The sequence below is a fragment of the Schistocerca nitens genome, chromosome 4 (assembly GCF_023898315.1).
Source record: "Schistocerca nitens isolate TAMUIC-IGC-003100 chromosome 4, iqSchNite1.1, whole genome shotgun sequence".
NCBI lineage: Eukaryota > Metazoa > Arthropoda > Insecta > Orthoptera > Acrididae > Schistocerca > Schistocerca nitens.
The window spans coordinates 980,136,005-980,280,183 of NC_064617.1; the positions used below are offsets into that span (position 1 = coordinate 980,136,005).

General features: G+C 41.0%; 2 protein-coding genes and 1 non-coding gene across 4 annotated transcripts in view; 1 reads left to right on the forward strand and 2 right to left on the reverse strand.

The window, feature by feature from the left end:
* The window catches only part of LOC126253687 (intraflagellar transport protein 172 homolog), a 305,113-nt gene extending 286,533 nt beyond the window's left edge, over nucleotides 1-18,580 (forward strand). Inside the window, exons 28-30 of the mRNA XM_049955213.1 lie at nucleotides 14,622-14,837; nucleotides 14,934-15,158; nucleotides 17,353-18,580. Coding sequence (XP_049811170.1) covers nucleotides 14,622-14,837; nucleotides 14,934-15,158; nucleotides 17,353-17,631 — 720 coding nt within the window. The 3' untranslated portion in view covers nucleotides 17,632-18,580. The remainder of the gene's footprint in view (nucleotides 1-14,621; nucleotides 14,838-14,933; nucleotides 15,159-17,352) is intronic.
* A 12,630-nt stretch (nucleotides 18,581-31,210) lies between these two features.
* LOC126253688 (regulation of nuclear pre-mRNA domain-containing protein 1B) lies at nucleotides 31,211-97,581 on the reverse strand. Of its 2 annotated transcripts, XM_049955215.1 has the most exons (7): nucleotides 97,366-97,581; nucleotides 96,977-97,216; nucleotides 48,751-48,995; nucleotides 42,946-43,045; nucleotides 40,270-40,445; nucleotides 32,098-32,233; nucleotides 31,211-31,379 (listed from the first exon to the last, which is right to left on the reverse strand). In XM_049955215.1, the coding sequence occupies exons 1-6, from the start codon at nucleotides 97,517-97,519 to the stop codon at nucleotides 32,141-32,143; spliced, it is 1,008 nt and encodes a 335-aa protein (XP_049811172.1). In that variant the 5' UTR covers nucleotides 97,520-97,581; the 3' UTR covers nucleotides 31,211-31,379; nucleotides 32,098-32,140. The 2 variants fall into 2 exon arrangements, with proteins under 2 accessions (XP_049811172.1, XP_049811171.1); XM_049955214.1 differs by lacking the exon at nucleotides 32,098-32,233.
* Nucleotides 95,899-95,973, reverse strand: Trnat-ugu (transfer RNA threonine (anticodon UGU)). Its single transcript has one exon. It is a non-coding gene; the product is annotated as a tRNA-Thr (tRNA).
* Nucleotides 97,582-144,179: the final 46,598 nt, after the last annotated feature.

The following is a 144,179-nucleotide window of genomic DNA, read 5'->3' on the forward strand; positions in this document are numbered from 1 at the left end:
TTCCCATGTGAGAGCCACCTCACTTCTGTGTGGAGAAGCAGGTAACGGTGAAGGTTTCCCATATCTTCACACAGTATTGTGAAAAGTCTTGACTTCAACAGCCTTGATTTTATGTAGTTATTGATTTGAATGGATTCATCTAAAACTTACTTGAATGAAACAGGCATTTGTTTTGTAGCTAAAACGTATCTGTGGAGAGCACAATGACTATTGCTGCAATTCTTGACGTTTTCTTTTATTTTCGTTATTGCTCCGACTGTAGGACTGTCATAGCTTTTGCACCATCTGTGCACACTTCAATGCAATTAGACCATGAAAATTCGTTATTCCTTAAAAAATCATTCAATAGACAGAATATTTCAGCATCTGTTGTGTTGGCAGGTAGTGGTCTGCACCATAAGAGGTCCTCCTCAAAACATCCACAATATTCATAACAAACAAAAGCCAATAAAATCTCTAATCATGCAACATCAGTGGATTCATCTATCTGCAGAGAAAATGAATTGTGTTGGATGCGAGAAAGAAGAGTGTCTTTCACATCATTTGACATGTCAACAATGCGTCTCTTGACAAAATTGTTTGATAATGGCACCGAAGATACAAGCTTTACTGCCTTTTTTTCTAGCATGCAAGAAACAATATCATTAACACATGAGATTTTCTGCAATGGTATGAGCTTTGCCTGTTTTTGCCACTCGATAACTAACCAAGAAAGAAGCTTTTAATGAACTTTCATTAATTGTTTTTGCATGAATTTTCATGCAATGCTGAGAAGCAGCTAGTTCAGCACTCTTCCTTTTGAAAAAATTTATGTCTTTAGCCTAGAAATCCGGGTGAGTACCTTCAAAATGACGGCGTAATTTAACTGGAACCATTGAACTGTTCAGAAGGACTCACGCACAAATTATACACTGAGATTTACCCTCCTTTGTGTCCATAAAGCCCATTTCTAAATAGCTTTCATTGTACTTATGCTTCTTGGTTATTCCACTTCCACAGGATATTGCAACCAATGGAGTACTTGCAGTGTTTTCACATAATAAATCTGGCTGTGGAGCTTCTCGTGATTTTTCTTCCTTTGGTCGTCCTCCCTCCTCATTCATTTCAAATGGAAACTTCCCTTGTTGTGAAGGCGATGAAGAAACTGCACCATTCTTCAATGATCCTGACTTCAGCCACCGATCCATGTTAGAAGTAATGAAATGGTCAAAAATCGACTTATGAAATAGGTAGTGGACTGACAAAGCAAGTTTAACATTTAATGATGCCTGGGGCCACATACGTGCCAGCGAGCACTGTGATTGGTCGACAAAGCTCGCTCCGCTCATGCGTAAAAGGTTTCAGCACATCTAGAGCCGTGAACCGGCGCACAAATGACCCCCGTATTGTTGCGAAACAATCGATCAGAGAAGCCGCATTCTCTGGCACTAAACTGTGTATGCGTTCTCACTTAGGAACCGCAAAGGCTGCTTGGAAATATGACCTGAAGTAAAAGTACACATGTTTTTCACATGAAAAAAAAACAGTGATGAATTTGATTTTCACATTTTTATTCAATAATTTTACTCATTATTTTACACGATTTGGTGAAAGGTGGCTGCGGACCCCCTAGAAAGAGCCGGTGGACCACATGTTGGGAAGCCCTGATCTAATGTATAGATTCACTGTTATCTTCTCAAGACATACTGTCATGGATAGAGTGGAACTGCACAAAAGGCTAATTTACTTAAGAGTTTTGTAGCATTTTATTTCTTTGAATTAACTGAGGTAGCTAGATCCATGCTGATTTGGGACTAGTTCTTGTACACTAATTGTTGTGTGCCTTGAATATTGCATGTAGTAAGAAATATGATGATTCACATAAATTAGATGATGCTGGGTTAAATGACTGGCTACATTTCATGTAATATATTATATTTATTTATGTATTCCTGTGTAGTACTCTGTTCTACATACTCTTATCATCAAATAATACCTAAATAAACTCTTCTTTTGTTTTGTGTTGTATTCATTGTGTACAGTAAAAAGTTCTTGTTACATGTATAGTTGCAATTAAAAATAAGAACACAGTTACTGTCAATTTGTTGTACAATGGAAGCAGGAGTTGTAAGAATGCTGGATTGGTGGGTGTAGGCTGTCACTCTGTTAATTGGTTAATATGATAAGTGGAGTGGGTATAATTAGTATCACCAGTGGCATCAGTTAGGCTTAGTTAGCACTTAGTTTATCTGTTAGTATCTGATGGCACCATGCAGTATCGGTGGGTGGCATCAGGAACTGTTTTACAAGCAATGATACTCTATTGCGTGTTAGTGATGACATCAAGCTCACCAATCAGCACTCTGCCATTTCTGTGTCAATTCAAGAATATGAAAGTACAAATGAATACATATATCTCAGAATTTCTGTACGCTAATACTACACATCATATTCATTTGCAGTCTCTGATGTCTACAAATAGTTCACATTAATGCTATGCACACAAATATTATCCTATCTTGATGTTTTCCTTCATCCATCCAAACACTGTGATTATTAAAAAAAACTTTGCTGGTGCTATTGTCAGTGTTAACACAGACTAGATCTGTTACAACCATGATTTGTATAAAATTACCTTTTGATCTGCTTAATGGGACATAAAAATCAGTAGCAGCCATCTCCCTCAATGTTGTAGGAATTACTGTATGTATAAAACCTGTATGCATGTAGAAATTTTTATCTTTTGTCACACAAATAGAGGGTGTCCCAGGAGGAATGGTCAATATTCAATATGACAGGAACAATCATTTGAAGCAAAAAAACTTATAGTAAATATGGGCTCTAAAATGCTCGCCTTAGGAGGTATGAGCACTTCTTCAACTTAGATACTGGAAAACAAATCTGCTGCAAGCTCTTTGCTTTCTGTATTTTGAGAGGAGGGAGCGTGAACCAAAACGAGAAAAAAATGTCCAGTAAAAATGGGCCCTAAAGTGCATACCTTAAGGGCTATGAGCACTTATTCATCTTTGCTACTGTGAAACACATTTGTTCTACTGAACAAGTGCTCACAGCTCTTTAAGGCATGCATTTTAGAGCCCATGTTTACTGGGCATTTTTGTTTTGAATGATCCTTCCTGTCGTATCCCTATATATTGACCATTCCACCTGGAACACCGTGTGTAGGATATTATTTATCAATATACAAAGTTCCTTGAACTTTTCATGCATATACTTTCTTTAATTTAAAGAGAGCATAGCTGAGGGAAGTATATTTTATGATTTCAACAGCGTGGGTTGTTAAGCATAGGTTCTGCTCGTGTAAATTTAGATTGGTTCTGCAATATAACATCTTCTACAGTTACATTAGTATTGTGCAAGCCACCTGACAGTGTATGACAGGGTTGGCTCAGGTGACTGACAGTGTAGGGGAGTTACGTACTGATTTTACGAAGGAGGATCAGGTAGTGATAGTGGGTGGAGCAGGGAACAGTCTTCATAGGGATGGGGAATATGATGTAGTTGGTGACCTGGTAAAGATAGCTACTAAAACTGGTGGCACTAATGTGCATTTCGTGCAACTGTTTCAGCGTCATGATCGGCCTCATCTTGATGTGGCTGTTAGGCGCTTTAACATGGGGCTGGAGGGGGTGCTGATGGCAGAGGGCATGGGTCACATTTCAGTGGTGCCAGTTGGATCTATCAGTAGATCGGGTTTCACTAGGCACGGCCTGCACTGCAATAGGTAGGGAAGGGGAGGCTGGCAAAGCTTGTAGGCGGCAGGATAGTTGGTGGTGGTGGGATCACTCGTCGACAAATTCCTGTAGTAGTTGGTGTTAGAGCTGCAACTTTTTTAGATTGAAGTCAGCTGATAGGTATAGCTGCTTAAAGGAAGTCCCTCTAACTAATGGCTCACCTTCAGAGGATGTAATGTTTCCAAGTAGAGAAGGAATTAGCATATTTCATCAAAATATAAGAGGTATTAGAGATAAAGTTAGTGAACTGCTTATAGATATTGACTCTGAAATTATTGGTATGTCAGAGCACCACTTAAATAATTTGACAATTCAGAGGCTTCCTTTACCAGGATACAGATTAGCTGGTTGTTTTTCAAGGAGTTCTTTGCTAGATGGGGCAGTGGCTATGTATTTAAAATACAGTATTCCAGTTGAGTCCACAGACGTATCACGGCACTGCACTGAACACATATTTGAATGTTGTGCAGGGGCAGTTGAGTTTAGTGAAACCTAAACGTCTAGTTGTTGCTATTTATAGGTCCCCTAACTCCGACTTCAAAGCATTTCTGCCCAAGCTAGAGAGGGTTTTTGATTCACTTTGTATGAAGTACCAGAAATTAGGTACATGTTGTGACTTCAGTATTAATTTTGTATATGATGGTGCAAGAAAAAGGATGTCGGTAGGTCTCCTAAATTCATATGATCTGATGCAGACTGTGTTTTTTCTAGTTAGTGTGCAGGGGAACAGTAGCACAGCCATAGACAATATTTTTATTCATTCTTCTTTACTAGATGGGCATTCTTTTAGTAAAAGCATGAATGACCTTTCAGACCATGATGAACAAATTTCGACACTAAAAGGCCTTTGTACTCAAACCAACGTCATATTTAATTACAAACTATGTAGGAAAGTTAATCCAACAGCAATAGAGAGTTTTTTAAACTTTGTCAAGGTAAAAGAGTGGCAGCATGGAACAAGAGTGGCAGGATGTTTATAGTGCTGATAACATAGATGATAAATACAATGCTTGCCTTAACACATTTCTCATGCGCTTTGAGAGTTGCTTCCCATTAGAACATTCTAAACAGGGTACTAGCAATAATTGGCAGCCTGGGTGGCTGACTACTGGGTTAAGGATATCATGTAGAACAAAGTGGGAATTATATCAAAATGTTAGAAATAGCCACAATCAAGCTACAGTAGCTCATTACAAACTGTATTGTAAGGTGCTTAAAAATGTTATTAGGAAGGCAAAGAGTATGTGGTATGAAAATAGAATAGCTAATTCACAGGATAAAATTAAAACCATATGGTCAGTTGTAAAGGAAGTGTCTGGTCAACAGCACAGGGTTGACGACATAAAGTCAGTTCGTAGTAAAAATATTTCTGCTACTGATAAATCAGATATATGTACAGTATTTAATATATAATAATCAGATATATGTACAGTATTTAACAATCATTTTCTGAGCATTGCTGGCGAATTAAATAAAAATTTAGTTTCTACAGGGACTCACATAAGTTTCTTGGCAAATGCCTTTCTGAGATTGATGTCTGAAATACTCCTCTGTGATACTGACTAGGGGGGGATTGAGTTAATAATTAAATCACTGAAGACTATGGATTGTCATGGATATGATGGAGTACCTAGCAGAGTATTAAAGTACTGTGGGTCAGTCTCATGAACGACTAAAGTACTCAGTAGTAAAGCCACTTTATAAAAATGGATAAAGTAGACAATTTTAGACCTATTTCTATGCCATCAGTGTTTGCTAAAGTTATTAACAAGGCTGTGTATGTAAGGATAATTGATCATTTTTTATCACACAATTTGCTATCAAATGTACAGTTCGGCTTTAGAAGTGGTTTAACAACTGAAAATGCTACATTCTCTTTTCTCTGTGACATATTGGATGGGTTAAACAAAAGATTTCGAATGAGAAGCATATTTTTTTATTTAACTAAGGCGTTTGATTGTGTTGATCTCAAAATATTGCTCCAGAAGTTGGACCATTACGGAATATGGGGAGTAGCTCACAATTGGTTCACCTCTTACTTTAGCAACAGACTGCAAAAGGTCATTATTCCCAATGTTGAGAACGGTTGTGATGTGGGGTCTGAATAGGGTACAGTCAAGTGGGGGTGCCACAGGGATCAGTATTGGGGCCATTCCTATTCCTTATTTATATAAATGATGTGCCCCATAGTATTACAGGCAACTGCAAAATGTTTCTGTTTGTTGATGACACTAGCTTGGTAGTAAAGGAAGTTGCGTGCAACATTGACTTGGTTTCAAATAGTGCAGTTCATGACTTGTAGAAAATAAACTAACTCTAAATCGCAGTAAGACTCAGTTTTTACATTTCTAACATACAATTCAAGAAAACCTGACATCTTAATTTCACAGAATGGGTATATGATTAGTGAAACTGAACAATTGAAATTTCTAGGTGTTCAGATAGATAGTAAACTGTCATGGAAAGCCCATGTTCAGGATCTTGTTCAAAGACTTAATGCTGCCATTTTTACTATTCGAATTGTATCTGAAGTGAGTGATTGTTCAACACAAAAATTAGTCTACTTTGCTTATTTTCATTCGCTTATGCCGTATGGTATTATATTTTGGGGTAACTCTTCCCATATTTTTGACTCAGAAACAGGTGGTTTGGGCAAAAAGTGGTGTAAGTTCACGAACCTCTTGTCAAACTCTGTTTACGCGTCTGGGTATTTTGACATTGGCCTCTCAAGATATATATATACCTTACTGTCATTTCTTGCTAACAACATTAGCTTATTCCCAAAAATAAGTAACTTTCACTTAGTTGATACTAGGCAGAAATCAAACCTGCATTTGGATCGGACTTCCTTAACTCTCATGCAGAAAGGTGTGCAGTATACTGCTGCATCAATTTTCAATAAGCTACCACTCAAATTCCAAAATCTTAGCAGTAATCTATGCACTTTCAAATCGAAACTGAAGAGTTTCTTAATGGGTCACTCCTATTCTGTCAAGGAGTTCCTTGAAAAATTAAGCTGATTCTTGTTGTATTGTTGATTGTGTTTACTTAAACTTGTGATTCACTTTTTTGGGTTCATAAACAGTTTATTTTTATCTGTTATTACTTTAATGCTGTAATTTCATGTTATGTAGCAGCTCTGACAAACAGACACTTTCATCAGGAGGAGGCAGGTCTGTGGTACTCCACAGCAACACTGAACGCCCAAATTTGAAGAAGATGTACTGTATCGTTTTGAAAAGAACTGCTCAATGAATACAGAACAACTGCACATGCAATGGTGACCATTTAAGCAATTTTAAAAATGTTTCCCCAATAAAAGTTTTATCCCTAATTTCAACTGGAGATAATCCTGTATGGGGCAACTCATCATTACTTGAAATTCCAGAATCAGTTGCGCCGACATAATATGTCTTTTTGAGCAATACATCCTGTATAATCTTCCTTTTGCTTTTATGATGCTCTCACACAGTTTGGATTGCGGGCAGAATGCATACTCTTTCCTCAATTGCAGGGGTTTATTCTCATATTGTTTGTGTTGTCAGTTTAGCATTTCTTATTTTATGACTAAAATAGCTATCAATTTTAATACCGTGTTTAATTATTATGCCAGTTTTCTTACTTCAACATTTGTGTAACTTAGCAATAGAAAATTTATAGTGAAAATCACCACTGATCCACTAGTTCATTTCATGTCATTCATGTGTAGGTACAGTCTAGATAATGTATCTCCTGTCAAGTAACTAAGTGTGAAATTATTTTCTTATGGTCTTGCCAGTTTTTAGAAAAAGACCTCGAAAATTAATGTAAAAAGTAAGTGAAATGTACTTACCCATCTGGTTTAAACTTAGGAAATTGTTTTGAAAAATTCATTCTTGTCCCTATCTAAAGTTCTTCCAACCACTTGCCTGGACTACTTTCACGAGTTACATTAGTAAGTCTTGTTGTGCTTTTCCTAAGTCAATCTTTAATCTCTGTAACTCTTGCTGATTAACAGTGGATTCACCCATAGAATTTGGTGTCATTCTAGAGGGGTCAATCCTCTCCTGTACTTTTTGCTCTACAGATTCCTGCAGTCGCTCTACCAAACTAGGCAATGTAGTATGTAGACACAAAATTTCATTAAATGCCCTACTTCCTTACGACTAAGTCACATTGTGCATTTACTTCAGTCTGTAAATCCTTAGGCAAAGTGTTCATGACTTTTATAATGTAGCAATCCTATTATCTTGTGTCTTAGTCACATTTATTGTTTCCTCTAGCTTACTGCTTAACATTTTCTCTAGTGTATTACTGTTTTCTCCTGTGCTATAAGGGTTTCCTCTAATTTTTTATTATTATTGTCCCTTCGTACCTTGAGCATCTCTCCAAATTTGGCAAGTAGAGCTGTCATATCAAGTCCCTGTGCTTCATTTGCCATTTTACGTATGGTGACTGGCATAAATTTTTAGCAAAATCATAATCCTGAAATCTCCACTACTTAACAGTCGACACTGAATTCTAATTCTAGACATAATTTATCAATATCACTTCTCAATAATGTTCACGTTTCTTTCACATTCACATAGACCTCATGGGTCCACTCCCGCCATCAGAGGGATATCTTACATATTTACAGCTTTAGATGGGTATACACCTTGGGTGGAGGCAATGCCAATCAGTAACAGCAGACAGCCAAAATGAGAGCAAGGCCTTCGTTAAAATGTGGATTTTTTCCCCCCTGCTGTCCAGCACACTTCACCACATATCAGGTCTAGCAAGTTAAATCGACACTGTTTCTGGAACTGTTTAGATTGTGTGGTTCCAGCATCAGCATATGACCATCTACCATCCCGCAAGCAACAGGATGGCATAGAAAGTTTGAAGCTGCACTAATGTACCATGAGAACACATGGATAGTTGCACTACCAACTGGTTTTGCTGCAACTTCGCCCAGCCTTCAAGCTGGTCATTCTACATCTACATTTATACTCCGCAAGCCACCCAACGGTGTGTGGCGGAGGGGCACTTTACGTGCCACTGTCATTACCTCCCTTTCCTGTTCCAGTCGTGTATGGTTCGCGGGAAGAACGACTGTCTGAAAGCCTCCGTGCGCGCTCTAATCTCTCTAATTTTACATTCGTGATCTCCTCGGGAGGTATAAATAGGGGGAAGCAATATATTCGATACCTCATCCAGAAACGCACCCTCTCGAAACCTGGTGAGCAAGCTACACCGCAATGCAGAGCGCCTCTCTTGCAGAGTCTGCCACTTGAGTTTGTTAAACATCTCCGTAAGGCTATCACGGTTACCAAATAACCCTGTGACGAAATGCGCCGCTCTTCTTTGGATCTTCCTTATCTCCTCTGTCAACCCGACCTGGTACGGATCCCACACTGATGAGCAATACTCAAGTATAGGTCGAACGAGTGTTTTGTAAGCCACCTCCTTTGTTGATGGACTACATTTTCTAAGGACTCTCCCAATGAATCTCAACCTGGTACCCGCCTTACCAACAATTAATTTTATATGATCATTCCACTTCAAATCGTTCCGCACGCATACTCCCAGATATTTTACAGAAGTAACTGCTACCAGTGTTTGTCCCGCTATTATATAATCATACAATAAAGGATCCTTCTTTCTATGTATTCGCAATACATTACATTTGTCTATGTTAAGGGTCAGTTGCCACCCCCTGCACCAAGTGCCTATCCGCTGCAGATCTTCCTGCATTTCGCTACAATTTTCTAATGCTGCAACTTCTCTGTATACTACAGCATCATCCACGAAAAGCCGCATGGAACTTCCGACTCTATCTACTAGGTCATTTATATATATTGTGAAAAGCAACGGTCCCATAACACTCCCCTGTGGCACGCCAGAGGTTACTTTAATGTCTGTAGACGTCTCTCCATTGATAACAACATGCTGTGTTCTGTTTGCTAAAAACTCTTCAATCCAGCCACACAGCTGGTCTGATATTCCGTAGGCTCTTACTTTGTTTATCAGGCGACAGTGCGGAACTGTATCGAACGCCTTCCAGAAGTCAAGAAAAATAGCATCTACCTGGGAGCCTGTATCTAATATTTTCTGGGTCTCATGAACAAATAAAACGAGCTGGGTCTCACACGATCGCTGTTTCTGGAATCCATGTTGATTCCTATATAGTAGATTCTGGTCATTGGGGGATCTACCGCAGAGAAGGTTTATGGAGAGATGTTGTGCCTGCCATCACAATTTTTTTCAGCAACACTAATGCAAACAAAGACAGAACTACCATAGATGATGTAACAAGTGAAGCTCCAAATAGCTGAGCTGCACCATTCACCAGTGTCCCATCATGGAGATCAGAGAGTTTTCATCGACAACGACCTTAAAGAATGCTCACACGTGATGTTATGCACAGAGGCAGTACACCGACTATTCCAGCTACCGTACTCTGGACCTTTCCATGTGCTAAAACGTGAAGAAGATACAGTGGAGATAATATGCAATATCAAGCCAGTGATGCTGTCATGGGAACCGGTGAAACTAGCATATTTGCTTACTCCTGTCATGCTTGCACAACAACAAGATATCTTGGATACTACACAAGCGACCTTGAGTCAACCAGATTGTGCTACAGTCTGTCAACAGCAACTTCATACTTGCCTCAGCGAATGAGGCCCCAGAAAGTGCCAAAGACACCAGTTACTTATACGAGTGTGGATTGATGGGTACAGTATTAATACCCACACATCTGACGAGCTCTGCTCTAATATGGGGAGGCTGTGTAAGAAGTGCCAAATTCGAACAGTGATTGTGAACACATCATATTTGGTGGACAACTAGCCGGGTTTGCTTTATGTTTACTTTCAGTCCACTTTTAGTTCTAGTTTTTGAAAGTTCATAGTTTACTGTATGTTGTCAAGCAAAAACCTAACTAATTAAGAGAATAAATCGTGCTGACCTAAGTTCAAATGAGACTTTGTATATTTATGGCTGAAATGATGGAAACTGGCTATATTAGGAATGTGAAAAAAAATCGTTTGTTTTTGCCCAATTTCGGTGCTATTATTTTTCAAATTATGATATTTATTTTTGTTGTATTTCATGGTTTTTCAGTCTCATGTTGGAAATGAACATATACCTATTAATTATATCATATTTTAATGATATCACACACCTCATTTGATTTCATTAAAAAAACTTTACTTATATCCCATTGAAAATTACAGATTAAAGAAGAAACAAACCTGTATCATAGGCAGCCAAAAAGTGTTGAAAGTTTGTAAAGAAAGCCCTCTCATTACTTCAAATTTCTATTCAGAGACAGTATACTGTCAATGTTTTAATACAGGGTGTCCCATTTACGTTGACTACCACAAACAATTTTTTGTCAAGAAGACATAACTTTGACCGTGTGAACAATAGTGTGTCTTTTCCAAATAGTGCCCTATAAGTTCATTTTTGATGTTATTAAAAATGTAACACAAAATTGGCTTTGACTTTCCTGTAGTAGCAAATAGGGGAGGTACATGGGGGTAATTTAACTCGTCCACTTGATGGAGTTGACAGAATAATGGAAAAACAAAGAAAATGCACAATGGTCATTCCATCAACCATCTCTAGTTGAAGATTTGTGCAAGTGCAATGTACACCAATGAAGAGAAGGTAGAAATGCTACTTATCTATGGCAAATGTGCGTAAGATAAGAAAACAGTCATCGCAGTAAGGTGGGTTCTAATCAGGATATCATTCTTTGTAGAGTTCTTCTGCCTGTGTAGCATTAGGTCTACATTCAACCACAATAAAGAAAACGTAATGATGATGCAGTTTTTAATCAAAGACTGCTGTTACTGTAGACAACTTATTAAACAAGTTCTGCAGTAGTGTACTACATATACCTGAACTATGAATAAGAAAACATTATTGTTTTGTTTATTGTCAACTCCAGTGGACGAGTTACGTTATCTGTGGTATTTGCACTGTGAGTTGGTACAGGAGAGTCAGTCAAATAATGTCATGTTTACGTGAATGGTACTCTGCAATACATTTCTGAGGAGGTCTTGTGGAGAAGTAGTGTATCACCAAATAAAAAAATACAGAGTGCTATTTAAAAAAGATGTACTACTGTTCATATCTTTACAGCGAAACAGAATTTCAAGAAAAGCAGTCATGTTGATTAACGTTCCCTTGGTAGCTAAACATCGTTTACTTGATGCTTTTTATATTTCGTTTCTGAACAAAACGTTATGTGGGGGTGGTCAACATAAATGGGATACTCTAGATTGTGTGAAAACTGTCGCCTACAGTCTATATTTGAACATGGAAGTCGAACTGCCTTTAGTACAACAGCAGACACTTGACAATATCTAATTTTCTACTGGCATGAAAAGTTGATATGTCACTACATTTTGAAGGCTTGTGTAACATTGTAGGGGTACATAACATGGTCTGCCATGTTATCATTGATAGAATTCATCACTATCATTTCATTGTTGGAACAAGAACCTACTACTATGAACAAAGACTTGCTTGTATCTGTGACCTAAAAGTTGGCAGGCTAGTTTGAAGGAGCAGCCCAATGAGTTTCACTGTTCCCTTCATCTCTGCCGGAAGTACTTCTCTTTATGTTTTTCTTTCCGTAATAATGAATCAGTCATAAATTCTGAGTTGAAATAGGGATAACAGTTTTATCCTCCAACATCGTGTTTCCCAAAACTTTTTCACTGAAAATCAAAGCACAGTGACGCATTTTGGAGAAATCTCAGATTCTTTGCATTAATTAAACTGCATATTTTCGTAAAGACATGAATGTAAATACAAGAACCACCAAATACGGCCTTCAGCTTCAGAAACACACAAATCAACATGGCACATTCTTGATTTGCTTCTGCCATCCAAATCACAACACAGGACCTTCATGTTATGCAATACTGGTAGAACAGACTCTGAGAATGTCTAACACAATATAATTTTTACTGTTTTGTGAAATGAAGTCTGTGGCGGCAGGCTGATCCGTAGCATAGATCAAATGAGTGAAAGAAGGAAAACAATGGTGTGCTCTGTCGATTTACATGTTTGCAAAGCTAAAGTGCCATATTTGATGATTTTTGCTCTAAAGACCTCTCCAAATCACAATGCTTTTCCTACGAGTTGTTGTACAAAAGTGTCAAGAAATCTGACTTCGACAGATAAAGATCCCACCAGCTGACACCACATCTAGGCATCAGCTTTTCAAACTGGAAATGAATGGTCATTTTAAGGTTGTATGCTTACCTCAGCTTTGAAAACAAAAATCAAGGTCCAGTTTCAACATTAAATACCTACCAACTACCAATACCAGTAAACTGCTAACTTCAGGTTCATAATATTTTTACACAGGAAGGGGAAAATGCAAAATTTCATTTTTGTAAAAAGTGTCAATTCGCATTATGTCAATAAAAACTGCTGATTTCTCATTATTGCCATGTAAAATTTTTTCAGCCATATCCATGCTGTCCCCACTAGTATGTAACTGTGACATGTTTCTAGTAGCCATTGCTTGATAGTGTATCCTGACACAACCATCAATCTGGTGTAACAAGAAACATGATTCATCTGGCCAATTGACGTTTCCATTTTTCCATTGTCCAATCGTGATGATCTTGTGCCTGCTGCAGTCTTAACTGGCAAAGTCATTGGGTCAACATGGGAACACGTAGGTATAGTTGTGTATGGACCATTATGTTCAACAGTGTGCACTGAATAGTGAAAAGCTTACGCACACACCAACATTGTACTCTTGTCAAATGTGTTGCAGATTGCTCCCTATCCTGCTTTACAGAGTGGGCAAGCCTCCAACCTCCACATTCTGTGATTAAGCATGGATGTCCGACATCTTGCCACCTACTCCTAAGTTCACAATCCTTCAACCACTTTCCACAGATGCTGACAACAGTAGCACATGAACAACCTAATCGTTTTGTCATTTCTGACATACTCTTTCCCATGCTGGTCATGACGATCTGCCCTTTGTCAAAGTCGCTAATGGCAGTGGATTTCCCCATTTGCAACCCGTATCATCACTAGAATGATTCTCCATTCATTTCTGCTCTGCTTAAATACTTCCCTTACAGCCCCACACACCTGCAATGCCACCAGGTGGTATTCAGCCTCACTGTGGATAGTGTCATAATGTTTTGGCTCATCAATTTATGCATACCCATGAAAGGTGTGTGTGTGGGAGGGGGGGCGGGGGGGGGGGGGGGGGCGCTAATTAAACATATATGATCCTTACAGTCTCACCCAAAAATCATTAGTTTTTAAGAGTTCAGTATTTGTTGTGTAACTATATTTGTCCCTCATTGAAGGCATCACTGTGTTTTCAGTTTTGAAGCAAGTGTTTAAGGGTAAATACTAAACTGTTGTGTTGGTTCATTTCACTGAACATTATATAAAAAATACATAAATGGAAACCAATTTCTTCCTTCCTATTCAGTTTATCTCTTTTCTTGTCTGCCCCCGGTAGCTGAGTGGTCAGCAAAACAGAATGTCAATCATAATGGCCCGGGTTCGATTCCTGGCTGGGTCAGAGATTTTTCTCTGCTTAGGGACTGGTTGTTGTGTTGTCTTAATCATCATCATCTCATCATTTCATCCCCATTGGCACACCGGTCGCCGAAGTGGCGCCAACTCGAAAGACCTGCACCCAGCGAACAGTCTACCCGACGGGAGGCCCTAGCCATACGGCATTTACATTCATCTCTTTTCTTAATGGGCTTATCTTTTTAGATGAAAGTATTGACAATATTATGTAAATAAACTTGATATTTACTGTATCAAAAGAATATATTACCCACCTTTACCTTTATATAGCAATAATAGAAATAAAGTGATGTGACAATATTATTGTCTGAGTTATGAACATTGTTTCTGTTTTTGCAGACTGAGGCAATGAAAACTACATCAGATGCTGGAAGCAAGCTGCATGATGAATTTGATTTGCTCTTAGTTATCACACATTATTATACTTCTCGGTGTGCCTTTCGGGATACTGAGTCTCTAAAACACATTGCTGCTAAGCTCTCTACAGCACTTTTGCGACATTCTGATATTATTCCTGCAGACAAAGCTTTCTTTGAGGCAGGCGTTGATGCGAGGGTTTGTGTTTACTCATATTACTGGTTTTAAAACATTTCAAAACTTATAATTGTGTTCCTTTAATCATACAGAATTGTAAACGACCATTTGTTACAGGCAACTGGCCGTGATAGTGAGGCTTTTGTATTTCTCAATCATTATCTTGACCTGTGTGAGGCAATTGAAGAAAGTAACTTGGATCTCTTGGATCACAGTGATTTTGCCCTGACTGATTTCCCAAATGAAATTCCTCTACCAGTATCTACAAATATACCACAGTCTTTGCATGAAGAAGTGAAGGAGTGGGTTTTGGCTGTATCGATGGATCAAAAAGTGGATCAGGTATAAAATTTTGATTTTCATTTGATGTGTTCATTTACGAAATGTACTTGTTTTATTGTTAATAATTTTTGTATTTGTATATCATAGAGGGCAAAAATTTGCAAAATAAACTGGCAGATGTAGGTGGAATTATTGTCAGTGGAGGTTTCCTATGCATAGGTCATTCCAACTAGTAGAGAAGATGGATGGGTACTGGGATTACAGCTCATTTGCCTCTAGATAGTTTATGCAGTAATGGATTTCAAAATGTCAGTTTTTGAATTGCCTGTTGACTTGGTGTTTCTATGAAAGTCATCAAATATTGAAAAGTCAAACAGAGGTTGCAAGTGTGAGTGGCACAAGCAGTTCTGTAAAAGTTACACAATCGATAAAAATAAAGACCAGTGAAGCTGCCAGATCACTTTCACCAATGACAAAAATATTCACCAAATTGTCCAAGAAAAGTACTAAACGAATGACACTGTGTCTTGTGACAGATTTTAAACATGGGACTGTTCACACCTTAGTGCATGATATTTTGAACATGCTTTACCTTTGTTTACATATGGCTCTGAAAATGCTATCCTCTAAGCAGAAGGAGCTTGGGTATTAACAACATACCTTAATTTCATGGAACATACAGAAAACAACTTTCTGGAAACCATGAAAAATTTATGCTTCTGCATGCCTCGTGATCAGAATATTAGCCATATAAATTAAGGACAAGAGCACGTCTAAAAAACCAAACATTTGGCACAGACAAGCTGATGGAAGTTCTTATGATTAAGCATTTGTTATTCACTTCTCTTCTTTTCTGAGGAGACTAGTGATTAACAGTTTTTGGTGGACATGCTCTATTGCCCATAAGACATTATCAGAAGTAAATTTCCATAAAAGTTGATAGGAACCAATTAAGATTTTAATGCATAAAATTCCTATTTTAAAATTAGTTTAGCATGAATAATTTTACTTCATTGGAACAACTGAGTCAAGTGGCAACAGTGATTAAAACATACAACTCTGGTGAGAGGTTGAAATTTCCTTTCAATCATTCATATTTCTGTGGTTTCAGTAAATCACTTCAGATGGATGTCAGGACAATTCCTTTGAATTGACCATGATTGATTTCCTTTCCCATTCTTGCCAAATGAGCTGCTGACTGACACAAACCATTTAATGAAATAAGATTTCTCTTTTGCCTTCTTTCCCACCAATCTGTGAATGGAACATGCTGTGTACCAACCTAGTGACAGTTTCCTGGCAGTGTCGGAATTATGAAATGCATGAAATTGACAGAGTTTCATATGTGGTGTTCACATTTCACCACATACTGTTTAAGTTCTTCAGACATTTCACTCATCATCTTGGTTAGTTGGATGCTTAAACAGACCAAACTACTAGGTCATCAGTCCTTTTTCCTCGAGCATACTGGTCAATATGACTGTAGATCAGAGAGAGCCTACCGTGCAGAATCCAGAGAAGAAAAATCCCAAGGTCTACCAGTGTCTGTGAAACTGAGGTAAGGGACAAAAGAGAAAGGGACAAAATTCATCTTCTTGACAGAAAATCTCTTTGGGAGATGGGCATCATGCTTATTTCTAATGTGGTTTATCTTTTCATTCAGCTTCCAGTTAAAGCATTGTTGGAATTAATTGGCAACTTTACAGAACTCTTTCGGCATATCCCCTTGTTTAACAACCTGATACGGTGGTGATTAATCCCGCCATTTATCACCGGAAGTTGCCAACTTCTATATGGTGCATTTCCACACAAGAGCACAAGAATCTACCATGCATAAGGCAATGTGCTTCTACTTGTATATGGATGACGCATCTGTAATCTGACCACATAGTATGGTCACACTTCAAAAACATCTACAGCATATCAACCTAAACCATCCAAATAGAAAATTAATGCTAGAAACAGAATGATACAGCTACTTTTTCTTGATGTTTTGGTAGAAGTTCCAAGATTTGAACACTTTTCTATATAGCGTGTTCACTGTCAGATGAAGAAAGCCTCACTGAAGAACGGAGACACTTGAAGGAAGTTTTTAGAAAGATTGGGTACTCAGAACAGTAGGTCGAGTGCGACCTACAACAAAGGTGCCAGTTAACAGAACGGGAGAGCAAAAAACTACAGTTACAGATTTCACAAGAATTTCTGATGTTCAAAAGTCCATGACCAATCGTAAATACGTGTAATTCTGTTACAGGTACTGCCAGTGGATGAGAGAGGCTTGTACCCTTCAGCACTTTGCTCAAATGACAGTGCTGGTCCCATGGCACTTCCCTGTGTAGTATCTGGATATCCTGTCCTCGCTCAGAAGGGCCGCACTCCCATCGAATTCAAAAGACCAGGTCGAGCAGCAAACAGAGAAGATTGGAATAAGCTGTTGATGGCTGCGAAGATGAACCCCGAATCACACGTGACAGATATTATTGGGTTTATTGGAGAGTGGTGTGGAGGCACTCCTAGCTTTTCTTTCCAATGATGTGAAAAACGAATCTAACAAAAATGTTTGGTATTTGTTTAATAGTTGATAAGAAATGTCCATTTGTAATGTAAGGCCTCAAGTTTCCTCAAGTGTGAGCTTCAGGTATAAATTTTTAAACGCCAGTCAAATCACCTTGCAGTGTCCTAGTAATCTACCAACAAGCTGTGTTGCCATTGCCAGGCAGTATTGATGCACTCATCCAGTGCATAAAATGTGTTTTTATGGTCACTAAGTGAGTGGAAGGGTGCTTTTAACAATGTACAGTCTTACACTCTTTATGTAGTAGTGTGGTGTGCAATAGCTATCATTGGGCACCATAACACATGAAAACTGCTTCCGAAATTTTTGTGTCACTACTTTTAAATGTGTGTACTGAGATTCACTGTTTTTAAAGTGACTGATTTCTGTTATAAAGAGTGACAAGAGCAGCCATGTTTGTAGATCTGTTTTCATGTAAGATAAAAAAAATACCTGGTGGGCAGACTCATTTGCAGGATAACGAAACAAATTTATTAATGGAGTGAAGGGTGGAAGATATAAGCTCATCTGGCTTGGCCTATCTTTGAAAATCCATTGATTATTCGTAATGAGACACCACTATAATGAATGTTTTACCATTTTTGCGTATGTTAACTGAGGATCTAATGTACTGAAAGATGTACTTTCTAATTTCATATTTTTGTGTACTGTAATAACGGATAACAACTGTGAGAAGTGTGGAGTGCACTGAGAGAGTACACTTACTAGTGGCACATCTTTGGCTGACATTTTTTGAGCAGAATGAAGAGATTAAAGTTCACAACACTGTTTAATTAGCAATAACCTGTTAAACTGGCAACATTGTTACTGTTCCTCAGACAGAAGTTTCACTTCATGATGTATAGTTATTGTATATGTATGAGCAGCCATTGAAACTTAAAAAGCCAACTGATTTATATTCATATTATTATTACTGGTGATTCTAATAAAGCATGCAATTTTAAATGCAGTTTACTTTTTTTCTCACCACTAATTTCATTTGTCGCAGTGGGAGGCCGAGTGACTAAGAATCAATTCTATTACTTCATACAGAGTATATGCCACATTGTTTGCATATGAAAAAATAAAATTTTATCAGGCAAAAATTCATACTGGACATCTGCCTTTTGTCAACACTGTATGACCAATTATCCCATCCAAGAATTTGTTAAAGAAAGATTCAACTTCAGATTATCATGGGATCCTCTCATGGACATAACAATAGAACTAAACTTAAGGCCACTATTAGCTGAAGGCAACCAGTGTTACTACTGATGGCATCACTTCTTGCCAGAGGATTCATGAACTGGTCTGGTGGCACAGCTTTCGAAAAATTGTCCTCTTCTCATCAGGGAATAGTAACTTGAGAGAATAGCATCGATGAAGAACATTTTCTCCTGTTAGAAATGAAACACAAAGATTATGCTTATCCATTACGGATATTTTAGAACCGTGACTGTATATTAATGTAAATAAATTATACACAACTGCAACCAGTCACTTTTTTCATTAGTAATGCTTTATTACATTAACCGGTTTTCGAACCCTTTCAGGTTCATCTTCAGATGATTTCGGGAGAATCCGGGAAGCTACATCATTATTGGTAGTAGCATAATGCTGGGTGCTGGTTCTATGGCAGAAATATGGGTCACACTTTAATGTATCGCCATGACTATAGATTATCTGTCGATATGGGTGTGAATTTAGTTTTTACTTACTGCGACAGTATAGGTGGCTTTTTTCGTATCTGTCTGCATCCATTTTGAAGTCCAGAACACTATAACACAAGCTATATTAGTTCACACTTAAACAGTGACACTTCACCAGCATCCAGCATGCGCTTTACAACTGTTGCTTATAACAAAGATCTTGACAGAGAGATATGGCATAAGCCTACTTTGTACAGAGATGAAATTTGTTGTTCTTTACATGTGTTAAAGTCGATATAAGGGCAAGTTTTTTCATCAGAATGGTGATAACATGAGAGCACTAGAGAAACTAATAATAAATTATTACAAGAATAAATTTCGGTGATCTGTTATGCTATTTCTATTTGTATGTTACAGGCAGTTTTTTTTTTTTTTTTATAATATTAAACATGAACAAAATTCTTTAGCTGTTGACTAATTTTATTCTAATATTAGAGTGATCTGGGATATTGGTAAAGGCAGCTTATGTTTGTTCCAGCTAGAATTAATATGTATAAAGTACTGATTTATGTTAGCAATGGAGGGCTTTAACATTTAGAGATATGGTACATGTCTTATTCTGTGGTAGTAACATTGACACCAGTGTGGTTAGGATGTAAGGAGAGGTGGGGGGGGGGGGGGGGGGGGTCATTGGGAGGGGGGGGGGGGTTGGGGAGCTGGTGTATGTTTTATTGGGTGGTTACTTGTTTTGAACTAGTAGATCTTCAAAGTTCTGAAGGAAAAATTTGTTTCTCAGTTCAGTTTGATCATTAAGTAGGCAGTCAGGTGCTGTATTTGTGTAGACAAATATTTCAATTTCTTCAAGTCACGGTTCTAAAATATCCGTAATGGATAAGCATAATCTGTTGATACCACGCCAGGTAATTAGAACAATGCGCGAATTTCGGCAATGTAAACTTAAACTAACGAAAACAATCCTTGCAATAAGATTTAACAAAAAAATGTCTCTCAGAAAACGTGACTCCAAATTATATCAGAATAAAAATAACGAGTCAAAGTATGTCAGCCAAGATAGCAAAAGCACGATGTGAAATTATTTGGTTAAAAACTGAAATAAGGTCTCTTTACAAAAAGAAAGATCTGCTCAATTCAAAGCTGTATAATATGCACTTAGAACTTAGCCATAAACTTGTTGCTCATGTCTTCATGGTCTTCCTAGACTATGTCAATATATATGTAAACAAAGAATGTATTATCATCTCACATAGACACGAGAAAAAGATAAATGCTCTAATTTCAAAGAATGCAGTGAAGTCCCCCAGTATCTCTTCTGAAACAGAACATAAGTTTTTTGATAAAGTGATAAATACTACAGAAATATGCTTCAGTAGTAATGAATTAAAGCTGTTAAACAAAGGCCTTAAGCACAACATTGCCCCCTCACTAAATAAAAGCAACATTAAAGACCTCATAGTTAACACAAAAATTGCATGTACAGCAGCTAAACTAAAACACAATGAACAAAATGCTGTAGCTCATAAGGCAAACAACATCATTATGAGGAACATTCACCAGAACAAAATGTACAATAAGATGAATACTGAACATAAGATATTATGTGACATAAATAAGAAACTTTCAGTTCAAAATGCCCTCATTGTCAGAGCAGACAAGGGTAACACAGCTGTTGTCATGTATGAATCAGACTATATTAGCAAAACTTGTGAATTCTTCAGAAATAATAATATAAAGGAAATAGCATATGACCCTACTCCCAAATTCCATGATAAAATTAAAAAGTTACTTAAAAACTGCAACTTCTTGTTGACACCATTAGAAGCAAAGCACTGTATAGTGATGAACCCTTCAGCACCAAAACTGAGATCACAGCCTAAGATCCACAAACCAGAATGTCCGATACGTCCCATTGTGAACTCTATCAATAGCCCAAGCTATAAAATCACCAAAAAACTTAATGATATTATCCGCAAGGCATATGTATTTGAAAATAACTACTCCATTAAAAACAGTTATGAGCTCATCAATAGTATAAAAGATATCCCCATCCCAGTCACAGCTAAATTTGCATCTCTTGACATAGTAAACCTATATACAAACATACCCATCAAGGAAACAATTAGTTTAATAAGAAATAACTTACTGAAACATGGGACAATGGGGAGAGCTGAAATCTATGAACTCATAGAGATCCTGGAACTCATATTGTCACACAACTACTTCCTGTTCAACAACAAATTTTACATTCAGGAAGACGGACTGGCAATGGGTAGTAGTCTTGCAGGCTTGCTAGCAGACATATATATCAATAACCTTGAAAATAACTTTTTCAGGTCCCAAACACAGCTAAAAGATAAGCTGCTTTATTACAAACGCTATGTTGATGACACACTCATTCTGTTCAATGGAGCAACAGAAGAAATAAATAATCTAGCCAAAGAACTTAATAAAATACACAATAAAATCCAATTCACAGTAGAACATGAAACACCAGAAGGCATTAACTATCTTGATCTAACAATCTCAAATAAAAATCAGAAGCATAAATTTCAAATCTTCAGAAAGCCAACAACCACCAATGTTACCATACACAAATCCTCTTGCCATCCAGACCAACATAAAAAAGCATTCTTCAGAACAATGGTTAATCGCATGCTGAAAATCCCAATGGATACAAATGAAAGACAAAAAGAAACAGAAATTATTAAATCAATTGCCTCCACCAATGGGTACAACCCTGCAATAATAGATAAACTAATCCATACAGCAAAACTAAATCAACCAACTGCTGAACAACCACCCACAAACAAGAAAACCACATTTGTTAGCCTGCCTTTCCTAGGGAAGATTTCTCACCAAATTGCCAACCTCTTCAAGACATACAACATAAAAATAAGTTTCTTCACCACCAACAAAGTACAAAATCAAATCATACACACCACCAAAACCACTATACAAAAATATCAAAAGTCAGGTGTGTACAAGCTCACTTGCAACTCATGTCCAAGCTTCTACATTGGACAAACTGGTAGAAGCTTCACAACAAGATATAAAGAACACATGGATGCACTCCGTCTTAACAACCTGAACAAGTCCAGCTTTGCCTCACATCTTGCCCAACACAATCATTCTGCAAACAACATAGAACAGAATCTCCGAATACTACATTTTGCCAACAAAGGCACAATACTTGACCTTCTTGAAGAAATTGAAATATTTGTCTACACAAATACAGCACCTGACTGCCTACTTAATGATCAAACTGAACTGAGAAACAAATTTTTCCTTCAGAACTTTGAAGATCTACTAGTTCAAAACAAGTAACCACCCAATAAAACATACACCAGCTCCCCAACCCCCCCCCCCTCCCAATGACCCCCCCCACCTCTCCTTACATCCTAACCACACTGGTGTCAATGTTACTACCACAGAATAAGACATGTACCATATCTCTAAATGTTAAAGCCCTCCATTGCTAACATAAATCAGTACTTTATACATATTAATTCTAGCTGGAACAAACATAAGCTGCCTTTACCAATATCCCAGATCACTCTAATATTAGAATAAAATTAGTCAACAGCTAAAGAATTTTGTTCATGTTTAATATTATAAAAAAAAAAAAAAAAAAACTGCCTGTAACATACAAATAGAAATAGCATAACAGATCACCGAAATTTATTCTTGTAATAATTTATTATTAGTTTCTCTAGTGCTCTCATGTTATCACCATTCTGATGAAAAAACTTGCCCTTATATCGACTTTAACACATGTAAAGAACAACAAATTTCATCTCTGTACAAAGTAGGCTTATGCCATATCTCTCTGTCAAGATCTTTGTTATAAGCAACAGTTGTAAAGCGCATGCTGGATGCTGGTGAAGTGTCACTGTTTAAGTGTGAACTAATATAGCTTGTGTTATAGTGTTCTGGACTTCAAAATGGATGCAGACAGATACGAAAAAAGCCGCCTATACTGTCGCAGTAAGTAAAAACTAAATTCACACCCATATCGACAGATAATCTATAGTCATGGCGATACATTAAAGTGTGACCCATATTTCTGCCATAGAACCAGCACCCAGCATTATGCTACTACCAATAATGATGTAGCTTCCCGGATTCTCCCGAAATCATCTGAAGATGAACCTGAAAGGGTTCGAAAACCGGTTAATGTAATAAAGCATTACTAATGAAAAAAGTGACTGGTTGCAGTTGTGTATAATTTATTTACATGAAACACAAAGGTTTAAGAATATATGAAAGTCCTACATAAATTAATCAACAGAGTAGAATTTTATATTATTTGCTTGATAAGTGCAAATGACAAATTTTTCATGTAGCTTTGAATGCCAAAAATCATATTTTACAGGTTTATTGATTATGTAAAAGAAGATATAATGAACCACGTGCTGCAAACTAATTTATAAATATATAAATTAGTTTGCAGCGCATGGTCTCACGGTAGCATTCTCGCTTCCCTAGCACGGGCTCCCGGGTTCTACTCCCGGCGGGGTCAGGGATTTTCACCCGCCTCGAGATGACTGGGTGGTGTTGTATCATCTTCCTCATCACCATTCATCTCCATTACAGTCGGAGGAAGGAAACAGCAAACTGCCCCCATTAGGACCTTGCCCAGTACGGAGGTGCGGGTCTCCCACATCGTTCCCCTACGCTCTGTCAAGAAGCATGGGACTTCATTTCCATTCCATTTATTAATTACTACACTCATGCTCATAAATTAAGGTAATTGCAGAATGAGGTGCCACACAATGTGGCACTACACAAAACTGGCGCTAATAGCATAGGCACATACGGAACACACGTCACAGATCTGTACATCCACGGTATTGGCGGTAAGTTGAGAAAACTGTCCTGAAACAGATGTGCTACAAAATGCCACTGTTCCCTGTTCACTGTACCCCGACATCAATATGGGATACGATCACCGTGCACACATACACAGGCCGCACAACGGGTTGGCATACTCTGGATCAGGTGGTCGAACAGCTGCTGGGGTACAGAATCCCATTCTTGCACCAGTGCCTGTTGGAGCCCCTAAAGTGTCCTAGGGGTTTGAAGACGTGCAGCGATACGTCGACCGAGAGCATCCCAGACGTGCTCGATGGGGTTTAGGTCTGGAGAGCAGGCAAGTCACTCCATTCGCCTGATATCTTCTGTTTCAAAGTACTCCTCCACGATGGAAGGTCGGTGGGGCCGTGCGTTATCATCCATCAGGAGGAAGGTGGGACACACTGCACCCCTGAAAAGGCGGACATACTGGTGCAAAATGACGTCCCGATACACCTGACCTGTTCTAGTTTCTCTGTCAAAGACATGCACGAGTGTACGTGCACCAATCATAATCCCACGCCACATCATCAAACCACGACCTCCATACAGGTCCCTTTCATGGATATTAAGGGGTTGGTATCTGGTTCCTGGTTCACGCCAGATGAAAACCCGGCGAGAATCACTGTTCAGACTATACCTGGACTCGTCCGTGAACATAATCTGAGACCACTGCTCCAATGACCATGTATTGTGTTCTAGACACCTGACTTGACGGACTCTCCCTTATGACCAGGGGTCAGTGGAATGCACCTTGCAGGTCTCCGGGGGGGGGGATAAACTATGTCTGTCCAGTCGTCTGTAGACTGTGTGTCTGGAGCCAACTGTTCCAGTGGCTGTGGTAAGGTCCCAAGCAAGGCTACCCGCAGTACTCCGTGGCTCTCTGCAGGCACTGATGGTGAGATATCGGTCTTCTTGTGTTGTACACTGTGGACGTCCTGTACTGTAGTGCCTGGACACATTTCCTGTCTGCTGGAATTGTTGCCATAATCTTGAGATCACACTCTGTGGCACACGGAGAGCCTGTGCTATGACCTGCTGTGTTTGACCAGCCTCCAGTCGCCCTAGTATTCTACCCTCATAATATCAATATCTGTTCTTTGAGCCATTTTCAACAGTCAGTCATCATTAGCACATCTGAAAACGTCTGCACACTTACTCGCTGCCCCATACTCTGACATGCAGCATGTATGCGTATGTGGACTGCTGCCAGCACCACCATGCCACGACCGGTCAAATGCACCGCATGGTCGTACCCTGAGGTGATTTAAACCCGCAAACCACCCACCAGAGTGTTGTTTCACCATATATTAGCATTATCCTTAATTTATGAGCATGAGTGTAGTAAAAACATTAGCTAATAGTGAACAAGATTGGTAAGAACATGTGCCACCAGTCCATCATAGGTAATAGGCTTCATTTACTGCAATGGTGTGTCACAATTTTGAGCCACAAGAGTTGACAGGCAGCGGTCAAGCTCTGTGCCGGCAGCTCTGTACAGCTGCTAGCTGCCACCGGTCAGTCGGACTACGTACGACACAGTGCACCACAAGTCACAGGAGCCGCTAGTTAGCCTTTGGCTAATAGTGGCATAACACCCACTATCTCCTTCGTATATATAGGCATGGGTGGGAGAGGGACAGGGGTGTCATATATACACACACACACACACACACACACACACACACACACACACACACACACACACACACACACACACAATGCACGCAATAGCAGTGAGCGTGCTGTAAGAGCGTTTCGAGAAGTGCTGTGGTGAGTGTTTTAAGCACATGGCAAAACATGGCACATCCAGACGTGGAGTTTGGCGGCCACACCTCATTACAGATGTCAGATGTCATAGGCTGCTAAGACTGGTAAAAAATGGCAGGTGTCCAACTGTGGTGGAACTAACATCAGACTTCGCCTCCGCAGCGTAAGGACCCGTGCATGTGCCAATGTTAACATCACGACACAGGCAACTATGACTGAAATGAGCATGTGACCATTGGCACTGGACATTGGCGCATTTGCTTGGTCTGATGCATCCTGAAATCTTCTTCATAATGCCGATGGGAGGGCACAAATACATCGTTTTCCCACGGAGCAGCTCCTCGGCATCTGTACTGCAGGATGGAGACAAGTTGCCAGCAGCTCCATTATCCTCTGGGGAATGTTCACATGGACAGAGTATCATACAGTGGTTGCAGCCCACGTTAACCCCTTCTCAACAGTCACATTTCCCGATGGCAGTGGAATTTTTCAACAAGATGTGCCACGTCACAAGGTCAGGAGTGTGATGGTGTGGTTCGAGGAACACAGTGGCACGTCCCAATTGATGTGATGGCTCTACCAACTCGATCAAACACGTCTGGGATGTGACTGAACGTTGTCAGAGGTAATCGGTCCCCCTCCCCAGAATTTACTGGAATAAGGTGAGTTGTGTGTGCTGATGTGGTGCTTACTACCTCCAGCGACCCCTGCCAATGCCTCACTGCTGTTATCTGTCCCAGAGGTGGACGTACTGGCTATGAGATGGCTATAATGTTCTGCCTGGTCAGAGAAAGAGAGAGGGGGGGGGGGGGCAGGTAAAGGTTTTATGTTTTCTTCTGCTGTAATAGGTCACTTTGTGGTGACAACAGGTATTATGAACAAACAATTTACATACAATATGTGAAAACTCCATTCGTCTGTATGGAGAAAAGATATAGTGGGGAAATAATTACGTTTTATTTGCTTTTACATCCATTATAAGAGAAACACTTATGGTCTGCATATATTGTATATAAATTGTTTGTTCATAATATCTGTCATTACAGGTAAACGAAAAATGCCGACCTTGGGGGAAGATCAGTTTGGATTCCGTAGAAATGTAGGAACCTGCAAGGCAATACTTACACTACCACTTATCTTACATTTCTGGCAGTTGTAAACTTGGAGAGAGCTTTTGACAATGTTGACTGGAATACTCCCTTTCAAATTCTGAAGGTGGCAGGTGGAAAATACAGGGAGCAAATGGGGTATTTACAATTTGTACAGAAACCAGATGCCAGTTATAAGAGTTAAGGGGCACAAAGGAAAGCAGTGCTTGAGAAGAGACATGGTTGTAGCCTATCCCCGATGTTATTCAATCTGTATATTGAGCAAGCAATAAAGTAAACAAAAGAAAAATTCGGAGTAGGAATTAAAATCCAGGTAGAGGAAATAAAAACCTTGAAGTTCGCTGATGGTGTAATTCTGTCAGAAACAGCAAAGGACATGGAAGAGCTGTTGAATGGAATGAACAGTGTCTTGAAAGGAGGATATAAGATGAACATTAAAAAAAAAAAGCAAAATGAGGATAATGGAATGTAGTCTAATTAAATCAGGTGATGTTGAGGGAATTAGATTAGAAAATGAGAAAGTTGTAGATGAGTTTTGCTATTTGGGCAGCAAAATGACTGATGATGATCAAAGTAGAGAAGATACGAAATGTAGACTGGCAACAGCAAGGAAAGCATTTGTGAATGAGAGAAATTTGTTAAGGTCGAGTATAGATTTAAGTGTCAGGAAGCCTTTCAGAAATTATTTGTATGGAGTGTAGCCACGTCTGGAAGTAAAACATGGACGATAAACAGTTTATACAGGAAGAGGGTAAAAATCGTAGAGGGAGACGAAGAGATGAGTAAAGTAAGTAAAAGTTCTAGTTGGTCCCTGAAAAACACAAATGGCCTAGTTTGTAGCACACTATCCACAAAGGTAGTCTGATGTTCCCAAATACTAGTATGGCATACAGTTTTAAGTTTCCACACAGTGTGAGCGAGTATTACATCTAAGAACTGGAAGCATGTGGTAAAATTATGTTGTCAGAGAATACTTTTGTTTTGTATCTATAGTTATCTATAGTTTGGGAATAAAAGAGAACATTACAAGCAAACAGTGTAATTCAAGTAATTGGAGTGGGTATGTAAAAGAAAGTGAGGTGCAGCAAAATTTTGTTAGAAACAAGAAAATTTAAAACTGATGTATCGTTGACAGCAATGCATTTTTTAACTCACTGCACACTCCTTACGGCATTAACAGAATGTTTTGAGTAAGTTTTAGCTATTGCATCATGTGAAAGTTATCAGACATTTTGGGTGAAATAACTACCAAAGTTACTCCATTATACAGGGTGTTACAAAAAGGTACGTACGGCCAAACTTTCAGGAAACATTCCTCACACACAAAGAAAGAAAATATGTTATGTGGACATGTGTCCGGAAACGCTTACTTTCCATGTTAGAGCTCATTTTATTACTTCTCTTCAAATCACATTAATCACGGAATGGAAACACACAGCAACACAACGTACCAGTGTGACTACAAACAATTTGTTACAGGAAATGTTCAAAATGTCCTCCGTTAACGTGGATACATGCAGCCACCCTCCGTCGCATGGAATCCCTGATGCGCTGATGCAGCCCTGGAGAATGACGTATTGTATCACAGCCATCCACAATACAAGCACGAAGAGACTCTACATTTGGTACCGGGGTTGCGTAGACAAGAGCTTTCAAATGCCCCTATAAATGAAAGTCAAGAGGGTTGAGGACAGGAGAGCGTGGAGGCCATGGAATTGGTCCGCCTCCACCAATCCATCGGTCACCGAATCTGTTGTTGAGAACCTTACGAACACTTCGACTGAAATGTGCAGGAGCTCCATCGTGCATGAACCACGTGTCGTAGTTGTAAAGGCACATGTTCTAGCAGCACAGGCTCCATTGAGCGTAGGTGGAAGAACATGGGGCCCCATCAAGACATCACCAACAATGTCTGCCCAAATGTTCACAGAAAATCTGTGTTGATGACGTGATTGCACAATTGCGTGCGGATTATCGTCAGCCCACACATGTGGATTGTGGAAATTTACAATTTGATCATGAGAATCGAGGAAGTACAGCAAATACTGACGAAACTAAAATGAGCTCTAACATGGAAATTTAAAGCATTTCCGGACACATGTCCACATAGCATCTTTTCTTTATTTGTGTGTGAGGAATGTTTCCTGAAAGTTTGGCTGTACCTTTTTGTAACACCCTGTATATAATGATTATGAATACTCAATATAACTACAAGACTATGGAAAACAAGACCTTTAAAACTTTAAGACAGTTTACAGCTTTAAAAGTAAGCAAACTATGAAAGTTATGAGTGAGTGAAGCAGCAATCCTGTCCTTAATGTATCATGTAAAGACACTGTGTGTTTCTATTCCTTCAAACAATATAATTATTTCTTCTTAACATCTTTGCATATAGATTAAGTTTTCAGTGTTAATCAGATAGCCCCACAGCTGTCCTCTTCCTTTCTAAGTAGCAGTGAAAGAAAATAAGTGCATACACAGTTTATTGGCAAATTAAAAATGGCAGAAACTCAGTGAACTGACTGTTATATAGTGCAACTTTTCTGGGAAAATGAATCATAGCAATTAAAAGTATGTGTACACTTTCATCACTGAATTAAGAACCATTAAATGACACAATCAGCCTCCTCTTAGCAACAGCCATCCGTTGTTACTGCATATATATAATCATAAAAAATAAATAAAGTACAAAATTGAGGATACTGAGCCTAATATTTTATTGACAAAATTTTATTCTGCAATATTTACAAACTGCACTTTCCAAATATTAAAACTATATCACTGAATACTGTATAATGCATTTCTTGAAAGCAAATTCATATCATCATTTATTATGAATAGCAAAATTCTGATTCTGCTTTGTCAGGCTGCAAGAATTCTGAATGTTACAGCACTCAAAGTTTAGCAAAAAGAATGCGTAACCCAGAAATTTTTTTTTATTTACATGAACTAATACAGATTCCACAATAAATACAATTGTTCATCAGTGTAAACATTTGTGCATCTGAGAAGGACTCAGATTTAAAAATGGTGTTTGGTGTTATTGTCATGTTGCGAGCTAAATGTTACACACACTCACATATACACACAGCTTGTGTAATTTAGGAATTATTAAGATTTTGTTAAACAAGCAGTAAATTCAGCACTTGTCTATCGAAGAATAATAAACCATGAAGAAAGCAACAATTCTCTCTGTTAATCCCGAAATATTATAAATGACCAAATATGCAGATAAAAGTATAGCTGTGAGTTTTAAATACCTAATAAAAGCATTTTAATGGAAGGATAGAAATTTTACTGCAGTTCTTTGGGGAAGTGTGTGCAGCATTAAAAGATAGATGAAAGGGTATAAATATAAAACCATGTTGAGAATAACTTGCCACAGTTATTGAAATGTGCTGTTGGAATAACACAGCGAACATCTGTCAAGCCATGCAATTTACTTCTTATAACAGGTTCAGTTCACAGAAATGAGCCATTTTTTGCATGGTCTCCTCAGAATGAAAGAGGTGAAGGGGGGAGGGGGGGGGGGAGAGAGAGAGAGAGAGAGAGAGAGAGAGAGAGAGAGAGAGATTTGGGGATGGGGGGTTACTTTTCTATTTAATATCAGCTGTCATTACTAAGAATGTGACCTTTTGTTTTAGACATGTGAAAAGATAAATAAAAGAAAATTTGAACTTGAGTTAATTTTTAGGAAATAACAGCAATAAATCAGATTGGTCAACAATAAATTTACTAACACATTTCAGTATACAACAACAATCATCATGAGTAGGGAGGGTTACTGGCTTTTTATCTACATGATCGAAACATATTCATGCTACTTGCATGAACAAACAGGCAACTGGATTGCAAGCAAGGTGTTTTTCTTAACAAACAACAAAAATAAAATAAAAACTGGTGCTTCACAATCAAAGCTACTTTGTAATGTTCCAAAGTGCTCCACAAGAGACAGCTAACACATGAAACTGTGATAATTAAATGCTACATACTCTTGAAACAATATAGTTGACAAGCATTATGTTCCGTGTCTATTATATATATTTTTTAAAAAAACAAAAACAAAAGAAAAATGCAGCTTCAAGAGAACACATGTAAAAGCATATAACAATATTTGGTAATTTTCTATATACATGATCTATATACATAGCAGTCTTCTTGAAAGAAAAAAAAAAAGTAGTCAGTGCAAACTAAAAAGATCTCCTGCAGATGGTAGAGGGGCCAGCCCTCCTGTCACATCAGGCAGTTGAGTCAAGTCTGGGAGATTCTGAATGTGAGACTTTATCTCCTGACGTACAACATACACCTTCTGTAGTTTCTCTTTGTATTCCTGGAGAACACAAAGGAAAAATATATTGATTATTTTATTAACACATGTAAAATAATCAATGACATCTTATTATTTCAAAAAAATCCATAGTTTTATTATTAAGGCTCTCATACTCTACTTTATGAAGTGAGTGAAGGAAAAATATTTGATTTTGTTCCATAACTTTTATTAATTTTCTGCTAAATTAGTATTTTTACCAACAAAATTGTGTCTTGCAGATTGACAGTGATTCTTTATTTTCAAACTGGGTATACTCTTAAATATTTCTAGTGGTAGTTATCACCCCTTTTTTCTTCACAGAAACAGCACTTGTCCCCCGCAGTGACACTGGAACCATTTAAAAATTTCCCACCAAAGGCATTGGACTTTTTTCAGTATACACAGATAAGAAAAGTTACCAGTTATCAACTCGAATATTAGTTTCGAGACTTCAATGCTTTATTAAGGATGGTCCTACTGGAGGTGGTACGGACTGTGAAGCAGCCACTGAAGTTACAGATACCGTTAGAACATCATGGTTGACAACTATCATCCAGCTGTCTCTTGGCCACTTTTGGCCGTGGTCATTCATGTAAGCAGCCAGCTGTTCAGTCTACTGTAGACCGCCATACAATGGTGACAGCTAAGTCAGTAGACTACATGGCTGCTTTCACAGGTGACCCTACTTCTGATGGGTAGGAAATGCCTGTGACTGGGCTGGAGTAGGTCATCTACTCACCTCACATTTGATCACGGTCTTCATGTTTTCTTGTTTCCTAGAATCATTGACATAACTGGCTTTGTGTAACTGCCACGAGCTTGCCTCGGTACATGTCTGCCGACCTCCATTTCATTATCACTACAGTGTGGTTCATCTGTAAAGGAGACCACATATAGAACACTAGTGCAACCCATTCTGGAATATTGCTCGAATGTTTGAGGATCCCACCAGTTTGGATTAAAGAAAGACATTGAAGCGATTCAGATGTGGGCTGCCAGATTTGTTACCGGTAGATATGATTAACAGGAGTGTTTACAGACATGCTTCGTGAACTACAGGGGGGATACCTGGAGGAGAGCCAGCATTCTTTTCATGGAAAACTATTAAGAAAATTTAGAGAACCAGCATTTGAAGTTGACTGCAGAACGACTCTATTGCCACCAACGTACATTTCGCATAAGGACCACAAAGATAAGGTAAGAGGAATTAGGGCCTAAGCAGAGACCTATAGACAATCATTTTTTCCTTGCTCTATTTGCATCACGTATCATATGGTGGCTTGCGGAGTATGTGTAGGTGTACATGTAGTGGGAAGATGACTGCTTCAGAACTGTGCCACCTGGATTCTTCCCACCACAACTACAATCACAACAACCACCACCTTCAACTTTTGTGCACTGCAAAGGTGGGAACTCTGTTTGCAACATATCCTCTATTCTCACAATCCTCTTGGCTTCAACCCTCACTAGTCCTCATCTCAGACCTGCCTCTATCCTCTACGCCTCCTCTCCTGCTCCCACTCCCGCCTCACACATGCCTCTATGTGTCCCCCCCCCCCCCCCCCCCCCAATTTCCATAGCCCTTCCCAGTCCTAAAGCACAGCTTTCCTGATTATCTAGCAGTTCACCATCCTGTCTCTACCATGCAATTGCACACTTCCACAGGCACCACTACATAATATTCCCCTACCCCTACCCCTACCCCTACCCAGCTACCCCTCACTCTCCCCATCACATGCTGCTTTCTGAGCCCCCACTATCCACCCCAATCAAGATCACTGCTCTCCGCAATAAGACCTCAGCAGCTGGAAATGATAGTGGTAGTGAGTGAGTGAGTGAGTGTGTGTGTGAGTGAGTGTGTGTGTGTGTGTGTGTGTGTGTGTGTGTGTGTGTGTGTGTGTGTGTGTGTGTGTGTAGGGGGGAGGTTTGCACACATGGCAAAAAGAAAAAAAATTTTGCTGCTTGTCTGCATCCCATGAGTTTTATTATCAACAAATCACATTATCTAGGATACCAGTTTTCAGATGAAGCAAATAGCCAGAACACAAAACTGAAATCTTGCTGAGGGGATCACAAATTGTACTTGGTAGATCACAAATTGTACTTGGTAGAGCAGGAAAGGAGTGAATTAGGGTTGCAATTATTAGGGACAAAAGGTGTAAAGCAGAGGGAGAAATAATGTTTCGAAAGAAGTGACAGATAAGGGAAGGAGAGTATACTGTCAAGTCCACCAGCCGTGAAAGGCCAACAAACAGTATTCACATTCTCTTGCAACATGTAGAAAAATTAAGACTATCAGAAGGGAAAATTAAAGCAGATCACAAAAATTCAGACTTGCCAACTATCACCCAGCTACTATCATGCAAGTAGTAACTACTCTGACTAGAAAACACTTGAAAGCTGTCTAAGAAAGCACTGCACCAGAAGCCAACACTTAAGGCACTAATTTTCCCCAAAAGGGGCAAGAGCTGATGAAGCAGGGCTCAAACTGCTTAAAATGTTCAGCCTATAAGGGCAGAAGCATTCAGTTCCCATCAAGCTCAAGTTGGGTCTAGGAGTGCCACTGAATGTCACTAAGAAGTAGTTGAAAGGACAGCACCACAGAGAAAACTTTGTTTAATACAGGAAGACCACAATATGAAGTTGCTGCATTGGTGAACAGTGCCAACATAACCAGAGATGCAACATAGGCCGTTACTTATAAACTGCCATGCGTTGTCTTTCAATTATCAATCCCCCCTTGCTCCATCCCTTGACACATTTTGTGTACTTCTGAAGTTTTCATACTTTTTTTTTTTTCCTTTCAATGACTCAAATACTCTGTGAGTTGTTACCTTTACTTCTAAATTATGTAAGTGTTGTACCATATTCACTCAATTGTAAGAGAACTTGCGGTTTTCAAAACCTGCACGGTCACCTTACTCAACCACTGTACTAAGGTCAATGTTTTTATGTTGTGTAATAGGTTAATATAGGGGTTGCCTTAGATTTATAGATCATGCTCTATCAATTGAAACCATGTGTAGACTTATTTTGATGATTTCATGATTGGAGGGAGGACAGTGAGAGCTAGGGGAGGGAAGTGGTCAGTGGGCAGCAAACTTCAAATTGCACCGACTTTAAAATTCGACAAATAATCAACAATAGCATACATTTCCGCAGGAGATGGGAAAAGTCTTGATAGGCGCCAGTGGTGCAACAGGGTTGACTGCATTCACATTGAGGTATGATGGGAAGAAAATGGAGCATCAGCTGCTGATTCTATGCTGCCAATGAGACAACAGCAAGCAGATGAAGTGTGGAAGCAAGACAAGAAGGAATATTGACACATTCTCACATCTGTTTTAAAAAAAAAAAAAAAAAGAGAGAGAGAAACCTGCTGGCATTCAAAACAGCTTCCAGTCATCTCAGAATGGAAGAATACAGATTCTGTGGGTTTAAGAGGGAATCTCATTCCATTCTTCCTGCAAAATAGTGACAGATCAGGTATCGATGATGGAGGTGGATAGCAATCGTGCACCCTCGTCTCCAAATCAGACCAGAAATGCTCAACAATAGGTGCTAGGGTGGTCAAGGAAAATGCAATCATTCAACCTTGTGCTCACAAAACCAGTCCCAGATGATGTGAGCTGCATTAACAGAGGCCCTGTCATCTTCAAACACTGCATCAATACTGAGGAAAAAACATTGTATACCATGAGATGTATCTGGTAAGTAGAAATAGTCACATAATCTTTGGCAGTAATGAGACCTTGCGGAGTGACCATGGGCCCATGGAATACCACAAAATGGCAGCCCAAATCATCACTGAACCCCCACCATGTTTCACTCTTAGGACATAAACTCAGCCAAAAGTTATAAACTCTGTGAAACGAGACTCAGTCAACCAAATGATTTTCTTCCATTGTTCTAGTCCAGGTGTTATGGCTTCAGCACCATGTTTTCCTGTTACAAGCATTTGCGTCACTGATGAGTGGTTTTGGAATTGCAGCGTGCCCTACAATTCCCTACTTAAGGAGCTCCCTTTGTGTTTTTTTAGTGCCAACAGGGCTTGCGAGTACAACATTCAGTTCTGTAGTGACTTTTGCAGCTGTTGTCCTCTTATTTATCACAACAATCGTCTTCAACGGTCATCTATCACGATAACTCAAACACACACTGTCATACTTGTTGTGATTTAACGAGTGATATTTTACCACTTCCCTGTCAGCGGTATAAATCTTCAATACTGTGCCTCTTGAAACATCAAACACCTCAGCTCCCTTGATTACGGAAGCACCCAACATGTGAGAAGCAACAATTTGCTCACATTCTAATTCACTTAGCTTCGACATAATGAAATCACAACTACACTGAAGACTGTTCTGACCGAGACTGCCACCTGCAATGTATGACACAATATTGGAGCTGTTCACGTTCGAACACATCAGTGCTGACTACAGGCTTGGCTAGAATCTGCATTTATGTTCAAGCATCCTCAGATCCCATCATACCCACAACTTTGGAAATTCCAACATATTCAGAAGAAACAGCCAAATATTTGTGAAAATCAAGATTAAAAGTTTCATTGCTGAAACTGTCATCCCGGATAATGATACCAACATTATTATTATTATTATTATTATTACTTCTTTCCTTTCTCAGACGTTATGTCTGGTTAAAAATGGAAAGTGACACAGACCTTGATCAAGCGCGACTTCCTTTTAACTATACAATATATATTACATTACATTTAGGAACTTTCAGGTAATTGAACATGTATCAATAATTACGGATTTCTGTAATTGTATATATAAGTTTGGATGTAGCTGTATTGCATTGATGTACTGGTGGATATTGTGTGGTATGACTCCTGTAGTTGATAGTATAATTGGTATAATGTCAACTTTATCCTGATGCCACATGTCCTTGACTTCCTAAGCCAGTTGGATGTATTTTTCAATTTTTTCTCCTGTTTTCTTCTGTATATTTGTTGTATTGGGTATGGATATTTCGATTAGTTGTGTTAATTTCTTCTTTTTATTGGTGAGTATGATGTCAGGTTTGTTATGTGGTGTTGTTTTATCTGTTATAATGGTTCTGTTCCAGTATAATTTGTATTCATCATTCTTCAGTACATTTTGTGATGCATACTTGTATGTGGGAACGTGTTGTTTTATAAGTTTATGTTGTAAGGCAAGTTGTTGATGTATTATTTTTGCTACATTGTCATGTCTTCTGGGGTATTCTGTATTTGCTAGTATTGTACATCCACTTGTAATGTGATCTACCGTTTCTATTTGTTGTTTGCAAAGTCTGCATTTATCTGTTGTGGTATTGGGATCTTTAATAATATGCTTGCTATAATATCTGGTATCTATTGTTTGATCCTGTATTGCAATCATGAATCCTTCCGTCTCACTGTATATATTGCCTTTTCTTAGCCATGTGTTGGATGCGTCTTGATCGATGTGTGGTTATGTTAGATGATACGGGTGCTTGCCATGTAGTGTTTTCTTTTTCCAATTTACTTTCTTCGTATCTGTTGATGTTATGTGATCTAAAGGGTTGTAGAAGTGGTTATGAAATTGCAGTGGTGTAGCCGATGTATTTATATGAGTGATTGCTTTGTGTATTTTGCTGGTTTCTGCTCGTTCTATAAGGAATTTTGTTAAATTGTCTACCTGTCCATAATTTTTATGTTGATGAGTCCCCTTCCTCCTTCCTTTCTGCTTAATGTGAATCTTTCTGTTGCTGAATGTATGTGATGTATTCTATATTTGTGGCATTGTGAACGTGTAAGTGTATTGAGTGCTTCTAGGTCTGTGTTACTCCATTTCACTACTCCAAATGAGTAGGTCAATATTGGTATAGCATAAGTATTTATAGCTTTTGTCTTGTTTCTTGCTGTCAATTCTGTTTTCAGTATTTTTGTTAGTCTTTGTCTATATTTTTCTTTTAGTTCTTCTTTAATATTTGTATTATCTATTCCTATTTTTTGTCTGTATCCTAGATATTTATGCGTATCTGTTTTTTCATCGCTCCTATGGAGTCACTGTGGTTATTCAATATGTAATCTTCTTGTTTAGTGTGTTTTCCCTTGACTATGCTGTTTTTCTTACATTTGTCTGTTCCAAAAGCCATATTTATATCATTGCTGAATACTTCTGTTATCTTTAGTAATTGGTTGAGTTGTTGATTGGTTGCTGCCAGTAGTTTTAGATCATCCATGTATAGCAAATGTGTGATTTAGTGGGTATGTTCCAGTAATATTATATCCATAATTTGTATTATTTAGCATGTTGGATAGTGGGTTCAGAGCAAGGCAGAACCAGAAAGGACTTAATGAGTCTCCTTGGTATATTCCACGCTTAATCTGTATTGGCTGTGATGTGATATTATTAGAGTTTGTTTGGATATTAAGTGTGGTTTTCCAGTTTTTCATAACTATGTTTAGGAACTGTATCAATTTAGGATCTACTTTGTATATTTCCAGTATCTGTAGTAACCATGAGTGGGGTACACTATCAAAAGCTTTTTGATAATCAATGTATGCGTAGTGTAGTGACCTTTGTTTAGTTTTAGCTTGATATGTCACCTCTGTATCTATTATCAGTTGCTCTTTACATCCTCGTGCTCCTTTGCAGCAGCTTTTTTGTTCTTCATTTATAATTTTGTTCTGTGTTGTATGTGTCATTAATTTCTGTGTAATGACTGAGGTTAATATTTTGTATATTGTTGGTAGGCATGTTATGGGGCGATATTTAGCTGGGTTTGCTGTGTCTGCTTGATCTTTAGGTTTCAGATAGGTTATTCCCTGTGTAAGTGTATCAGGGAATGTGTATGGGTCTGCAATGTAACTGTTAAATAATTTAGTTAGATGTGAATGTGTTGAGGTGAACTTCTTTAGCCAGAAATTTGCTATTTTATCATTTCCAGGGGCTTTCCAATTGTGCGTAGAATTAATTGCTCGGGTGACTTCATTTTGTAAAATTATCACTTCAGGCATTTGTGGTATCATCTTGTATGAGTCTGTTTCTGCTTGTATCCACCGTGCATGCCTGTTATGTTGTACCAGGTTTGACCATATGTTGCTCCAGAAGTGTTCCATGTCTGTTATGTTTGGTGGATTGCCTATTTTATGGTGTGTGTTATCTATTGTCTGGTAAAATTTCTTTTGGTTTGTGTTGAATGTTTGGCTTTGTTTCCTTCTATTTTCACTTTTTTTGTATCTTCTAAGTCGTTTGGCCAATGCTTGTAATTTCTGCTTCTTTTCATCTAATTGCTCTATTGCTTCTTGTTGTGAGATTTTACCTAACCTTTTTCGTTTTTTGTCTGATATTTCATTTCTTATAAATTGTGTTAGCTGTCCGATGTCTTTTCTCAGTTTTTCTATTCTGATCTGTAGCCTGTGTTGCCATGCTGGTTTTGTGGGTTTCTTCTGTGTGTTGGTTGGTTCTGATCTCTGCCTAGTGTGTATATTTAGTGTAGTGAGTGCTCCTACATAAACCAGTAGTTGTAACTCTTCCATTGTTGTATTTTCATTTATTTTGTTGTGTATGATTGTGTTGATAGTTGTTATTGTTGTTTCGACTTGTGGGTTATTTGGTGGTCTATGCAAGAATGGTCTAATGTCTGTATTTGTGTCTTTGTATTCTATATATGTCAGCTGAAATTTCTCTTCTATATCTAACATGTGTGTCACTTCGTGTTCTATTTGTGCTTGTTCTGGTGGCTGTCTTAAGATGTCGTTTTCCTCTGATTGTTTAATTGATGTGTGTTGTTCTTTGTTTGTTTGCTCTGGGATGTTTGAGTCCATTACTGTATTTTCTTCTTCTTCTGATTGCACATTATTTTGTTCTAGTATTTGTTGTACTTGTTGTTTGATGTTTTCTAATTCTGACTGGGGTATCCTGTTATTTTTGATTATTACACGGATCTGATCAGCTAGTCGTTGTTCTGTTAAAAATTTTAATTCTGGGTATCTGATAATAAATGTTGTGTATACTTGTGATCTGTATCCAGTTGTGTTGGTTCCTAGGTTTGTTGCTTGGTAATAAAGAACATGAGGTGTCGATTAACTTCATCTGACCATCTCATCCTCTGTCTTTGTTTTCCTTCTAGGGTGGTTGCAGGAAGCATATCCTGCAAAACACCTGTATTTGGATTTAAATCATTTTCCAGTTGGCTAGCAGTGTCGTTACCATTGTGGGCGGGCATAGGGTTCAAGCGTCGTCCCCGACCATGACGGCGCTTGTCCGAGGCTTCTTTAGTTCTGTCCTGAACCAAGTAATCACATTAAAAGGGGGGTTAGCCCTATTAGTGGTTTGTTCTTTTCGTCGCCTTTTACGACTGGCAGAACATACCAGAGGCCTATTCTTTTTATTATTATTATTACTAGTATTATTATTATTATTATTATCATTATTATAAAAAACAGTTGCCATAGGCGACTGGGTTACATAGTAAACGGAAAAGGAAGTAAAGTTAAAAGTTTATGTAAGTAATTTCATTTTGTTTATTTTGTATTTTCCATGTATTATCAAAATTTAGGCTATCAATACATGACATGTAAGTGTTAAATACATATAATATTTAGGCAGATATTTTATATCAATGAAACAGTTTATAGCTTTGATTGGTCACAATATGTTAAAAACAGAATTTTCACAAGGTGCCTTTCCTGAAGCCACCACTAATGCAGTACACATTTAACTGCTACAATCTGCATATCAGATTCACATAGCCCGTCCAGCCATAATACAACACTCTGTGTGGGGGGGGATATGGCAAAAAGAGGACAGAAAAGAGAAGGAATGAAATAGGGTTGTGCTTTTAGAAGAAAAGGCCATGTGAGGGTTACAAAGAAAAGGAGTGGGAGGTACAGGAGATCTGTGAGAAGAAGAGGGTTATTTATTACACTGTTCCTTACCTCTAACCTCTGTTCAGCTTGTGCATAGAGTTCTCTCTGAGCCTGAATAAAATCTCTCAACATTGAGGAAACTTTCTTCCGGTCTTCCATTTCAGCTGCAAGGCGACTGTTATATTCTAGTAGTAACTGTACAGCTTCATTGACTTGTACTGCTAGTTTCTCCGCTGTTGCTTTATCTGTTGAAAAAAAAGGGAAAAAACTATTACAAAATCAATAACATTATGTTAAAAGCACATCATAGTGAACCAGCTATCAATCACAGAACAGAAATCAGCAGTTGTAGCACTTTGTCCATACTCATTTGTGTATTTTATGAGTGTTACTTCTGTAGGATAGATTTTAGTACTGCATAGCAGAATCTGTCCAACTTATAAAGGAACTGCTCAGCACACCACTTTTTTTTGTGAAGTATGGTACAACAAAATAAAACAAATACTGAAGTAATTACTTTCCTAATACACCATTAGGATAATACTTATTGTTTCCTGTTATCATTCAAAGGGACACAACTGGTAAAGATGCTTTTGGTAATGAAATGTTGAATGTATCTGTAGCTCTTTGGAAGAAACTTTGGATTATATCAATACTGTATGCATATCTTTGTTTGTGAACCTTTGGTATATTACTGTAATTGTACACCAAGTAGTTAGAGGCATTCATTAAGTGTACAGTTATAAAGCAACATGTAAACATGTGGTACTGGACTGAAATTTCATTTTGTAAATGATTTTATTAAATAGTGGAAAAGTATTTTGGCTGGTGTGCAGTGAAAGATTTAACAATCATTAAAAAGTTGAAGTGGAGACAACATCCTGGTTCACGGTATCATTTCACAGTACATATATCCAAGCAGCAACCTAATGCTTTTGCAGCAAGCAGAATCGAACAGCCAATCAAAAATTTCTACATGAACAGGCACAATGTTGAGCAATTATCATCATTGACCTCCACTTGCTCTATAGTCATCACACAAATGGAGCATTACTTATATATATGCCTGATTTTGTTGGCTCCATGATTACTGAAGCCCACAGAGCAAGGAAAGGTGCCTCACTGCTTTAGACTATAAGATCAGACAACTACACAAATTTATAATTTTTTTGTGAGCATCCAGGAGGTTTCTCATTATTAGGGACGCCAACATCTGGTTGAAGACTGAGCCCATTAGAATAATAGCAGCTGGGTCTGGCTGATAGTCCAGTGGACACTCAGTATGGTAACTTGGGGATCAGATGGTCTCATCTGATATGTGGAGGAGTCTCTCCCAGCGGCTATTGAATCCTCATGGTACAGCTGGCTGCAAATCATGGCTCATGTCGGCACCTACAATGTCTGATGCCTCGGAGACCACCTTTAATTCCTTTCAGCAACTTATTGAAGTGGTGATAGCATCACTCGCATGGTGTGAACACAGCTTATGATTTGTAGTATCATTCCCAGAATTGTGACTTCCTTGTCTGGAGCCTACAGGAAGGCTGAAACCAGTGGCTACAATCACTGGTGCAGATTTCTTGATCTGTGCTATCCCCCACAATACGTCAGGCATGTACTACACTTTGGAAGCAACTGCTCAAGTAGCAGAAAGTGTGTGGTATGTTCACAAAAGATTTTTAGGTTAGAGAATTCTGCATGCTGAATGACATGATACTGGTATACCACAGAGTTACGAGTTGGTGACCTGCAGTTGCTGGGCTGGGAACACCCATCAATCCAGGCCACAGAAGAAAAAACTTTAACCTAATAATTAACTTCAAGAAGTATTTAGTATAAGTTCCAACAATTACTCTTGCTCATTAATGGAAGGAATATGCAGATGATACTTTAAACAGAAAGTTGGATAAAACTAAAAGGCTGCCAGGCAAGCTATGGAGAGGTGAATGGTGGAAATAACTAGACACACAGGAAAACAAACAAATGAATCAGAGAGCATATTGGAATGACAGATATAATTGTGAGTCATAAAAGTGACACGAAGGAGGGTGGGGGCATATAACCAGATGAACAGATGGGAGATAGATCAAAAAATGTTAAAAGACATAAAATAACATCACAATGGAAAGTGTGCATATGAAATAAGAAACAAGCAGTCACAACAAAGATATTGCCGAAGAATCTATAGAGACATCAGAAGCAAACCTTTACCCAGCAGTGGATGTTGAAGGGTGGTGGTGGTGGTGGTGGTGGTGGTATAAAGGTGTTATTGCTTTGAGCTCCCCTACATTAACAAAACCCACTTCTTTTCAGGTATTCTTCTTCATGTAGATTTCTATTCTCTCCTCCAACAGGAAATTACAAACTGTGAAGAATAATCTTTAAATCCATCCATTAACACAGTGAAGGGATTCTTTGGTTGGCCTCCATAATTACAACATTATGGCTTACTGTTAACTGCATCCTATTTCAACACAGCTGCAATGTAACAGTTGAATATGCAAGCAACTATTACTATAGCACAACATAAGATTAACTTCAACTGGTGGAACTTTAATGGTAAGTAGAGCATGGGAGAGGAGGAAACAAGGATGGGAGGGACGGAGAAACAGACATATAATACTGTCATTATGCAAATAATTAAAAGTGTGGAATCTGCTGCTTTTCTTTATTTCATCAGGGCACATCAGCAACAGAAATAAATCACTGACCTAGTATTTACTAGTCATCCTAGTAATCACATACCTTCTAATTTATTCAAAAGCGAAACTTCAGAAACTTCTGGTGGCAGACTAGCTATTCTCTCCCTTACAGCTGCATCGCTTGAAGCAGAGTTCTCTAGTTCCTGTAAAATTAATAATAAAAATATCACTATTTGGAGGACATTGTGCATATACTGATGACACACTACGAATATATCATGACAGACTTGTAAACCTCCTCAGCACGACACACCAGCAACACGACAGACACCACGGGTGTGTGAAGACAAATTTTGTGTGCATGCTATACAGGCCCATATATTTCTAGCCGCCTGTCTGCTGTCATTCATCCATCACAAATTTGTCCACCCTCTGCACCTAAATCTAGTACAAATACTAAAATACTAATTCTTATTGCACCACAACTTTGTGTGCGTGTGTGTGTGTGTGTGTGTGTGTGTGTGTGTGTGTGTGTGTCTGCGCACGAGAGTGAGGGAGGGAGGGAGGGAGGGAGGGAGGGAGGGAGGGAGGGAGAGAGAGAGAGAGAGAGAGAGAGAGAGAGAGGGAGGCAGAGTGAGTGAGAGAGAGAAGCGAGTTGTTATATCCTTATCCACTGTTAGTGAGACTATCTGAGAACGATAATCTAGCAAAACACGAATTAAAAAAAGACAAAAGTAATTATCTGAGAATGGTTTAGCTCGAAATATAAACTGTTAGAATCACATATAAATAATTAAGGATATGGTAAAAATGATTTCCCATATTTTCATTATCAGTAGTAGTTCTGCCTTGCGTCAAGTCCAGGCAAGTTACTTTGGCACCTCTCCTTGTACTGCACTTTCTTCTTTAGTTGCATGTAGTTATAACTTTCTTCCCTGACTGTCCATTAGTTGGTACCTCATCCTCTCCCTCTCTTTCTTTTTACCATTCCTTCAGTTCCCCGCTAGAGAAAGCACTGGTGCATCAGGATATAGCCCCACCAATTATTCTCTCTTTTCTTGAATGTGGCAATGGCCTTGCCGCAGTGGATACTCCAGTTCCTGTCAGATCACTGTAGTTGAGCACTGTCAGATGTGGCCGGCACTTGGATGGGCGACCATCCGGGCCGTCATGCACTGGTGCCATTTTTCGGGGTGCACTCAGCCTCGTGATGCCAATTGAAGTGCCACTCAACTGAATACTAGTGGCTCCAGTCAAAGAAAACCATCATAACGACTGGGAGAGCGGTGTGCTGACCACATGCCCCTCCTATCCGCATCCTCAGCAGAGGATGACACAGCAATCGGATGATCTCGATGGGCCACCAGTGGCCTGAAGACGGAGTGCTTTCCCTTAGTGTGTCTTAAGTCTTAAGAGGTTTCCATTCTCTCCACCACTTCTTAACACCTCCTTATCCCTCACACTGTCTTTCCAACTTACACTCTCTTCCAATGAATCCAGCCTTCTTTGCTCATCTTCTCGCAACGTCAAGGTATCTGCACTATATAAACTAAGCTCTGTGTATACGATTAGGCCAGTCTTTTCCTTGGGCTTTTATTCAACAGTGTTTATAACAATTTCCTCACTTTTGCAACCTACTCTAATTGTTAGCCACCTGTTTTCCTCTCTCCTTTTCCTCCCAATATCTAACTGCTGGAATTTTTTTATTTATTTTCAATCTGTATTCACAACTGCTTTTTAGACCTTCCATCATTTTATATGCACTTTATTGGATTCCATAAACACAACCATGTCATCAGTAAAACATATACAAACCACTCTTTTACCTCCTACACACTCTCCCCTCATTGGTCATGCACTCTCCTATGATCTCTTCCAGGTAAATGTCGAACAGCATAGATGCAAGGCAACATCTTAGTGTGACTTTTTCCTATTCTTAATCCCTCAATCAGTTCTTCACCGACCAACTCTAGCTTTTTGCTTAAGATATAACTCTTTAAATAATTTTCTTCCTCTGCAGTCAATGCCGTGTTTCCTTAGTATATGCATGAATGTATCCCACCTCACCCTATCAATAACTTTTTCCAAACCATTGCATAAATCTTCCTCAATAGCATTCTGATTACATCACTCACACATGCACAAGTAGTAAAATTATAATATCCACTGTCTACCTCTCCACCTTACTTTGGTTGCACCAAGTACATCCAGTTTTATTTTGTCCCTCTCATGTATATAATTTTCTACTTTGTCTTTGTGCAGAAGTGTCCAAACATTCCATATTCCAACCTTTATGGTTTTCCCTTACATCAATTTACTCCATGGCAGGGGAATGTGAAGCAGGTCCTTCACCAGATTACTCAGCGGCTGCACAAGGAGACGAAAGGAGCTTAGAGGTTAGAGCATATAAGGAGATATAAGAGGGAGAGGGTAGGTGGAGGGGAGGAAAGGAAAGGAGAGGAAGGCAGTGGTGAAGAGACAGATGGAGGGGGGTGAGTAAAGGAAAGCGGTGGAAAAAAGGAAGGGGGAAGGGTGGAATCTTTTACTGTCCCTCTGCCCACCCCCTCTCCTTGACTCTCCATGTCTCCAAAATGTAAAAACAGTTAGTAGAGAAAAACAGTTAGTAGAGAAAAACATGAAAGTCGTGAGGAGCAAGAGGAACTGTTAGGAAACAGAAACATTATTAATATGTTCTATACAATATGGCACAAGGGGAAATTTTGAAAGCAGTGTTAGCAGGCCTTCTATGATAGCAGGAGAGAGGGAAATACATCAAACTGTGCAGCAGGTAGGGACAGATGGTTACCACGGAGCACTGGAGTGGTGCCGAGCACATTGTTGCTGTACGAGCCTTTAACCGACACAGTGACAGTTTGGCTGCTGCACGACAAGAGTTTCACCTCCACTATCACAATCTCCCTCTTTGTCAAAATCCATCATTACTGCAATCACAATGTGAAATTGGAATTTTGAAAAGACTTGTTTGGTTTTGAAGAAAACCCCGAGTGGAGTTGTATGTACCCTTGAAACTGCCAGAGTTGCCACAAAAGGTGACATTGTCATTCAGTATGAAAAATTGCCTTGTCACTGGAGACATTAGAGCATTAAAAGAATACTGCTTCAGTTTCAATTTCATCTGAACAAACTTCAGATTGTGTAACAGCTCTACCCTAATGACTGTGTTCAGTGCCATTAAATTTGCTAATGTCAGTAAAGTTGCAGACTTGATTCAATATTTTTAGGTCCAATGAAGTCCTTTTTTATTTCAGTGATTTCATGAAAAAGCCAAACTGAACTCAAGGAAACACCACCCAGCTTCATCAATGTTCATTAAAAAGCAACAAAGTTACCATACTGCATGCAGTGAACTGTCAAGGGTTTCAGACCCTTCCTTTTTGACAATGGATGTGGTGTGCCGTCACTGTGGTGTCTAAATGTATTTCAGCATGTTAGAAACATTTGTGGCACCAGGACTCCATACAATTCCAAATCTTGATTTTCAGCACACCTGTTTTCAACAAACTGGAACCACTTCACATGCTACTGCTCTATGGCAGTAATGAAGAGTATGTAAGAGTATGTTTGGGCATCATGTAATTTCCAGGAAGGCTAACTATATATGGCTCTTGAGCTTTCAGCCTGTGACTTTTTTTATGGGGGGGTCATCTGAAGAGTGCCATGTACCAAGAATGCCAGCTGTACACAGATTGAAAAAGAAATAATCGTTCTAACAAGTGACAAATTGCACTGCACTCAAGAAAATCTACAGCAACTGCTGTTTATCAGTCATAGGCTAGCTACGTATGCTGCCAGTATGGTGTTGTCACTCCGCAGGTTTTGCCTAGCCATGCCCTCCAATGAATTAGTTTCTGCAGCTGGTAGGAATACATTCCGAATGAAATGTTGATGATTATTCTTTCCCATTTTCCCAGATTTAGAGATGCTGATTACAAGATTTTTGCAACTAAAAAGTTCATTTTTCATTTTTCGTCCTCATTTGCCTTGCGGTTCTTGAAGACAGATATACAGCTGCAGAAACAACAAACCACTCATACTTATCACTGGCATTATCAGAAATGAATGTGTCATTGCACACATTGATTGGGCAACCGACTCAGTCTTTTTTTCATAAAGTGCAGTGTGCACACAGCTCTTTCAGAAACCTGACTGATCAGCATTATAAACAGCAGTTGCAGGGATAACAGCAATTTTCGTCTTTATGTCAGCTATGAATTTCACTATTGCATTGTCTATCACTGGCAGCTGCTCTACACATTTACTTGGTACTTTTGTGACTTCCTATTCTATACAATTTCTTGAAACTGTGTAGCCAGGTCGACGAAGTGCGTAAATTAGCAATGTTCGTGTCAGATGCAATTTGGAGGGCCCAGTCTTGGAGATCTCCATCGGTAACAGTGCACAGCCTCTCACGAGCAGTTCCAAATCTTTCGAACAGCTTTTCATTCAGATGGTTTCGGATTTCCATTTGGTACATATTTCTTACTTCATGCTATTCATTCTTCCATTTGCACAGTCCACGCTCCGATTTTACGAAACAATAACACCTTTGCACACTGCGTAACTTCAAGCATTCTTTTCCCTCCTTCATTTAACCAATATTTCACAGCCTTTTCTTTGTCGCTGAAAGCTGTTGCAGTACTTTTTTTTTTTTAGGCTTCGAAGGTATTCTTCTTCAGAACTGTTACTGGTACAACTGACATCGTCCGAACCACAATTCATGGAATCAACACAGTTATTTCCTATTTCTTCTAACATAGCCACAATTTCAAACGAAATGTCGATATCACTTTAATGAATGTCAAGGAAATCTACTAACAAATGACACATATGTATGTCTTCAGGAGAAGTAGGCGATTTCAGCTGCAAACCACGTACTTCATATTTCATCATTGCTAAATTGAGAACATTAATTGGATTTCACATTACTGTGAAACTGGAAGGAAAAAAGGTACTACTTGCAGGCATGCCTTAAGAAAGCACAATAAATATTAATTCAGCTTTATCTGTACTGTCAATACTTACCAATACTACAAAAAGTAACTGATAATTTGTAACAGATGTTAATTGAATGGCTAATTCGAGAGAATAGTAACTGTGTACCGTAGTGCAAGAGAAACCATCAACAAACAGTAACCTGAAATGTCCTTTACAAATTATGATCGGGTTGTGTCGTGTTTCCTGTTTACAAATATACCACCGACCTCCATTGTGTGTGTGTGTGTGTGTGTGTGTGTGTGTGTGTGTGTCTCTAGTTGTGCAAGTGCAGTTGCTACAGCGCCAGTAGGGATGTACATTTTTACCACTACCCGGCACGCTACGAATTTGGCAATTTTCAGCTATTTTTTTAAATACTCGCAGTGCCTCTTAGCAGCTAAAATGTGGACAGTGCATTTCTTTTGTTGTCTTGTTCCTGTGTAAAAAATTTCAGAGTAAGCTTCAACATGTCTTATTGGACCATTCCCTTGTTAGATTTGTAAAGACCTGTGCATCAAGTATCAATTTTACATGACTGCAAGAGCTATATTCAATAGCTGTCAATAACTAACACTCTTCTGCATTCACTAAAGGAAGGAGTAAGTTCCACCCGATCTACAATGAATGAAAATTATTATTGTAGGAGAAAATGACAGCTTTTTGTAGAGCAATGGGAACAATGTTGGACTTACTGTATGATAAAGTCCAATTTCTAGGTTATTTATTTACAAAAGAAATTACATTTCACAAATTCAAAAAAGTAACATAATTATTTAAGCATATAAACTGAATAGTTTCATTCATATTAATATTAAAAATGCAAAAGTGAGTGCAGCCACGAGTAACAGCTAATATGTGAGTAGTTAACCTCTCATGCTTTTGTTTTATACCTAAATGAAATTTGCGTCCTTACCATGAGAGCTTTTATAAGCTCCTCCGGTTCCGGAGGATCTCCAGATGGTGTATGTGGTGATAGGGTAACGTGTAACTCTTTAGTCCCATCTACTTCAACTTCTGTTTCTGACTTTTTATGCTCCCTAGGTACAACTTTTACTTTTATTGTTTTCTCCTTCTTAGTTGGCTTTTCCACTTCAGGCACAAAACTTGGTGTTAACTTCACTTTCTTCTTTGGTGGAGTTGGCTCTCTGTCCGGTGGTTCTAAGAACAGTGACAACACCAATAAAAATACAGTAAAATATTTTAACAACACATATTTCTTACAATAACTTTCAAAAAATCTTTAGTACTTTGAAGCTAGTTAATTTTTCTGACACCTATTTGAATCTAAACAATTCCAATTTTAGCTGGAAATTATATCATTACAATCACAACACACATAAACTTAAGCAGCCCTGCAACTAAAACAAAACAATATTTTATTCTGAAGAAATCTCACAATTGCCCAATGGTATCTCTGCTGCCTAATCAACATAAGTTGAAGACCTCAAACATTTTTGCAGCTTCTACCAATCAAATAATTTTGCAAAGTGCAGTAACAGTATTGATTTCTGTATATAATTTGGTTGCACAGAGTTATAAATGTTTTGTATGAAAATGAAGAATGAACCATCTTAGGAACCACCTCAGCATAATTTTAATTTATACAATTTAGACTGGACCATGTACAGCTACTGCAAGCACTGTGGTTGTGTAAGCACAAAGCTGTGCAACTGTTTTATGGGCTGTAGTAGCACAGTACAAGTATGAAATTATATTTCTTCAGAATTTGTGGCCTCAGTGAGACAGTGACAAGATCGTACGAAGGTGGTGCCATAACAGTGACAACACTCTTCAAGATAAATTTGATCAAGCTCGTGATATGCTTTATACCAGAAGCAGTCTGCATCATGTGATCTCTCCTTTCCACTCATGGTCAGATAATTTTACCTGAAGTTATGGAAAATGAAAATCATACACTTTGAAAACTGAAAGAATAGTTTGGTCAATAATGTTTTAATAAATAAGAAGAAAACAATGAGATATAAGACTGGAAGACAAACTGATAGAATGCAAGTATTTGGAAGCCTACCTGTCATAACATAGTAAATGTGCACAAGATACCAACAGTAAAATTGATCACTGTAAATGTACATCGCATCTAGTGACTATAGAAAGTATAGTAATACAGCCCTAAGGTGGAGCACCAAACATAATATCCACAAGATAATGGGGTGGGACATGGGTTTTTAACAAGAGGCAATAAATGGACTTCTGGATAAAAAGCAGTAGCATCTTTAAAAAGGGGCATATGTGACATTGCTACATTTCTGGAAGTTAATGACAAAGTGGATTGCAGTGTCCATGGAAACAACTCAGCCAAGCTGGGCCTGCTATCTTGTATTTGCATCCTCAGTAATGGCCTCAATAGAGATACTTCACATGGTCCATATATATTTTAACATATTACCATTAAGACGCAGCACTGACTGGCCGCTTGGCTTCGTGGTATTCAACTGTGCTTCACTCAGTGTTCTGTCTGCTGGATCACTATATGGCAGATTATGTGCTACCTGGACACATGACAGAGTGTTAACAGTAGTACCAGGTGTGCTTAGTTATCTACCAGCCATACCACTGGACTGTGTCAGTACAGTTCTTGCCACTGACTGCGATTCAACATATTTTAGCAGCAAACTGGAGATTCAGTGCTTTCTCTATTTTTGCTTCGTATAGCAAACATTCCCAATCCCAAATCCAGTTATGAGGTCTCTAAGTTTAAGCAATATATAGAAATAATTTTATACACAAAATAAAAAAAAGAAATAAAATTACGAGCTACAGTGACAACAAATCATCCAACAAGAAAAACATTGGTAACAACAATAATAATACCAGATAGCGTTGGAGCAGTTTCTGGAATAATGTCAGCCAGCAGTGATTACTCCAATGACCTTTGTCTTTGGGAATATTTTGTGTGATCTAAGGTTATAGATTGATATATTCTAAGGGCCACCTTTTTGTGCTGGTCAACCCAGATATTTTCCTGTTTATTACATGAACTAAGTCTTAGGACTGTCTTTTACTGAAATCTGAGAGCTATGTACACACATTTTCAAAGTCAAATGATGTCACTGCATCTTGTTTCAATTTATATGAGAGCAAGAAGTAACAGAATCAGTCACATTACACAAGATTTGTGAATCACTGTGGGTTAAGCTACAAGTGTAATTTTTTACTCCATTAGTGTTAGAAATCATATACAGATAAAGTAATCTGTGGATGCAGCTTCCTGCCAGATTAAAACAGTGCGACGCACTGGATTGGGACACAAACCTGGGACCTTTGCCTTTCATGGACAACTGCTCCACTGACTGAGATATCTAAGCATCCCTGTGCCACTACTAGTCATTTCTTTTACTGCTGCACTTGCAAATAAAGTGAGGGGAAAATGAATTCCTATATGCCTCCTTATGAGCCCTAATTCCTTGTTCTTATCTTCATGGTCCTCACACAAAATGCATTTTGACAGCAGTAGAATCATTCAGCAATCAGCTTCAAAGACCAGTTCTCTAAATTTTCTCAATAGCGTTCCTTGAAAATAATTCACTTTCCCTCCAGGAATTGCCCAAAGCATCTCCATAATACTTGTGTGTTGTTCGAACCTACTGGAAAAAAATCTACCAGCCCTCTTCTTAACTGCTTCAATATCTTCCTTTGATCCGAGTTGGTGCAGATCCCAACACTAGCAAGTCCAATAACTGGTTGCCCCAGAGTCCCAGATGCAGTCTCCTTGACAAATGAACTACAGTTTCCCGAAGTTTGCCCAGTAAGTAGAAGTTGACCATTCGCCACCAGAATCCTCACACGTTCGTCCCATTTCATATCTATCTGCAATGTTACACCCAGATGCTTAAACAGCAAGACTGTGTCAAGCAGCAAACTACTAATGCTGTATCTGAACATGGGTTTGTTTTTGCTAGTCATCCGCATCAATTTACATATTTTTTTTTTTTTTTTAAATACATTTAGAGCCTGTCACCCCTACATTCCCTACATTCCCTACAACTACACCACCTTCCACCTTCCCATACACCACAGCATCACCTGCAAACAACCGAATATTTCTAACCACCCAACCCACCAAATCATTTGCATGTAGTGAAGTTCTCCTGCATATTTTATGGGATGAGCACTCATGGAAGAGAGAATACCGTCAGAAACTGACTGAGCCATAGCCTAGCAGATTGTTTCCAGAATGAAGTGGAGTACAATCTGATTTGAAGTGGTGAGGTAGGTTATGAGTTGGTAGGATACTTGCCAGCGTTAGGCAAAAGTCCCATGTTCAATCCATGGTTGGGCACAATGTTTTAATGTTGCAGGAAGTTTCCAAATCATTGCACACTGTCCTGTGGAGTGAAAATTTGTTGCAGAATCTGTGTTACAGACTGCAAGGTAGAAGCCATTAAAGCTATTAGGTCTATCCTTACAACAACTTCCTATGGTTAACACAAGCATCTGAAGCTGCACACTGCTGCAACAGGAAATAAAATTTCTGAAGTAGTCCATATACCACAGCATCACATATACAGTCCTTCATCATCATTGTTGTTGTTGTTGTTGTTGTTGTTGTTGCGGTTTTCAGTCCTGAGACTGGTTTGATGCAGCTCTCCATGCTACTCTATCTTGTGCAAGCTTCATCATCTCTCAGTACTTACTGCAACCTACATCCTTCTGAATCTGCTTAGTGTATTCATCTCTTGGTCTCCCCCTACGATTTTTACCCTTCACGCTCCCCTCCCATGCTAAATTTGTGATCCCTTAATGCCTCAGAACATGTCCTACTAACTGGTCCCTTCTTTTTGTCAAGCTGTGCCACAAACTCCTCTTCTCCCCAATTCTATTCAATACTTCATCATTAGTTATGTGATCTACCCATCTAATCTTCAGCATTCTTCTGTAGCACCACATTTCGAAAGCTTCTATTCTCTTCTTGTCCAAACTATTTATCGTCCATGTTTCACTTCCATACATGGCTACACTCCATACAAATACTTTCAGAAACTACTTCCTGACACTTAAATCTATACTCGATGTTAACAAATTTATCTTCTTCAGAAACGCTTTCCTTGCCATTGCCAGTCTACATTTTATATCCTCTCTACTTCGACCATCATCAGTTGTTTTGCTCCCCAAATAGCAAAACTCTTTTACTACTTTAAGTGTCTCATTTCCTAATCTAATTCCCTCAGCATCACCCAACTTAATTCGACTACATTCCATTATCCTTGTTTTGCTTTTGTTGATGTTCATCTTATATCCTCCTTTCAAGACACTGTCCTTCCCATTCAACTGCTCTTCCAAGTCCTTTGCTGTCTCTGACAGAATTACAATGTCATAGGCAAACCTCAAAGTTTTTATTTCTTCTCCTTGGATTTTAATACCTACTCCAAATTTTTCTTTTGTTTCCTTTACTGCTTGCTCAATATACAGATTGAATAACATCGGGGATAGGCTACAACCCTGTCTCACTCCCTTCCCAACCACTGCTTCCCTTTATGCCCCTCGACTCTTATAACTGCCATCTGGTTTCTGTACAAATTGTAAATAGCCTTTCGCTCCCTGTATTTTACCCCTGCCACCTTTAGAATTTGAAAGAGAGTATTCCAGTCAACATTGTCAAAAGCTTTCTCTAAGTCTACAAATGCTAGAAACGTAGGTTTGCCTTTACTTAATCTTTCTTCATCATACCAGTTCAAATACAGTTCTCTGCTTGGCATGCCATGGATGCAGTGAAAGCCTTGTATTGAATATACAGCTTGGCTGCCATGGCACTCCCCTAGTCCACAGCCTACAATGTACCACCACTTCAGACTGCAGATATGCTTATCAACCCAAGATCGTTCTACCCCTACAATGATTTTATAACTACCTTTTCTAGGCTGACTGATTCATACTTCAGGTTTAATCAACATGTCTCACTCATCAAGTAATTTTTAATTAGTGTAAGAAGTATAGCCACATACACTGACTACCCAAAACATTATGACCACTGCCCACCACAAATTTCAATGCCACCTGGTGATATAGGCACTTGATGCAGTAAGAAAATTATGTAAGTGGATGAACAGGGAATCATTATAACAATGATATGGACTGCAAATGGATTAATCCACTGACATAAATGACTTTGACAAAGGGCAGATTGTTACAGCCCAGCAGAGCAAACTGCAAACTGAGAAGCTGGACGGCTGTTCCAGGCTACAGTGATGATCATCTATAGAAAGTGGCTGAAGGTCAGAGAAACAATAAGTGGGAAACATTGCTCTGTGCAGCAGGGTAGGTGTCAAACTGTGGTAGATTTGTGGACAGTACAATGCTGGTGCAGGCACAATTGTTTTGGAGCACACTATTTAGTGCACATTGTTGACCCAATGGTACTGAATTATGCTTGCAGTAGGCACAATGTCATCAAGAAATGACCATGGATCAACCAAAATGTGTCGTCTGATTGGGGGAATCACATTTCTTGTTGCACAAGGTCAATGGCTGTGTCCAGTACACTTACTGTTTAGGCAAAGGGCTGCTTGAAATGTCCAGCGCGCCACGGATGCAGTCCAGCGACCGTAACGTTATGCTATGGGAGACATTCACTTGGGTTTGCATGAAAGTTGTGTTTGTAATCAAAGGCACCATGACAGCTGTGGACTGCATGAAAACTACTGCAGAAAGACACGTGCATCCCTTCATGTTGATGCCTTCCTTGGTAGTGTTGATGGCATCTTTGAGCAGGATAAATTTCCGTATCATAAGGCTGTTATTGTCGAACCTTGTTTAAAGGAAGATGATAAAGAACACACTTTTATGTCTCGGCCACCAAATTCGCGTGATTTGAATTACATGCAGTGCAAGTGGGACACTGTAGGGCACCAACTTCATGCCCAAAAACCACTGACCCGTGACCTGTGTGGAGACATCTGGTGCTACATACTTCCAGAAACCTACCAAAGATTTGTTCTATCAAGAACCAACGGAAGATTCAGTTAACTTGTCAAACAAGCACCATGCAGAATCGCTGCTGTTTTGCGTTCCAAAGGAGGACTAACACACTATAATACTGTGTATATTTTTGGCTCAATCAGTGTAGCTCCTGCACACAAAAGCAGAATATTTATTTGGTATAAATGTAGTATGTTCCTCACTCCCAGACAAACTAACTTTTTATTCTCTCTATGAACTGGGTCAGGAAATCAAATACCAGCAAATATAAGAGTGACCACCACATCAGTCAACAAAAATACATGTTCTAGGAGCATATGTGACTGTAGGATACACGAGTGGAGGTATAGTGGTAGAGTCCTGCAGAGCGCCGGGATGCTAATGATATATCATTCAATTAACAGACATTTATTTCCAAGCATTTTATGATCACACTGTCTTCTTCCCAGTGTTGCCAAGCAGTGACCATGCTGAGCTCACGTTGCACAAAGGCGCACAGTAACACATCAGTGCCTGGAGAGGAATCTGCAGGCAGAGACTCTGGCATTGTCTGAGGTCAGTGCTGCAGCCCCTTCATAAGAGGGTCTGGCGAGTTCCTACAGCCCAGAATTACTGTGCACACCTGTCAGAGCCTCGGTGCCTCAGTGCTCAGAGCCTCAGTGCTCAGAGCCTCAGTGCTCAGAGCCTCAGTGCTCAGAGCCTCAGTGCTCAGAGCCTCAGTGCTCAGAGCCTCAGTGCTCAGAGCCTCAGTGCTCAGAGCCTCAGTGCTCAGAGCCTCAGTGCTCAGAGCCTCAGTGCTCAGAGCCTCAGTGCTCAGAGCCTCAGTGCTCAGTGCTCAGAGCCTCAGTGCTCAGAGCCTCAGTGCTCAGAGCCTCAGTGCTCAGAGCCTCAGTGCTCAGAGCCTCAGTGCTCAGAGCCTCAGTGCTCAGAGCCTCAGTGCTCAGAGCCTCAGTGCTCAGAGCCTCAGTGCTCAGAGCCTCAGTGCTCAGAGCCTCAGTGCTCAGAGCCTCAGTGCTCAGCGCTCAGAGCCTCAGCGCTCAGAGCCTCAGCGCTCAGAGCCTCAGCGCTCAGAGCCTCAGCGCTCAGAGCCTCAGCGCTCAGAGCCTCAGCGCTCAGAGCCTCAGCGCTCAGAGCCTCAGCGCTCAGAGCCTCAGCGCTCAGAGCCTCAGCGCTCAGAGCCTCAGCGCTCAGAGCCTCAGTGCTCAGAGCCTCAGTGCTCAGAGCCTCAGTGCTCAGAGCCTCAGTGCTCAGAGCCTCAGTGCTCAGAGCCGCAGTGCTCAGAGCCGCAGTGCTCAGAGCCTCAGTGCTCAGAGCCTCAGTGCTCAGAGCCTCAGTGCTCAGAGCCTCAGTGCTCAGAGCCTCAGTGCTCAGAGCCTCAGTGCTCAGAGCCTCAGTGCTCAGAGCCTCAGTGCTCAGAGCCTCAGTGCTCAGAGCCTCAGTGCTCAGAGCCTCAGTGCTCAGAGCCTCAGTGCTCAGAGCCTCAGTGCTCAGAGCCTCAGTGCTCAGAGCCTCAGTGCTCAGAGCCTCAGTGCTCAGAGCCTCAGTGCTCAGAGCCTCAGTGCTCTCGTAGCATGAAGCTGTGTTTGGGCTTGGTCCCAGAAATCTGTATGCCCCTGTTGTTAGTTGACAAGATGGTGTGCAGACAGAAGATCCAATGGCAACCCAAAAGGCAGCATGAGAAGCAAACCCTGCATGCAGCCGGTGAGGCAGTATTCTACTGCCAGGAGCTGCAGCACAGCGGCCCTGCTCCCAAGTCAAGCAGCTCGCGAACAGGCAGATCAATTCATTCGCGGAAGATCAGCCTGGCGATCATCATCAGTCAGTCACCATTGTCATTGAAGTTCCCTCCACAGATACTTGCAGACTCATAGCAGTGGACTCCACAGTGGCGGCAGTTGTAGACACCGGACATACTAAAACTAGTACAGCTGACTTCCATCAGTATCAGTGATGCAGATGAAATGAACTAAATTTGAAAGAGTAGAAGGAAGGCAAAGGTGGCCTAAACTTCAGAGCATTCCTTTATGCAAAGTTTGAAACATTCCTAGGTGGTTAGCCCCGTTACAGAAGAGTGCTGAGTCTGCTCTGTATAGATGTTAAGGTACTGTAATCAGGCGTTCCTGACATTCTCTACCACACACTATGAGGCAATATGCTCTCTGTCTGTACTTCAGTTCTTCCAAGTGTAGAGACTGGTTATGCCAACGTAGCATGCTCAGCAGACACGTTCTGCTTAGTTTCGTCCCACCCAGTTATAACAAAATTTTATTCCTACCATTAATTACTATATCCTGCTGTGCAATTATGTCACCAATCAGAAGTTTGGCCATTGTCTCCTGGAATACATGTTTAGTCTCTTTCAGCCACCAGGATGCACTGGTCAAGTGCAAGTTTTCAACTAACATATATATAATATAAGAATGTCTCAAATACAATAACCACTGTAGTTGTTACACTACCAAATGTAACTAACATTGTGAGTCAGACAGACTTCACATCTTATTATTTCAAAATACTATTTGCCATAAACATAATGTCCACCTACTATTACCTTCAATTGTACAAACAAATTGTTTCAGGAACACAACACAATGTTTTCACCTGTCTTGGATATGAATCCTAGTTCAAAGACCACATTATGCACGTAGTCTGAAAAGTTATCAATCTGGCAATGAAAATTAGAATATTTCCAAATATCTTTTGATATTTGACAACATTCCCCTTAACATTCATCCGCTTCATCCAATGACATTACTCAATCTCTGTAATGTTCTTCCGGAATTGCTGCAAAATACTTTTACACAACAGCAGTCACTTCTCAGTGGAAGAAAAACCCTGATCAGCAAGGAAAACTTCATTTTGGGAAGAGGTTGGAAGTCTGAAGGAGCTAAATCTGGTGAACATAACAGATGTTCCAACACTTCGTAGCACACATACCTCATTTTCCCCATTTGTAATGTTAGATGTATGTAGGTAAGCAGTTTGACCACCTGGAAGGGGTGTAATGGGAGGTGAAATTGTTGTGCACCTGACTGTTTAGTGGGCCCAGGACTCAAGGCACATCATGGCATCTCCGGCTAGGTGACTGGTGTGGGTGAGTCCAGGTACAAAGACAAGCTGTGTCAATGGAAATGGATAAATCCCACAGCTGGGAATTTAGACGGCTGTTGCTCACATGGCCTTTGTGCAGGACATGCACCAAAAATAGCGGAGTCAGGCAAGCTGAAAGATGGCTTCTTAATACATCTTTGAGAATCTTTAATAATTTATAGTCAAGTATTACAGCAAATCTGAATACATTTGTGATCTCAGAAAAATGAGGCATGTACAATGACAATAATATTTTCAGTATCTATGGAGCTACAGAATTTAATATTTCACAGTGAATAAAAAATTTTACAACGGACCTCTGAATCAATAAAGCTTCATGTGATCTCAGCAAATGGTATCTCAGATGATAGCATTGCATGATAGCTATCATCCCAGTAAGCTAAGCGTCTTTACCTATAGTGAATGTGGATAGATTGCTACTTATGACAAAGATGACACATTAAGTGATCACAAGTGATAGTTGCATTCTGGTTGGAGTTGGCGATCATGTGTGTGTGAGGTGTGCTTGCTTGTGTGTATGAATGGTGTGTGTCTCAATAATAGAGAAGGAAAGCTGCTACTCGCCATATAGCACAGATGCTCAGTCGCGATAGGCACAACAAAAAGATTCACACAATTATAGCTTTCGGCTATTAAGGCCTTTGTCAGCGACAGACAGACAGACACACACACACACACACACACACACACACACACACACACACACACACGCAAACAGGTGCGCGCGCGCGAACGCAACTTGCACACACGTCTGCAGTCTCAGATAATTGAAACCACACTGCAAGCAGCAGCATCAGTGCATGATGGGAGTGGCGACTAGGTGGAGGTAAGGAAGAGACTGGGGCAGGGAGGGGGAGGGATAGTATTGGGGGGTAGGGGGGGGGGTGGCGGCAAACTGTGAAGTGCTGCAGTTTAGACAGAGGGCAGGAGAGAAGGTGGGGAGGGGGAGAAAGGAGAGAAATTAAATTACTGGATGTGGCGGTGAAATGACAGCTGTGTAGTGCTGGAATGGTAACAGGGAGGGGGCTGGATGGGTGAGGACAGTGACTAACGAAGGTTGAGATCAGGAGGGTTACGGGAAAGTAGGATGTATTGCAGGGAAAGTTCCCACCTGCACAATTTAGAAAAGCTGGTGTTGGTGGGAAGGATCCATATGGCACAGGCTGTGAAGCAGTCATTGAGTCTAAACAGACCCACAAACAGTTATGAACCTTTCCTACAGAAGCCTTAGGCCCACAGAAATATCAGTCCTTTCCAAAGGCCTCACCTTTTGCCCCACTCCCAAATTCAATCATGCAGGACTTGTTGAAGACCTTCTCTCCTCCCGGTCCCTACAGTGGAAACACTTTTTTGCCACCAACCCGATCAGCCAGACTCAACCAAAGACCAATATTGAAACTTGGCTAACTCAGTTCATTCCTCCATCCAACTGTGATCCACCCCCACTGCCTCCAAACCAACCCCTGTTAACTTTCCAGAATTTCTTAACCTCGAACCTTGCCTCACCATCATTTCCCGAATCCCTCGACATGCAAACTAACCTTACATCCGCAGAAAGAACCTCAGTCCACCATCTAAAAACTGATCCCAACCTTATAATCCTACCTGCAGACAAAGGCTCCATCACTGTTGTTTCGAACCGCAAGGATTACATGGCAGAAGGGCTCCGTCAGCTGCCAGATACTTCCACCTACAAACCATGCCACAGTGATCCCATTCCTGTAATCCAGCAGGATCTCCAGTCACTACTCAAATCCTTAGGCCCATCCCAGAACCTCTCCCCAGAGTCCATCTCTACTTACCCCTCCACTCCTCGCACCCCCACCTTCTACAAGCTTCCTAAAGTCCATAAACCCAACCACTCAGGACAACCCATTGTGGCCGGTTACTGCGCCCCAACTGAGAGAATCTCTGCTCTCGTAGACCAACACCTTCAACCTATTACCCGGAACCTATCCTCCTATATAAAAGATATCATCCATTTCCTCAACCGATTGTCCACAGTTCCTGTCCCTTTACCACTGGTGCCCTGCTCGTCACTACTGATGCCACCTCCCTGTACACTAACATTCCTAATGCCCATGGCTTTACTACTATCAGACACTACCTTTCCAGATGCCCTATGGATTCCAGACCAACAACCTCCTTCCAACTCTCCATTACCAACTATATCCTCACCCACAATTACTTCTCCTTTGAAGGCATTACCTACAAACAAATCCGGGGTACGGCCATGGGTACCTGCATAGCACCATCCTATGCAAACCTATTCATGGGCCATCCAGAGGAATCCTTCCTAAAAACCCAGAATCCTAAACCCCTCATCTGGTTCAGATTCAACGATGACATCTACCCTATATGGATTGAAGATGAGGACATCTTATTCACATTCCTCCAGAACCTCAACAACTTCTTCCCCTTTTTCTGCACTTAGTCCTTCTCAACCCAACAAGCCACCTTCCTAAATGTTGACCTCCACCTCAGAGACGGCTACATCAGTACCTCCGTCCATATCAAACATACTAACCACCAGCAATACCTCCACTTCGAGAGCTGCCACCCATTCCATACCAAGAAGTCCCTTCCGTGCAGCCTAGCCACCCAGGGTTGCCGCATCTGCAGTGACAAGCAGTCCCCCTCAAAACATACCAAGGGTCTCACTGAAGCCTTCACAGACTGTAATTATCCTCCCAACCTTATACAAAACCAAATCTCCCGTGCCATATCTTTCCAGTCTCCCACCACCTCCTAAAAGTCCCACAGTCCGGCCACAGAGGAGCATCTCCATCGTAGCTCAGTACAATCCGGGACTGAAGCAACTGAATTACATTCTCTGCCAGGGTTTCGATTACCTCTCATCGTGCCCTGAAATGAGAAATGTCCTGCCCACTATCCTTCCCACCCCTCCTACAGTGGTATTCTGCTGTCCACCGAACCTTCACAATATACTCGTCCATCCTTACACAACCCCTGCTCCCAATCCCTTACCTCATGGCTCATACCCCTATAACAGACCTAGATGCAAGACCTATCCCATACATCCTCCTACCACCACCTACTCCAGTCCGGTCACTAACATCACCTTTCCCATCAAAGGCACGGCTACCAGTGAAACCAGTAATGTGATTTACAAGCTAAGCTGCAACCACTGTGCTGCATTCTATGTAGGCATGACAACCAACAAGCTGTCTATCCGCATGAATGGTCACTGACAAACTGTGGCCATAAAATAAGTGGACCATCCTGTTGCTGAACACGCTGCCAAACATGATATCCCTCATCTCAATGACTGCTTCACAGCCTGTGCCATATGGATCCTTCCCATCAACACCAGCTTTTCTGAAGTGAGCAGATGGGAACTTTCCCTGCAATACCTCCTACATTCCCGTAACCCTCCAGGTCTCAACCTTCGTTAGTCACTGTCCTCACCCATCCAGCCCCCTAACTGTTACCACTCCAGCACAACACAGCCATCAGTTCACCACCACACCCCCAGTCTTTTAATTTCTCTCCTTTCTGCTATTGCCCCCCCCCCCTCCCCACCTTCTCTCCCCCCATCCATCTAAACTGCTAAACTGCAGCACTTCACTGTCTGCCACCCCCACTATACTATCCCTCCCCCTTCCCGCCCCAGCCTCCACCTTACCCCCACCCAGTCGTCACTCCCATCATGTACTGGTGCTGCTGCTCACAGTGTGATTTCGGTTATCTGAGACTGCAGACATGTGTGCAAGTCGCGTTTGAGAGAGAGAGAGAGAGAGAGAGAGAGAGAGAGAGAGAGAGAGAGAGAGAGTGTGTGTGTGTGTGTGTGTGTGTGTGTGTGTTGCTGACAAAGGCTTTAATGGCCGAAAGCTATAATTGTGTGAATCTTTTTGCTGTGCCTATCTTTACTCAACATTTCCGCTATATGGTGAGTAGCAACTTTCCTTATCTAATATTGTTACATTCCATCCTGGATCTTCTATTGTTTGAATGGTGTGTCTCTTCTTCTGATGAAGGCTGTGGTCAAAAGCTTCATGTAAGTGTCTTAACTGTGCCTGTCTGTAACTTAACGTGTCATCTTTATGGTAAGCAGCAATCTATCTTTTCCTACACTGTTGATATTCCTACCCGGAGTTTCCATTATTTGATTTCATCTGTATCTATTTTGCTTATTGGCTTATAATATCTTTTATATTTTTTTCATTATGCAAATGTTTGTCACAACATCGAATTCTCCACAATTACATGGCAAATGAATACAGCATGAATATGCCACATACTGTCATACTTTTATTGTTATTCATTGAATAGTTCACAGGTCAATCACATGTGCTAGAGATTGAAAAGAGAACCAAAATACACTTCTGTCAAAAAGGCAAAATAATTGTTTAAACAATACTTAATGACAATTCATTGCTATTTAATGTGAGCACAATTGCACAAGAATATTAGCATATTTATTGGCCTTTTAATATGTCTGCTTGTGTCTGTATATGTGTGGATGGATATGTGTGTGTGTGCGCGCGCGCGCGCGCGCGAGTGTGTACCCGTCCTTTTTCCCCCTAAGGTAAGTCTTTCCGCTCCCGGAATTGGAATGACTCCTTACCCTCTCCTTTACAACCCACATCCTTTCGTCTTTCCCTCTCCTTCCCTTTTTTTGCTGACGAAGCAACCGTTGGTTGCGAAAGCTAGAATTTTGTGTGTATATTTGTGTTTGTTTGTGTGTCTATCGACGTGCCAGCGCTTTCGTTTGGTAAGTCACATCATCTTTGTTTTTAGATATATTTTTCCCACGTGAAATGTTTCCCTCTATTATGTTCAAACCTTTATTTGTAATTATTGTGAATGAGCTGTGTGTCACAATATATTCACAACATTACTTTATTTAAATATTGTTGTAATACATCAGTTTAGTCTGGGAAGTGGTCAAGTTGAGTCAAATCATGTCTGTGGAACTTACAAACAACGTATTTTCGATGGGGCGTCCTTCAGCCAACAGAGAAGCAGACATAAACTGAACACTACAGCAGTCAAGTAGAGACTAGGACTTCCAGCGAAGAGCTTAAGAGAGTGATTCCAGACACTTGGGATGTTCGGTGTGGAAGAAGGCAGATTTGGCAGTGGTATCATGTGGTTTTTGATGGAGTGGGTGATAGATTCTGAAAGGTGAATGGCAGCTGCCATATTTTAATTAGTCAAGGAACTTTATCTTTAGAGAGGTCTAAATGTGCTCCAGAGTAGGACAAAAACTTTTTCTGCTTGTATTGCAGAACTGAGATTACACACAGTACAAGTTTCTACTCTTCATTTCACATGTGTTAATTTTTAAATCATTATTTTGAACTCTTAACATTTTGAGCCGGTGAATATTTCGCGTCTTGTGGTTACAAAATGGGCTGTTTTTGCATATCTCTGATGACTAGTTAGTTGGAGATTTTGCTCCCATTCTTGTAATGCTCTCAACGTAACATTACTGTAGTTGATAAGGGAATCCTCTGTCTGCATTTTAAATGAATATCGCAGGATCACGACCCATTTATTTACATGTTCTTTCTTGAATAAACATTATTCAACATAATTCTCTGTTGAGTACATCAATTACAGATGTTAGAATACAACCCATGTTATATTATTCACTAAATTTTATTTTGTATTTCTAGTCAATGCATAGACTACCTGACTGCAGGATCACATTTACAAGTTATTATTTGCAGCAAATTAATGGGGCAATGAACGTAGATGTGCGCAGCTCGACCCTACGAATATGTTGAGCTATTATTTTTAAACAGAGCCGTCCATAGCCCAAGCACATAAAATATGAGTAACCGCAGGTAAAGGTGCAACTGGTTTGCTCGTATGGGATGCTGTATAGAAGACCAGAAAACTGTTAGGTGCTGCCGTAATTTGGGGTTTTCTCGTTTGGTACACGAATCCAATCCCTTTAGAATTACAACCGTAATTCTAACACTTTACAATATTCTGTGATCCAGGTCGCAAATCTATTGCATGATAGGCAGTTACTTTGGGGGCTCTGAACGAAGTTGTGGGTGTTAGGATTGGCAGCACAAGTTAGGCATGGAATTTGACAGGGAATGAAGACCAAGGTTATGCAGAGGCATGCTGAGTTTGAGTCTGCAGCAGCCAGCCGGAGTGGAGACTGACGCTGGCAACAGCTGTGCAGGCCAACGGTGGTGACTGTTCATCAGTGTCGACGTCACAAGGCTCTACACATTCGGCAGCAGCAACATAGTAGAAGCAGCCAGCATAAGCAATAAGTTAAGTACATGCACCAATAGCGTTAATATGTTGAACCCACAGGGCCGTCATCAGTGATGAAGCCCACGACGACTGCTCAACTACCCAGTCTTAGTGGTTCAGATAGTGCTAGAGGGTCAGTTAGCCCTAAATCTGAATGTGATATTGTTGAAATTGAACTTATCGATGGGGCTGATAATCCAAAATTAGAGAGGGGAAGTAAACTTTCAGACAATACATTGTCACAATTAATGAAAAATTTGCTAGAAATGCAGTCTAGATGGGAGTGCTGGGTACAGAGCTAAGTTCTGTAGAAACATAACTATGATCTGTTAAGCACAAAAATTGAGAACACAGAGAGAAGTGTAGCAGAAAGTGTAAAACATGAGGAGAAGAACATTAAATATCATACAGAAGGGATCACTGATTCAAAGTTACAAGTTTTAAGGGCAGATGTGGGCAAGATTTTTGAGAGGACTAGCCTCTCCATAAAGTGGGAAGAGATTTGAAGGAAAAATTGTAAAAGACAAACGATGAGCCGGGTGATGATATTAAGAATTGTATGCACTGGCAAAATATGCTTGATGAAGAGATCACTAAATTGGTTAACAATTTGTCACAGAGAGTAGGACAATACGAAAAGGAAGTTCCTGAAAATAGATAACATTTTGAATTGGGATTAAACAAAGAAGCTGTGCAGAGTGACCAGCAGATTGAATACGTATGGGCAGAATTAAATTCTATAGCAATGACTGTCTACTACTGTAATACGTGTTCCAGGGGTTAATTCAGGAATGACAAAATGTTTTGCAGATCATGGATAACACCAACCAGTTGATTTTCTTGCTGCATGTGAGAAGAATGTCAAAGAGACAAAAATTAAGTTTGCTACAAGACATCTTGAGAGCAATATACAATCATGGACATGTTTAATGAGAGCCTCATTTACTACCTATGAAGCGTTTGAGAGTTGTTTCCTGAACAAATTCTCGAGTGAAGCGAAGCAAACATGAATTCAGAATGAGTTCCTAATCGGACCGAGTTTCAAACATGGAAGTGACTCAATGTGCGATTTTTGTGTGTGTCAACTGGCTAAGTTGATGCATATAAATTGTCCACCGGGAGTGTTGATGGAGATTATGATGCTCGAGAGACAACTACTGCAATGAAACTTCCTGGCAGATTAAAACTGTGCGCCGGACTGAGACTCGAACTCGGTGCCTTTGCCTTCACTCTGGAAACTACTGCAATGTTTACAATGGGATCATGTTCACAGCCTGACAAATCCCACTGACGAGTATGTAGATTTTATTGAGAAACTTGACCAGGCATTAAAATTCAAGCCACAAAATTGGAAGAGTAGACAGGGGAATGGGTACCAGAACAGAAACAATAATAATACTCACAATAATCAACAAAATAATTATCACTCCAGTGGTAATCATTATTTTCAAAGCGGGAATGGAAACGGAAATTCTCACAACAGAAATCAGAACTGGGCACAAAGATCTGAGGAGCAGGAGCATTACAAAATGCAATGCCGGAATAAGAGGAAGGGAAATAAGTGATTGCCACATCTCAGGTCCGGAGACGGCAAAATAAACTGGAGTTGAAAAGAACATTATTTTAAAAATTCTGTGGGTGTCAAAACTTCAGCAAAGAAGCCACAAATGTTGAATGTGGAGGTTATAAGAAATGGGGAATAATTTTGAGCACTGCAACCCTTAAAATGATGCAAGAAATGTGGTAAAATGTGTTTAGAGATTCGATGATGATGATGATGATATGGGGCTGGGAAATTTATTTTGTGGTAGAGAAGTGAATGATGGGATGAATGAATGTATGTATGTATGTATGTATGTATGTTGAATGATTTTGTAATCAACAGAGAGGAAGAGGTGGATCTGAATTTGGTGGATGGGAATGTATGATGAATTCTAATGAGGCACTAGGCAGTGAGGACAATTACAGTAATGTAGGTAATGAAACATAGTAATGTGGGTAATTATAGTAAGTAGGTGAAAGTAATGCAGATGATTTTGTATCAGAGGAAGTAGCTGAAACTACCTATGGAGATGAACTTTGTGGTGTATCAATGTAAGTATGTGAAGGCACTGGTGAAGGCAGCATAACAATAGTCTCATGGCAAAGCAATAGTCTCGACAGTTGGAGACAAATTTTATTATATAACGGTGGATGTGAGTGATTTATTGTTAAAGAGAGGTAAAGATGATATTTTAGATGCTGGAGTTGCGAAGCTGAAGCTACTGATTTAGATATCTGAAGAGGAAGGAATCTGTGCATTCATTTCTCTTGACAGAAGTGAAGTGACAGCTCTTGATGAAAACATGAATTTTGAGTGCATGCTGAGGTATGAATGTGGAAATGCATTATACAGTATGTTAAAACATAAAATGGGGGGAGGTGTCTGATAAGGGAGAAAAATTAAAGCAGAAAGGGTTAGATTTGAGTTTGGTAGAATTCATACGTACTGTGAAATCTAGTGTGGAGCAACACATTAGCAGCAATTTATGTGTTATATTAGTGGAAGTTGATGGAGTTATAGGTGGTGATTTCTGTAATGTATCTATGGTTGTAATGGATGTTTTAAGTAAAGAACCTTACGAGTTAGGGGCAGATATTAACGGAGTTAATTTGATAAAAAGTTTGCAGCAATTCAGCAGAAATAAGTGAGGTTTTATATAAAGGGATGAGGTTTTAAGTTGTGTGGTTAGTTATGAAAATGTTGTAGCTACTGAAATCATTAATTCAGAGACAGAAAACAGTGCATTTGATTCTGAGGAGGACAGTAAAATGACAGATTTTGAGAACAATTTAAATCCTACAGATGATTCTCAGAGGCAGATCAGGAGAATATAGAAGTGGATATTAGGAAAAATATTTGTTTCGGAGATGATGATGGTGCTGAATGGTAGAGCAAGGTAGAAAGTGACTACTCGATAAATGACTGGAGATGGCAAGGAAAAACGCTGAAGTTGTTACTGCCTCACTGTTGGGTATGGCAGAAGTATAAAGTAGCAAAAGGTGTTGTAAGGAGGACGGAAAATCAGGGGCAAAGGAAATGTTTTATGATTGTGAAAATGAGTTTGAGAGTTGGTCTGATGTTACAATGTATACAATAGATATGGACGAAAAAGGAAAGGATATTATAAATGATCTTTCCAAGGAGCAATGGTTATTGAGGGGGTGAAATTGGAAACTGTGCTGCATGCAAGTGAACTGATCAATGTTAATGAAGGAAGATATTGTGCATCTCACAAAACAATAAATAGTGTTCTAGCAGTAGTCACAACTTTGTCTGTAAATGAAAGAAGCTGTTGGTGAAAGATGTTAGAGGACTTGAATTTGAACAGATGAAAATTGGAAACAAGTGAGGTTCAAAAGATATTCTCACTAGTAATATAAATGTATGAGCCGACAGTGGTGGAGGTGCACCTGTAAAAGAACAGCATGTGTTTTAATATAAGTGTGTAAATAAATGTATTTAATGTGTAGTTTTCAAGAATTTTTGGGGTTACATTGTTTGTGTAAATGGTATATGTGGTGAATTTAAGATGTATGTAATGAAGTATGGACACATAGCTTAGTGCAAGAAGGGAGTAAATACTGGCGGCACAATTCATGGTGCAAGGAGGTCGGCAGACAGTAATTAGTTGTGCACATGAGGAACAAAATTTGTGCTGTACGTAAGATCTGAGGGTGAAATTTCAAGAGGCTATTTATGTGTATTACTTGTAGTGTTTTGGATGTACAGGGTGATTCAAAAAGAATACCACAACTTTAAAAATGTGTATTTAATGAAAGAAACATAATATAACCTTCTGTTATACATCATTACAAAGAGTATTTAAAAAGGTTTTTTTTTTCATTCAAAAACAAGTTCAGAGATGTTCAATATGGCCCCCTCCAGACACTCGAGCAATATCAACCCGATACTCCAACTCGTTCCACACTCTCTGTAGCATATCAGGCGTAACAGTTTGGATAGCTGCTGTTATTTCTCGTTTCAAATCATCAATGGTGGCTGGGAGAGGTGGCCGAAACACCATATCCTTAACATACCCCCATAAGAAAAAATCGCAGGGGGTAAGATCAGGGCTTCTTGGAGGCCAGTGATGGAGTGCTCTGTCACGGGCTGCCTGGCGGCCGATCCATCGCCTCGGGTAGTTGACGTTCAGGTAGTTACGGACAGATAAGTGCCAATGTGGTGGCGCTCCATCCTGCTGAAATATGAATTGTTGTGCTTCTTGTTCGAGCTGAGGGAACAGCCAATTCTCTAACATCTCCAGATACTGTAGTCCAGTTACAGTAGCACCTTCGAAGAAAAAGGGACCAAAAACTTTATTGGCTGAAATACCAACGTTTAATACACCACCTATCAGGAGGTTTAACACCATACTTCGTTCGAAATGCATGCTGAACAACTGTCGTCGATTCACTTCTGCCGTACTCAATAACACAAAAAGCTTTCTGTTGAGCGGTCGCCATCTTAGCATCAACTGACGCTGACGCCTAGTCAACAGCGCCTCAAGCGAACAAATGTACAACTAAATGAAACTTTATAGCTCCCTTAATTCGCCGACAGATAGTGCTTAGCTCTGCCTTTTGTCGTTGCAGAGTTTTAAATTCCTAAAGTTGTGGTATTCTTTTTGAATCACCCTGTATTTCTCATGTAATATGTGTAGTTTATTTGTAATTATTGTTTGCACAAAATTAGGTGCTTGGAGGTCATCAGATTTCATAAAAATTCAAATTGTTTGTGACAAAAGGACATGTGGTTAGACGCAAAAAATATAGCAAACTTTTGAGGGTATATTATGTGGGTCAATTCTATCATGTACGTTATTTTGGAAGGGATTTGTATAAATAAATATTGGGGATAATTTCATATAAAGATTGTGACAATAATTCTAAGGATAAGTGTTCTAATGAAAATAGAATATTGAAGAATTTATACAGTAGTTTAGCTGCTGAGAAAAAGCGGGTTAAATGGGAGATTTCTGCACAAGGTAGTATTAGTTTTTAAGTTTCCAATTAGACGCATTAAAATTGCAGAGAAATGATAAAATGTTAGTTGATTTATGGTGTCAAAAGTTCACAGCATGAAGGATGTGTTTTCTATTGGGAACATGGACAGAGTTTTTGGACTGTTGAGCTGAATCAAATGTGGTTTGCCTGTGCTATACATCAGTTTTTGCTTGCCATCCTGTTTGTGAATGTGTCGATTCCACTGGGAGAGTGTTCAGTGTCTGATTTATGGGGATTCAGGAAGTAATATGATTGTTGGTAACTACACCAAAGTTGTATTTCAACGGCTATCATCTTTCAGCACTGAGGGTGACTGAGGTCTGACCCATGTTCAGTGCAGTATGTGGCCAAGAAGGTCATGAAATTCTACAGAGGCGGCTGGACTGTGAATATCTGAACTTCGAGCCCAGAAAACCAATCATATGCTATGTTTGTGTCAGTGAAGTGCTACGAAGAAGTGCTCAAAGGAAAAAGTGATTTCAAATGAGCAAAAGCTCTAAGTTTTTAATAAATTTATATGATTTATATTTATTTGGGCATTTAATTAAATGTCATAAATTCTGTAATTTGTGTAGGATTTAGTTAATTAATGCTGATAATAGATGTTATGATATAACCTAGGACATACATAATGTTTCATATATAACTACAAAGATACACCATTGTTCTGACAAGCAAGTAGTGTATTCTATTTATTATGTTATGTATGTTTTTATTATATTATGTAAGTTAGTCAAATGTGGTGCGACTTAATGTGCCAAGCTAGTGAGCTAATGTGCCACATTAAGTGGAGCCGTGTAACATTACGCATATGTAGGCAAGCGATTTGGTCACCTGGAGGGGGTATGAGGGGACGTGAATGTAATGTGCAGTTGAAAACTAACAAGCCCAGGACTCAGGGCATGCCGCAGAAGGTACAGCTAGGTGACCGGTACAGGTGAGTCCAGGTACAAAGACAAGCAGGATCACCGGGAATGGATTAAATCCCAAAGCTGGGAATTTGGGCGGCTGTTGCTCACACGACCTTTGTGCAGGACATGCAGCAAAAATGGCTGAGTGTCAGACAAGCTGAAAGATAGCTTCTTACAGCTCTCGGAGAAACTACAATACTTTACAGACAAGTATTAAAGCAAATCTGAACACATTTTTGACAGAAAAATGAGGCACATCCATTGACACAACAATATTTTCAATGTCTTTAAAGCTATAGAAGTTAATATTTCACAGTGAATAAACATTTTCTCAATGACCCTTTGAATCAACAGTGCTTCAGTGCTTCATGTGATTTCTCGGATGCTGGGATTGCATGACAGCTACCATCCAGAAAGCCACTCACCTGTATCTATTTTATATATTGACTTATGATACCTTTTATATCTCTGTTGTCAAACAAATGTTTGTCACAACGCCATATTCTCCACAATTACACAGCACATGAATACAGCACGAATACCTCACATATTGTCATACTTGTGTAGTTATTTAATGAAGAGTTTACTATTTTGCCAGTAACTTTATTTAAATGTTGACTGCAAGGGCTATAAAAAACTGTGCTAATTTAAAAGTGGTCAACCACATGTGTTAGCGAATACCACAACTGAAAAGAGAACCAAAGGATAATTTTGTGAAGCAGCCTAGTAATGGTTCAAGCAATATTTAACAGCAATTCATTGTCATTTAGTGTGAGAGCACTTGCACAAGAATACTAACTTGTTTATTTATGAACAAACCTTTGTTTGTAATTGTTGTGAATGATCTGAGTGACGATGAATATTTATATAATTTAAATATTGTTGTAATATATTAGTTTAGTCTGGGAAGTGGTCAAGTTGAGTCAAATCACGTCTGCAGAACTTATGAAAAATTTATTTTTGGTGGGGACATCCTTCAGCCAACGGAAAAGCAGACAGTACAAGAACACTACGGCAGCCAAGTGGAGAATGAGACTTTTCAAATGACAAGCTTAAGGGAGCGATTCTAGACACTTGGATGTTCTTTCTATAAGAAGGTAGACCTGTCTGTGGTACCATGTGGTTTTTGATGGAGTAGATGACAGAGTCTGAGAGGTGAATGACAACTACCACATTTTAATTACTCAAGGGGCTTTGTATTTAGAGAGGTCTGAATGTGCTCCAGAGTAGGACACAAACTTTTTCCGTTTGTATTACAGAACTGAGGATAGACCTAGTATGAGTTTCTACTTGACATCTCATATGTATTAATTAGTAAAACATTATATTGAATTCTGAACTATTTTGAGCTGGTGAATATTTTGTGTATTGTGAGTACAAAATGGGCTTAGTTTTTGCATCTCTTTGATGACTATTTAGTTTGGGGATTTTGCTGCCATTCTCTTAAAACACTCAATGTAATTTATTGCATTTTATAAGAGTATCTTCTATCTGTATTTTAACTGAATATCGCAGGACCACTTCCCGTTTATGTGACATGCCCTTCCTCCAATAAACATAATTCAATGTAAGTCTCAGTTCACTACATCAATTACAGATATTAGAATAGAACTCATATTGTTAAATTATTCATACAATTTTAATTTTGTATTTCTGTGTATTTTATTAACTCGCAATTCTGGTCAATGCATAGACCATATGACTGCAAGATCACAGCTTCAGGTTATTATTTGCAATGAATTAGCTGCAGGGCATGAGAGCAGACATGTGGATCAACCTGACAACTACGTTGAGCTATTCTTTTTAAACACAGTCATCTACAGCCCAACTACCTAAAGTACAAGTAACTGCAAGTAAAGATGCAACTGGTTTCCTCACATGAGATGCTTTTTACAGAAGCAATTATACCAGCAGTAACTGCTAGGTAACATCACACTTTGCCATGCCAGTTTTTAGAGCAAGAGCATTATCTTAATGAAGGATGGTTTTTCTTCTTCTGAAAAACCAGTTAGCTTTCCTCGAACTTTTTCGTCCAGATTCATTAAAAAGTTAAGAGTAATATTCTCCAGTTATTGTTTTACCTTTTTAAGAAAGCAAATTAACAGAATTTTCTTTCACATCCCAAAACACTGATGTCATGACCTTTCCTGATGATGACACTGTCTGCATCTTCTTTGTTACTGAAACACTGGCTTCTCTTCACTGGTTTGGTTGTCGTTTTCATGCGGGTCTGTAGATGTCAATTCATGTTCCAGCCATTGTCACACATGACACAGAACATTACTTTAGTGTTTCGGAAACATGCGAAACACTGTTCAGAAATTGTCCTACAAATTAGTTTCTGAATTGCCAATAGCAAATGTATCTTCACACATGTAAAATGTAGCCCACATGTTCCTTTGAAATCCCTAAAATCTTGACAACTTCATGCACCTTTGCACATAAATCTTCAGAATCATATTGTGCACATTGTTGATAACTTCTGGTGTGGCTGACCTCTCAATACCTTCACAGCCTCATTTAAATTTGGTATCCTGTTTCTCCACAGTGAAATTAAAGGAGAACAGTTATCCTGAACCTGGAATACATTTCATAGTTGAATCTTCTTTTCAAATAAATAAATTAATTAAATTAACATAATTACAAAATGCACAATACACTATTTTCTCCCATAACAAAATTCACACACTTTGTCTTGTTCAGGCAGCTGGTGCCCAGATCCCATTAAAAACTGTACCAACCGGAGAAAACAATCACCTGGCCAAGAACTTTGAAGACTACCCACGTATGCTTTGGTCAACAACTACTTGCATATTTTTTGGCTTGGTCATACCTTTTGCAGTTGAGACAATCCCAAGAAAGAACAACATAGATTGTAAGAAATGAGACACAAACTGTAACATATGGTCACTGGCAATGTCTATTGTTATTCAAAAATAAAGGGTTTTTTATGCATTTACAGATATTTGAAATGCTTAGTTGGAACATATTCCATTTTTCATACCAATTAATTGCTATGAAAATTATTGTAGCTGGTGAGAAACAAATTTCATTAATTTATACAGCAGGTGTTATATACAATTTTGCTTGCCCATAAAACTCGGGTGAACATGAGAAACTAATCTGATAAGTGTACAAGATACAAAACCATGCCCATACCAACTACTCATAAAAAGAGGAAGACTCATTAACCGTTACCTATGCAATATGAATTCGACATCTAAAGTAAAGAAGTAAGATTCCATTTCACTGAGTATCACTATCAGTTACAACCACTTCAAGCCCTTACAGTTGTGCTCCACAATGTTACAATGAGGTGACAAAAATCATGGGATACCTCTTAATATCATGTCGGACCTCCTTTTGCCCAGCTTAGTGCAGCAACTTGCTCTGCCATAAACTCAGCATGTCGTAGGAAGCCCCTGCAGAAATATTGAGTCACGCTGCCTCTACAGCCATCCATAATTTCAAAAGTATTGCCGGTGCAGGATGTTGCGCACTGACCGACTTCTCATGTATGTCCCATAAATGTTCAATTAGAGACATGTCGGGCGATATGGTTAGCCAAATTATCCGCTCAACTTGTCTAGAATGTTCTTCAAACCAATGGTGAACAATTGTGGCCCAGTCACATGACATCATTGTTTGGGGACATTAACTCACGAATGGCAGCAGATGGTCTCCAAGTAGCTGAACATAACCATTTCCAGTCAATGATAAGTTCAGTTGGATCAGAGGTTGTAACTTTGTGGTGTCCGTGCCACCCACGAAACCTTCCATCAGTTCTTACCAACCGAGATTGGGACCCATGTGACCAAACCACAGTTTTCAAGTCATCTATAGTCCAATCAATATTGGCATGAGCCCAGGAGAGGGCTGCAGGCGACGTCGTGCTGTTAGCAAAGATACTCTGTCAGTCGTCTGTTGGCACAGACCATTAACACCAAGTTTCTCTGCACTATCCTAGCGGATGCATTTGTCGTACGTTTAACATCAATTTCTAAAGTTATTTCATGCAGTGGTTCTTATCGGTTAGCACTGACAACTCTATGCAAACAGCAGTGTTCTCAGTCTTAAGTGAAGGCTGTTGTGGCCACTGCATTGTCTCTGGTGAGAGGTAATGTCTAAAATGTGATATTCTCAGCACACTCTTGACACTGTGTATCTTGGAATATTGAATTCCCTAATGATTTCTGAAATCGAATGTCCCATACATCTAGCTACAACTACAACTCAACATTCGAAGTCAGTTAATTCCCATTGTGTGGCCATAATTACATCAGAGCTTATTTTTACGATACTACCACCATCTGTATAATTATGTGCATATCGCTATCCCATAACTTTTGTCACCTCAGTGTACAGTTCAGGGCCTAATCAACATCAGTATCCAAACACTCATGGATGACACAGGTATTGAAACTACAAGTAGTAAAGCAAAAGCAGAAATGCTCAATTCCATTTTCAAATGTTCTTTTATAAAGGAAAACCCTGGAAAATGACCCCAATTTAATTCTCACATCACTGCGAAGACGAGTTATATAGGTATTAATGTAAGTGGTGTTGCAAAACATCTGAAACTGTTAAAATTGAATGAGGCTCTGGGGCCCGATGGAATACCTACCACACTCTATACCAAATTTGGAGCCAAGTTAGCCCCTCTGTTAACCATAATCTGCCGCAGAACCCTCAAATGAAAACTGAGCCCAGTTGTTGGAAGAAAGCAGAGCACACACTCATCTACAAGAAGGGTAGCAGAAGGAATCTTTAAAACTATCATCAAATATCATTGACATCTGTATGTTGTACAATTTTTGCACTTATTCTGAGCTCAAATGTAACGATATATGTTGAACAGAATGACCTATACACCAACCAGCACGGATTTCGAAAACATCTGTCACGTAAACCCAATTTTTGCTTTTTTCATTTGGCACCCAGAAACTCTTGATTCAAGGCAATCGTGTAGATGTACTGTTTTTCGACTCCTGAAAAACATATTAATCAGTAAAACACTCGCACTTATTAATGTAGTACAATAATATAGTGTATCAAACAAAACTGGCTACTTTTGGAGTATTTCTTGGGAGTGGGGAATAGTCATGGAAAGACACATGCAGAAGTGACTTTAACTGTGCTCCAGGTAAGTGCTCTGAAACCTTTGCTTTTCACATTGCAGGCTATATTAATGAAGTACCAGGCAATATTAACTGTAACCTCAGACTTTAGATGATAATACTTCATTACAGATAACTGTATATCAGGAAAAATCTGCACAGATATCTAGTCAGACCTCTAGAAGATTTCAAAGTTGTACAAAGACAGGCAACATACATTAAAAGTTCAGAAATTTGAAACTGTGCACTTCATAACATGAAAAATCATAGTATCCCATGACTATTACAGCAATGAGTCCCAACTAGAATCACACCTGGGTGTAACAACTTGATGGAACTATGTAAATCACTAGTGTTTCCAGCTGAGTGGCAGCATTAAGAAACTGTGACATTTTGGCAAGTTTGACACTCATCACCGTCTGGCGAAAATGATGAGTGTGACTCCAGATGAAACATCTTGATAGCTAACGCCATCATCTGGCTGGCAACCTGACAACTTTTCATCAGTAATAAATGCCACGGATGTCTGTTTTCATGAATTTAATGGGATGATCACATCAGCTCAATAACTGCTAAAGCAGGTGGTAGACTTTGGTTCTCTGGTAGGTGGAAACAGAGAAAACACAGCCACTCTACAAAGGAGATTGCTTACAAAACACTTGGGTCATCCATCATAGAAAGCTACTCAATGTCGTAGCACCAATGTGAAGTAGGGCTAATACGGGATATACTGAATGTATATAAAGAAGGTCACAGGTTTATTTGACCCACGAGGTGTATCACTGATATGCTGAAAAGTGTTAAGTGGCAGATGTTTGAGGACAGAACTCCACAGTTAGAAACAGTATTTAGTGAGGAATCTAGGAACGCACTACAACCCCCTACATTTCACCCTAACAGGGATTGCGAAGGCATGGAGACATAATTGGGTCAACTGACCCAATTACAGTATCCATAGATGCATTCTCCCCCATGAACCATGGACCTTGCCGTTGGTGGGGAGGCTTGCGTGCCTCAGCGATACAGATAGCAGTACCGTAGGTGCAACCACAACGGAGGGGTATCTGTTGAGAGGCCAGACAAATGTGTGGTTCCTGAAGAGGGGCAGCAGCCTTTTCAGTAGTTGCAGGGGCAACAGTCTGGATGACTGACTGATCTGGCCTTGTAATGCTAACCAAAACGGCCCTGCTGTGCTGGTACTGCGAACGGCTGAAAGCAAGGGGAAACTACAGCTGTAATTTTTCCCGAGGGCATGCAGCTTTACTGTATGGTTAAATGATGATGGTGTCCTCTTGGGTAAAATATTCCGGAGGTAAAATAGTCCCCCATTCAGATCTCTGGGCAGGGACTACTCAGAAGGGCGTCGTTATCAGGAGAAAGAAAACTGGCGTTCTACTGATCGGAGCATGGAGTGTCAGATACCTTAATCGGGCAGGTAGGTTAGAAAATTTAAAAAGGGATATGGGTAGGTTAAAGTTAGATATAGTGGGAATTAGTGAAGTTCGGTGGCAGGAGGAACAAGACTTTTGGTCAGGTGAATACAGGGTTATAAATACAAAATCAAATAGGGGTAAAGCAGGCGTAGGTTTAATAATGAATAAAAAATAGGAGTGCGGGTAAGCTACTACAAACAGCATAGTGAACGCATTATTGTGGTCAAGATAGACATGAAGCCCATGCCTACTACAGTAGTACAAGTTTATATGCCAACTTGCTCTGCAGATGACAAAGAAATTGAAGAAATGTATGATAAAATAAAAGAAATTATTCAGATAGTGAAAGGAGAAGAAAATTTAATAGTCATGGGTGACTGGAATTCGATAGTAGGAAAAGGGAGAGGGAGAGAAGGAAATGTAGTGGGTGAATATGGATTGGAGGTAAGAAATGAAAAAGGAAACTGCCTGGTAGAATTTTGCACAGAGCATAACTTAATCATAGCTAACACTTGGTTCAAGAATCATAAAAGTAGGTTGTATACATGGAAGAATCCAGGAGATACTAAAAGGTATCACATAGATTATATAATGGTAAGACAGAGATTTAGGAACCAGGTTTTAAATTGTAAGACATTTCCAGGGGCAGATGTGGACTCTGACCACAATCTATTGGTTATGAACTGTAGATTAAAACTGAAGAAACTGCAAAAAGGTGGGAATATAAGGAGATGGGACCTGGATAAACTGACTAAACCAGAGGTTGTACAGAGTTTCAGGGAGAGCATAAGGGAACAATTGACAGGAATGGGGGAAAGAAATACAGTAGAAGAAGAATGGGTAGCTTTGACAGATGAAGTAGTGAAGATAGCAGACGAGGGGTAGTAGAAATCCTTGGGTAACAGAAGAAATATTGAATTTAATTGATGAAAGGAGAAAATACAAAAATGCAGTAAATGAAGCAGGCAAAAAGGAATACAAACATCTCAAAAATTAGATCGACAGGAAGTGCAAAATGGCTAAGCAGGCATGGCTAGAGGACAAATGTAAGGATGTAGAGGCTTATCTCACCAGGGGTAAGATACATACTGCCTACAGGAAAATTAAAGAGACCTTTGGAGAAAACAGAACCACTTGTAAGAATATCAAGAACTCAGATGGAAACCCAGCTGTAAGCAAAGAAGGGAAAGCAGAAAGGGGGAAGGAGTATATAGAAGGCGATGTACTTGAAGACAATATTATGAAAATGGAAGAGGATGTAGATGAAGATGAAATTGGAGATACGATACTGCATGAAGAGTTTGACAGAGCACTGAAAGACCTGAGTCGAAACAAGGCCACGGGAGTAGACAACATTCCATTAGAATTACTGACAGCCTTGGGAGAGCCAGTCCTGAAAAAGCTCTACCATCTGGTGAGCAAGATGTAAGAGACAGAATGAGATTTTCACTCTGCAGCGGAGTGTGCACTGATATGAAACTTCCTGGCAGATTAAAACTGTGTGCCCGACCGAGACTCGAACTCGGGACCTTTGCCTTTCGCGGGCAAGTGCTCTATGTATGAGACAGGCGAAATACCCTCAGACTTCAAGAAGAATATAATAATTCCAATCCCAAAGAAAGCAGGTGTTGACAGATGTGAAAATTACCAAACTATCAGTTTAATAAGTCACAGCTGCAGGGTTCAAATACAGGGGGCAAAAAGCTATTTACAATTTGTACAGAAACCAGGTTCAAGGGGCATGAAAGGGAAGCAGTGGTTGGGAAGGGAGTGAGACAGGGCTGTAAACCTATCCTCGATGTTAATCAATTTGTATATTGAGCAAGCAGTAAAGGAAACAAAAGAAAAGTTTGGAGTAGGTATTAAAATCCATGGAGAAGAAATAAAAACTTTGATTTTGCCGACAACATTGTAATTCTGTCAGAGGCAGCAAAGGACCTGGAAGAGCAGTTGAATGAAATGGACAGTGTCTTGAAAGGAGGATATAAGATGAACATCAACAAAAGCAAAAGCAGAAGCAGAATGTAGTCGAATTAAATTGGATGATTATGATGATGATGACGATGATGTTGATGAGGGAATTAGTTTAGTGATTGAGACACTTAAGTAGTAGACGCATTTTGCTATTTGTGGAGCAAGTGACTGATGATGGTCGAAGTAGAGAGGATATAAAATGGAGACTGGCAATGGCTAGGAAAGTGTTTCTGAAGAAGAGAAATTTGTTAACATTGAGCATAGATTTAAGTGTCAGGAAGCCTTTTCTGAAAGTATTTGTATGAAGTGTAGCCATTTATGGAAGTGAAACATAGACGATAAATAGTTTGGACAAGAAGAAAATAGAAGCTTTCGAAATGTGGTGCTACAGAAGAATGCTGAAGATAAGGTGGGTAGATCATGTAACTAATGAGGTGGTACTAAACAGAATTGGGGAGAAGAGGAATGTGGCACAACTTGACTAGAAAATAGGATCAGTTGGTAGGCCATGTTCTGAGGCACCAAGGGAACACCAATTTAGTACTGGAGGGAAGCGTGGACAGTAAAATTCACAGAGGGAGACCAAGAGATGAATACACTAAGTAGATTCAGAAAGATGTTGGCTGCAGTAGGTACTTGGAGATGAAGAAGCTTGCACAGGATAGAGTAGCATGCAGAGCTGCATCAAACCAGTTTCTGAACTAAAGACCACCACCACCACCACCACCACCACCACCACAACAACAACAACAACAACAACACACTGTTTCAATAAAAATGTTAACTCACAACAAATTTTATTTCATTTATGTGAGGGTTGAATGAAAAGTAATGCCTCCACCTTCCTTAATTGGGGTTGGATGGGAATATTTTAATAAATCAAATGCAGAAATAATCCTTAGAATTTGATCTTTAATTACCAATATTCACTTTTCCACATAATCACTAGCCAACTGGATAAATTTCTGCCAACAATGAACAAGTTTTCTAAAGTTGAGACTCTGTTTCCACAACCACAGTCTCACAGTTCTCTCAACATCTTCATCAAAAGCATAATGATGTCCCCACAGATCATCTTTCATTATCAGGAACACATGGAAGTCCGACGGTGCTAGACTGTATGGAGGATGCTGTACGGTGGTGAGATTCACTCTCTGAAGTTCTGCTGTGGTGGCACGTGAAGTTTTTGGCTGGCATTGTCATGCAGCAGGAAAACATTTCCCTTTTCCTTTCGGACTCTTGTTAGCCATTTTTTCAGAGTTTGTAGCATTGTGATGTAACACTCCGAATTTGTTGTTGTTCCATGATCAAGGAAATCAACAAGGATAACACCACCACAGGTTGTCCAACTCTGTCACGCAGGTCAGATGTTCCCGCCTCAACATCTTTAAACTTACTCACCCAATGACGCACAGTACTCACATCAACACAGTCACCATAAACTGCTTTCATTCTCTGATGAATCTCCTTTGGGGTGACACCTTCTGTTGTCAAGAATCCAATGACTGCACATTGCTTAAACCGCATTGACCGACCGTCTGTGCAGGGTTCCATACTTCACACAGTGACAACACAACCATTCAATGCTAAGGCTTCCTGCCAACTGGAGCTGCAGAGAAAAGGCTATGGAACAAGCCAGTACCTGCCGCATACCAATGCTGCCAACTGTTGAATAGTTACGAAGGTGGAGGCATCACTTTTCAGTCAACCCTCGTAGTAGATAGTTTTCAAGAGATGTGACTGCTTTTTCTTAATTGATGCAGAATGTTGATTTCAGTGTATGACCGGAATAAACCGATAAATGGCTTATGACTACCAACATACACTCGTGACACTTTCAGCATTTCTCTATCATTAACGTAGGCACATTTTATTTACAGTTACCAGCATGACTAGTGTAGCTTAGTGGGTAAGTGCAAGACTAAAAATTCAAAGGTTGAGGGTTCCATATCCAGTTGAATCAAGATTCCTCCTGCCCCCCCCCCCCCCTTTTCCCTTCTGTGAGCTGTTGCTTCTTTTTCCATAACAATGATCTGATAATGTGAAAAATGTAAGGTTTCACTGTCACACAAAGTCCCTGGTCCCTCAATGGATGGCTGGACAGTCAGTTCGAAAGTTACAAGAAGACAAGCGCATCACACTTCCAATACGAGTGTGACTAGTAAACTACTGTAGTATTCATACCAACATTCAGGCTGGGTAAAGTTCTATTTACAGACCAGCATGACTAACAACATATGATATTCTCACTAATCCAGAAGGATTTTACTGAAATGCACTCTAGCTGCTGACCCTACACTCTTACTAGCAACATATTTTCTGTGTGCCCACACAATTCTATGATGCAACAACAGAAGACACTGTACACAAGGACCCTAATCCACAGTAAAATATCCATTTCCGTAGAAATATTTTAACAGGCCTGGTTGATACAGAATCTTCACATGAATAATATTTTTTACAGCAACATTCATTCCACATCAGGTGGACCAATTTCAGGAATCAGTCCCGTATGACCATCTCCAATTTGAAAGCAATTTAGCTAATATATTTTCTATACAATAAAACCAATCTTTACAAAGGACACCTAAAAATAGTTAAGAAGCTTTCAGTTTACACTTTCCAGGTCTCATTTCCTGACTGAATTTCCTCAGCATTGGTGGATCCAATTCAACTGAACTCCCCTGTTTGTGTATTTCTACAGCTTCTCTAAAGAAGCGGGTGCGATAGTGCTTCTCTACAGCCAGAATTTCCGTGTTGGTGTCGCTGAGTGACACTGACCATGTAATAAAATTCACCGACACGGAAGCTTTGGCTGTAGAGAAGCACTATCACACCCGCTTGTTTAGAGCTTCAACAAGAAAGAGGAAAGCCGTAAGGTAAACGGATCCTGGTTTCCCGTACTGCAGCGAATGACCCTCGCAAGTAGCAAGAGGAGAACTGCACTGGAAATGACTGAGGAGAAGCCCTCGGACATTGGCGTGCCAGTTACATATAGTCTGCGGCCGGGAGCTGGGCGCCGGTTCACCACCGGCAATGGAGGGTGAAGCTTTGACAATGCCAGCCACTCGTGCTGGCAAAACGGCAGTAAAATCATCAGACTAGCATCGGCCAAAGAACCCGAGACAGAAGCAACGGCAGTTTGTCAACAACTGGCCACGAAAGCCTGAACAATTTTGTAAAAAATATTATCATCGGCCCTCGATATATCGAAAAAAATTATCGCTATATCGATGGAAAAAATATTTACTGCACATTGCACATATTATGCCAGTTTTAGACCCATATATTTATGTATTGATTTATTATTAAATATTCTGCATATCAACACAAGCTAGCAGCCTGCTTATCCCCCTTGCAGCAAGAACTGAAAGGAAAACGATATAGTTCACGCTTGGTTATAACCACTTTACTAACAATGGTACCTACATGTAAGTGGCAAAATAAAAGGTGTAAAATGGGTTTGCTGTTCAGTTTCATCACATATCAGATTTGTCTGAACACTTTATGTTGACTTCCCTGTTATTTCATTTCTGCGAACGCTAGTGAACTAGCACTCGTAGTATCAAAATTAAATGTTGTAGTCTCAATTGGTAGTGCTGAATGCTGATTAAGTCAGCATTTCACCTACATGTCTCCACCCACCACAAAGACCTATCTTGTCATTTAGATTTTTTTCATCAGTTTCAGCAACTGTTAAGAATGCTGATGTGACAAAACAACACAGAAGTTGTGTTAAAATTTGTTTTTTAAAGCAAATGGTGTGCTATTTCTTTGCAACTGATATGTTGTTATTCCATTCACACTGTCATCCCTCAGTCCAATTGGACTACTACTTCATGCCACCCATATTTGCTACACACAGTCAAAGAGAAAGACTGTACATGATGAAAGCTCAATAAGTAGTAAAACTGCACACAGTAAAAGTAAAATTAAGTTCTACTGAAATTTCAGAAGAAATTTCAAATACCAAAAATTGTGAAAAAAATATATTCTAAGATGAAAACATCAGCACTCGACATTTCCATATTGATATATCACTGAAAAAATATTGCCGATATATATCGATATTTATCAACAGCTCTACCTCATTCCTTATACAATTTACCAACTGTAACCTGACACATAACTACATTCATTTAAAGAGAAGGTATACAAACAAATCCGTGGTACAGCCAGGGATACCTGCATGGTGTCCTTATGCCAACCTGTTCGTGGGTCATCTAGAAGAAACCTTCCTAGCCACCCAAACCTCCAAACTCCTAGTCTGGCTCAAGTTCATTGATGGTATTATCATGATCTGGATTCTGAGCCAAGACACACTATCCTCATTCCTTCACTGCCTCAACACCTTCTCTTCCATCTGCTTCACGTGGTCCTCCTCACCTCAATGTACCGGTTTTCTGGTCGTCGACTTCCTCCTCTCTAACGGCTCCACCCACACCCCTGTCCATCTTAAACCCACCAACAGTACCTGCAGTTCAACAGGTCCTATCCCTTCTACTCCAAAAAATCCCTCCCACACAGCCTACATATCCACAGTGATGAGAACTGCTTTGCCCCATATGCTAAAGGTCTCACAAAGGCATTCACAGAAAGGCACTACCCCCCCCCCCCCTCCCAAACCTAGTCTACAAACATGCCGTATCTTCACATACCTACAATGCTCCCACCATTCCCAAGAATCAGCTACAAAGGAGTGCCCCCTCATCACTCAAATACCACCTATGGCTGGAAAAACAACCATGTCCTTTGTCAGGATTACAGTTATCTATCATCGTACCCTGAAATGAGGAACTTCCCACCTAAGATCTTTCCCATGCCTAAAGTGGTGTTTCATCACCCATCCAATCTACACACACACACACACACACACACACACACACACACACACACACACACACACACACAAATTGATCATGTGACATTGTTGGTTTGGAGGCCCCATCTGGGAAGTTTGGCAGCCAAGTGCAAGTCTTAATCTAGGTAGGACCGGTGACTTCGCTGTCTGGTCTCCTCCCCTAAACAATCCAACCAAATTCAGGCGACGCAACATTGGGCGACTTGCACAGCGATATAGATGAGATGGTGATGAGGGCAACATGGCACCCAGCCGATGGGCTGCATTTGCCTTGAGTTATTTAGGGAAATCGTGGAAAACCTAAATCCAGATGACCAGACACAAGTTTGAACCATCATCCTCCTGAACAGAGTGATTTACTGTGAACAGTTCAGTGATGGGGTTGTTCTCATCACAATCAACAGCAAACCAACTCCAACAACAATAGTTCAGGTACACATGTCGACATTGCAAGCTGAAGATGGAGGGAGAGAGGGAGGGAGAAAGTATATGAGGATATTGAACTGGTAATTCAGTACATAGAGGGAGATGAAAATCTAATAGTCAAAGAGAATATAGGCTTGGTACTAGGAATGAGAGAGGAGAAAGACTAATTGCGTTCTGCAATAAATTTCAGCTAGTAATAGAAGATAATCTGTTCAAGAATCACAAGAGGAGGAGGCATATTTGGAACAGGCTGGGAGATACAGGAAGATTTCAGTTAGATTGCATAATGGTCAGGTAGAGATTCCGAAATCAGATACTGGATTGTAAGCAGACAGACTCAGATCAAAATTTACTAGTGATGAAGAGTAGCCTGAAGTTTAAGAGGCTAGTCAAGAAGAATCAATACACAAAGAAGTCAGATATGGCAGTATTAAGGTACGAAGCTATACCCTTGCAAGTTCTCTGCCACTATACATACTGCAACAGGGATGTGGATGGATGGATGGATGGATGTATATGTTTGTATGGGCATATGACAGCAAGGAATTCAGCACCACGGCAAAATCAGTTTCAGAAGAGTGTCAGTAAAGAACACTAAACAGGACACTAAAGCAGCAAGGAAACTAAAAGAAACAAAAACTAAAAGTAAACAAAATGTGGAAAATGAGTGCGTACCCACATGGAAGCACAAAACGAAGTATCATGGCAATATTAAAACATTAACTAAACAGAAAGAAACTGGTAGAAGGAGTTAAAACAATATAGCCAATGGACGTGGCTGGCCGACCGCAAGAATAAGAAAGAGTGAGCCAGCCACTTTACAACACACCAAAACCTCCAGATTAAAAGCTAAGGCCAGAGCCCAGACACATCATGAAACTTTAAAACTTTAGTCACACTCATCTCATCATCAACTAAAAAAGAGGGAAGATCTCCACTGATATTTGCTTCTACCCTTGCATCACGGTATAAAATGCACACTGTTAAAATATGGCGTACAGAGACTTGCACGCCACAAGCATTACAAAACGGGGATCTGCCCGCTGTAGTAAAATGCCACATGTAAGAGGCCAGTGCCCAATTTGAAGACATGCGAGGGTCACTTCATCCCGCCTGAACAACCAGCAGGAGGAACATCATGGCCGAACAGTTTATTTCAACAACTACAGCTTATTGTCCATTACTGTCAGCCATTCCTCATCCCAGAACTGCATGAACTTCCTATGTAGTGCAGAAAAGACAGCCTGCAGGGGAATACGACACTGTGCCACATCCTGCCCTCTGCAGGCCTCCTTGGCAGCCTGATGTGCCACACTCCATCAGCTTCGACAACCGTGCATCTCATGCCTACTCCGAGCACCTGCCATCCCTCCCTCCCACATTCCTAGCTGACAAAACGGCTGCCTCCTCTGAGCTACTAGCCATCCACCCCCAACCACTCTCCTTGCCTCCCGCCTCTCTGCCTCCTACCGACCCTACTCAACACAACACCCAACTGAAGTTAGACCACATGGTGAAATGTAGCACTGGCATTGTGCAGGCAGCTGGCACTATGCAGAGACTTAGACATGGGTGTGTGAACTCTAGCTCAAAAATGGATTACCCCAAAAGCTAGCAAGTTTTCTTTTTTGTGTGTGTGTGTGTGTGTGTGTGTGTGTGTGTGTGTGTGTGTGTTCGTTCCTGATGATTACTCAACATTCTTCCTTTCCCTGAGTGACCTCGTTTACTCCTAAAGTATTTAGGTTCTACCAGAACTTTCCTACAAAATTAACAGAGATTATTGACCATGGAAATCTAAAACTGAAAAAATTAAGAAAGGAGAATGGGTTACCACTCCACTGCAGATTATTGTACAAATGTAATACTCCAAGTACTAGTCACATTGACTGGTTTGTTGATTTGGGGTATAAAGGGAACAAACTACTGGACCATCAGTCCCTTTTTCCAGATGCAAACATGGCACAAGGTAAGACAACACCCAAATTTAGTTTGACAAAGTAAATGGGGTTAAAAGGAATGAGAAACCACACCAAAAGAGAAAACAAAATAAATGAACAAGAAAGCAGGGAAAACATATACCACGAGGAAAAGTAGAGGAAGGTATTAAAACCAGAGAGCAGAGATGGTCTGGGCTGGCTAATCACAAGAATAACAGAGGATGAGCCAGTCACTCTGCAACCCACTAAAATGCCCAGTCCAAAAAGACAAGGCGAGATGAACACACATAGAGAAAAGACGAACACCAAGACAAACAAATGCAAAGAAAGGGTGATAGAGTGTTAAAATGGAGGGAGGATGAAGGCCTCAGAAAGAAGAAGGCCAGACGCCCACCCTTAGATGGACCGATAACCACCCCCCCCCCCCCCCCCCCACTCACGAATAAAATGTAAAACTAGATTTGCTGTTGAGGCATTCTCGCCCTACACCGTAGGTAGGGCACTGGGAAGGGTAAAAGTCCGCCGCCACGACAGTCGTAGAGGAGCCACAGTGACATCGAGGTGGGTCCTCGCGACCGAGGAAGTGACCATCTGTTAGCCACGTATGGACAATGTGCAGCCGGCAAAGGACAACAGATTCCCTGCGAGTGGCTCACATGCATAACCGCCACACATTTGTTGTCTCCTTGATAGCACGGAGTTTATTTGGTGTACTCAGGGTGCGCCATTCAGTAACCCAGATCGCAAAAACTTTGCAGTGGAAGATCGATTGCAAATTGGTCTCTGCCAGGACAATCCCCAGAGATGATTTACTGGTAGCCTGTTTGGCCTGGTGGTCAGCAAGTTCACTGACCAGTATCCCAACATTTTCTGGGGTCCAAATGAAGGTCACGGAATGTTCACTGTTGCAGAGGGCATAAAGAGACTCCTGGATAGTCATTACCAAAGAATGTCTAGGGAAGCACTGGTTGAGAGCTTGTAGGCTGCTTAGGGAGACACTACAGATGACTAAGGGCTCACCGGAGCAGGAGTAGATATGCTCAAGAGCGCGATTAACGGCAACTAACTCCGCTGTGAAAACGCTGCAGCTATCTGGCAAGAAGAGCTGTTCAGTATGGCCAATGTGAGCATAAGCAAAGCCAACAAGACTGTCGACCATTGATCCATCTGTGTAGATTATTTCTGAGCCCTCAAACTCACCAAGAACACAGGGAAATTGCTGGCAGAGGGCCTCAGGTGGAATTGAGCCTTTGGGGACTTGCAATAGGTCCAGCCGAAGCTGTGGCTGAGGTATGGACCATGGAAGCGAACGGAAGTGGACCCTATAATGAATCATCCTCCTCTAACATTTTGCATAGGTTAAAATTATCTCAGCTGTTTCATTAAAAGAATTCATATGATTTTGTACACGATTTATTATATTTCTGGCTAAAATGTATACAAAAGAAGTTAACGTGTTACAACTGATATGTACTAACAGTTAAAATTACTCTTCTTTTAAGAATAATTTACATTACAAAATTTCTGGCATACTTAAGATTCATATTATTAATTGCGCAATCAAATGCTAATTATTAAATTTGTTTCTGGATTTATGAGGGCCTTTTTTTTCTTCCCAACCTCCTATTGCTTAGTATAGGAGCTACGTGAGCGGCAGAAAGTGGACATGCACTGTTGTCTACAGTGCAACTCTCTCACTACACACTCCGCCATTGCCGACCTCAAGGCATCAGTCTGCATGGCACTACAGCCACGTAAACATGGATGCTGTCATTGTTGCTTCTGCCAAGTGTGAATTTTGAGGTATAATTCAGTTTCTGCAAGCAGAAGGGAATAGTTCAGCAGAAATTCATCAGAGAATGGGTGGAGTGTATGGTGATAACTTCATGACTGATGGCGTAGGTGAACGGTGCCGAAAAGCTTAAAGATAGCCGAAATGACAAGCACAATGAAGGGGGCCAAGGATGCAAGTCTGTTGTTACTGCTGACCTTGTTGAACGAGTTGACAGGATGGTTAGAGAAAATCGTAGGTTCACCATATCTGCTTTATCCATGGAAATTCTGCAAGTTTCAAGATCTGTTATACACTATTGTTACTGAAAATTTATGCTACAAAAAATTTTGTAGCTCCTTGGGTTCCAAAAATGCTGACGGATGCCCACAAAAGTCACCAAATGGCGTCAGCTTTGAATTTCCTCAGCCGTTATCACGATGAAGGAGAGAACTTTTTGAAATCAATTGTTACTGGAGATGAAACTTGGATCCAATACGACACGCCAGAAACAAAACGACAATCACAACAATGGATGCATCCAAATTCACCAAACAAACCTAAAAAGTTCAAACAAACATTCAACAAGAGAAAGGTTAAGGCTACCATGTTTTGGGACCAAAAAGATGTGTTGCTCATAGAGTTTATGCAGCACGGAATCACTATAAATGCAGCTACTTATTGTGAAACTTTACGAAGTTTGTGGAGAGCCATTCAAAACAAACGAAGAGGAATGCTGATTTCAGAAATCGTGTTGATCCAAACAACACTCGTCCACACACTGTTGGCACAACCAAACGGCTCCTTGAACAATTGCAATGGGACATTTTTGATCATCTGCCGTTACAGTCCTGACCTGGCACCTAGCGACTTTCACCTTTTCCCTGAACTGAAGATGTGGCTAGTAGGGCAGCACTTCCAAACCAACGAAGATCTTCAAAACAGCGCCAGTGCTCATTTGAAATCATTGGCGGCAACATTTTTTGAAAAGGGTATTGCAAAGCTTGTTCACAGGTATGATAAATGTCTCAATCTTTTTGGTGATTATGTTGAAAAGTAACCATAAGTGTACAAAACTATTGGTAGTAAAATAATTGTTTTCTATGAACTTGTCTTTTATTTATAGCCTATCGGAGGTTGAATAAAAAAATGGCCCTTGTGTTTATGAAATAATGATATAATTGGTAAAGATTCTACTCCTGTTGAGAGAAAGTTTGTAAACTCCTTTGCTTTGTAAACTCTTTGGAAATTGTGAGTACCGCAGGATGTAAGTAGTAGTGGGAATGCCTCAGATGGAAGTAGACGTTTTTATAAGTGTCACCAACAATGTAATTGAATGTGGAAATTATACAGTCGGTGTGATTTAGAAGAATGGGATAAAATAAAGACGTTCACAGCAACAGGCAACTCTTCATCACTTATTTCGTCTTCAAGAACCCGCAACGTTAAATCAAAATTTTCAGCAGCAAGAATGTACTCCTAGACAACGAGATTTTGAGCCAGCAACAACAACAACAACAACAACATAATCAAGATAAGTAGAAAAGTTCTTCTTTTGTAATCTTACCCCTCTCAAAGTTTCAAAAGTTGTGCAAAGAAAGAGAACTTTAATGGTGATGTGTGGGAGGGTAAGATTACAACCCGCAGGAAAGGTGGTAAGATGGTAAGGGAAAAGCGTTGAGTTAAGTAAGAAGCAACCGGACATGGATGGCAAAGGGATTCCCAGTTCTGGGCCGCTGTTGTGGGATATGGATCTCTGTGTTAGGGAAAAGGAGACAGTAATTTGGATGGTGAGACTAACTATGAATGTGGGCGGTGTAATTTGCAAGCAATAGTTGCCGCCAGTGCCACAATGGAGGAATGCCAGCTTCCACAAGGAGGCCGTTCATGGGGCTCGTTCAAAAGGCTCCTGTTGCGAGGCGAACTCCACAGTGGTGGATAGGGTCCAGCAGACACAGTGCAGAGGGCGATGCGGAACCATACACCATGCTACCATAATCAATTCAGGGCTGTACGAGGGCTTTGTACAGCTGCAGCAGTTTAGGACGAACAGCAACCCAGTCGGTGGGGATCAGGCATCGAATAATATTAAGGTGCCCCCAGCACTTTTCCTTACGCTGATGAAGATGGGGAAGTCAAATTCAGCAGACATCAAAGACCAGTCCCAAAGGCAGCAAGTCTCCACTACATCAAATAGTTGGTCATTGAAGTAAAGTTCTGGATGGGGATGGACTGTATGACGACGACAGAAGTGCGTGACACAAGTTGTGGCAGCCAGAAACTGAAAGCCATGAGTGAGGGTCATGGCTGTGCCTTCCGTATAGCTCCCTGCAGCCGGCGTTCAGCCGCAACAATAGAAGAGGAGCAGAAGGAAATACAAAAACCGTTAGTGTGTAGGAAGGGAGATACTGACGATCCTACTGCTAATGCAAGACCACTGACGGCAACTAAAAAGAGTGGGACACTCAGGACAGAGCCCTGCGGGACCCCATTCTCTTGCATATGGGGTGCACTGTGAGAAGCACCAATGAAAACTTTGAAAGTATGGACTGACAAAAAGTTCTGTATAAAAATCAAGAGCAGGCCCTGAAGACCCCACTCATGCAGAGTAGCGAAGATGTCGTGTCACCAAGCTGTATCTTAGGCCTTTGTCAGGTCAAAAAAGATGGCTATAAGGTGGTGTAGCTGGGAAAAGGCCAATCGAATGGCAGACTCCAGGTGCAACAATTTGTAAATGGGGAGCGTCCTTGGCGAAAACCGCTCTGGGATGGAGCCAGAAGGCCCCGAGACTCAAGGCGCTAACACAACCATTGGCTCACCATACATTCTAGCATCCTTGCACAGCACACTGGTGAGGCTAATAGGATGATAGCTATCAACATCTAGTGGGTTCTTCCTGGGCTTTAGTGCTAGAATGATGATACCTTCCTGCCATTGCGATGGGAATTCGCCATCACTCCTGATGCGGTTGAAAATGCCAAGGATGGCATTGGGAATCCACTGACAGATGTTTCAGCATTTGCAAATGCATGCGGTCTGGGCCCGGGGATGTGTCAGGACAGCCGGCACAGGCACGGGGAAATTCCCAATCACTGAAAAAAGCATTATAAGGCTCAGGGTGGCATGGAGCAAAAAATAGGTGTCGTTCACCCTGTTTGAGGAGAAGATGGAGTGGTAATTCTCAGATGCAGAGATGCAAGCATAATGCTCAGCAAGATGATCTGTAATTACACCTGGATTGGCAGATATGACTCCATTTGTGGTCATTCCAGGGAAACCTGTAGGGTTCTGATAGCCGTAAAGTAGGCAGAGCTCGGTCCAAACCTGGGAGGGGGAGGTTCGTGTTCCAATGGTGGAGAAAGCAATCTCAACACTCCTGCTTCCTTCGTTTGATGAGGAGGCGAACCTCGGCACAGAGCCGTTTGAAGGCAATAAGGTTCCCCAGGGAGGGGTGGCACTTACGATGTCGGAGGGCCCGCCGCAATGATTTCTGGCGACCACCAAGGCACTGATTTCTGCCAGAGGCAACCGGAAAAACAAGGGATTGCCGATTCAGCTGTGGAACAATGGTATTAGTGACAATGTGGATCACTTCATACAATGGATACTCACTGTTGGGAGCAGATGTGAAAGTGTCCCAGTTAGTCTTGGGAAGAGCCCACCTGGGAAAGTGTCGAGATAAGGGATGCTGGGGTAGGGACAGGAAGAGTGGAAAGTGGTCACCACACAAGTCGTCATGTGCTCTCCAGCGGATAGATGGGAGAAGGCCAGGACAACAAACCAAGGGATCAGTGGCTGAATAGATGCCACGTGCCACACTGAAATGCATGGGGGCACCTGTATTTAGAAGGCAAAGGACGAATTGAGTAAGTAGGTCCCCAACATCTTTGCCGTGGCCAATAACCTCGGTGACACCCCACAAAGGGTTATGGGCATTGAAATCACCCAGAAGAATAAAAAGTGAAGGGAGTTGCGAAATATCTGGAGGAGGTAGATGTTACAGATGGTAATTTCCTGTGCTGTCCTCACCCTGACAGCTTCTAAAGGTGTTTGAAGGGGCACAGGTTCACTATAGACAGAGGTAAGGACGAAGGTGCTAACTTCAACCCCAGGACGATTTTTGTAGTACTCCCGATAGCCACGAAGGGCAGGGGTACACATTGCACGAAACCAGGTTTCCTGAAGGACACTGCAAAAAGCAGGTGTAACGCTTAAAAGTTGACATAACTCAGCCACGTGAGAGAAAAAACCGCCGCAGTTCCACTGGATGACGATGCTCTCTGGACTCGGGATAAGCATGTAGTGACCAAGGAGACAGGTTATGCCTCAGACTTTACCTGCTGCCACCGGTTGAGTATTTGTATATGAGGCGTCAGTGAGATCCGGATCCTTAGGGGACACTAAAATCCCCACGTCATCCTCAGATGCAGAACTGATAGGAAATGGTGGTGTTGGGGCTACTGGAGGGTCCTGTTACTTAGCAGTCTTCTTCTTAGTTTGCTTGCCCTTCTTGCTTCTCTTTAGGGACTTCTCCAAAGTAGCTTCAGGCATGGAGGGCGACCGTGAAGCTCTTCGTCCGGCAGCTTTTGGCTCCTTTTGTCACAAGCGAGTGTCTGCTGTGGCATTAGTGGAGACCTTGGAAAAAGAGAGTCCCAAGCAACCCCTTCTACACGAGAGAAGACGGAGGAGGCTGTTGCTTCTCTAGCTGGGGGGAGGGGGACCGATGTCCCCTGCATTTCGGGGCCATTATTGCTCCCGAAGTAGGTGCTTTGGGAGCAACGGAAGAAGATTTGCCCCCTACCACCAAGCGGGCGGATGTATTCTGGAGGCCCGGATGGCCCACTGTTCACAACACAGAGTGTGAAACTACCGCCACTTGTGACGGTGATATTGAAGTAGCTACAGCATATGTGGACATCAACTGAATGAGGTGCAATCTTTCAAATCTGCATTTAGCCTCTTGGTAAGTCAACCAGTCCAAGGTCTTGTATTCCACGATTTCCCGCTCCTTTTGGAGTACTGTGCAGTCTGGCAAGCAGGGGGAGTGGTACCCTCCACAACTGATATAAGTGTGAGGAGATGCACTTGGAGTATTTGGATGCAGTGGATGCCCGCAGTCTCAACATGTGGCACTGGAAATGCAGCACTTTAAGCACCACATAGGGGGAGCGACGTACGGTTTAACGTCACAGGGGTAACAAAAGCGAAGATGAAGGCACCAGTAGCAACCCTGTTGTCTTTGGGTCCCCTGTAAATGTGCCGAATGAAACGAACACCCCGCTGTTTTAAATTGGCATGGAACTCGTCATCAGACTGCAAGAGAAGGTTGCGATGGAAAATAATCCCCTGGTCCATGTTGAGGTTTTCATGGGGAGGAGTGACAGAAACAGGAATATCACCCAGCTGGCCACTGTCACTTCCCCAAACTTATTCTTGTGACGTTCAACAAACAAATTACAGCTTTGTAGGTAGAAAGGAGTCCCCATCCATTCTGCTACAGCCTAAATACTGTGGCAAAAATAGCTCTCTTCCTTCTGTAGCCCTATGTTCCTTCCATGGTGCAGCGAGGGAGGGAAACTATTTATGGCAATACCTGTCAGCATCATATTTCATCTTTCCCTTCTTGGAACTTTCTGGCGCCGTTCGGTCACCAGCAAGAGATGACTTGGTCCACTTCATTGCGGGTCATCCACCCTGATACCACCCACTCCGATCAGGGGCTGCCCCCATGGGCAAAGGCCACCTTGCATGATGGCTGTTGCTGGGAGTCCTGATGCCCCAAGAAGATGGGCATCTACTCCTTGGCATACATGGGGAGTTTAGAGCTCAGGCATCAGCAGTGTAATCCCTGTGTTGCCAGAGGGCTACCACCAAATGGGGAGACGATAGCCCCCACAACGGACTGGCTACCGTGCTGGATATAGGGTGCAGAGAAATTCATTATTGTCATGGGGGCAAAAGAGGACAGGAGCAACTGAAGAAGATGACGTACCCCAGAAAGTGTCCTCACCCAAATAGTTGAACTGCAAGTGGAGATGTAAAGCCATGACAAGAAGAGGTTCAGGAGATCGAATCTAATGGCACTATGCATAACTGGTACACCAGGTAAGGCATCCTTCCCCATATGGCCTCCACTTTCGTAGAATTCGGAAAGTGGCAGGTCAAACCATAAAATGGGATGTGAACTTACAGGGACGAAAAGTGGGAGACTTTTTTAGTTGCCCCCTTACAATAGGCAGGAACACCTCGGGCCTATTCTAACCCTCGGACCCGCAGGGGGAAGTCACATTGACACAGTCATTTCTCAACAAACACTGTATAATTCGTGCTGTATTTTATTTGTTGTTGATAGACTGATCATGAGGGTAATAACGGTTAGTGGCTACCACCTACAACTAAAACCAACAACATTTGCCACGAGACGACTGTAAATGAGTGTGTCTGTTACTTCACAAAGTACATTTGTACAAATCATCTGCAGGCAATTGGTAGGCTGTTGTAATTTTGAATTGTAACCAAGAAATTAATCACTCTGAGTTCAAGAGCAAACTGAACAATTTCTTGCCACCTTAGTTGTCAAGCCTGCAATATAAAAAGAATCTTTTGGGATTATAGAAGTTTTTGATTCCACCCATCTGCTTTGACCCATGACATCATCAATATGGCGCAAATGGCCATTCTAAGCATCTCCAATTTGGCACCTATGACGTCATTACATACACATTAACAACAAACACGAAAATTCATATAAATATGACAATAACATCTTCCTCCAAAAATACAATCAAACTAACGGGACAATTGCGGGAAATTGGGTGTTTTAGGGTGGGGCAAGCTCAATATAACAGTGAAAAAACACACCATGATACCAAAACACACAAAATGACAAAAAAAATTACAACATTCCACTACACCAACAAAATCTACAGGAATCTAACACTTCCCTTGACCTCTACAGCTCAACCGCAAGTGTTGATACCACAAACACACCTACAACTACGAAAATTAGAATCGGACATTTCTCTTGACCTATATATTTCAACCACAGCTGATGATAGCAAATCACCAACACCTACAAAAATTGGAATCTGTAATTTCCCTCGACCTATATAGATCAACCACAACTATCGATATCAAATAACCAACATCTACAACCACAAAAATAAAAACAAAATCACAATACCTCAAAAACTCAAAAATCAAACATTCTTACACAAATTAAAACGAAATTAATACACCATAAATACATAAAACATCACAACTCGGGGGGGGGGGGGGGGGGGGGGGGGAACCACCTCCAGCACTGCAAATTAGGTCACCCCCCCCCCACACCCACCCACCCACACACACACACACACACACACACACACACACACACACACACAAGTTAGGTTCTGATTATGACCTTTAAGAAAATTCGATGATCTCTCCCATCACAAAGCCTTGTATGTTACTCTGTTATTCTTGCAAAAGTACTTCTGCAAGCCTTTTATGGAAACAAATCATGTCAATAAAAATGGCATGTTCACAAAAATAGAGCACAATGTGCAGAATGAAGGACACAAGAAACTTTGTTATCCTCCTTATCAATTCAGATGATGTTGAACAAACAGGAACTGCAAAATCTGTTCAGTCCTGAGTGTCAATTCTTGGCCATTTACCTCTGAAATATTAATGTGTCTAAATAAGATTCACAAGATTATACAAAATGCAAGCTTGATAAAGTATAAAGTAAAATTTGTGAGCAGATTGCAATTTCTAGTGGGACACATTCTAATTATCAGTAATGCTCATACTGTCTTGATTATGATGACCCACTGAGTAAGTTGAAAAAGGGGGGGGGGGGGGGACATTAAAGAAGTTGTTTGATATCACAAGTAACTTCAAATTTACAGTTTCAACCGGAATGATGAAACATACAAAAACAGAAACTCTAGGTAGTTGTATTAGCAAAGGCTGGGAAAAAGGACGGGAAAGTCTTTTCTCATATGTAAACAGTGTTTTAGGTTTCTTCAAGGATGATGAATTTAGCTAAAATGAAACTTGGTAAGTTGGCATCTACAGGTAAAAACAAAAATTTCTGCAAGAGCTGTACTTTACCGCGAGAGTTAAATGATTAACTACTTTATATTTAGATACAGAAACACCAGCAATTTCTAATGAAACAAAAATGAAGAAAAATACTGGTCATCTTTAGGAAGATGACAAAAACAAATTCTATTTGAAATGATAATTAAATGGACACTCTAGCTGCAAACAGACGTTGATGTACTTCATTGGGGACATTTTGAAAATGTGTGCCCCGACCGGGACTCGAACCCGGGATCTCCTGCTTACATGGCAGACGCTCTATCCATCTGAGCCACCGCGGGCACAGAGGATAGTGCGTCTGCAGGGACTTATCCCTTGCACGCTCCCCGTGAGATCCACATTCCCAACATGTCCACACCACTACATTCGTAGTGCGCCTAATAGATGTTGGGAATGTGGATCTCACGGGGAGCGTGCAAGGGATAAGTCCCTGCAGACGCACTATCCTCTGTGCCCACGGTGGCTCAGATAGATAGAGCGTCTGCCATGTAAGCAGGAGATCCAAGGTTCGAGTCTCGGTCGGGGCACACATTTTCAACATGTTCCCAATGAAGTACATCAACGCCTGTTTGCAGCTAGGGTGTCCATTTAAATATCATTTCATTTCTAGCAAAGCTGCATGGTCATCCACGGTAACTGTTCTTTCGGGAACAGATACTACTGCCATATATAGTACAAATTCTATTTATTAAACCGTAGCATTTGGCAATGACAACCCTATAGTTATAGCACTGTGCAGAGAACAAAAGTTGAGCAACTGAGTCAAATATCTACTTTGGATTTATCTTAGTTTCAATTTAAATAAGCCACCATAAATGTAGGTATAACTATCAAAGCTCACCCGACTGTTTGCAGCCCTCCACTAAAATCCTCATAAAACTTAAATTTCTTTTTGTCTTGGGCTCAGATTTTCACAGTTTAGCTTTATTCTGCAAAGAACACCGTTTAAAATTTCTTTCAGATTGGAGATGGTTAGTTGGGCCTCATTGGACCACTTGGTGCATAGTGATCCACAGTTAAAATAACAGTTATCAACATTTTTCCCCATCTGCCGAACACTGCATATCTCAATTGGGATACTACATTTCCACTTGATACAAATTGACTGATAAAATAAATAAATCAATACAACCAACTGGAATTGGAATTTTTGCACAGCTGCAGGGAGTTTCAGGGTAAGTTTTTGCGAAACTTGGCACAAAGGAAAGATCTTGGTAGTCTCAAGATTCAACCTTAAACATTCTACAAATAATATAAAAAAATAAATAATACATGTGTAACTTACCCAGAGCTTTCTTGAACTCTTTTATCATCTTGCTGTCATAAACACCTCTTTCTTCCCAAACTTGTAGTATTCGATTGAGGTTCCTAATCGTTTTTTCGTCACATTCAGGAAGAGAAAAATGTTCGAAGGCCTTTTTGAGAACACTTCCAAACTCCTTCCCAAATTCAGGCCCCTTTCTCTTACTATTTTGTATAACATCATTCGCTAGATACATAAAGGTCAGCTTCCTATTCGCGTTGCCTAGAATTAGGAATTTGCAAAACATACACATACCACACGCTCAATCTACATTTTAGATACTATTCTTTGATCCAGTTATTATTTCAAAATATGACATACGCACAAACATTACATATTTTTATATTTTTGTTTCTCGTGTTCAAACTTACTTTTTAGAAAATCTTTGAACCATACTTTCACAATTGCGGCATGGTGTTTTCGGTGATGAATTAACCACAGGGAGAGAGTTTGTATGCTTTGCTGCGAACTGTTAAGGTCTGCAAGTTTCTTAGATAATGCCGACTCCGTAAAGCCAGCCATCATTTCATACGCGTTCTAGATAATCTTTCCATTTGCACGTAAATAACACATCGCTTCTCTATTGTTCCAACGATACAAACATTACAGTGCTGCCAACTAGAGAAAAATAACGTTTATACCAACAATGTTTCGGTCTTTTATTGCGCAGTGTTGTCCACATTGTTACACCAATTTTGTAGAGCAGAATGCGTTGCTCTGCTGTTTTCATAGTATTGTATACACTTACGGGTATTTCTGTCACCACAGCAAACTGTGTGAGAGAGCTCAATATCAGTCTACTGTGATAAGCGAAGTACAAGATATAAAACAACAATGCTCATCCATATCTCTGATCTGCAATCGGTACCGGTACCATTCGTAAATAAAAGCGAAAAAAATTATGTGCTCTCATTTTAACTTACTGGTACATGAACTTATTCGGTCACAAATCTTGAGGACTAGTAATCTTATCTTCGCGGGGGAAGGCATATAGAAGGATAGTTCTAGTTTCTATATTTAGACTCTTTTTATGACATCTTCGTTGATATCGAGAGTCTTTTTACCCTTCCAGATCTTTTGTCTATTTGAAGAAGCTCTTCAGCACTAAAATAAGTTATCCCAACACCATTTCTTCGCATTATTTGGTTAGTGTAGCTGACATGGACTTCACAACATGGAACAATATTGTAAATGGCTCTTAATGTTTTATGAGGCGTCATTATCTAGATGGTCATCATTATTGATCACTATTTCCAGACCTGCAATAGTATTGATCAGGTGTGAGTTAAGGCTGAGAGGCCGTGCAGTGATAATGAGCAGATCAAAAGCTTTTGAAACATATTGCACTGCTTGAGAATTATTGGTTCGTTTCTGGGCAGTACTGACAATATCTTTATAGTCGCGCCTCTGGACTTATCTGCGTTCATTGTTGTGTTCATCACCTAAAATGAGTTCAAAAGCAAAACATATAAAAAACGGAAAATTTAGAAAGAATCTTATGAGTAGTTGCTCACTAAATGCAGAGGGCTGCAGCTGAGAGACGATACTGTTTTTTTTTTTTTTAATATTTCTTAAAGAAGTAAATTCACTAACTTGTTACGCCGGTTTTCGTCCACCTTTGTTTCAACTGCCAGCAACAAAGTACAGCAATTGCCACAACAGAGGTGTCTTGATCATCTTAAGATTTCGTACCAGACTAATTGTAGATACTGCAGAATGTTATTTTACATTTTTATTGAGGAATCCGAGAACAACAATAATATTGTACAATATTTTTCTCAAAGTAAAATTCAGTTGTAAATTGCACAACTGAAACATTTTTTCGTCCATCTTTGTTTCAACTGCCAGCAACAAAGTAGAGCAATTGCTATAGCATCTACGATTTCGAACCAGACTAATTGTAGATACTGCAGTTTGTTATTTTACATTTTTATTGAGGAATCCGAGATCAACAATAACATTGTACAATATTTTTCTCAAAGTAAAATTCAGTTGTAAGCTGCGCAACTGAAACATTTATTTTATTTATTGGATTTAACAGACTAATCAGCTATCTTCAGAACTCTACAAAATTTAGGAAATTGTAAATTAGTTAACGAAAAGCTTATTTTTTCAACTTTTCTGAGACTTGCACAATAATTGATGCTGAAATCAGTGGCAGTTCATAACCAAACATCATCTTTCAAACAATCAAAATATCCACAGGTGTACTGCCGGTCTACAGTGTCCAAAGGGCACAATATTTCGGCGATCATACATGTCGCCATCATCAGGTGAACTGACGGACTGAGCTCCTGTGAACGTGCCGGCACGGAGATCCGTACACTATGGCTGCTCAGGTGGAACTGGGATCGGTCGCGGCGGCGGCAGATTTAAATACCCTCCGCCCGCGGCGCGCTCACTCCGCCGTCCGCGCCCCGCGCCACGGTCGCGTGGTCGAACAGATTGCGACGGCGTCTGAGATGACGTCGGTGTGATGGCTCTGTCCGCCGTGGTCGTCACAACTATACATTTGCTCGATTTACTCTTGATTAACCCAATTGCTGGTTCCCAAGCCTTGCTAAGATTATAGCCACAGTCACGGTTTATGAGGTCGTCATTGGTGCGAATTTCGATGTCCTCTCTAACAACGCTGTCCCAGTATCTCGACGTCTGTACCAGAATCCTCGTGCGTTCATACTCTATAGCGTGATTTTCCGACAAACAATGTTCAGCGACCGCCGACTTGCTCGGATACATCAGTCGAGTGTGCCTCTGGTGTTCACGGCATCGATCCTCGACGGTACGCATCGTCTGACCAATATACGACTTGCCACATTGACACGGAATCTGGTACACGCCGGCCTTCCTCAAACCGAGGTCATCTTTGGCGCTCCCCACCAGTGCACGAGTTTTATTCGGAGGACAAAACACAGTTCCGACCCGGTGTTTCTTCAAAATGCGGCCGATTTTCCCCGAGAGTGCGCCTGTATATGGGATAAACGCAGTTCCTACCTCCTCCCTCGTGATTTCATCCATCTCCACAGGTTGTGCCGTAGTGGTTGGGCGGAGAGCACGTTGAATCTGCCACTCTGAGTACCCATTATTTCGAAATACAGTTCTCAGATGTTCCAATTCCTGGGGTAGACTCTCTGCGTCAGAGATAGTGCGCGCCCTATGTACTAGAGTCTTAAGTACCCCATTCCTCTGTGAAGGGTGGTGGCAGCTGTCTGCGTGCAAATACAGATCAGTGTGCGTTGTCTTCCGATACACTCCATGACCTAGGGTCCCGTCAGGCCTTCTCTTGACCAAGACGTCAAGGAAAGGTAGCTTACCCTCCGTTTCAGTCTCCATAGTGAATTTGATGTTGGGGTGTATGGAGTTTAGATGTGTAAGGAAGTCAAGGAGTTTATCCATACCATGTGGCCAGATGACGAACGTGTCGTCCACGTAACGGAAAAAGCAAGTAGGTTTCCATTCGGATGACGACAGGGCTTCCTCCTTGAAGTTCTCCATGTACAAATTCGCTACCACCGGTGAGAGTGGGCTACCCATGGCGACTCCCTCCGTTTGTTCGTAGTATTCTCCATTAAAAAGAAAATACGTGGAAGTCAAGACATGCCTAAAAAGTTCAGTGGTCTTCTCGTCAAACTTCTGACTAATCAATTCTAGTGACTCTCGCAGGGGTACCCTCGTGAACAAGGAAACGACTTCAAAACTCACCATGATATCTGACTCACCCAACGTGAAGCTATCAAGGCGTTTAACAAAATCCACGGAATTACGGATGTGATGAGGGCATTTACCCACATAAGGACTTAATATTCCCGTCAGGTATTTGGCCAACAAATATCTAGGTGCCCTGATGTTGCTGACAATGGGGCGTAATGGTACCCCCTCTTTGTGAACCTTCGGGAGTCCATATAGTCTAGGCGGTACCGGTCCTTGGGGTAACAATTTCTTAGCGTCACCCTCCGGTAAATCTGCGTCCTTGAGAAGCGACCTCGTCTTGTTGTCCACCTTCTTTGTAGGGTCAACGCTGATCTTCCGGTAGGAATCGTCATTTAGCTGGCTCTGCATCTTATCAGTGTAGTCCTTATGGGAGACAACAACTGTAGCATTGCCTTTGTCAGCCGGTAAGACAACAATTTCAGAGCGCTCCCTCAGATCACGAATGGCCGCCCTCTCTTTACTAGTGATATTTGACTTCATCGGCTTGGATTTCGTCAACGCACGACAAGTTTCACGCCATCTCCGTGCCGGCACGTTCACAGGAGCTTAGTCCGTCAGTTCACCTGATGATGGCGACATGTATGATCGCCGAAATATTGTGCCCGTTGGACACTGTAGACCGGCAGTACACCCGTGGATATTTTGATTATCAAATACGCCGGGAGAAACTCAAGAATCACATCTTTCAAACAGTTCGTTTGTTGACTCAGGCCTACTGGAACACTTTAGCTTTTTGTTATCTTAAACTATAATACATTTAAGTTTTCACTTGATTGTGATACACCCAGTATGCCTTTAGATACGTAAGTAACATAATGTTGGTGCAAATATCTTCACATAACGCCATTTCAGTAACGTGAGATTTTTAGCTGGTGCTGTTACAACAAATCGAACACAGCTCCAATGCGAGAAAGCTATTTCAGTTAGGAGGGAGTTGTATTTATGATATGAGTAAGATCGTTGTGATTGGATATTATTAACCTCAGGGCATTTTGACCAATAAATTGCAACTGCTCTTCACATAAAAATACCGAACGCTTCACCAATGCTCAGTGGAGACGAATAAACTGTTCATGGGAACATCCTGGTCAGCGCTGGCACATCCCTCCTCTCCATATCCACTGCCTAGCTGACAGTGATATCCAAACAATGTGGTACTGTGGTAGCAACACCTGATCTCAGACAGCAATATTCAGTTAGAACAAGACGAGGGTAAAAAACGAGCTAATGCTGCAAAAGCTCGTTGCCTTCTACAAGGAGAGGAAGTCTTACAAATGCGTTATTTGTGAAATGAAATATAACAGGATCTTTATTTGTCTTTTGTATGTTTTCCATACAGTTGGTGTCATCAGTGTGTTGAACACATAAAAGAATACAATATAATTACATAAATATTCATGTGCAGGACAATTAGATACATATGCTAATGTAATATTACAGTGGTACTATACAAAGTTAATAAAATAATAATAGCAGTAATAATAATAATAATAGTAATACATCATATTAATCACATATTATATGAAAGTATCATATATAATTAGGTTTTAAATTAAGTGCCATGCAGAAAAAAGTGTAAATGCTTATATATTATTGTCACACACATAGAGGCATACTTCATCATGTAGTTACCAGCTGCTTTCTTCATATCTCCTGTGTGTCACTGTTTAGAAGCTCATCTGTTGAGTACTGTGGCATACATTTGAAGAACGCTTGTATGGTATGCTTAAAAATATTCATTGGTAGACCGCTCACTGTCTTTGGGAATTTGTTACAGAATTTAAAACATAGATACTTATAGCTCTAACATGTTAATGTCAGTCTTGAGTACAGAAGATATAGGTTACTATTATTTCGTTTCTGTGAGCATTGAGATCTATGGTTGAAATTGCTTATGTTTTTCTTTAGAATATGTTAAACACTTGTAGATATACATACTTGTGTTCTTTAAAGCGCTTTTTGCAGCTTTGGCTTGGTGCTAGATCTAATATGGTACATCTAGCTGCTTTCCTCTGACAACTGAAGGTGGTTCTTCAACTCACTGAGTTACCCCAAAGAAGTACTCCATATTGCAGTTGTGAGTGAAAGATAACAAAGTATGTAGAAATTAATAAAGTTTTACTGATAATGTACCTCAGCCTGTAGGAAGAAAGTACGAATGAGTTTTCTGCATAGATAATTTGTATGCTTATCCCATGTGAATTTTTTATCTAAATGCAATCCCAGAAATTAAACGCTTTTTGTAACTTGCTTAAATGTCTTTAGGATGAAGTAAATTCCTTCAGTTTTTATTTTATTTAAATTGGGCCTGCACCTGTCACCACTCATTTCAGTTACAATTTTGTTGTATTCTAACTCTTGCTAATTTTCCCCAACAGTGATTAGCATCATGTCATCACGTAAGTATATTGTCATGTGGCATGTAATTTGGGAAGTCGTGATATATGCAATGTACAGGAAAGGCACTGGCATTGAGCCTTGTGGGATACCTCTCCTTATTTTCATAGGTTGTTGGCCTTTACTAATTATATCCTGCTGCTCAAGTGTGACTCAAATAGTTGTAACGACTTATCTACAACACTTATATAAAATGTTTTCTATGACTTTTGATGTAATGGGAACTATTGATATGGGTATATAATTGTTTGGCATTTTTCTTTCACTTTTCTTATAAATAAGGAGTGTAACTGTCATTTTCAGACATTCAGGGAACACACCTTCATCGAGAATATGATTTGCAAGATATTTTAGTGGTATCATGATTCCAAAGCTTATGTATTTAATAATTACTAACCCAATAACGTTTGAGTTTTTAAATCTATTTATAGATTTGATGCTGTTTCTTGAGGACATTTTTGACCAAGAGAATTTTTTGGTTGCTGATATTTGTTGATTAAGCAGAGACACAGAAGCTGAACAATTAATAGAGTTATTTGTAGTAAATTAAGGATGGCAGCTGTACAATTTATAAAGTATTCACTAAGGATATTATAATCTATTGAGACTGTGGTTTTCTCTTTACTCACATTGATCTCACTTTTTATAATATTCCAAGCTGCTTGACAACTATTTTTTGAGCCAATGACATAGTCATCATTTAATTTACATTTAGCTGATTTTATTTCATATTTGCACAGATTTTAGGAGCCATATAATGTTACCTGGCTTCCTCACTTTTATTACTCTTATTTTTGTGCATAAGTAGCAATATCCTTATTTGCTCAAGCTTTGGAGTGTATGGCTAGTTAGAGTGCTGAGGTTTCTATCTGTTTCTAGGGGAGGGGGGCATTTTTTATGACAAGTGAACAGTGCCTATCTATTGTATTTTTAATTACAGATAAAAACACAGAGAAAAATTCAAGAACACTCTTTATATTATCAGTATATTATGCAAATCTACCACCTTCAGTTCATGTTAAGGTTGCTCAATATTGTTCTCAGTTAATGCTCTATATGTGACTTAACTGTTTAGTACACTTAGGTTTCATACTGCCTGTTCTGATGCATATCCCATCATGATCACATAATTCTCTTAATCATGTCATACTCTAGTTGACCCCTATTTGCATTACTAGTTGCATTGTCAAGAAATGCATCTATTCTAGTAGGTTTTCATTTATATTGTCACAGCTTAGTGATTTTAGACAGTTAATCATGTTATTTACATTTTTCTGTTTTCTCTGATGTCTATATTAAAGTCTGCTGCAATAAATATTTTCTGGCTTTTGTGTTCAGTGTACTGTTTGATTAATGCACTCAGTTTATCTGTAAGAACTTCCTCATCAGAAGTTGGTGTATGGTACACAGAAGCAATAATACTTTTTGTGTGTGTAATGTTACAGCTGCTGTTTCAAATGCCCCTCCAGTGCAGTACTTGCTTAGGTCTACTGTTGAATGCTACAAATTTGGATTTTCTTTCATGTAAATTGCGACTCCACCATGTCCAATATTAGGTCTACAATAATTTGTGGCAAATATGGTATATATAAGTCTATTTCTGTGGTACACATAAGTCTATTTCTGAGGTTTTCAGCCAGTGCTTGTTAATGCATAGGGGATGCTGCAGCTAATTTTATCCAACCAACACTGTAATTCATTACCCTTACCTCTCACGGATTGTGCATTAACATGTAACAATTTTAAATCGCTTTTGGTACTGGGAGGAATACTTATTCCTTCTCCTACAGCATTTTCTTTACTGTTCCCAGCAAATTGTTGTGACAAAATCCTAGATGTGTCGGGCTTAGTCACTGCCTGAAGCTTCCCTGTACTGACTCTTTAAACTGAAGCCCATGCATTGTTTTTACAGCCTCAGGAATTTTTTGCTTAGAATTGATTTTCCCAAAACATTTATGAGCAGACTATGCCTTATATGGCAAGCTCTGATACAATGACAAGATTTACTGTGGGGTACAGTAGAGGCGTGGGCACAGAACAAAATGTCATTAATATCAATCAGTGTTACCTTTTTGAAATGTTCACGTTTTGAATCATGAGAGATAGTTTGCTCTTTTTATTTCGTTATTCACACGCGATTGTTCTATATGTACAGAAGTGCTGTGAGCATAGATGGTGACCTCCCAACAGCTACAACTGTCTTTTCAAAAGTGTAACGACTGCTGGTACAGGTAGAACTTAATCCTTTATCTTATTCAGTCTCTTGTTGCTAAAAAAAAGTACGAATTTAATACAAAAAACTGAATTTTATTTTAGCCCTTGTCAGGTCGGATGGCCCTTCCGCCCATGGAAGTGGAGTGAAGGAAGCGAGAATGAATTAAAACTGCGCATGCGCGACAGCAGAGAGCGGGCGAACAAAGTCCACGATGCCGAACTGTGTTGCCGCGGACAACAGCCAGCTTCATTTGACTACGGTACTTTGTATTATACATTCAGATCTATGAGGTGAATAAAAATTTTTAAAATCGATTTCTGTCAACCATCATGACAGAAATATTAATTCACGGTTGACAACGTTGCGTCCACTGCTCCCTGTATTTAGTCAGCTTGACGTCGGGAGACGAGAACAGCTGACACAGCTCCGTGAAGACGTGAAGTACAATTTTTCTCAAAATGACAACTAACTACTAGATCATTGAAACTGCTTGCAATAATTATCGTTTATTGCGATTTGAACTGTATTGTAAGTAAAAATTTAGTACACAACAAAATTAACTTCAAGCACAAATCGAAACATTATATTTGCTTTTCCTCAATAGAATTTTTAAAAATGTGTATAAGGTGAGTGTGTGTTGGGATGTGTTTGACTGTAATTAACGACAAGATCAATGAAATTGCTTGCCATTATTATCATTTATTGCGATTTGAACTTTATTATAAGAAAACATTTAACACACAACAAAATTCACTTCAAATACAAACCGAAATCATTATATTTGCTTCTACTCAACAGAATTTTTAAAAATGTGTATAAGGTGTGTGTGTGTGGATCTGTATGACTGTAATTAAGTGTAATCACTGTGTGTAAAAAAGAATTACTGATAGAAAAGACTAATGTAAATGATTAGTAAGTTGTCATGTTCTCCGCTGTCAATGGTCATTATGAGTGTAAACTACTCGTTCGATGTTACAGTGAGAGACCGCATTTATAATCATTGAAAAAGCAAACAATTAACAATCACCCGTGAATAACTCCAGGCAATGATGTCCGATAACATTGAAAACCAATAATAGCTCGACAAGTAGCAATTACTGTTATTTGAAGGCACTTTCCAGTTCGTGCCTTGAAAATGACAGGGGTTTACATGGGGAAACATCGGACTTCTAACAAATTTATCCGGCCGTATTCTCGAGTGTTATTAGACCATACAGCAAGCTGGGAGAAGCTTAATTTCTCCGTGGGCAGTATGTGGAACATTATAGTCTACATAACTCGTAGGATACAAAGTCCTAATCAATAAAGGCTAGGAAGTTTTCATAACTATTTATGCAACTCATATGTTGACAAACACATTTTTTACACCACGAGTCTTTAAAATTAAGAAATATTATAAATTTACTTTGTTCCAAAGTCTACATCGTAATACCATCGTCACTGCTATTTGAGTCTTTTTCCGAACCATCTGAGGGTAAATTTACGATGATAGTTTCAAGGCTAATATCCATCATCACTTCCCTATTAAATTCTTCTTTCTGAATCTCTTCACCATTCGCGCAGACTGTGCCCAAGCCAAAGGGGGTGTGTTGTCTATTGCCTCATGCACAAGCGATTCAGTGTCTGTTATCTTGAATGTTTTGTTTTCTTTTTCTCCCAGATAGACTTTAACCTACGTCCAAATTAATTCCATGGGCGATATTGACAGCGACACATGGGTAAACGCAAAACAATATGACACCATTAACGTCCAAGGAAGTCAAATTTGTACGTTCTGTCGCGTCACTTGTATCAATTAACGAGCTACAGGAGTTCGGCACAATTCTGGTTTATATTGTGCGAAATATTGTTATTCTTAAGCCAGGAAAAAAATATCCGCTTTTCCGGTTCGTACTTGGTGTTTTCTCTGTAACAGTTGAATTATAACTGGCTGTGACCGACTCCAGGGAAGGTATGGCAGGAATAATTGTGAATCACGTCACGAAAGTGACAATGTTCGTCTCCGAATGGTAGTCACTGCTGTTTTTGTTACACCTAAATACAAGTTTTCTCTCAGCAACAAAACCAGAACAAGAGCCAGCATAAGGAATAATTATCCGAGAACCTGTTCCTATGAGAACTTTAAAACCGCCAGTACCATCACTCATTTTCCAGCAGGTCTTCCTGGAACGATTCTGATTGAACCATGTTTCATCAAGGTAATACGCTGTTAACCTACCTCAGTCTCTTGTGTCGTGAATATTTATATGGGATGTAGTTCGTGCTGCACCTTTGTCATTTCTTTGAACTATAAACTCTCTTTTTTGCATATCAGGAACCAATGTCTAAAAGACAGTTTTTTACGTTGATGAAGCGCTTACCTTTGAAGTCAATTTTCTCTTGCATAACTCTAACATGTTTTTGTGACGTCAGGCATTCACCATTGACATGGAGATCTTTAAAACATCCATTTGTGTTACAGGTTTATTGCGATTTCGAAGCTTTCCAGGCGACACGATACCATCTTTTTCTACGGTTCCTACAGATCGAGTACCGTCGTTTACAATTCTCTTTACAGCTGTCTTGCCGACACAGCATGCTTTTGCAGTCCGTTCTTGTTGTCTTCAGATGTCAACAGTGGAAGGACCTGCTTTTCGATTCACGTTTGAAAAAGTAATAAATGCGGTAAATGGTCCCCCTCACATGCTTGTAAAGCACTTCTCGTTCACTGCCTTCACGCTACTTCTTTCTTTTTTTAATCCCATTAAAAGATTTGCAGATACACATTCACAGCTGTACTGCTACGAGAGGAAAGAAAAGAAAACTGACAGTTGAATGAATAACTCGGATGTCGCGAAGCGCGGCAACAGTGCAGTATGCAGGAGCGAGATTCTCGCCGTCTCACTTAAATTGCTGCTAGCCTCTCGAAAAGAGCGGCAAATGGAGGGGAACGACTGAAAGTTCGGCCGCCGGCCTACATGACACAGGCAATAGTATCGTGTGAAAAACTGTTGCATAATGAAAGGGCGGATTTCCTTCTGCACCATGTGCATCAGTTCACGTTTCGTGTAAAGAAGTTGAACATTATAACAGTTTCCTTAATATGTGTACTAATATTTTGGGATTTGTTTTACTGTAATCAGTTTCAAATCGTATACTACAGTTCATCAAATTACTGGCCTACATTAGGAGGTTAGAAATTGGGGTGGTTTTGTCGAATAAGAACGAATAGTTCCCAACAGATTCGTTTTTTAGGCGTATTGGCCATCGTCAATAGCACGTTTTGTTTTCACCGTTTTGCCTACGTGTGTGGTTTGCGTTGTCTGAAGTATTTCCCTTAGTATCTTTGATAGTGCCGACATTATCAGCAACGGTTCCCTTCACGTTCTTGACAATCGGCACCACAGCTGTTAACAAAACGTCAGGAAACTGTCGACGATAGCCTGTTGCTAAGAAACGAACCTATGTGAAAATCTACATAGATAGCCCCGAAACAAACAGCGGAACAAACACTGGTAGCAGTCTGTAAAATATCTGGGAGTATGCGTGCGGAACGATTTGAAGTGGAATGATCATATAAAATTAATTGTTGGTAAGGCGGGTACCAGGTTGAGATTCATTGGGAGAGTCCTTAGAAAATGTAGTCCATCAACAAAGGAGGTGGCTTACAAAACACTCGTTCGACCTATACTTGAGTATTGCTCATCAGTGTGGGACCCGTACCAGATCGGGTTGACGGAGGAGATAGAGAAGATCCAAAGAAGAGCGGCGCGTTTCGTCACAGGGTTATTTGGTAACCGTGATAGCGTTACGGAGATGTTTAGCAAACTCAAGTGGCAGACTCTGCAAGAGAGGCGCTCTGCATCGCGGTGTAGCTTGCTGTCCAGGTTTCGAGAGGGTGCGTTTCTGGATGAGGTATCGAATATATTGCTTCCCCCTACTTATACCTCCCGAGGAGATCACGAATGTAAAAGTAGAGAGATTCGAGCGCACACGGAGGCTTTCCGGCAGTCGTTCTTCCCGCGAACCATACGCGACTGGAACAGGAAAGGGAGGTAATGACAGTGGCAAGTAAAGTGCTCTCCGCCACACACCGTTGGGTGGCTTGCGGAGTATAAATGTAGATGTAGATGTATATGAAATCTTTATTGCTTTCTTATATGTAAGATGTGCTTGTAATGATACCGATGGTTCAGAATGTGACCAATTACCGAATTTCAACCTATCTGAACTTTTTGGTATCCAGTTTGCCATTTTGCGACTTTATGCTAGCCAGGAGTGTCCAGCCTTATAGCTTACCTGAGCAACGTTGGAGGAAGACGAGCATTTTTGAGCCGCATGAAATACATTAGGCTGGAGCAGAAGTTCGTAGTGTTTTTGTTTTGCATTTTAACATCCGTTAGCTAATGGAATTATACATTGCCATTTTTTAATTTGTAGTTCACTGATGCTATTTGAGTTTACATACTGTCATTTGAAGATAGTGAATGGAGCTGTGGAGGCTAAACAAAATGGAGTGTCGAGTGGAGAAACCGAAACATTACCGATCTATTCTTCTGTTTGAGCACAATAGATGGGTAATACCAACGGAGACAGCCAGACACATTTGCGCCGTGTTTGGGGAAAATGACAAGTTTTCGAATAAATGTGTCTTTTTACTCAGTGAAAATCAGCGTTACATCCATACTCAAGGAATGAGCTAGGGGAGCGAATGCAGCATTCCTGCGTCGCCGTTATAGGCGAGGTCCTAGTGGAGGTGGTTAAGAAGTGTCAAATGTGTATCTGCGTCGTGTAGATGGCTGTGATGAACGCTCGTACAGCGTAGTTTTAGGGTTTGTGTTGGTATGGATGAAAGGAAGGGAGAAGTTGGAACCCTTTGTCAGCACACAGTCCAGTCCTCTCGAGTGGCCACCGACCTTACCATCCCCACCCCACGGTCGGGTCACGACAAACAGTGTCACCCTCACTTCCTAGGAACCTGTGGAGAGAGTTGGAATTTAATACAGGACATTGGCGCAAGGCTGGTGATCAGGAAATTTACACCACCATATCTCCTTCCCTTTTCAGCAAAACACTGGCAGTGGAAACTTTCCATCAACGGGTTTCGAACTACACTCCTGGAAATTGAAATAAGAACACCGTGAATTCATTGTCCCAGGAAGGGGAAACTTTATTGACACATTCCTGGGGTCAGATACATCACATGATCACACTGACAGAACCACAGGCACATAGACACAGGCAACAGAGCATGCACAATGTCGGCACTAGTACAGTGTATATCCACCTTTCGCAGCAATGCAGGCTGCTATTCTCCCATGGAGACGATCGTAGAGATGCTGGATGTAGTCCTGTGGAACGGCTTGCCATGCCATTTCCACCTGGCGCCTCAGTTGGACCAGCGTTCGTGCTGGACGTGCAGACCGCGTGAGACGACGCTTCATCCAGTCCCAAACATGCTTAATGGGGGACAGATCCGGAGATCTTGCTGGCCAGGGTAGTTGACTTACACCTTCTAGAGCACGTTGGGTGGCACGGGATACATGCGGACGTGCATTGTCCTGTTGGAACAGCAAGTTCCCTTGCCGGTCTAGGAATGGTAGAACGATGGGTTCGATGACGGTTTGGATGTACCGTGCACTATTCAGTGTCCCCTCGACGATCACCAGTGGTGTACGGCCAGTGTAGGAGATCGCTCCCCACACCATGATGCCGGGTGTTGGCCCTGTGTGCCTCGGTCGTATGCAGTCCTGATTGTGGCGCTCACCTGCACGGCGCCAAACACGCATACGACCATCATTGGCACCAAGGCAGAAGCGACTCTCATCGCTGAAGACGACACGTCTCCATTCGTCCCTCCATTCACGCCTGTCGCGACACCACTGGAGGCGGGCTGCACGATGTTGGGGCGTGAGCGGAAGACGGCCTAACGGTGTGCGGAACCGTAGCCCAGCTTCATGGAGACGGTTGCGAATGGTCCTCGCCGATACCCCAGGAGCAACAGTGTCCCTAATTTGCTGGGAAGTGGCGGTGCGGTCCCCTACGGCACTGTGTAGGATCCAACGGTCTTGGCGTGCATCCGTGCGTCGCTGCGGTCCGGTCCCAGGTCGACGGGCACGTGCACCTTCCGCCGACCACTGGCGACAACATCGATGTACTGTGGAGACCTCACGCCCCACGTGTTGAGCAATTCGGCGGTACGTCCACCCGGCCTCCCGCATGCCCACTATACGCCCTCGCTCAAAGTCCGTCAACTGCACATACGGTTCACGTCCACGCTGTCGCGGCATGCTACCAGTGTTAAAGACTGCGATGGAGCTCCGTATGCCACGGCAAACTGGCTGACACTGACGGCGGCGGTGCACAAATGCTGCGCAGCTAGCGCCATTCGACGGCCAACACCGCGGTTCCTGGTGTGTCCGCTGTGCCGTGCGTGTGATCATTGCTTGTACAGCCCTCTCGCAGTGTCCGGAGCAAGTATGGTGGGTCTGACACACCGGTGTCAATGTGTTCTTTTTTCCATTTCCAGGAGTGTAGTTTACCTCCGAGTTGTGCGCCATTGTTAAAGCGTACGTTAGGGGCCTCGGCTACTGGATAAGGGTTTTTGCTCAATACGAGTGAGAGAGAATTCTAGCAAGCCACTAGAAGTCTGTCCATTCAGAGAATGATAATATACCTGTAACCATAAGGCTCTGTGCTTAAGATTACCTTCAACAGCTTCAAATGCCCAGTAATCTCTCAGTTTTCTCTTGGACCTGGTCCAATGTGTTATTCTCAATACACAATGATAGAGTCAGTGCACAAATGTAATGCCTGCCTTTATATAAATTTTCACTTGTCATTAAAAAATATCATTTCAGGACAATAGGGCGAATGACATTTAATCTTTGGTTCGGGACCTCCGTTATGTCTACAACGTATTTTGTGGACCTTTCCCCATGAGGAAATCCTTGTTTTTAGCTCGCTCGCCTTCCGTCAATTAGGATTAACGTATAGTCGCTTTTAAGTTTTTTTTTACTTCTTGATGATCTAAGGTTATGACATGGGCGCTTATGAAAGTGGTTGTTTCTGCGCCCCAAAAAAATCCAAACAACAAGCATGTGGTGAACTGTTCAGTGAAGTCGAGTTTGACAAATTCACATTGTATTCGGTTGAGCATAAGCTCGTAGAGCTTTTGTTTTGCATGTTGGTATTCCAGTTGCTATGGGTTTATTTATCGACTGTCATTTTAGTACTTTCCAAGAATGATTGCCTATCGAAGTCGGGGGGTCCAAACGATACATATCGAGCGTGCGACTGTAAATCGAACATGCGACTCCGGTAGCGGGCGTTGCGATCAATTATGTGTGATCGTCATTTTAATCTGTTTCCCGTTCATCTCATAGTTTGTCTACATTACATACCACTGAGAATTATTTGTTAGTTGCTAGGGAAACCCAGACGATTTATGTAGTTAGTGATTGGAATGTCTGGTGTTCTTGATGTTTCTTCGGCGGATTCTCACACATGGAAAAATCTAATTCCATTTTTATCCAGCGTAGAAAATTGTTTGACGTTTTGTCGCCAATGTGGAGTACTAACAGATGAGGGAAGAAGGGACTGTGTAGACTGTGGTGGTGCGAAGTGTTTAAAAGTTCATAAGAAGAGTTTCGATGCTGAAATACCGTTACAATTTCATTGCGGACAGTGCAGAAAACGAACAAGTATGAGGAAGAATATATGGTTCGACACTTCCAAATTATCCATGCAGTCCAGCGTAATGTACCTTAAAATGTCGACAGCACCGACGACGAGTAAGGTAAGTCGCCTCCTTTGCAATTACAAGTATTTTTGTTACGCTCATCTTTTGCCTTTTGCCACCGTAAACATAACGCCCGCCACCAGAGTCGCATGATCAATTTACGATCGCACGCTCGATATGTATCGTTTCGACCCCGCAACTTCGAAAAGCAATCATTCTTAGCAATTACCGTCATTTTTTATTTGTAGTTCGCTGTTACTGTTTGAGTTAACATATTGTCATTTTGTCATTTGGAGATGGTGAGAAGCTGTGAACGCTAGAAAATGGAGTTCCAAGTGGAGTAATCGGAACATTCCCGACGTATTGTACTGTTTTGAGTTCAATAGAGGGGTGAGTGCAGCAGAGGAAGCCAGAAACATTTGCGCCATGTACGGGGATAATGCTCTTGGCAGAGCACGTAAAGAAAATTGTTTTCCCATTCTAAAAGGGATCGTTATGACATTAGTGATTCTTCATGTTCAGGAAGACCTTTGGGTTTGTTGAAGATCCCTTAAACGCATTAATTGACACTATTCACGTCAGCGTACTATAGAACTATGAAATGTGATGAACTGTGATCATTCCGCCATAGTGCCACATTTTCAAGTAATGGAGAAGGTTCATAAATCAAGTGTATGGGTACCGCACGCTCTAAGCCCAAATCACAAAAATCTGCAGGGCCCTTCCGCGCATCTCTTCTTGCTCGTCATCAACTGGCTCGTTAACGACACCGACCATTCCTAAACTGTTTTGTTACTGGTGACGAGAAATGTTCTCTTTATGCCAACATAAGGAAAAGAAAGGAATGGTTACAGGGACCTGCACGCATCCACACACAAAGGACACAGCTATAAATCTGGTGGAACAACGGCGGCGTGGTGCGCTACGAATTACTTCCTCGAGGTGTAAACATTAGGCGACCTCGTTGGCCGAGAGGTTCTAGGCGTTTCAGTCTGGAACCGCGCGACTGGTACGGTCGCAGGTTCGAATCCTGCCTCGGGCACGGATGTGTGGGGTCTAGTGAAGCAGGGGATACAACCCGTCGGCTTTGAACAATGACGTCATTCCTTAGTCATAGATAGTAATGTCTTCACTTCGAGGCATAGATAATAAAGCAGTTCTGTGTTCTAATAAGCGCTATCATTAAAATAATTGAATGTGAATCTAAAAGCGATCATTTATCTATATTGCACTATTTTGCCATATTTCACTTTCTTATTCCACCAATATGCTTCAGTAGCTGATAAGTGTTTTTTGGCTTTTTAAAAAAAAATCTCACGAGATAGAATAAACTGATCCTAAGATACAGATGCTTCAGTAGCTGATAAGTGTTTTTTGGCTTTTTTTAAAAAAAATCTCACGAGATACAATAAACTGATCCTACTTCATTAAGCAATCAATAAAAAAACTAAACTAAAACATAACAGCAAAAGACTTCGTAATCTATTCTATTTTCAGTTTACCATTTTCGCTTTTGCTGTTATGTTTTAGTTTAGTTTTTTATTGATTGCTTAATGAAGTAGGATCAGTTTACTCTATCTCGTGAGATTTTTTTTAAAAAAAAGCCAAAAAACACTTATCAGCTAGTGAAGCATCTGTATCTTAGGATCAGCAATACAGTTCGAAAGACTTTCAAGATACAACTGACATACATGTAATGTGATGTATTCTTTGCTAGTAATTTCATTCATTTCTTTCCATTGTATTTTGCGGAGAAATACTAAGATACAAACACGCGTTATTGTTAACGTGAAAATACTACTGGCCCTTACATATGTGAAATAAAGTTTATCTCTCTCGCATTCCTTTGTTTCTCAACGTTCTCCTCAGCTCTTTCATCTTTGTAATACATGCTCTCTGGCGACTTGTGACGTCATTGTTCAAAGCCGACGGGTTGTATCCCCTGCTACACTAAACCCGATGTGTGTGATGTCCTTAGGTTAGCTAGGTTTAAGTAGTTCTAAGTTATAGGGCACTGATGGCCTAAGATGTTAAGTCCCATAGTGCTCAGAGCCATTTGAACCAGTTTTTGTAAACATCACTGCTGACATTTATTGTCAAGAACTGAGACGTCTTGCAGACGCAGCCCAAGTGCTACTACCATGTGGACTGCGTTAAGTTATGCTACTCCACCCTAACGCCCGCCCGCATTCTGTGAGACTGACAAAAAACATTGTACAATCGATTTTGTGCCCTCGGGTTTTCACCTTTTCCGTTCTCTATAGAACAACCTTCAAGCAACTTCGTTTGCGGATGAAAAAGCGTTCCGATCATAGCTCGACGAGTTCTCCGCCTCAAAACCACCTTATGTCTACAGTCGCGGAATCGAAAAGTTGCCCCACTGTTGACAGATTGTTGTAAATAGTGAAGGAGAGTATATTATTGATAACTGAAGTCTCTATTATGTGTATCTATTGTATTTATTAAACTTATGGACAAACGCTACGAACATATTCACCAACCTAATAATTAACACAAACAAAAAACGCTGAGAAAAAGAGGGAAAAAAAGGTGGGAGGGGGGGGGGGCGGTCATAGGCGTATATTATTAACACATATGATTGTGTGGCAGGAGTTTCAAATCGAAACTATTCAGTTCACAAAAACGGATTTTTTTCCCCACTCTGCAGTGACGAGAGATTCTATTGTCCCTTGCCACCCCTAACGTTTTGGATCAGAGCCATTGGTTTCATTCGTTATCCTTAATACAAAATGTTAGTTTTTGGAAAAATATTTATTTGGATAGTCTGAGAAGGAAATTTTCACATTAGTTAAAAAATTTTTTTTTTCAAAATTTGCGGTTAACAGCATCTCTCAGGACAATATGGCATCTATCATCAAAACTGTGTTATTTTTTGCCCCACAAAAAATAATTTTCGCATATATTAGTATTTATCATTTATGGTGTTATATACATGAGTTTCATGAGGGAAAGTGATATGAAGTTAGTTGACGGTAAATAATTTTTGTTGCTTTGATGGCTCGGTGTTGTGTCGTCAGACACAGTGTTCAGTACAAGGCAGCAGGCTTTTCCAGGGAGCAGCCAGGCTCACAGTGGTGTCAGTGATAATGCCGGGGCAGCTGCATCTCGTGAGCCGTTATCAGTCCGTCACGCTGCAGGTACAGATAATGTTGACGTAGGAAGTCTACAGGAAACCGTTTAAACCTCTCTATACGGCAAACTGTTCTGCGACACTATATCCTCATAACACAGAAAAGTAAGCTGAAATTACTTTGACAGGCACTGGACTACACAGCGGTGACAAAAGTCATGGGATATCTCCTAATATCGTATCAGACCTCCTTATGCCTGTTGTGCTACCACCCAACGTGGCATGGACTCCACAAGCTGTTGGGAGCCCCTGCAGAAATACTGACGCATGTTGCCTCTGTAGCTTTCCGCAATTGCGAAGGTGTTGCCATGCAGGATATTGTGCACGAATTGACCTCTCCATTACATGCCACAAATGTTCGATGGGATTCATGTCGCACGATCTGGATGGCCAATTCGTTCTCTCCTATTGTCTAGAATGCTCTTCAAACCAGTCGGGAAAAATAGTGGCCTCATGACATCGTTGTTTGGGGATATGAAGTCTATGGATGGCTACAAATGCTCTCCAAGTAGCCAAACATAATCAGTTACAGTTAATGATGGATTCGGTTGGACTAGAGGACCCAGACCATTCCACGTAGACAAAGCCCACACTATTATAGAGTCACAACCAGCTTGCACAGTGCCTTGTTGACAACTTGGTTTCGTGGGGGGTCTGCTCCAGACTCGAACTTTACCATCCGCTCTTACCAACTGAAATCGAGACTCATATGACCAGGCGACGGTTTTCCAGTCGTCTACGGTCCAATCAATGTTCTCACGAGACAAGGAGAGCGGCTGCAGGCGATGTCGTGCTCTAAGCAAACGCACTCGCGTTGGTCGTTTGCCGCCATAGCACATTAACGCCAAATTTCGCTCCACTCTCCTACCGGATACGTTCGTCTTACGCCTGCGATTATTTCACGCCTTGGTGCTTGTCTGTTAGCACTGACAACTCTAAACAAACGCCGCTGCTCTCGGTCGTTAAATGAAGTCCGCCGGCCACTTCGTTCTCCGTGGTGAAAGATAATGCCTGAAATTTTGTATTCTCGGCACACTTCTGATACTGTGTATCTCGGAGTATTGAAACCCCTAACTGTACACCCAACAGTATTGAAATGACGTTCAAATCTCCACAGATCTGCCACTCATGGTCGACGTACTTTATTGCAGTCAGAAATGATTTCTTTTTTTCATAGGTTTCTTGCATGTGGAACTGCAGAGAGGGAATTGCCATTGTGCAAAGGTATAAATTTTAAATACAGCTCTGAAGAGTCTGTGAATAGTCTCAAGGCCTTTTATTGAACTCCAAATGTAAAACTGTCATCAAACAATTCACGTTACAACAGCTAACAATCATAGTTTCCTTTCTAAAGTACTGACAAACCTTTTTGCCGAGTCCTGTACCCATATACTTTGACATTAGGTTGTAGATGATTCCGTTCTTGAACTCTTGCTGCCAGAAGCTCTGCTTTCTCTCTAGACAGGTTCAGTTAATTAATCATTTAGTTCAATCTGGCTAAACCTTTGTGCCTCACAGGTTAGTTCGTTTGCAGGCACAAAATCGCTGTCCCTTGTAGATGAAGAAGAGGCGATTTCTCCCTTTTCTTCGTCTATATCTGCGTGCTGAGTGTACTGTTCCAGAAGGAGTGGTACAGGCATACTGTCTCGATGTGGGAATGGTTACGTGGCTGTTGCGACGTTGGGGTATTCTACACTTCGCAATTTTTTTCTGGACATGCCATGCTAAAGGGAAGGGGGGAAAGGGAGGGGGGCGGGAATCATACAGAAACAGCAATCGTTTACGTGATTTGAAGGCCCCCTCCAAATCATTGGGATGGCCGGCAGCGCTGTACTTTCTTGTTTAACCAACCACATAGGTTCACATCTCAGGTATTGCAAATTATGTGTGGCGCCCAGGGCTTGTAGACCATGCAACTGTATCCCAAACTATTAGTGAAATGCTATCTTTATGAATGGAGTCATTCGGCATTTCTGGAGAGAAAATGTCGTCTCATCACACACATCACAAAAAGTGCCAGGAAAGCTTTGAGAACTATGTGGCATTCTGGTCTCTATGTGACCCTAAAATGAAAACCTTGAGTTATTCAGAATAAATAGTATTTAATAATTACACACAAAGTAAAACAAAATCGAAGTAGTAGGGCAAACAAAGCGTCGCCCCTCTCCCCATTTTATTCAAGATGGCGGATCCAAGATGGCGGCGAAAGATGTGGCAATGTTGCTATGACGCCATAGCGAGAAGTTCAGATTCTGGCAGGAAAATACACCACTTGGGCTACCTCCACTAACGTAACCCCACCCCTCCCCCCAAGAAAATGGCGAAGAGTTAAAATTTTCGTGGGGAAAAAAGGGTACATGGGCTACCTCCACTAACCTAAGAAAATGGTGGGAAAAAGGCTCCCTTGGGCTACCTTCACTAACCTAAGTCATTCGACCGCCACCTCTTCCTTGGAATTGGTGGGAAAAGGATTCAGCCTGTGCTGGGCTTCTGCATACGATGGACATAAGTCTTTATTTTGCATGCAGTGTTTATTTCAACAATTTGAGACAGTAGCTCCATCCAGTGTGTTCTCCATGAGGTCTGGAGTCCAACTGACCTAGTGCACAGAACCGCCACAAGAGGGCACTGTCGTCCCTTCCGTGACGTAATCCAAGATGGCGGTCTGTGGGAAAATGGTGGGAAAAGGACTCAGCCTGGTTTGGGCTGCTGAATAGGAATTTATTTAGGGATGAATTTCACACAGTTTATTTATTACACTGATATTAAATGCTCGCTCTGACATGCTTGGGGTCACAATACACAGCCCACAGACTTGCAAACTACTCATAAGTAACCGAAATAATGCAATACACTGATGTGCAGACACGAAAACAACTCATAAATTGTCAAAAAAGGTTGTAAAACGCTCTGCAGACATGCTCAGTAAGTCTAAACTGTCCAAATAATGCAGTACACTTATGTACAGACAGGCAAACAACTCGTAAATTGTCAAAATGCTCTGCTAACACACTCACAACGTTTAAACAGTCAAAAATAATACAATGTACAAGTACTCATTGCACAAAAAAAATGTTGTCGAACTATGGTCAACCGCAAAGTATGAGAGGCTCCAATGCATGCACACATCGAATCAACCATGAGCCACCACCGGACAGGCAAATGTGGCGTTGCTCTCATGCCACTGCTGACGACAGCCAGCAGGTGAAAGTCGCTTCTATTTTCGGGTATACAGGTAGAATTCTTTGAGTGTTATACTTACATCAGAGGTCTGTGTAAATAAGAGCCAAGTCACCCTCTGGACACGCACATGTTTGCCATCATTGAAGCGAAGCCTCTGTACTTGCGGTCCAGCAAAGACCTTATTGCAGAGCAAATCACCCTCGCAGATGCAGCTAAAAGGTTCTCAATGTTATATTGATGTCACAGGTCGCACTATAGAAATCTGTTCCAATCCTCCCAGAATAGAAAATGGTTCAAATGGCTCTGAGCACTATGGGACTTAACATCTTAGGTCATCAGTCCCCTAGAACTTAGAACTACTTAAACCTAACTAACCTAAGGACATCACACACATACATGACCGAGGCAGGATTCGAACCTGCGACCGTAGCAGTCCCACGGTTCCGGACTGCAGCGCCCAGAACCGCAAGACCACCGCGGCCGGCTCCCAGAATAGCACAGGGTACATTGTTCCTAGTGATCCTAACAGGACATGCGAGCTGCCTCTAGCCATGAGTGCGTTTACCTGCCCAGAATGGCTGACGCAATGCCACAAAATGTTCACATAGTGACTCACCATGGCAGGAGCATCTGAAAGGTTCTCAATGTTATACTGACATTACATGGCTATGTAAATAAGAGCCAAGTTGGCCTCTTGGAAATTGTTAAGTGTTCGGGAAATAGTTAATGGTCGCTTTTGTAAGAGCTTTCATGATGTCTCAGCTTATCCAAATGGAAATTCTTGTAATAACACAACCTGTTTACGAAAATAGACCAGAATAACGCCGAATGCATTCCTCCTGATGGTCCTAACGTGGCACTCCGTCCACCATGTGTTACTCTTCCTCAAAGTCGTTAAGTCCTGCTTTCAACAAACATTTCCGAAACGCAAACGTTCTCACGGCTATATAGTCGCTCCTATCTATGGGCACAAATGAAGTCTTGTTATTGAATGGAGTATTATGATCGGCTGTTACTGAATTTACGAAACAAATTACTGATACTGCAGGTGTTGAAGCACTGTCTGCCTTTTTCTTTCTGCAGACGAGGCTTCCAGTGGCAAAATTATTCAGTACAGATCGCCATATTGCACTGACCGTTAAACCCTGCCAAAGTGGCCTAAGGATCGTCAAATACGGAAAGACTCTTGTTCAGTTACACTGTTCTGCTACTGAGGATGGAAGCTTGAATGTTAGAGCATGAAATCGATCTCCAGCACAACAGTATATCACCGCATACTGTGTCGATGTAGTAAACATACAATTCGTATCTGTCGCCATACAAAATCGCCCCTTTTGCATAGTTCATATAGGTATCAACTGCCAGACACTTGTACATATATTGCGGAGACAGACAGCATAAGCACATGCACTGTGGGTATACTTCTCGCAGCACTAGATATTTTCCCACAATGTCGGGCGGTCATCCACTGCAGGCAATTGTCACAAGTCATCTGCTCCCAACGTGTGACCAGAGTGCCCTCAGCAGACCAAAGTCACTCTCTGAACTGTTGTACAAAGACGGACTCATTTCCCTCGGCACAAAGGCATTACTGTTTCTGGCCCCGACCTGCAAGCTTGCTTACTTTCTACACCCATCTCCAGACTCTGGGATTACAAGAACATATGTAATTTCACGCGGTTTGCCAGAATATCGTACCATTTACGCGATACTTCCCGATATCAAGCACTCAGTAATATCGCTTGCATAGCAGTGGTATTGCTTGCACAGTATAGTTCCTAAGATATAGACTGGAAATTATGTGTCTAGAAACCTGGAACTTTAGGGAGGTGTAGCGTGCTGTAAACCACTGAGTAACTAGAAACTCATCCGCTCTGCAAAGGCCTTTATGTGAGAAGTCGAAAAAATATAGAGGAAAGTGATATTTCCACTCGTGAATACCGATGTCGATGATGCAACTGATTCCAAATCATTCTTCTAATTTACAAAGTCAACTAAGGTGTTTTTCATGTCTAGAGAATCAGCAAACATGCCTTCCACCTGTCTTTCACCTGCTAGATGCACACACCACAATCAATGTCCCAATAACTAAATAAAGATGTGAAATGTGTAGAAGCAGTCCACCGGACAATTTACATGGGAGGCAATAATGGTTCAGCTTAAACACACGTCCATATTGAATCTTCTCAAATTTCCACGCAATCACAAAAGCTGTCCAACACATACTAACTATTAGTCCACTGTTCGGCCGTCTTAAGAGGACGCCATGGTTAAGTCGGCTACATTCCTGCATCCCAACAGGCCTCTCCATTCGGACAGCTCCTACCGTTAGCCGGAAACGTGAATCATTCCCACTACAGGCCACCAATGCAGACAGAATCTTCCTAAGAAACCGACCACATATATATTTTATCACTGTAATTACAATTAAATATTACGATCGCAGTCTCAATTGGATGAGATTCGACAATGTGCAAAGTATCGGAAATACACCTTGCTGATGGCTGTGGCTCTGGAAATAGAAGTATGTGTACCATTCTTATGACCTGACATACTTCCCCCTTTGCTGTCACAGTATTCTACATACAGTCCATACAATCCTTACGACTGGACACAGTCAGTCCGTTTGCACATGATGGAACACACACACACATACTTTATAAGCCTGATGCTCAAGGCGAACCTATCATACATCCCCTACTAGTAAGCACAATACTCCGCCAATAACTGATTGCTGACAATACGAAATAATACTGACCAAAAATGAGCGATGGGTGGACATGTCTTGTAAGTTTTTCTTGCGTGCGAAACAATAATGAGAGAAAATCGGTGATGGGGGGACATGTCTCATAAGATTTTCCCTTCCGGTGTTACCACTGTGTATTAGAAAGAGAGGCGTAATCGTCTTACAAACCGCTATATGTTAAAAATACACTATCGCAATGACCATATTACTGTCACAAGCAGTCTTGGTTCTACAGGTGCAGACAGGTATCCATGTTAAAAGCTGTACCGACTTTATAAATCGATGTATGGCATTACCTCTGAATGAAGTGGTTTTTCCAGACAAATACGCTGACACTGAATGTAGATTGTCATCGCCAGAGTGTGTATTATCAGACCAACAGTGCGGTTACACATTGCCGACAGTGCAACTTTGTAATAAAATTACCGAATTTAGGAAGTGATTCGGCTAAGGAACGTAGTATGAAACTGGTATTTGCAACTCCGTCATACCGCTGCTAGATATTTCTCCAGTATTTGTAATGCACTCTGTCTCGATGCCATGTCAGAGGTACTGCGATATGTCCACTGAGTTACAGGTAAAAGTTGATTGCGAAGGATCACAAACAATAGATGGTGTGCTGATTGAGGTCATAAGAAATGTACACAGGTTTTTCAGATCTCTAGTCTTACGCTATCGGCTAGAAATGTTGTCTGGGATTTGGAATCAAGTCTTTCCACTCAACATGTGTTGGATCCTATGGAAAAGTCCTTTAATGATTACAACCACCAACGAATCATATTTCTGGCACTCACATATCTCGAAACGAATCACCTTTCTCGAACCTGTGTGCTACAGTAAACTTTTAGGTAGTCCCTATGCATCGTCTGCAGTTTTACGCATGTGATCGCTCCAATTTAAGTCGGAAATGAGAATAAGTCAGAGAGGGACGTTTCCACCACCTTCTGCAACCCGTGTAGAAACAGAGTGACCTAAGTTTGCGCGACAGGACTCTGTATTGACCATCTGGTGGAAATGGGAACAACCTGTTGTAGCTTAGCCAACAGTATATGATCTACATCTACATCTACATATATACTCTGCTAGCCACCAAGCGGTGTGTGGCGGAGGGCACAATTCACGCCAAAATCATATTTCCCCCCTCTGTTCGACTCGGGGATTGCGCAAGGGGAAATGACTGTCTGAACACCTCAGTACGAGCTCTAATTTCCCTTATCTTTGAATGGTGATCATTGCGCGATTTGAAAGTTGGTGGTAATAATATATGCTCTACATCCTCGGAGAAGGTCGGATTTCGGAATTTAGTGAGCAGCTACTTCCGTTTAGCGCACACTCTATCCAGGTGTGTCCCACTTCAAACTTTTTATGAGATGTGTTAGGTCAGCGGCAAACGAAGCCTGTTCCTGCAACATGAGGTAGTTTAAAAGACAGTACGGGAACTGAGAGAAGGACGAGGATTTTGCTACTGCATTGTGGTGCTCCTCCAAACACGATTTCCAGGAAGGGTAGCACATGGCGGACGGGGTGCCACGTTAGGAGCATCAGGAGGAATGCATTCGGCGTTATTCTGGGCTATTTTCGTAAACAGGTTCTGTTATTACAAGAATTTCCATGTGGACAAGCTGAGACATCATGAGAGCTCCTACAAAAGCGACCATTAACTATTTCCCCAACACTTAACGATTTCCGAGAGGTCGACTTGACTCTTATTTACATAGCCATGTGATGTCAGTATATCTTTGAAAACCTTTTAGATGCGCCTGAGATGGTAAGTCACTATGTGAGCATTTCACGGCGATGCGTCAGACACATTGGGCAGGTAAACACATACACGGCTAGAGGCAGCTCGCATGTCCTATTAGGATGGCTAGGAACAATGCACCGTGTGCTATTTTGGGAAGCACTGGAACAGATTTCTATAGTGCTACCTGTGACGTCAATACAACATTGAGATCGTTTTAGCTGCATGTGCGAGGGTGAGTTGCTTGGCAGTTAGGTCTTCGCTGGACCGCAGGTAGAGAGGCATCGCACCAGCAATGGAAAACACATGTTGCTTCTACAGGGTGACTTGGCTCTTATTTACATAGACCTGTGATGTCAGTATAACACTCAAAGCATTCTAACTGTATACCGGAAAGTAGACACGACTTTCACCTGCTGGCTGCCGTCGTCAGTGGCATGAGAGCAATGGCTCACGCCCCCGCGTTCGTCTGTCCGGTGGTGGCTCGTGGCTACGTCGACAGTTGCGCACATTGGAGCTTCTCATACGTTGCGGTTGACGATAGTTCGAAAGCGTTTTCTACGTGCAGTGAGTGTTTATGCACTGCATTATTTTCGGCTGTTTAAACGTTGTGAGCGTGTTTGCAGAGTCTTTTACATGCATTATTTTTTGACGATTTACGAGTTGTTTGCGCGTCTGTACATCAGTGTAGTGCATTATTTGGACAGTTTAGAATAAGTGAGCGTGTCTGCAGAGCGTTTTACAACCATTATTTTGACAATTTACGAGTTGTTTTCGTGTCTGCGCATCAGTGTAGTGCATTATTTCTGTGACTTACGAGTAGTTTGCAGGTCTGTAGGCTGTGTATTGTGACTCCAAGCACGTCAGAGCGAATGTTTTGTATCAGTGTAATAAATAAGCTTCATGAAATCCATCCCTAAATAAACTGTATCAAAATAAATAAAGTACAGTCCTTCCTATTCAGCAGCCCAAAAAAGGCTGTCATTTTTCCAACTTTTTGCCACCGACTGCCATCTTGGATTACATCATGGAAGGGACGACTCTGGTGGTGGTACTATTGGTCAGTTGGACTCCAGACCTCATGGTGAACACACTGGATGGAGCTACTGCCACAAACTGTTTAAATAAACACTGCATGCAAAACAAAGACTTATGTCTATCATATCTAGCAGCCCAGCACAGGTTGAGTCCTTTTCCTGCCAATTCCAAGAGATGGCGGTCGAATAACTTAGGTCAGTGAAGGTAGCCCAAGGGACCTTTTTTCCTGCCATTTTCTTAGGTTAGTGGAGGTAACCCATGTGCCCTTTTTTCCCCACGAAAATTTTAACTTGCACTCATTGTTTTTTCCCGCCAAAATGTAAACTTTCCGCCAATGATGTCATTGCAACGTTGCCATATCTATCGCCGCCATTTTAGATTCGCCATCTTGTATAAATTTGGCAACAATGGAGAGTGGGGCGACGCTCTCTTTGCCCTACTATTATTCAATACTATTCAATACACACTGAAGTGACAAAAGTCGTGGGATAGCAATACACACGTACACACATGGTGGTAGTATCACGCAGACAATGTATAAAAGAGCAGTGCATTGGCGAAGCTGCCATTTGCACTCAGGTGGTTCGTGTCAAAAGGTTTCCGACATGATTATGGCCGCACGACGGGAATTCACAGACTTTGACCACGGAATGGTAGTTGGAGCTAGAAGCAAGGAACATTCCATTTCGGAAATCGTTAGGGAATTCAATACCGCGAGATCCACAGTGTCAAGAGTGTTCTGAGATTACCACGTTTTAGGCATTTCCTCTCACCACGAACAACGCAGTGGCTGTAGGCCTTCAGTTAATGACCGAGAGCAGCGACGTTTGCGTAGAGCTATCAGTGCTAGCAAACAAGCAACACTTCGTGAAATGACCTTATAAATAAATATGGGACGTACAGGGAACGTATCTGTTGAGACAGTGCTGTGAAATTTGGTGTTAATGGGCTTTGGCAGCAGACGACCGACGCGACTGCTTTTGCTAACAGCTCGACACAGCCTCTCCTGGGCTCGGGACCGTAGCGGTTGGATAGTAGACAAGTGGAAAACCTTGGCCTGGTCAGATGAGTCCTGATTTCAGGTGGTAAGAGTTGATCGTAGGGTTCAAGTGTGACACAGACCCCACGAGGCCATTGTCAACTAGGCACTGTGCAAACTGGCGGTGAGTCCATGATGGTGTGGTGTGTGTTTCTGTGGAATGGACTGGGTGCTCTGGTCCAACTGAACCGATCGTTGACTGGAAATGGTTATATTCAGCAACTTGTAGACCATTTGCAGCCATCAATGGACGTCATGACCCCAAAAAAGATGGAATTTTTACGGATGACAATGAGTCGTGGCACCAGGTCACAATTGTTTGCAGTTGGTTTGAACAACATTCTGGACGATTCTTGAACAGATGTACCCAGCAGATCGGATGGTGCAAGAGGTGCAGGACGCACTCCTGCTCTTGCAACAGCAGGGTAAGGATGTAATTTTCTGCTGGGTTCCAGGGCACATAGGGGTTCCTGGAAATGAACTTGCAGATGCGGCTGCCAAGGAGGCTTGCTCCTTCACACCTCCTGCTCGCTGTTCCGTCCCCCTGCAGGCGATGGCATCTTTCGTGACTCGGAAGGTCATGCGTTGGTGGGAGGCTCAGTGGCTGGACGTGAGGGATAATAAGTTGGGAGCGGTGAAGGATTCTGTCCGACCGTGGCTCACCTCCTTCCGACAACGACGCGCTGAGGAAGTAGCCCTTACACGGCTTAGAATAGGACATTGTCCTTTGACACATGGTTTTCTGTTACGTCATGAGGAGCCACCAACATGTCAGACGTGTGAGACACAGCTGTCGATACGACATATTTTAACTGAGTGTGTTTTATATGCGGGTTTGAGGGAAGATTTCAGTTTCCCACCAGACCTACCCTCTCTTTTAACTAATAATGAGGCGAGTGTCGCTAGAGTTTTACGTTTTTGTGTGATGTCTGGCCTTCTTCCCAAAATATTGGGATTGAAGTCTTAATGTGCTGTCCAGCGGTTTGGTCACCCATTATTTGTAAGTGGTCACTCAGCCACCGTTAATTATTTTTACCTGTTTGTACTGGTATTTTATTTTTAGTTTTATCTACCTGTTTTGATGTGCTGTGTCCAATCTTGAAATTTTAGCATTTACAATTCTCGCAAAGATCGGCCTGAATTGAACTTTTGGGAACGGGCGCTGATAACCTCGCTGTTGTGCGCCCTAAAACACTAATAATAATAATAATCATCATCATCGAGTGAATGAGTTAGCCACCCAGATCGCCCGACATGAATCCAATCGAATATTTACAGGACATACTAAGGAGGTCAGATCGTGCACAAAATCGTGCACAGGCAATACTTTCGCAATTATGGAGGCTGCATGGCTCAGCATTTCAGCAGGGAACTTGTGGAGTGCATGACACTTCGATTTGCTTCACTACACCAGGTAAATGGTGCTCTGACACGATATTAGGAGGTATTCCATGACTTTTGCCTCCTCATTGTAATTCAGTAGCAGAAGCAAGTTGTACAGAGTGAATGCCACAAAACATCAGCAAGAATAATAAATTCCACTGCACTGCCAGTATTTGGTTGAAAAGGGAAGTAGATACGGTGCTGTAAAGTTCCCGATCAGCACTACTTGCGCCAATGCCGTGTATTAAATTCCAACCCTCTCCACAGTGGCCCATGAAGTAAGGGTACATGACACTGTCGCTCGTGACCCGACCCTCAGATGAGGATGTCGAGCTGGGCAGCCCTGTTGGTGCTACTCAAGGGGACTGGATGGCTCTGAGCACTATGGGACTCAACTGCTGAGGTCATTAGTCCCCTAGAACTTAGAACTAGTTAAACCTAACTAACCTAAGGACATCACAAACATCCATGCCCGAGGCAGGATTCGAACCTGCGACCGTAGCGGTCTTGCGGTTCCAGACTGCAGTGCCTTTAACCGCACGGCCACTTCGGCCGGCAGGGGACTGGACTGTGCGCTGCCACAGACTGTCACCGTTTACCCTCCTCTCATCCATACCAGCACAGGCCGTAAAATTGCCATCATCACAGCCATCCACACCTGACACTTCCTAACAGGTCTGGGGAATGCAATGATAAACTACCTCCACTAGGACCTTGCCTAGAACGGCGATGTGTGGTTTCTGCATCCGTTCCATACTCTTTCCTCGAGTATTGGGCTACGCTGACTTTGACGGGGTAAAAAGACACATTTATACGAAAACTAATTCTTGTACATACCATATACTACAGATTATAAGACACAACTGATGGTAAGATGGCTCAAATGGTTCAAATGGCTCTGAGCACTATGGGACTTAACATCTATGGTCATCAGTCCCCTAGAACTGAGAACTACTTAAACCTAACTAACCTAAGGACATCACACACATCCATGCCCGAGGCAGGATTCGAACCTGCGACCGTAGCAGTCGCGCGGTTCCAGACTGAAGCGCCTAGAACCGCTAGACCACCGCGGGCGGCGATGGTAAGATGCATCTTAATCTTTATGCAATTTTTTTAGAAAAATTACATTTTTACCATTTTTATTATTAGATTGCAAAGCCAGACTAAAAAAATTCTTAGTTTATATAACTGAACTGACCTCTAAAATCCCTGAAAATCGTCATCTGAACATTTTTCTCCTTCTTCTTCCTCTTCATCGTCATTGTTGTCGTCTTCATATTAGATGATCTTCACTGCCATCAAGAGCGTTTCTTATTCCGCACTTCTTGAAAGATTTAATAATAATGCCTTCTCTCACTCTACACCACGACTGCTTTATTCAGTGACACACTTGTTTGATTGCAAACCGTTTTAAAGCTTCCTTCGCCGTGAATTCATGTTGGGTTTGATCCATCATACATTTGTTCCATTCGTTTCTCATATACGCAAGAGGTTCCAGTTGTGAAGTAAGGCCTACTTTACATGACGACACTAGGTTGCAGGAAACTGCGGTGCCGGCCACTGCGCATGCGTGCCGTGCGTTTGCGGAACTCGTTGTACAAACTGAACACTTTCGGCCTGTCCCAACTTCGGCGGCACTAGTTGCATGAGTTTTGAGGTTATGTGTGTTCGTAGAGGGTAGACAAACTGAAATATGAAGTGGGGAACGCAGAATAATGTTCGCTTTTTGGATTTCTATGCTTTGCATAGGCGTTTGTGGGATTTCATTGATGCTGATTACAAAAATCAGCAACATATTGCTGCTCCTGAGAGCGTTATGTGCGATCATAACATAGATGGTTTGACAGTATCTGAGGTGCCCGGCAAAATTTATTGAATTAGGACCACATATAAAATTGAATTAAGAAAAATACAAGCAAATGTAATTCTAGCTGTAGAAATGCTCTTGTCTACAAGAATAAAATCCCGCCATTCGAGTTGGCCGACTCTTTGTTTTAAGAAATATTGTTGACAGGAAGGATGGCTGCATATATCAAGAAGCTACATTCTTTATTCAATTTTCATCCATTTAGAACGTCGCACCAGTGCTCCCCATTCACATATGTTTGAATTTTGAAAAATTGCCACTGTACAGATCTATCTTCAAGAGAGTAATCTGCAAACAATTCTTTTCTTAATGTGGCCTGCTTCGAATAATTACTGCTGCTAATGTTGATGATTATTACTGTTAATAATTATTTGTGTTAATGAAAAAGAGTCATCACCAACTAAACCGCATCTCATAGAATGACGAGTGTTCTCGATTGTAATGCGTGCAATGTGATATGTAATTTCAGTTCTGGTGACAGTGCTTCATGCATTACAATATCTTTATTCCTTATCGCATAATTAACTCTATTTAGAAGAAAGAGTAACAGTTCTGGTGACATTCTAAGACAATTAAAAGAACTTCTTGGATGTTCCATTATAAATTATTTCAGCAAGGATGCTCAGCAACCGACCTGACGTCTTTTCTTCATCCAGTCACGAATCGAAACACGTTTCTTAATGTTTTATTATGCAGCGATTCCATGCAACAAGCTGTGGCCCCATCACAACTTGTACGACGTGCAGCTGCCGAAACTTTCATTTCAGACACGACTCAGGAACCCACAAAACGACGAAACTGGAGTGTACTCCACAGTCAAATATGAAACCATTTGCGTGCAACTCATTCCACGAAACGAGTGGCCCAACCCAATGTCGTCGTGTAAACTAGGCTTAAGTCCTCCCAGAATAACAGCAAGCTATATATTTCCCTGTCTCACGTTTCTCTTTCACAGTGTTTTTCAAATTACTGCTGAACTGATCTAGCACAGGAAGGGAACTCTTCTTCAATGAAGCACCTTTCCTTCTTTCCGCTATTCGATTTGTAAGCTAACAGGTTATAATATGGAGCTCTTTCAAGTAGTACAATATTTAAATTTAAAGCACGGCAGCAGAGATAATATGCTGGGCAAAATAGACTGGAAAAATATACTAGTTTTGTGTTTTGATGGGCGTTGTATTTCCGTTGCATAGTGTTTTGATTTTCTATTAATTGCAACGAATTATAAAAGTGTGGTGATAAATGTGTAAAATTATATAATGTATTTAGATTTAAGTACTTAAATATTATAAATTATTGTAAACGAATTGTGGCCATGTTTAGCGATTATTTTGACTAGTGTGGTGTCATGTGACCCGACTCAGGACTGTGGATATGAGCGGGAAAAATCGAGGTCTTTGTTCGTAGTCCGTTGTGGTGGTGAGTTGGGAGCGGCGCAGTGCCGCGAGTGCAAGCATGGACGCCAGTGTATGCGAAGGAACAAAGTGAAAGTGTGTGGGTGTGAGAAAAACAGTGTACGAATTGCACCTATTATTATTTGTGAACTTAAAAATGCATGGCCACAACGTTAAAGTGTTTCTTTTGAATAAATAAGTTTCAATCTGAACGTGTATAGTTCAATTCACTGCTGTTCAAAAGCCAGCCAATATCTGACTCAATAATAGGGGCGCAAATGCAACCGTTTACTACCAACCCCCTTTGCAGATGAGCCACATGAAAAATAGGTAGTAAACGAGCCCGAGTTCAGTTGCATGTTAATCCGTAATTTCATACTAGACTCACACATCCAAGCCTTGCCATGTACGTGATCAACACCTGGCGGTATTTCAGAATGTTTTGGCATTATTCTGCGCTTGAAAATGATCATCGGAGTCACCACTATATTAAAGGACAACAGCGTAGCGCATCTCTTCATATCCACTTCTTTTTAAAGTTACAGTTTTAGCACCTTTCATGGCAACAGTTCTGTTACTCAGCACATCCAATGTCAGAGGAGTTTCGTCCATATTCTTTGACTGGCTTAGTTCCACATTGGTTTTCTTTTCATGTTGAATAGATTAGATGAAAAATGATATCAGCATCTGGCGTCATTGCAGGGCAGGTCCGGCCGCCTTGGTGCTGGTCTCATTACATTCGACACCACATTGGGCGACCTACTCGCCAGATGGGGATGAAATTATGATGAAGTCAACACAACACCCAGTCCCTGAGCGGAGAAAATCTTCGACCCAGCCAGGAATCGAACCCGGGCCCTGTAGGATGGCAATCCTAAAAATAAATAAAAAACTTTTTTATTTTAAATTCAGTGCATTACTATTTGTAAAATGACTCTTTCATATAGTGTTCATTAAAAAATGAGAATCATTCGACTTGGGACCTGTGGAATGGTTCATTAACTTATTTGTTTTAGCTGTAAATATTTGTAATGTATTGTTGTTTTTCTGACATGTTCTACATCCTGGAGGACCTCCTCACTACGGATCAATTGGAATGAAAGTAAATCTAATCTAATCAAATCCGTCAGGCTGACCAGTTAGCTATCAGGGTGAACATTAGATTAGATTCAGTTTTCGTCCCATAGACCCAAAAAATGGGATGATTCTCGTGGGTGTAGAACATGTTGTTGAATAACAAAACGATGGAAAGATAATATTTTCTCTTCATACTCCTGTGGCATTTTGTGACATATTTTTGTTCTGGTTCGCATGTTAAGTCCATGACGCTTCATAAACATGTAGCACCAACCAACTCCACTCTTACAGTCTGTTAAGTTCCACTGTAGCGCCCGCTTACGAGCGTTTATTTGAATCATTTTTGCATTAATTTCAATGGCATTTTGACGGTGTCTTTGAATCCATTTCAATACGTCATATTCTAGTTTTTGCCATTTTGCATTCAGCCCTCTATTTTCGCATTTAGTCTTGCTCAACCGCAAATGGCTTTTTCTGTTGGTGGTGGGCCGAAATGCCGCTCAGCTGCTATGTTTCCATGTTATTCTGCACATGCTATTACTTTCAATTTGTATTCCACATCATGTCAGTACCTTTTATTTTTTTTCCATTCCTGTTGCCGATAAAACATATCATATTTCCGGTGAGCAAGATGTATGAGACATGCGAAATTCCATCAGACTTCAAGAAGAATATAATAATTCCAATCCCAAAGAGAGCAGGTGTTCACAGATGTGAAAATGACCGAACTATCAGTTTAACAAGTCATAGCTGCAAAATACTAATGCGAATTCTTTACAGACGAATGGAAAAACTGGTAGAAGCCAACCTCGGGGAAGATCAGTTTGGCTTCCGTAGAAATGTTGGAACACGACTTATCTTAGAAGAAACATTAAGGAAAGGCAAACCTACGTTTCTAGCATTTGTAGACTTAGAGAAAGCTTTTGACAATGTTGACTGGAATACTCTCTTTCAAATTCTGAAGGTGGCAGGGGTAAAATACAGGGAGCGAAAGGCTATTTACAATTTGTGCAGAAAGCAGATGGTAGTTATAAGAGTCGAGGGGTATGAAAGGGAAGCAGTGGTTGGGAAGGGAGTGAGACAGGGTTGTAGCCTATCCCCGATGTTATTCTATCTGTATATTGAACAAGCAATAAAGGAAACCAAAGAAAAGTTCGGAGTAGGTATTAAAATGCACGGAGAAGAAATAAAAACTTTGAGGTCCGCCGATGACATTGTAATTCTGTCAGAGACAGCAAAGGACTTGGAAGAGCTGTTGAACGGAATGGACAGTGTCTTGAAAGGAGGATATAAGATGAACATCAACAAAAGCAAAACGAGAATAATGGAATGCAGTCGAATTAAGTCGGGTGTTGCTGAGGGAATTAGATTAGGAAATGAGACACTTAAAGTAGTAAAGGAGTTTTGCTATTTGGGGAGCAAAATAACTGATGATGGTCGAAGTAGAGAGGATATAAAATGTAGACTGGTAATGGCAAGGAAAGCGTTTCTGAAGAAGAGAAATTTGTTAACATCGAGTATTGGTTTAAGTGTCAGGAAGTGGTTTCTGAAAGTATTTGTATGGAGTGTAGCCATGTATGGAAGTGAAACATGAACGATAAATAGTTTAGACAAGAAGAGAATAGAAGCTTTCGAAATGTGGTGCTACAGAAGATTGCTGAAGATTAGATGGGTAGATCACATAACTAATGAGGAGGGATTGAATAGAATTGGGGAGAAGAGGAGTTTGTGGCACAACGTGACTAGAAGAAGGGAACAGTTGGTAGGACATGTTCTGAGGCATCAAGGGACCACCAATTTAGTATTGGAGGGCAGCGTGGAGGGTAAAAATCGTAGAGGGAGACCAAGAGATGAATAGACTAAGCAGATTCAGAAGGATGTTGGCTGCAGTAGGTACTGGGAGATGAAGAAGCTTGCACAGGATAGAGTAGCGTGGAGGGCCGCATCAAACCAGTCTCAGGACAGAAGACCACAACAACAACATATTCAACACGAGTTCACTGACACCGTAGACTGCAGTGACGCATCGTAGGCTGGGCAGTTTCCTGAGTTTGTGATGACGGAGCGGGCGGGAGACCGTGTTAGCAGGGCTGTGAATCCCCGCAACTCATGTTCGTCGTATCGGTGCACTGAAAACAGCCACATAAAATAACTGATGACATACGACGAATTTTTGCAGAAGAGGCCCTTTTGAAGCAACTGCTGTTAACTTACCTCCTGATAACAGAGGTAGGAGCATGAAAACATGAAAGGAAATTGTCTAAGGATGAATAAATCTGTGGAGAGTGGCTCATTTACTGCGTTACGAAAAATTGGATTTTTTTGTTTTCGTTGCAAACTTTTCAGTGCTGGAACTATCTCATAGGATTTTCAGACTAGAAAAACGTGATCGTATTTCTGGCAGAATACGAAAAATTCTCAGACCATATAAAAGGATACCAATAATGGCGAGAACTACACTTGCGTTTCGTCTTGGCAGATGGTTGGTGAAGAAAGTCAAAGGCTCGTTCGAGCTAATAAGAAGGTCGCTTTGCGTGTCTGCGTTTCGAGGAAGAACAGATATTCTCTTTAAAGAAAATAACAGGAATTTCGAGAAACTAATAGAATACAACACCACGTTTGAGTGTTGTTGGAAGAGCGTTTGCAAAGGTAAGTTCTCTTGAAACCAGGGTTCACTGTGTCAGTAAGTAATGCAAAATGAACTCGACAGTCAGTCAATTATCCAACCAGTAACTTCATTTAACTTTGCTTTCAAAATTTAGTATTTCAGATTAAATTACTGCAAACTCAGTGCTTTCTGATTAATTTATTTTCTCTTGAACTGTTGTATTGTGAAAAAGCGTGACAACCTTCTGTCCGCAGCTCGTGGTCATGCGGTAGCGTTCTCGCTTCCCGCGCCCGGGTTCCCGGGTTCGATTCCCGGCGTGGTCAGGGATTTTCTCTGCCTCGTGATGACTGGGTGTTGTGTGATGTCCTTAGGTAAGTTAGGTTTAAGTAGTTCTAAGTTCTAGGGGACTGATGACCATAGATGTTAAGTCCCATAGTGCTCAGAGCCATTTGAACCATTTTTTTGACAACCTTCTGTTGCCACGCCAGAGCTTATCTGCTTAATTTTCTTTGCCATTACCTCTCTTAAGATTCTGGGTATTCATTGCCCGAGTGGGCTGCCCACCATTTAATTATCCCTTTTTTACTAATCAGTATTTTTTGTGTTAAAAATATTACTAAAAACTAAAATTCGTCCGAAAAGGCCGTGAAGGCCCACCGGTGCTACGTGGTACCCTCTCCCCCCATGTGTGGTTCGTGAGCGGTTGCGCTATATTCCCCCCCCCCCTTTTCAAAATTATCGTCAGTATTGAGATTAGGTTTAGAACAGATTCTTCCTTTAGAAGGATCTGTTGTACACTTTCCTCCTACTAATTGGTATTAATTTCCTTCGGTAACAATAGCCATAGTTATTGTAAAATTTCATTAGGCATACGCGATCACGGTCATTTATATCGCAATCCAATAGGCCGATTAGGAAGGGGAAGGTTACAGGGACAACACTTCCTTGGGAAACGCTGGATATCATTCGGATGATTTTCTATCGACTACTACTAAGTGTTGCACCTTTATGAAAGGAAATCACTGATCCCGCCACACAACTGAGGCGACACTCCATAACCACGCATTTTAGGTGCATTTTTTAAACCACGACTGGTTTAATTGTCCGGTGACAAGATCATGATTTAAAATGCTTAATCCCAACAAAACGTTAAAAGATAAATGTTGGAATACGGCAAGACCAATGTTTCACTTCGTTGTCTGTGCTTGGTATACGCACAGCCGGCAGTTCGTGTTGGGTATAGCACTACATATAGCTGACCAGGCAAGGCCACTCGCCGAAAGAAGTAAACATGTAAAGCGTTACGGCTGTCAGCTTCCTAATACAGCTGACAGCTGCTGTCCTTGCTGTCCTCCCTGCGAAGACTAATTTGCTGTCTGTCTCCACGGTAGTCTTTCCTGCATCATTTCTGCATAAGCCCTACAACCTACAACCATTTTATAACGCTTATTATAATCAAACATAAGCCACTCTGTACGAAATTTACTGCCTCACAACTCCTTCCTTCACCAAACAGACTATACTTTGTGCCTAAGAATGTGACCTGTCAATCGATCTCTTCTTCTAGTCGTGCCAACAAATTTCTTTTCTCCCCGATTCGATTCAATACACCAACACTAGTTGTCCGATCTACTATCATTTTCTTATAGTAAATTTGAAAAGTTTCTATTCTCTCCTTGTCTGAACTGCTTGTCACCCACGTTTATCTTTCGTACAAGGCTTCACTCCAGACAAATACCTACAGAAATGACTTTGTAACAGTATGATTTTTGTTCTATGTTAACTTTTTTTTGAGAAACCCTTTTCTTGTTATTCTTTCTATTGCAAGTTTGCCTCTTACACTGTCTCTACTTCGGCAATCGTCGGTTAACTTCTGAACAAATGACAAAACTCATTCACCACTTACAGTGTTTCATTTCTTAATCTGTTTCCCTCAACATCTTCTGATTTTATTCTAGTACATACCATTACCCTTGTTTTATTTTACTTGAATTTGTCTTATAAGCTCTCACGGATCTTCCAAGTTCTTTACCGTCTGCGTAGAGTAACAATGTCATCGCCAAATCTCAAAAGTTATATCTCATCTACCTCAACTTCAATTCCATTTTCAAAGTTTTCCTTGATTTCCCTGTGCTCCATGTGCAGATTAGATAATATCGAGGCTAGGTTACAACCTTTTCTTACTTCCCTCTCGACTGCTGCTTCCCTTTCATGTCCTTCAACCTAACTGCAATCCAGTTTTTGTGCAAATCGTAAATAACACTTGCTTCCTGTGTTATACATGGTGATTCAAAAGGAAATAACAGAGTTCAGTTGTTTATTACAGACAAACTATGGAAGACTGAAATACATTGAGCATGTTACTGAACAGAGGAAGGTTCAAAGTTTTATGTTCGCACAGACACTATATCACATACTCAACATGAGCTCGAGAACCATCGAAACGATCTACATCTACATCTACATCTACATGGTTACTCTGCAATTCACACTTAAGTGCCTGGCAGAGTGTTCATCGAACCATTTTCATACTACTTCTCTACCATTCCACTCTCGAATGGCGCGTGGGATAAAGGAACACCTAAATCTTTCCGTTCGAGCTCTGATTTCTCTTATGATCATTTCTCCCTACGTAGGTGGGTGTCAACAAAATATTTTCGGATTCGGAAGAGAAAGTCGGTGATTGAAATTTCGTAAATAGATCTCGCCGCAAAAAAAAAAAACGCCTTCGTTTCAGTGACTTCCACCCCAAGTCGCGTATCACATCAGTGACACTCTCACGCCTATTCCGCGATAACACGAAACGAGCTGCCCTTCTTTGCACTTTTTCGATGTCCTCAGTCAATCCTACCTGGTAAGGATCCCACACCGTGCAGCAATATTCCAGCAGAGGACGGACAAGTGTTATGTAGGCTGTCTCTCTAGTGGGTTTGTCGCATCTTCTAAGTGTTCTGCCAACAAAGCGCAGTCTTTGTTTCGCCTTCCCCACAATATTATCCATGTGGTCTTTCCAGTTTAAGTTGCTCGTAATTGTAATTCCTGGGTATTTAGCCGAATTGACAGCCCTTAGATTTGTGAGATCTATCGTATACCCAAAATTTATTGGAATTCTCTTAGTACCCATGTGGATGACCTCGCATTTTTCTTTGTTTAGTGCGAATTTCCACTTTTGGTACCATACACAAATTCTCTCTAAATCATTTTGTAGTTGGAATTGATCGTCTGATGATTTTACTAGACCGTAAATTACAGCGTCATCTGCCTAACAATCTAAGGGGGCTGCTCAGATTATCAGCTAGATTATTTATGTAAATCAGGAAGAGCAGAGGGCCTATGACACTACCTTGCGGAACGCCAGATATCACTTCTGTTCTACTCGGTGATTTACCGTCTATCACTACGAACTGTGACCCCTCTGAGAGGAAATCACGAATCCAGTCACCCAACTGAGACGATACTCCATACGCACGCAATTTGATTAATAGTCGCTTGTGAGGAACGGTATCAAAAGCCTTCTGGAAATCTAGGAATACGGAATAGTCCATTTCATTTCACCCACGAATCGACAGGTACCTGTTTACTGAATCGACGGCTTCAAGAATTCTTTTTACCTGCTCTCAAAGAGTGGCTGTCACAGGTGGGACAAAGAGTATGAGGTCTGGTGACACGGGAGTCCAAAAGCAATGAACAAATTCTTGTTGTCCACCTTTCGCAATCCAGTTTCGTGTGATGATGTTGTGAAGTTTAGGCCGCATCTCAAGGTGAAAATGAGTCGGTGCACCGTCATGCATAAATAAGAAATCGTTGAAATCTTTGTGAAGTTGAGAAAGTAACCAATTTTGCAGCAAGTTCAGATATGACACTCCTGCCATAGTTTCCTCTGCAAAAAGAAAGCCCCATAAACTTCGTGAACAGGCCCGGCAAAGAAGACGTTCCGTCTCTTTCATGTACGACGACGCCAGGATTTTGTGAACCCCAAATTCTTATATTATGGCGGTTTACTTTATCGGACATATGATACGTCTATTCGTCCGAGAAGGCGAGTCGCTCGGAAAATGCGACGTCTGCCATATCCTGCAGAACTGAAATGGAAAATTCGTACCTTCTGTTATGGTTGCCGGGACGCTTTTTCCGCAGTAACTGCAACCTGTAAGGATTCATATGCAGGCTTCGTTTCAGAACACGCCACACCGTTGTTTGAGGAAATTGAAGTTCCTGGTCTGTCCGACTTGTGGGACTTCGAGAGCTCCCTGTGAACGCATCTCTGATACACTGGATATTTTCATCAAACGTGCTTGGCCAACCTGTGCTCTTACCTTTGAATATGCAACCAGCTTCCACGAATTTTCTATGCCAGCCATAAATTAGCTTGCGCAGAGGCGGCTTCTCGCTCAATCGACGACGGAATGCACATTGCACTTGAACAATGGACTGACATCGCGCGAATTCCAACACACAAAGAGGTATATCTTCTGGTGTTGTCGCCACTTTGCTACAAACAAACATACTTCGAACCTTCCTCTACCCACTGGCAAGCGCAGTGTGTTTCTATTATAGATTGCCTGTAATAAACAGCTGAAATCTATTCTTTCTTTTTGAATCACCGGGTATATCTGCAAGCTTCAGATTATAAGGAGAATATTCCAGTAATCGCTTACTCTGAATGTACAAATGCTACAAAAGTACGTTTACCTTTCTTAATACTATCTGCTGAGATAAGTCGTAGAGTCAGAACAGCCTTGTACGTTCCTGCATTTTTCCGGAATCCTACGAGGGCAGTTCAATAAGTAATGCAACACATTTTTTTTCTCGGCCAATTTTGGTTGAAAAAACCGGAAATTTCTTGTGGAATATTTTCAAACATCCCCACTTCGTCTCGTATAGTTTCATTGACTTCCGACGGGTGGCAGCGCTGTACGGAGCTGTTAAAATGGCGTCTGTAACGGATGTGCGTTGCAAACAACGGGCAGTGATCGAGTTTCTTTTGGCGGAAAACCAGGGCATCTCAGATATTCATAGGCGCTTGCAGAATGTCTACGGTGATCTGGCAGTGGACAAAAGCACGGTGAGTCGTTGGGCAAAGCGTGTGTCATCATCGCCGCAAGGTCAAGCAAGACTGTCTGATCTCCCGCGTGCGGGCCGGCCGTGCACAGCTGTGACTCCTGCAATGGCGGAGCGTGCGAACACACTCGTTCGAGATGATCGACGGATCACCATCAAACAACTCAGTGCTCAACTTGACATCTCTGTTGGTAGTGCTGTCACAATTGTTCACCAGTTGGGATATTCAAAGGTTTGTTCCCGCTGGGTCCCTCGTTGTCTAACCGAACACCATAAAGAGCAAAGGAGAACCATCTGTGCGGAATTGCTTGCTCGTCATGTGGCTGAGGGTGACAATTTCTTGTCAAAGATTGTTACAGGCGATGAAACATGGGTTCATCACTTCGAACCTGAAACAAAACGGCAATCAATGGAGTGGCGCCACACCCACTCCCCTACCAAGAAAAAGTTTAAAGCCATACCCTCAGCCGGTAAAGTCACGGTTACAGTCTTCTGGGACGCTGAAGGGGTTATTCTGTTCGATGTCCTTCCCCATGGTCAAACGATCAACTCTGAAGTGTATTGTGCTACTCTTCAGAAATTGAAGAAACGACTTCAGCGTGTTCGTAGGCACAAAAATCAGAACGAACTTCTCCTTCTTCATGACAACGCAAGACCTCACACAAGTCTTCACACCCGAGAGGAGCTCACAAAACTTCGGTGGACTGTTCTTCCTCATGCACCCTACAGCCCCGACCTCGCACCGTCGGATTTCCATATGTTTGGCCCAATGAAGGACGCAATCCGTGGGACGCACTACGCGGATGATGAAGAAGTTATTGATGCAGTACGACGTTGGCTCCGACATCGACCAGTGGAATGGTACCGTGCAGGCATACAGGCCCTCATTTCAAGGTGGCGTAAGGCCGTAGCATTGAATGGAGATTACGTTGAAAAATAGTGTTGTGTAGCTAAAAGATTGGGGAATAACCTGGTGTATTTCAATGCTGAATAAAACAACCCCTGTTTCAGAAAAAAAATGTGTTGCATTACTTATTGAACTGCCCTCGTAACTAATCTTCCCCGAGATCGGCTTCTACCAGGCTTTCCATTCTTCCGTAAATAATTCGTATCAGTATTTTGAAATCATGACTTATCAAGCTGATGATTTGGCAATAATCACACCTACTATTCTTGGAAATGGAATTATTACACTCTGGTTGAAGGCTAATGATATTAATCTGTCTCATGCATCTTGCATATGAGGCGGATTAGCTTCGTCATAGCTGGTTCTCCCAAAGAGTACGGAAGATAAAAATAATATCTTATCCGACCCTCGTGCTACAGGCGTAATCGTGAAGAACGATCTTGCTTGCACATCGATGCAATGACGCAGAGGTGTGTGCAATTACGCAACTAGTCAGTTGCCTGCAAAATGGGTCCCAGGCCGCTACAACAGTCGAGGAGCGGACGGACTGGCCTAGTGGCTAAACAAGGCATAGTACATCCTTCCAAGCCGTAAAGTATTTTTGTTTACTGGTCTTCGGTTGCACCAATACAACCAGTCCAAACATGCAATGTGTTAAAAAGTTAAGACAAAGTGCAGTTCCTCGGTGAATAATTCAGAAATCCAAACATACAACGACATGGACAGTTGAAACTAAATAATAGAATCATATTTGAAATAAACAGACACACACACACACACACACTTACACACTACACTACATTACACATATACAAACTTAAGAATTACAACTTCATTCCAACTTTCAAGACAAATTCCGCAACTAATTTACAAAGTTCAGACTCTTCCTAAACAAGAGGATTAACACATGCGAAGTTTTCCTACGACTCAAAACGACGATGCGCACTAAGTAAGATAAAATATGGAAAAGAATAGTTATCGAGAACGGAAGAACTTACGGAGAAGTACACCTTGTGTGATTACAAAAATGCATATGCTTGCACAGCACACGGTGTCAAGAGAAATTTATGAAATTGTGGCACGTAAGAAGACTAATCATGGAGGCAATTTTTAAAATAAGTAACAGATTAATGCTATCCGACGCACACGCAGAGGTGAAGTACATATGAACCGTGTATTTGTTGTCCGAATAAAGGGATTCTAGCAAAGAAAAGAGAATTCTTCGTTGTTATTTAGTACCGCAGCAAATACTGTGTTCACGTCCTCGCTATGGTCTCTCGGCAATATACTCCTTACGGCTACGGCCCGTGTGTGTTTTTTCCTGCGGGATGTGAGCTGTAAAAAACGTGGCAGGATTTCCAGGGCCACACAGAGGAGCAACAACTGCCGGGTAGTGGCTGTTAGACAGCCAAATGCACGAGCCGGAGAAGCAACGACACGAGAACAATGATGCACAGTGCTTCGTTAGATAACGATTCACTTTTCTCACTGCGTTTACCACTCGTTCGTCACCGCCGTCGACGTCGAAGGGAAAGACAGCAGCGGAAATGGTGGATCCATCCTACCTACGATTACAAAAATACTCCGCAAGCCACCGTATGGTGCGTGGCGGAGGGTATCCTGTACCACTACTAGTGGTGTTCTGTCGTATTCCACTTTAGAGCGAGGGAGAGAAAAAACCTATCTATGAGCCCTAAAATCTCGTATCTTTATCTTCGCGATCGTTACACGTAATGTATGTTGGCAACAGTAAGATCGTTCTGCAGTCAATTTCAAATGCCGGTTCTCTAAATTTTCTCAATAGTTTTCCTAGGAAAGAAGCCCTCCCCCCCCCCCCCCCCTCCCATGGATTCCCCATTTGAGATCCTGAAGCACCTCCGTAACACTTGCACGTTGTTCGAAACTACCAGGAAACAAATCTAGTATCTCGCCTCTGAACTGCTTCGATGTCTTCCTTTAATACGACCTGGTGCGCCTCCCAAACACTCGAGCAGTACTGAAGAACAGGTCATACTGGCGTCCTACATGCTATGTCCTTTACAGATGAACCGCACTTTCCTAGAATTCTCCCAATAAATCGAAGTCGACAATTCGCCTTCCCTACCAGAATCTTCACACGCTCGTTCAATTTTATATCGCTTTGCAGCGTTACGCCCATAGGTTTAAACGACGTGTCTGTGCCATCATATCGCTTTGATCGCTTTGCAGCGTTACGCCCACAGATTTAAACGACGTGTCTGTGCCAAGCGGGACACTACTAATGCTGTATCCGAACATTCCGGGTTTGTTTTTCCTATTCATGCGCGTTAACTAACATTTTTCTACATTTAGAGCAGTTGACATTCATCTTTCCTCTAAGTCATCTTGTATCATTCTGCAGTTACTTATGTTCGACACCTTAGCGTGCACCACGACATCTTCATCAAACAACCGCTGATTGCTGTTCACCCTTCCGTTAGATCGTTTATGAACATAAAAATAATAGCAGTCTTATCACGCTTCCCTGGTACCTACTGACCATACCCTTGTCTCTGATGAAGACTTGTAGTCGAGGACAACATAATAGGTTTAATTATTTAAGAAGTCTCTGAACCGCTCACATATCTAGGAACCTTTTCCGCATGCTCGTATCTTCGTTAACAGTCTGCAGTAATGTACTATGTCATATGCTTTTCGGAAATGTGGGAATATGGAAACTGCCTGTTGCCATTTATCCATAGTTCGCAATATAACACGTGAGAGAAAGACCAGCTGAGTTCCACAAGAGTAATGATTTATAAAAACCGCGCTGATTCGTGGACATCTGCTTTTCGGTCTCTAAGAAACTGATTATATTCGAACTCAGAATATGTTCTAGAATTCTGCGGCAAACCGATGTGAAGGATAATGAGGGTCCGTCTTTTTACCCTTGTTATGTACAGAAGTCACCTGCGCTTTTTTTCCAATCGCTTGGGACTTGGCGCTGGGCGAGAGATTCGCAATAAATGGAAGCTAAGTAAGGGATCGACGCCGTAGAGTATTCTTTGTAAAACGGAATTGGGAAGCCGTCAGGACCTTGTGACTTATTTGTTTTCAACCCTTTCAATTGTTTCTCTGCGCCAAGGAAGCTTATTACTGTGACTTCCATACGGGACCCTGTGCGATACGATACGTTTGTACGATTCTCCTGCGCGAACGATCTCGGGACAAATGTAGTGTAAGCTTAATAGACCTGTTACATTTTCTAACTGTTCTGCCAATAAATAGCAGTCTTTGGTTTGCTTCCCCACAACGTTATCTATGTGATCGTTTCACTCTAAGTTATAATGGTAATCCCTAAGTATTTAGTTGAGTTTACAGCGTTTAGTTTTGTGCGATTTATCGTGTAACCGAAATTTATCGGATTCTTTTTAGTGCTCATGTGGATGACTTCACACTTTTCATAATTTAGAGTCAATCGCCACTTTTTGCTCCATACAGATATCTTGTGTAAATAATTTTGTAATTCGTTTTATCACGCGATGACTTTACATGACGGTAAATGACAGCGTCATCCGCAAGCAGTCTAAGAAGAATGCTCAGACTGTCTCCTAGATCGTTCATACCGGTGAGGAATAGAGGGCCTATAACACTTCCCTGGGGAACGCCAGATATTATTTCTGTTTTACTCGATGACTTGCCGTCACTTATTACGGAATGTATCCATGCTGACAGGAAATCACAGTGAAGTCACTCATCTGAGACGATGTTCCATGGGCATGCATTTCAATTAGAAGTCGCTTTTGAGGAAAGGTGTCAGAAGCCTTCTGGAAATAAAAAAAAAAAAAAAATATGGAGACGACTCCTTCGTGAGAATAAATAGCTAGATGTGTTTCACTATTTTCTGAATTCGTGATTGGTATTTGCCAATAAATCGTTTTCTTCGACGTGATTCATAATGTTCGAGCGTAGTGTATGTTCTAAAA

Coding starts and splice junctions, on each gene's coding strand:
- LOC126253688 (XM_049955214.1), bottom strand. CDS start 97,519: ATGATGGCTGGCTTTACGGAGTCGGCATTATCTAAGAAACTTGCAGAC. Junction 97,217..97,365: donor GTTCAAAGATTTTCTAAAAA/GTAAGTTTGAAC, acceptor TCCTAATTCTAG/GCAACGCGAATAGGAAGCTG. Junction 40,446..42,945: donor GCTTTTGAATAAATTAGAAG/GTATGTGATTAC, acceptor TTTTTTCAACAG/ATAAAGCAACAGCGGAGAAA.